Source organism: Schistocerca nitens, chromosome 4 (assembly GCF_023898315.1).
Source record: "Schistocerca nitens isolate TAMUIC-IGC-003100 chromosome 4, iqSchNite1.1, whole genome shotgun sequence".
Taxonomy (NCBI): domain Eukaryota; kingdom Metazoa; phylum Arthropoda; class Insecta; order Orthoptera; family Acrididae; genus Schistocerca; species Schistocerca nitens.
This window is the reverse complement of record NC_064617.1, coordinates 303,454,485-303,598,663: the sequence shown is the minus strand read 5'-3', so window position 1 is coordinate 303,598,663 and position 144,179 is coordinate 303,454,485.

The window sequence follows — 144,179 nt, the reverse complement described above, 5'->3', positions numbered from 1 at the left end:
AATCATACAGTTTTGCAGCTTATCTGCACCTGTCAGATGATTGATGGGTAAAACTTACAACGGTGCGAAATTTTAATGAACTATCTGTACTTATCAGTACTTTAAACAATAAAAGTTTCAGTTACGTCTCTATGTAAAGATGTTAATAGTTAATGTGTTCTTAATAGCAATTATTGTGGATGCACTTAATTCAGGAATAAAAACCTGTGCGGTGAATTACTATACGAGCGGGTACGACTGCTGATGCGCAGGATGGCGTAATGCGGACGCAAAATATTACTCAAGACTACTTATTTTAACAACGTAGGGTGGAAATTAATGTTCGAACATGAGATCACACATTGCTGACGAAGATACTGCAAACAGTACAGCTAGCAAATCAACTGTTCAAACAAACGGTATAAATATTGTAATAAACTCGTTTTAGCTAGTCAGAAGCGCTTGTACTGTAATAGAATCCTTTGTGGGAAAGCAGTCCCGCATACCGAGAATCTAGTTCAACTTGTTAACGTGATGAACGCTTACATCAAGCAAAAAAAAAGTTGTCCTTTCGTTAGTCGGCAGCAATTCGAAACCTTCCTAGTGCATCTGCTGTTACCACACAGTACATTGAGCAAGGAGCAAACGAACGCTGATGATGTCCAATATTCACTACTTTTCACGTTTAATGAACATGTAGATCACCATCAAAACTTTTCAACTCAAAACGAGGACTCTTGTGTTGGTTAAACTGGTAAACAGCCGCCATGTTTCGATAACTGTGTTGTTATAATAGAAAAATAACTGGCAATCCCTCCTTTAAATATAATTTTCGAAACATTGTGCCGTCCTGTGTTTCCTGTTTTTGTGAAAATGATAAGTATGACACCCCAGTACGTTGGTGTTGTCATCATTTTCTCAAGAATTCGACTGTCGAGCGAAGAATGCGCTAGCTGACAAGTTACAACAACTTTCAGTAGGTGAGTCATCGCTGTATCAGCAGTTTGAAATTTGTTATTGTTTATTTCATTTGTTTCAGATGACAGAAACCAAATGATTTGAGTTTAAAATCTCAGTGCGAAGCCCATGACTAACTCGAATCATCTGCAAGCAGAGTAAAACAACTTGTTTTTGTTGTCTGTTTTGTAAGGCAATAACCTGTGACAGATAACAGTCTTGCACAAATAAATAAAAATATGTATCCCAATTGTAAGCTATTTGAGTTTCATATTGAGAATGTAACAGACCACTGTCATTGTTTCAAAATTTTGTGCAGCGCTCCTAAAGCCGACATACAGTTGTGTTATGTTTTAGTGGTGGGTTTCGTCAATTTAGTAGCTGCTGTCGAGTGGCAGATTTATCGGCAGTTATCAGCCTGTCGCGTATAGTAAGTGATGCTATCGCGAAACCGATCGCAAAATAGAGACGTGTATTTATATATAAGATACATCAACCAGTTATCAACCTGCTTTTTTTTCTCTCCCGCCACCACCTTGCAACGCCACGGAAACCAGAGCGCTGAAGCTCTTGTAAATGTAGTTTACATTCATAATTATAAGACGAACGATATAACTGTAATTCTATAAATGTGTGAAAATAAATTATCACATTAGTTGTAGAAGAGTAGTATTTGTCGTTGTTATAAAAAACAAACGCAAAAAATTAAATGTATTGCAGACTTGGAACAACCGAAAATCTGGAGTAAAAATATACCTGCGGCATTTTTTCACTGATTGCACTTGGGTTATGCTCCATAACTATGCAGCTTGGTTACGGAATTTGAATAAAGCACGGCAATTAAAGTTATAACTTATTTATTTATTCATTCTAAAGTTTCTATTTTGCCATGCACTTGATGAATTGGCTTTCTCTCCTACCAATTTTCCCTGAAACACACACGCGGAATGGCTACGTCTGTTTTATTCTAAAGTTTTCGCAATATCAGTATTCAATTTTCAGTCTGCAGTTAAGAAACTAAGCCGACCCACCCTCTCCTAACACACCTGAGAGAGACACTGAAATGTGGAACAAATTTGAAATTGTGCTGCAGACGTTTTTATTTCGTGGATGTTACGCCCTTATATATATATAAGTGGTAAATAGTGTGCTGTCCATTTCTGTACCATTATTTCCATACATCAATCAACAAAACACATGTATACCCATGCCAGTGTTTAAGGCTTCATTTCCTCGATGGCAGACATCACTGTGAGAATAGTGTAACTTCAAAAGCCTTCAGTTGGATGAGATGCTACCACATGATGATCCACGTTCATCATTCAGATTGTTTTCATATCCTGCTCACAGAACTGATTTGTTGACAGTAATGTAGTAGCGAACCCTGGTTCAAGAGTTAATATATTTTGCATATTTGTTCTTTGTGTTAATTTATTGTGTGTAAAGGATCCAATTGTAAGCTACAGGAGAACACTTGGCAGAGCACTTGCGCGCGAAAGGTAAAGGTTCCGAGTTCGAGTCTCGGTCCGGCACACAGTTTTAATCTGCCAGTAAGTTTCATATCAGCACACACTCCGCTGCAGAGTGAAAATCTCATTTTGACACAGGAGAACAGTTGAAATTCTGCATTAAGAAGTAGGACTATGGTTTACTGTAACATAACAATATTGTCATCAGAAATATAACATAAGTTTACATTTGACAAAAATGACTCAATATCAGCTCTGACCTTTTCAAAAAAAACTATCCTGACATTTACTTTCAGTACTAGGAATATGAAGAAAACTTATGACTGGAAAGAAATTTGAAGAACACTCCTCCAGCATACAAGTCCAGTGCTTTAACTACTTAACCAAATCACTTGTACTCACTTAAAATCTCACTGAATCACATTCATGACAGCTTAACATGCAAACCAACATTATTTGATTTACAAAAGTGTTAGTGAAAACCATGCCCAGCATTTGTATAACATTTTTATTCATATATGCTCAAAACTGAATGAAATGTGCTATGGGATTTTATACGGACACACAGATTCTGAAGAATGATCTCCTCAAGACTCTTCATACTTATGGAGGCAGTGTAGTATTTTGAAGCTAGGAAACTGCTTTTTATCTGCATGTAGGTGTTACTCAGTTGGGTGTTGCTTTTATGATGTATACAGTCACTGGCATCATGGAAGGAGGGAGAGAGAGAGAAAGAGAGTGTGTGTGTTTTATGTGTATAGTGACTGTCATTGTGTGTCAGGATTATGCTAAAATCAATTTCTGTGGTGTTAATAATTACTTTAGTGATTTTTTGCATCGTTTTTAAAGATTTGTCAGTTTAATTCATTATAGTCTGACTGTGTACACATTACAATGCAATAGCAGTGTGCACATGCCAAATGGGTTGGGGGTGTGGAGGGATGCAGGGTTATTGATGTGTTATTACCATGGACTTCTATTCTGGAAGATAATTAAAAAACTGATGTCAGTTCAGCAAGTATTGTAGAGATGTATGTTGGGAGTGCCTAGAAAAGAAAGGTACAAATAAATGGGTCAGGGACAAAGTGCAGTGAAAGATGTAATTAAAATGGAAGGTGGTTAGATGACATTAGAAAACATTCAGGCTCGGCATGAAGGCTTATCAGTAAAGACTGCAACACATGAAAATTGTGAGAAGTTTTTGCTGTTTACATCTCATAGGCAGCTGTCCCTAACTGAGCTGTCGAAGCACATCACAGAGCTTGAAGTCCCTTAATATTTTGTCACTATTCAAAGTTTTGTTCTGACTCCATACAGACACTTCTGGTCACCCTTCATTACAAATTGGAGTTGCAGAGATGCTTCAGTTTAGAACAGAAGACAACAATGAAGATATGACACGAATAGCAATATTTAAAAATTAAATAACACTTTATCATATAAAAGTCTAAGAACAAATTACTCATTCTCATGTGCACTTCACATGAGGACTACATTCATAGAATTTTTTGAGATTGATCTGCTTTTTCAAACATTGCAGAAATATGTGAGTGGCACTTTCCTCCATTCTCTTGATTTAAGGATCTCTGAATTCTGTCAGCAGCGCATGATTTTGTTGTTAGCAATGCTGACTCTCAATCGTGGGGCCCCAGGTTTGATTCCTGGCCAGGTCGGGGAATATCTGTACTTGAGACTGAGTGTGTGTGTTGTCATCATCATTTCATCCTCACCAGGTTGTATGGCACCAGAGTGGTGTCAAGTAAAAAGTCTTGCACCAGGCAGCCATACTTGCCAGAAGGGGATTCCCAGCCAAAACTGCCATACAGACATTTATTTCTGTTAATCCTGTCTTCTGTAAATTCCTGTCTGAATTAGTTATCTAATTTGTTACATGTTCCATAGATAATTTGCACTATAATAATAATAATAATAATAATAATAATTTTATTGTCGTTCAGCTGATTACAGCAATAGACAAAGTCAAGAGCATATATTTCTACATAAACTACTAGCCTATATCGAAGTGAATTGGTTTACATACAATAGGTACACGTTAGAATATAGTATTTTCATCTTCAAAGAATTCATCAATGGAGTAAAACGGATTGTTCACTAGTAGCTTGTATAATTTAGCTTTAAAGATATTTACAGGCAGTTCTTTACAGTCAGCACTTAGTCTATTAAACATCCTTAGTCCAAGAACTAGGTAAGAGTTATGCGATTTTGATAATCTATGATATGGTACGTCTACAGATGTTCTGTTTCTAGTATTATGGCTATGAATATCACTTCTCAACACAAAATTAGACACATTGTTTCTAATGTACATTAAAACATTGTAGATGAATATGTTTACTACTGTAAGACACTGCAATTTAATAAACAGAGGTTTACAATGTTCTGTTTTATCAGAATCCGTTATTATTCTTATTACTTTCTTCTGTAAAAGTAAAATGTCATTTACATGACAGCTACTACCCCACAGTAAAATTCCATAAGAGATGATGCTTTGGAAGAAGGCAAAATATGCTGATCTCACATACTCATTGGGAACATGTCTTTTTAAATTTCTAATTAGATAAATCACTCTTGAAAGCCTAGCCAATATATTCTTAATGTGTGGTTCCCACGTCAATTTATTGTCAATAGTAACACCTAAAAATTTAACAGTTTGTAATTCCTGGTAGTTAGGAATCTCTCTGAGGCTAAAGTAAAGTGTCTGGGTTTTGGTTTCATTTAGCAAGAAGCCATTAGCTTTTAACCATAATGAGGACTGAGCAAGGGTATTTTCGGTCAGTGTTTTCAGTGTACCTAGATCAGAGCTTTTATGTAGAAAAGTTGTGTCATCAGCATATAATATTGTATGAGATTTTATGAATAAGGGCAGGTCATTAATCATTAGTATAAACAGTAAAGGTCCAAGCACCGACCCTTGAGGCACTCCGTACCTAACATTAACCAAATTTGATTTCTCCCTACCAATGCACACAACTTGTTGACGATTCTCTAGAAAAGACCTGAACATATTTATACTGTTGTCATCAAAACCATAGTAAACTAGCTTATTCAGCACAGTGTCATGCTCTACACAGTCAAAGGCTCTGCTCAGGTCACAAAATGTAGCCTGGGCATAGTCCCTAGCCTCGAACACATCTAGGACTAATTTTACGAGGGAGTCCATTGCATCTGTTGTGGATTTACCTTTCCTAAATCCAAACTGTTTATCACTAATTATATTTAGTTTACCCAAGTAGGCACTAACTTGCTCATACATAATCGTTTCTAAAATTTTTGAAAAAACTGGGGTCATGGATATAGGTCTGTAGCTAGCGGGACAGTTCTTTTCCCCTTTTTTGTATATGGGCACAACTCTAGAAATTTTTAGTATGTCGGGGAACTTACTTTCAACTAGGCATTTGTTAACACAAAAGGTTAAAGGATAAATCACACAATCAATAACATCTTTCAACAAATTACATGACATATCATAGTAATCAACACTAATTGAAGGTTTGAAATTTTTCACTATTTTTAGGATATTATTTGGGCTCACTTCTGTGAAAGTGAAGGTGCTTGGGGGAAGCTTTTCAAAGCAGCTGTCCATAATACTAAGTGCATTTTCAGGTGGTTTGATTATTGAACTACTAATTTCTTCAATAGACTGAATGCAATATTTATTAAATTCTTCTGGGGTAATGGTAATTTCCTCTTTGTGTTTAGTGTGTGCAATGGAGTTTATTACACTCCAGGCCTTCTTGCATTTATTGTTAGATTTTTCAATGTTTACTATGTTATGCAGTTTCTTTGCTCTTATAACCAGTAGAACTTAGTGGTATTTTTCTCACATATGATAAAAGATGGTCTCTGGAATACAAGGTGTTTCCCAGAAGAAATTACTTTAGGCTAGATTTAATATTTACTCTACTACTTGGCAGGAATTTGATATTACTGGACAAATGATCAAAGACTTTTGTGCCAGCGCATTGAACCACTTTCTGAGCCACTGACAGCTTTATAAAGGACAATAGGAGTCATTTCTTGTTCTCGTGTTGTAACTGTGCACATCATTATTAATCTCACATTTTGGTGTGTTATTGACCACTAATTTCAGTATAGAATATACATAATTTGAAGGAGTAGTTAAAATGCCTGATTCCTTGAGGAGGCCTCTAAGAGCAAGTAGTCAACAAACTTCTTTTTTCCCCGTGTTACTGTGTGCTATATGAGTGAAGCTGTGGTTTATTTCACATTCATAAAATGACATGGAACAGTGATTAGTTTGTATTTATAATCGCAAACCATATTCCACTCTTACCATATGGAGAATTATGTTTTACATGGTTCCTCTAAAGTACTCGCGTGATAATAGAATAGTTCTTTAAACAAGGCCATAACTAACTTCTTTTAGAATAGTTCTTTAAACAAGGCCATAACTAACTTCTTTCTGTGCCCTGTACCCTTGTCAATCTGGCGTAGTAGTTTATCTCTCTTTACAGTGACAGGATGTAAAATTCCTGCTCACCATATGTTTGAAGCATCTGGGACCAAGTATCTTCACACTTGTAAGTAATTATAGGGTTTTTTATAAGTACCTCAAGCATTCCAGAAGATGACTGCACAAAAATTATAAGACATACAAAAATAATGACTCATATCGGTGAATAAATCATCATTCCAAGTTTCAGTTTGTAGTACGCAATGTGGCATAGTTGCAGAATACTTAGGGGGAGATGTGTCAGAATGTGACATAATGGGCTGATGCATGCATTTTGTATCCTTGCAATTGTTAAATGTTAGTCAGTTATGACGATTCAGTGTTCTTGCACCAAACATCAGTTAAAAGCTCCAATAGACAAATAAATCCATGGGTGGTGCAACACATTCCATAAAAACTGCCTGCTTATGTGTTGCAAAGAAAATAGACAGGCCATGATAATCAACAGAGAAGATGGAGCTTTTGTGGAAATCATTTAACAGGAGCCTAAAACAATCACATTATGAATCAGAACTTGGGAGATGCTCTATCCACTGATAAGGTCTATTTTCTGTACATCTTGTAGTTTTCATCTTCTGAAACTGTGTAGGTATCTGTAAATAAGCCTGTGTATACTACCCTGCAGTCAAAAGCTTTTTCCCAGTTTTATCAATGATTCACTTTGGTTTTGTCATTCAGTCAATAATCCCATTTCATTGGCAGAAATCGTGAAAGAACTTGGCTCTAACTGTGGACGATTTCCAGTTATCGATGTGTTAGGGATACACACTGTAAGCTGGATTGTTACTAGTTCTCTCACTGTCACTTCCATAATGACGATAGTATGTTGACCAACTGAAAAAGAATTGAAAAACCATCAACTGGCCCAAGTCACGTGATGTGCTGAAACAGTCTCGCAGACCACAATTGTCCTTTGGAGTGGTTCATGTTGTCAAAGAGAGAGAAGACACTGCTTGGCATATCTCACAACATATGCACTCCTGTACTATCAGCTCTATGTTTGTGTGAAGTCAGTAGACTTGAAGAGGAGCTGTATTTCTCATTTTGGTCAGTTCACTACAAAAAGGTTGACTGGCTGTGGGTAGTGGGAAATGACATCCTGGGATTTCTCCAGTTTGATAGTCAGAAGAATCATAACACAGTTTAACCATAAAAAATGAAAGTATCACGCCATATAAAAACCCAGTGCCATAAAATATAGCACCTTATATCATATGATACTTTGTCATCTGACACACACTTCCTTATCAATAACAACTGAGAAATTGTCTGTTGCACAGAGAACCAGTGCACCAAAGGAAAACAAAAGAAAAGAAGGAAGATTAAGGTTTAATGTCCCAAAACTGAGCCAGTGAGACTCACTTCACCTGTTGGGCAACCTGCTATATCATGTGTCAGGAGAGGAGAAATGCAGAAGGGTAGGGGTATATGAATCATCGGCAGTTCAAACGTGTGATGAATAATGGTACCCTTTACAGAATTGCCAGGAAGGAATGGGGAGGAACACCGTGTGCAATCAGTGTGTATGCCTGAGGGTCTCATTCAACTTGTTGAGGAGGCTATTCCAACAGTCACAGAGGGAACAGAGTGCAATCAGCTGCAGATTGTGGCACACAGTGTAAGAAATGATGCCTGTCATCGGAGCTATGACCTCGTACTTGGATCATTCCAGCAGCAAGCAGAGAAGGTTGAGAAAACCAGCCTTGCGCACAGGGTTTCAATGAAGTGCACAATTTACAGCATTGCTCCAGGATTGATCAGCGCCCATTGTTTCTGGGTTGAGTGGAAGGATTGAACTAGAGACTGCAAAGGTTCTTTGGCAATCTAGGCTGTGACTCGCTAGACCTGTGCCTTAGGACTGAGAACTGTAGGGTTCTAAATTGGTCAGGTGTGCACTACACATCAAAGGATGCTACCGAGGCAGCTGACTATGCATGGTGTGCACAAAAGAGTTTTTAGGTTATGCGACTATTCGTCTAGTCCAGATGACGATAGCTGCAGGGGACCGGGAAGTGTCAGCGTAAGGTGTAAAGAAATATCCCCTACAGGTGAGAGTATTAAAATCCTATTGATGAAATGCCAAAGCATACACAACAAAGCCAGAATTTGAAGTGCTCCTAGAGAGCTCACAAGCTAAGTTCAAAAAGTTGGTTAAAACTTGGAATTTATAGCCATGAGATATCGGAAGAAAATTTAAACAAATATTGAAAGGATCAGTAAATGATAAACAAAAGTGGCATATTTGTCATGATAGACAAGAAACTCAAATCCATTGAGATAGAAACTGGAACTGCATCTGAGATTCTCTATAAAAGACTCAGTATTAAGGGTGGGTATAAAGTTATAACCAGGTTCTCTTGTTGCCTGGAAGTCACCTCCAGATGGAACCAAGCCTAATTTCACTGGTACTTAAGTTCCGCAATCTTACTGTCATCATTGGAGGATGCTTTAATCATCCAACAATCAACTGGGGAAACTACAGTTTTGTAATTGATGGATGTGCCAAGACTTCCTGCAGAATATTGATAAACACTTTCTCTGACAACTACCTAGAACAGATTGTTTGGAAGCTGACTTATGATGGAAATATATTGGATCTAACGGCAAAAAATAAACATTGGCTCTTTGAGTAAGTTTATATAGAAACTGGTATCAGTGATATGAGGTAGTGGTAGCAAAGATTTATATTTCCAGCAAACTAGATAAAGGGGAATTCTAGTCATTTAGCTCTGGAGAGGAGTTTGTACAAGAGCTGTGTTCCAGGTTCAGAAGAATACTTGAACTTGCACATGCTAGGTACATATCTGGTAGAACAGCTCATGATGTGAGGGGCCCTCCATGTTACTGAGTCATTATAATGAAACTTCTAGAGAAATAGAGATAACTGCATAATAGGTGTAAAACAAAGCATAGGGCTAGAGATGTTATTGTCCAGATACCCAAGACTAGACAGGAACTTAAATTGAGGGTAGCAGAGCAGAAGTGCTGAATTCAATTTTCAAATCTTCCTTTACAAATAAAAATCCATGGGTACTGTCCCAGTTTAATTCTTACACCACTGCAAAGATGAGTGATATAGATATTAGTGTCAGTGATGTTGAGAAACAGCTGAAATCATTAAAATTGAACAAAGTTTCAGGGCCTGATGGAATCCCTATATTTTAACATGTTAAAATTTGAATAAATGTGATAGTTCCTTGTAGTTTAACAAAAATTAATTTCTAATGCAGTTTCTAACCGCTACTTCATTTTGTTAATGAACATATACATTGATTCAGCCCACATACCTGAAGGTTCTCCTTCTTAATTGAGTATATGGAACAGACTTATTGAATAAGGGTAATGGACACAGATAAGATACCTACTGACAAAAGTCTGGAAATCTTTGGTTATTATTGTTGCAACTGAAAAGAATGTAGATGAAGATTATTGGATCAAGATTCAAATCACTGTCATCTGGTGAAATCTTTCCTTAGGGAATTCAGTAAAAGGCTATGCTATATAAGTTTTACTTTGCAGTCTTACGAAGAAGTTGGCATATTGCAATTTCAGGTTCATTCAAGATCCATGATTAGCGAAGTTTCTGATGAACTTGAGAGAAAGGTACGGTATTGTCTTGCTTAAAGAGTGAACACAGAATGTATCACTTAGTGCCATCTTTCCAGTCCTGCGTGTCTCCATAAGGAATTTGGTATCGCTAATAATGTGATAACCCTTCGCAGTATCAGAGTTCCTGAGTATTTTGTCATTTTAGTTGAGGTAGTTAAAAGCAAAGGGGTATAAGTGACAAAATAATTTTTCTGAGAATATTAGCTTTAAAGGTTGCCTCAAATTTAAAATTCTACATTCATTTGTTACATTGTGTTTAATCATAATACATAGTGGTTATTAATGAAGCTGTAGATACAATATCAGTGAATCAAATTCAAAATTTCATGCTTAGTAATGCTTTTACCAAGAATATAATTAGCACTTACACCTATCTGCTTCTGAGGATATCATTTACATCTGTTTGGTTCTTTGTAACTACCTAGTTTTGAATGAACTACAACAATGTAATAAAATATTTTGTGCCATTTCATGTATTATATTAATCCATACATGTAGCTAACTTTCATTGTACATATATTGGAATGGATAAGGCAAGCAGTTAAATAGTGTTACATACAGAAACAAATTTCTGTGCAAACTCTTTACCACATACACATACAAATACTCCCATTTGTGTTTATTACAGGAAATGTCTGTGTGTCTCACGTAACGTCATCAGACAGCACCACATAATTAGTAATTGTGTCCTTTGCTCTCCATTTGCTGGTGTTATCCTATATGGCTTAGAAACAGGTGTTTTGGATTTCTCTTAAGATTTGTGTAGAATGTATGGTAAATCAGAAGTACAAATGGGAGTAGCTGCTGCTGATTCTGATGTGTAGTTCTCTGCTGTTATGGCAGGTGGTGAAAGTACATTTAATTGTATTATCGCTGAGCTTCAACATCATGGGTTTCATTTCCTTAAGTCAATGGAATCAAAATTCATGTCATCTTATAAAACATTCCATAAAGGAATGGCCTGAAATCAGGAACTTGTGGTCAGTGGTCTCCACTCAGGTGTGGTTTATGATATACATCCAGAACTTAATGATGTTTTTGTTTTTGTCCTGACCCCTGCTGTTGTTGTTGTTGTTGTCTTCAGTCCTCAGACTGGTTTGATGCAGCTCTCCATGCTACTCTATCCTGTGCAAGCTTCTTCATCTCACAGTACTTACTGCAACCTACATCCTTCTGAATCTGCTTAATGTATTCATCTCTTGGGCTCCCTTTACGATTTTTACCCTCCACGCTGCCCTCCAATGCTAAATTTGTGATCCCTTGATGTCTCAGAACATGTCCTACCAACCGGTCCCTTCTTCTTGTCAAGTTGTGCCACAAACTCCTCTTCTCTCCAATTCTATTCAATACCTCCTCATTAGTTATGTGATCTACCCATCTAATCTTCAGCATTCTTCTGTAGCACCACATTTCGAAAGCTTCTATTCTCTTCTTGTCCAAACTATTTATCGTCCATGTTTCACTTCCATACATGGCTATACTCCATACAAATACTTTCAGAAACGACTTAAATCTATACTCGATGTTAACAAATTTCTCTTCTTCAGAAATGCTTTCCTTGCCATTGCCTGTCTACATTTTATATCCTCTCTACTTCGACCATCATCAGTTATTTTTCTCCCCAAATAGCAAAACTCCTTTACTACTTTAAGTGTCTCATTTCCTAATCTAATTCCCTCAGCATCTCCCGACTTAATTCGACTACATTCCATTATCCTCGTCTTGCTTTTGTTGATGTTTATCTTATATCCTCCTTTCAAGACACTGTCCATTCCATTCAACTGCTCTTCCAAGTTCTTTGCTGTCTCTGACAGAATTACAATGTCATCGGCGAACCTCAACGTTTTTATTTCTTCTCCATGGACTTTAATACCTACTCCGAATTTTTCTTTTGTTTCCTTTACTGCTTGCTCAATATACAGATTGAATAACATCGGGAAGAGGCTACAACCCTGTCTCACTCCCTTCCCAACCGCTGCTTCCCTTTCATGCCGCTTGACTCTTATAACTGCCATCTGGTTTCTGTACAAATTGTAAATAGCCTTTCACTCCCTGTATTTTACCCCTGCCACCTTTAGAATTTGAAAGAGAGTATTCCAGTCAACATTGTCAAAAGCTTTCTCTAAGTCTACAAATGCTAGAAACGTAGGTTTGCCTTTCCGTAATCTATTTTCTAAGATAATTCGTAGGGTCCGTATTGCCTCATGTGTTCCAATATTTCTGCGGAATCCAAACTGATCTTCACCGAGGTCGGCTTCCACCAGTTTTTCCATTCGTCTTCTGTAAAGAATTCACGTTATTATTTTGTAGCTGTGACTTATTAAACTGATAGTTCGGTAATTTTCATATCTGTCAACACCTGCTTTCTTTGGGATTGGAATTATTATATTCTTCTTGAAGTCTGAGGGTATTTCGCCTGTCTCATACATCTTGCTCACCAGATGGTAGAGTTTTGTCAGGACTGGCTCTCCCAAGGCTGTCAGTAGTTCCAATGGAATGTTGTCTACTCCCGGGGCCTTTTTTCGACTCAGGTTTTTCAGTGCTCTGTCAAACTTTTCACGCAGTATCGTATCTCCCATTTCATCTTCATCTACATCCTCTTCCATTTCCATAATATTGTCCTCAAGTACATCGCCCTTGTATAGACCCTCTATATACTCCTTCCACCTTTCTGCTTTCCCTTCTTTGACTACTTTCCCTGACCTCTGCATTATCACTAAAAGCAATGATGGCCATTACAAACTGAGGAAGTTGTTGTACATACTTAAGCAAACAATCACTATTATCATTTTCACTGACTTCTGTTCATCATATCCATTCTTCTTAATATGTTCACTTTTTTCCATTCTCCTATTTTGATGCTTTGAATGCAAAAACAGGTTCTAATCTGCCAAATTCTGATGCATCGAATTACCTAATCACAACAGTTCACAAAACATTTTTAACCAACAAAATGTCTGTGCACTTGGAACCCCTTTGCATCCAAAGAGAACACTCTTGTTGTTCAGTAGTTCTTCAGAAAACTGGTAAGAAGCAGTTCAAATCACCCCACACACCTATATCCTTTTGTCGCCAAATGGTGTGGTTCTTCCACTACAGTATAGTGCACATACCTCCCAAGTATTCAGTTTTATTTCTTACACCACTTGCTCGTAACCAGCTCAGTTAAAATCATTAGTAGAAGTGTATTGTTTAGTGCACTTAGATTTCCTTAGCGGTGTCTATAGTGTGCTAAAGTAACTAATAATAGTAAACTACAATATTAGTATTATATAAGTACTTGAATTAAGGAATCATATTACAATAGCCGAACTGTAAATGAGCTATTACTTTAATAGGTCTTGTGCATATATATATATATATATATATATATATATATATATATATATATATATATATATATATATATATATATATATATCCTGTAGCAAAAAGATCAGTATTTCTTCTTATAACATCCGGGTCACACTGCTTCGACAAATGGCAACTGTGATAGCCAGAAACTAAATAAATCCAATTTAGCGTCTTTCCTGTGTGTTGTGTTGGAACATTATCAAAACTGAATAAAAATGTTGATCACCTGGCTACCAAATTGTTTAATGGTATGCAATACTACAATCAGCAGAACTAAAATGTTTATATTAGTGACTTTGAGTAACCACATGTTGTGCAGTAACCTACTCATGGAACTTAAAAGTCTCTCATTCACTTGTTTGTAAATATATGTCATGGACACAGCATAATATATCAAGCCCGTTGTGATGATACAATATGGAAACATTAATAAAAACATCCATCATGAAGACTGTTGTTCTCCATTGTAAAAATTAAAAGAAATGAATGTGAGTGTCAGTTATTAAAGATAAATTTAATACATCTTCTTTGTGGTGTGTGTATGAGGTATGAGGGGGAGGAGACGGGGGTTATTTTTTGCATTTGTACATAATTGAAACATTTATTGCAGAGAAGTATTATCATAGAAGGTTGAACTGAGGAATAACTTCAAGATGGTCCTATCGGGGGAAAATTATGTGACACTAGGACTGCATCTACAGTCTTGAGTACCGGGACAGTTGTTACATAAGCCATGCAATCTGATTCAAGTGTGGCTAGGAGGAAGGGGAAAGGGATATGCCATCTTTTTTATTCTTGTACTTCTGGAGGTGTCAGCTTTTATTATGCTCGCTACAGTGCCTGTTACTGGGACCAGATTGACTTTAGTGTCACAGACGTGTTATGAAAATCACTGTTGTAAGTTACATACAAAATAGGCTACTAGCAGCTTAATATGTGGGAGGAAATTTTTGTAGGAATCTAGATATTATAAAGTTCTTGTAATTGTTTATAGTTCCATAACATAAAATTTTTTCGCAGTACTAAGCACATATCGGTATGAAGTACTTGTAATGTAATATTTTCCCTCTGTCTTCATTGTGTAATGTTGCTGCTAATCTGAAAGCAGTGAACTGCGGCTGTTTGTTGTGTGTGTCATTCTACAGAGCAGCTTTAATTAATCTGGCTCTGCCGGGCAGGCAATGGAAAGACTTACGCAACAGTGTTGTGTTAGGAAGTTGACTTAAAGGTCAGCATCTGCTTTACTGGAATTGGCAGGTCATTGCTGCAGCCAGTACAGCCTTGTCTGCTGTTAGATTGAACTGGTAGCCATATTTAGAAATATAGCATGAGTTATGTGCAGAAAGTGAAATAATGAATACTATCATATCAGCACACACTCTGCTGCACAGTAAAAAATTCATTCTGGAATGAATACTACCTTTGTAAGTTACAACTTGTTAAATTTGCTTTCAAACTTACTTTGCTGTCAAGTTAAAAACCTGTACAACATTTTTGTTTTAATTCTGTATACAGGTCTAAAGGTGTCAGTAGCTGTTGTTACTCAACGTTTATTTTTGGCAATGTATCTCTGTCATGTTACAAGTTTAGATTATTGTGTACTTCCTGCCAATATATTTTGTTACATGGTCCATTTTTGTTCTGGTGGAGTGATTTAGAAATAAAATTGTTCCTCTATTTAACTCAGCTTTGTAGCTCATAGGCATTTTTATGAGCAACTGTATATAAGCATTTATATTTCATCAGTGTGTTTCTTGCCTCCAACACACTTGTCAATAAATTGTAAGTTTTGTCTGCAACTGACTGTAGTTACAAAGAAAAGGATACAAAAACTTTAGTTGATTAGTAGGAGGCATATTCTAATATTGACTTGCTTTTGGAAAATGTATAATGTCAATTTCTCTACTACATAAATTTAAATAAGCAATTTACCTAGTTTACACAAGGTTTGTAAACATAATCATAGACATCAGCATACCTTACATCTAACACTTAAGATATGTCTTTACTTTCTCTGTCTTTCAGCGAGTGATGGCAGAAGGCGGAGGAGGCCGCAGGGCGAGCGGCCGTTCCAATGCTCCGCCTCCCGTCGCAAACCAGGTAAGTTGCATATGAGTCCCATAGGGTAAGATTACTTATTAAACACAATAAAACCTGATCTTTCACTGTTGTTATAGGATCCAGTAAAAAGATAGAGATTCATGTCTAAAATTCACGAATAAATTTGTATGTTTCAGTCACTGTTTTCACTATTGTTTTGGTAATACTGATAGAATTGTTCATTACTGAGGAATTTCTTTCTTCATTGAAGTCAAATGTCCACACATCACATATATGAGAAGTAAATGAGAAATAGCTCACTACTGGCAACAGGAATAGCACTGTTTTTTTGTCTGCAATTTGTTGTTCTGATAAAAAAGAATTAAGTACAGCCCATTTTGAACAGTTAGTATATGAAAATTTACAAGGCATTTTACTATAGTAGAGCTCAAAGTATAAACAGCTATTTTTTTAATGTAGGTTTGTAATAAACAAGTCACTAACATATTCTGGTACAAAATTTAACAACATTAAATTTTCTACAGAAAGGTGTTTTTTTTTTTTTTTTACAAATTTAAGTTTCCTTTGGGTCCCCTGAATCATTCCATGCAAATTTCAGGACTGTTCATTTGGAAAGACTGCAGTTGATTTCCTGCTCCAGCCCTCCCCACTCTGAATTACGGTCCTGTTTCTAATAATCGTATTGGCAACAGAACAATAAATTGTGATGTTCTTTCTTTACTGCCATGCAGTACTGTACTTTGTGTAAAAAATCCATCCCTGTTTTTATTTCCCACTATTCCTGAAGATTCCATATTTGCTGCATGTAAGCAAACATATGTTGGACATATAAAATATCTTTTGCCAAATTTAAGGGATGCTTTTCTTCACTTTATTTTTCTCAGGAAACATATTGTTGCACTTCTACAGTACAGGGTCAACCATCTACAGGCTCCCATTTATGTTTGTTCCAAAGTCATCAGTCATGTAACTAATAACGCCTCTCTCTCTCTCTCTCTCTCTCTCTCTCTCTCTCTCTCTCTCTCTCCCCTCCCCCCCCCCCTCTCTCTCTCCCTCTCTCCCCCTCTCCCTCCCCCCTCACTCACCCTCCTCTGCTTTTCTCTGTTTCCCTATCTCTCCCCCGTCCAGTTCATGATACAATTGTTCTGGCTTTGTAGATGAGATCAATATGAAGAAAATAAAGAAAAAAGACAATTGCAAACTGTTGCCAGAGTGTGGGAAGCATTTTGTTGACTATGATGTTTTGATAAACACCTGCATGTTTTTGCCATCAAGCAAAATGGATGGTCTGCATCCAAAATAGAAAAAATAAACATAGATCATTGAACAGTAATACTAAATTTTACAGGCACCCCACCTACTCACATAAATAGTGGTTTCCAGACAGCGACCTGATCCACACATTTTGTACTAAAACCAGTCATTTCACAAGACTACTGTACCTTACACACGTTGCTTGTACAATTCTAAACAACACTAGCTCTTCATTTTTGTGAACAGGGGCTTCTGGGCAGCTGCACTACAATGAAACCCAAGTCCTGTTGCCTATTAGTGGGTCATTCAGAGATTGATCTCTTACCTGAGCTTGAATAAGGTTCTCTGCAGTAATGAACAAGGATGTTGAACAGTTGTTTTGTATTGTACACATCAGAATCCTACATAGTGTTACCACAGAAAGGCAGGAAGATAATATGACACACAGATGCCCTTAAGCTTTTTTTGGCAGGTGACAAGAGATGAGAGAAGAAACCTGACGTATCACTCCCGAGTAGACAATTGTGCAAAACTTGTAGACATTGCCAAGTAACATAGCTCAGAGAAACTTCAGCCGTGCATAAAAAGAAATGCTACAGTATAGAACACAAGGTAACTGAAGGAGATATGCAATGAGATAACAGAAATGACACTTTTATTCAAAGACAATAATTATGCTGAAGTCACTGCAGCTTGTTGTGGTCCTCTGGACTTTACAAAAAGTGGGACATGGTTCTTAATAGGGTATGTTGTCAACATGAATGGCAGTCATCGCTGTACAATGTGTTTCCACGCTGTTTCCAGAAGGCTGGTAAGAATTTCTCATGGCAGAATATTCGTCCACCAGCATGGTTGACAACTGCTGGATGGTTATTGGTGCATGAGGACCTGCTGCAGTATATCTCCCCAACACAACCCACATATGCTCAATGGGATTTAAGTGGGAGGAGCAGGCAGGCCAGTCCATTTGCCAAGTATCCTCTCAGTCCAAGGGCTCCACATGTGTGTTGTCGATCTAGTCGTGCATTGTCATCCATAAAAATTATGCCAGAACCCAATGCATCCCTGAAAAGACACACATGGGAAAGGTGTACAATCTCAGAATAAAGTTGACTGGTGAGTGTACCATGTTCAAAGAATTGTGATGGTGTTAGGATCATCAGGACTGGATCATTGAGGTGATCTCGGGTGAGAACAGGTTTATTCCACTTAGTGATTCTGTGTGTAACCACATATGCAAGAAGTGGGAACATGTAATATGCCCAGGAACATTGTCAAACATGATCTTTTGATGGTCCAGGTGTTACTGTGTGTGGAAGTGTAGTGGTACATGTGCACTGACTTCCAAATCTTTGAACAAGATACAGTCACCTGTCAGTGATGTTGGGAACACTGTACTCCTTCCCCGTGTTCATCTCTTCATGTGTGTACTTGGCCCTAACTTCATTTTTGTGGATGACAGTGCATGGCCACATCAAACAGTGCAGGTGGAGTAGTGCTTGGAACAAATGGACTAGTCTGCATGTTCTCCCAACTAAATCCCACCGAGCGTGTGTGGGATGCATTGGGGAGACATATTACAGCACAGTCAAATGCACCAATGACCATCCAGCAGTTGTCAACTGTGTTGGTGGAAGGATGGAATGCCCTGATACAAGAACTCCTTACCAACCTTGTGGCCAGTGTGGGAGCATGTTGCAGAACATGCATTGCCTTTCACGTTGATCATGCGCCCTGTTAAGAACCATGTACCTCCTTTTGTAATGTCCAGGGGACCATCATAAATCATGGTGGCTTCAGTGTAATTATTATCTTTGAATAAAATTGTCATTTCTGTTCATTTCATTGCATATTTCTTTCAGTTATGTTCTGTACTATACTATAGCAGTTCTTTCTAAGTATAGCCCAAGTTTCATCAAACTGTGTTATTCAGCAGTGATACATGCTAAAGTTACTTTCATCCATAAGTTTTGCACGATATTGTATTAAAAATGGTGCTACATATTGCCTCTATTTTTTTCCACCTGCTTTTCAAATGGCTTAATGCTGTCCAGTGTATTTTCATCCCTGGTGCTAATATTTGTGTCTTTACATAAATATTACAGCCATGCCATTCTCTGTAAACAGTTTTGCACATTCTAGTCTGTGGTCTGCGTACTATTTTTCCCCTGTACCGCTCCTTCCAATGCCAGGTTGACTATTCCCAAATGTCACAACAGATGTCTGACTAATGTGTCCCTTCTGCTGGAAAGTGTCTTTGATAAACATCTATCCTGACCTGTTCTTTTAATACCTCTTCATTTCATGCTTTATCTGGTCACTTAATTTTTAACATTATTTGATAGGACCACATTTCAAACACTTTCAGTTTCTTTCCTCTGGTCTCTCATGTCCATATTTCACTTCCATGCAATGCGTACAATGGCTACAGACATTCACTTTCAGGAACTTCTTCCCTCAGTTTCATATCAGTATGTGATATCAGTAGAGCTCTTTTATGGAAGAAAACTGTCTTTGCCTCAGCCAGTCTACTTGTGAAACATTCCTACCACTGTTTACTATCTTTATCTTAGCTGTGCTAAGTATGGCTCAAATGGTTCAAGTGGCTCTGAGCACTATGGGACTCAACATCTGTGGTCATCAGTCCCCTAGAACTAAGAACTACTTAAACCTAACTAATCTAAGGACATCACACACATCCATGCCCGAGGCAGGATTCGAACCTGCGACCGTAGCGGTCACGCGGTTCCAGACTGATGCGCCTAGAACCGCACGGCCACACCGGCCGGCGTGCTAAGTATGTTGTCCATTCTAAATGTTACTGGCATCTGGTTAGAAAGGCTATGCCATCTGCAAACCATGGCACTGATATCTGTTCCTCTAGTTATTGCTGTTCCAAAATTTACTTTCAGTTTCATAACACTTCCTCAATGTACAAATTGAACAACAGTGATGATAAGCAGCATGTGTGCCTTACGCCCTTCATAAAGCGAACTTGTCATTCTTAACCTTCCTCTTCAATTGCACCCACTTGGGTTTTGTCAAAAATTTAGATTATTCATCTGTCTCCGTGTGTTAACTCAATATTTCAAGGATTGTGGACTTATTGTTCCTTCTTACAGTGTTTCTGTACATCCTCAAACCCTAGAAATGATATTTCTTCAGTCTGCCTTTCATTACCAAGCACATTGTCTGAATTATGTCTCTGGTTCTCTTCCCTTCCTGGAACCAAAGTGGTCTTCCTCCAATACCTCTTTAGTTTCTCTTTCTATTCCTCTGTATTATATTCTAGTCTGCAATTTACAGGTATGACTTGTCAGAATAATCATCTGACAGTTTCACATTTATACTGTGATGGTAATACGTGTTTGGAAATTTGATGGTAAATCACCTATTTAATTGAATTTTGACATAATTTCAAATAATGTTTCAGTTCCTGAATGTCCTACAGATATCAGTAGCTCTGACAGTATGTCATTGACTCCTACTGGTTTATTTGACCTCAGGTTGTTCATTGCTCTATCAAAATTTGATCGCTTCCTCCTCCTCTTCTATTGCACACCAGGGCATGTCCTCTGTGCTGTATGGGCCTTCCATGTGCTATTGCCACGTGCTACCCTTTCTTTTGCAGTTAACAGGTTAGCACCTTTAAATTTCACTTCTCCAAAATTATTTTTTGTGTCCACTGATCACAGCCTCAGAGAATTTCTACTTCATCTCATTCTGTCCTAAATTTACAATATTCCATTTCATTTACACTCATTTTATTTTATCCTCGTCAATTTCAATTGTCTAGTCATCACTACTAGCTTATCACACTAAGGTCTGCTTTGTGGTTCATGATTTGATTTCTAAACCTTTGTCCAACTGTGATGTAGTCCAGTTGATATCTCTCCATATCTCCTGAGCTTTGCGGAGTATTTTCTGCATTTCTTCAACATTAGCTTTTGATGTGGTTGCATAAACATATACGGTAGTCAGTTAGTGTTCACTTAGTTTTAATCCTCAGGAGAATCACTTGGTCACTACATTGTCATAGTAACTCATCCTGTTTCGTACCTTTCTGTACGTAATGATACTAACACCTGTTTCGTCATTCACTGATGTTGTTGTTAATACACTATAATCTTCTAGTGGAAATTTGTATCCTTTTCCATTCCACTTCGCCAGTTCCTACCTAGTTTAGCTTACTCAATTTTTTTTTCTGCGACTTTTAGAATTCTAACATTTCACAATATTATTTTTGTAATACTGGATGTCCTGTGGATATGCTGCATGTGTCTTTTATCATAGTGGTTTTCATTGCCTTTTGTAACCTTTTGCTGTTGATCATTTACCACTTCTTCTGACTTAAGGACAGCCCCCCCCACACACACCTCTGCCAAGAATAAGAGGATACCCTAAACCTCTATTGGCTCCTCTTCCTCTTTGGTAAGACTGTTGGCAGTATGAGGGTGATTTTTTTTTTTTTTATACTGCAAATTTTTGGCCACCATAACTCATGATTTTTATTCAAGCTCTAAGCAGGGGATGTAATAGAACCTGGGTCTCAAGACCTTTTGCTCCGTCACTGACGCAGAAGTTGACTTTGACATTGCCATACCTCAATTCAGTATAGTAGACCTGACTGGAATAGCGCAACCACCATATAAAACACAGTGCATGTCTGTGTTTGCTGCTGTAATTAAATTAATACACTTTATACTGGCATAGGTTATTTTTGCTTGTTCTTCACTAACAGTAGCACACTAACCTTATCAATTAAGAGCAGCTGTGGAATTACGAGTGGCTATAAATCTTGGGGGATCCTTAACCCATCATTTGTAAACTGTTGTTAAAAGTATTTATTTATAATTCTTTTTTAATTTATGAATTTCTTCCATTTGGAAAAACTGAAATGTCACTGGCATTAATACTGCACTTCTTAGCCTACACTATTTATATAACACTGTGAGGAATTATACTGATTTGCTTGTCTTAGCACAAGTAACAAAACAAACTGTTTTTACAGTCTCGGTTAAGGCAAAAAAGAACTTCTTAAAAGTATTGTGGTTTCTGACACTGAGAAAACATAAGTGAAGAGTGACGTGTTTTTGTGTTGACGAGTGTTAAGATTGTGTATCTCCATAAGCTGAAAGTTTTGAAAGCCAATACTTCTTTGTTTTCCGTAAATTGCTTTCTAGTGGGAAACTGTACTGTGACTTTCTTCCAGATGTGTAAAAGAGGAGAACAACATATGTAAATTCCCTAATATATTAATAAAGACACCCCATCAAGCCTTGCAGGGACAAAAATCTGGCACCGCCAGTAACTAAATTTAAAATAAATCTTTTTAAATAAATGACTGACTCCATTTATGTATGATTAATTATGCAGTTTCAAGGATTTGAATTCAGGGGACTACAACTGTTTTTAATATGTACCTCTTCTAATGGAGATGTTAAAAATGAACCAGTTGAGTTTACTATGACATTTCAGGACAGTACCAGTAAACCCTGATTCTTTAAAGAATTGAATACTGTGGGTGATTTGCACTCCATTTTAAACAGAAGTAAGTTTTTAATGCATCTCAATGTTTATGACATATCTCCTGAACTGTGTGTCATACAATGATATAATTTTATAGATAATTTCGGTGGTAGAAGTGGATACTGTTTGCAGATTGTGATGTGAGTAGAATGTGGTAAAGAAGTAATAGATTAAAATACCATTGCTGATACTGAATTTTTACTGCATGAACAGCAAAATTGCTCTAAGCAATTAACTTTCTTCCTTTCATCACTTCGTGGGGCATGTCAATGAGAAAAAACTTTGTAAAGGTTTGAAATTTGTTGGAAGTCACCAACTGCACTCATTCTCAAATATTGGTTGAATATAGACCAGGGCATTCGTGTGCCATCATGAGACAAACACAGTTGCTAGCCACAATACTTCCATAATTGTGTTAAACTTTAGCATGAGATTATACCTCTTAATGAGTAGATTATGACAGCATTTTATAATTTAAATGTGATCAGTAAGTACCCAAAATATTGAAAGCCAAATAATTGTTGCTTCTGGAAGCCCTTAGATAGTCAACAAACAACTGGTACAAGGTTCATGTTCCTGTATGGTGAGATGAGTTCCTCATTCACACCTTGAAGGTCCAGGGGATGCCGAATGACCGCCGTGTCATCCTATACCTTGTGGTGCCATGCAGATGTGGTACGGAGGGGCATGTAGTTGACATACCACTCTTCTGGCCATTTTGCCGACTTTCCAGACCATGGAGCCACTATTTCTCATTCAAGAGCTCCTCAATTGGCATCACAAGAATGAGTGCACCCTGTACCAGTCCTCCCGCTGAGAAAAAATCCTTGGCAGTACTACTGGTGATTGACCTGGATCCTCCGTATGGAAGTCATGTTCACTGAGTACTCGGCTATGGAGGTGGGCTGGGTTCTGGGATAGTCAGTAATATAGATTTCTCCTATGTTTCAAGAACTGAGCATTCTTTTTCATACTTAAAACAATAAAAAATATTTACATTCTTCAGTGGGTCATGAATGGTTTGTTTTAAAAATACTAAGTGCTTGAAATCCTAATTTTTGTCAAACTATAGGTAATTTTGCAGATATGCAAGCGATGGAGGGTAAAATTACTTAAGAGAAAGTTTTGAATTACAAAATTGCTGTCAGTATGGTTTTGCTGAAATCCCCAGCATACCGGTATACTGTGAAGGTGTGTTCAGAAAAGTTCATGCTTCTTTCAGTTACACATTGTGGTTGAATTTTTTTTTTTTTTTTTTTTTTTTTTCCCAGGATGAATTTACCTGGGGTAAAAATGCAGTATGTTTAATGATGTAGGGATAAATGGTTCTCTCTGTCTGTTTGGTTCTGGTATATAAGAGAAAATACTGTTAAGATTTTTTGCTATAGTATTGAAAATACAATATATTGTTTTTTAAAAACATTTATCATAACCCTCTATATTTACTTGGAAGGAGAGTGATCAGGAAGATGGTGACCTGTAGGGATTTGCTGTGAGAAGTAGGTGAAATTTTGATGAGTTAGGGAATGGAGAGAGGGTGGGACCTTAAAGGCGCTTGCCTCGAGATGCCAATGCCTGTAGTTAATAATGCTTGCTGTCATTGCTAGAATTATTACCTCACTTGTATATTCTAACTCTTTTTAGATGCTTATGTATGATATTGACAAGTTTTGATTATGTATTATCAAAATTCTGTCACCATTATAAATATTGCTTTTACATTTCACTTCATTATCATTCTTATTAAATAAAGCCCGTTACCTGATTCCTTACAACACACACACAGATTTCTTGTTTCTTGCCTCTTCGCAAGTTATGACCACTGCATTGTATCTACTACTTTGTATCATCAATCATCCATCACTAATGTGAATCAACTACAAAACAAAATGTTGTAAATAACCTTGGATTGTAGGAAACTGACATGCGTTGTGTCAAATCATGCACGCAATCAGATCCAGTTTGTCACTGGCTGTTCCATGCTGCCAGTTGTAGGTATATAGCCCAACAGGCATTATAATTTTTACTCAGTGTCAATGCATAGCAGCTCATTCTGACCTTTCAGCCATATTTATGCTGCTAGACTATTTAAGTATGGTGCACTTCTCCTTATCTCTAATACACTCCGTCTTCAGGCCACAAATGGCCCATCGGGACCATCCGACCGCCGTGTCATCCTCAGATAAGGATGCGGATAGGAGGGGCGTGTGGTCAGCACACCGCTCTCCCGGCCGTTATGATAGTTTTCGTTGACCGGAGCCGCTACTATTCGGTGGAGTAGCTCCTCAATTGGCATCACGAGGCTGAGTGCACCCCGAAAAATGGCAACAGTACATGGCGGCTGGATGGTCACCCATCCAAGTGCCGGCCATGCCCGACAGCGCTCAACTTCGGTGATCTCACGGGAACCGGTGTATCCACTGCAGCAAGGCCGTTGCCTATCTCTAATACACTTATATTTTAATTGTTAGCTGCAACAGACAGAAGACATGCTTTGTTGTTACTGCACATTTTCTTTTTTTTATCTGAGATAAACTCACCCTTCAGTGTCCTTCTTTGGCATGCCAGTGTAAATGTTGGCACAGAAACAGCTAAGTAAAAAATTTGTACAATTTGCAAGTTTGTTTATATGCCGACTTCGAAATTTTCCTTCATGTGAGACTGTGTGTGCAAGATTCATGTGCACATTTCAAATTCTGGGTTTACATATTTTACTGTTCACGATGCTTCTGCGTAATCTTTCATTGATTGTATCATTACCTATTCATATTGTGAAATTTTGAACGTTCGCGAGTCTTGTGATAAATTCTTACTGTTATCAGTTGTAGGCTTATAGTAGCTTATAAACTTATGTCTGGTGTTTTAAAATTTTTGAGAACAGTAGGCCTGTCCTCTTCCAAAATCATTGTTCTCTAATTTGATTCTATAATTATGTGAGAAATAGGTCATTTTTGAGAATTTTTGAATGTTTACAAAACTATATTTCCTGTGTTTTGGATACTTATTTCATAGAAAATCAGCATTTGTGGTCACAGTTACTGCCAAAGAATAGATCACCCCAAATTTTCTTGTATATAAACGCAAATAAATGTGAATTTTTGAGAGTTTTCGGAAATGATCACTGACCTGGGTGTAATCTAAATTGTAGTAAATTGGCATATGTGATTTAGTTACTCTGCCAGATATTGTAACTAACCTATTGTGTTACATCTAGTTTTCCCGTAACAAGGAGTATACAGTATCTAAATCTATCACAAATTAACTGTGTTTTTGAGTTTACTAACAATTAACTCTGTTTTTGAGTTTACTAACAACTAAAATTAACCTCAAAAAGTTTTAGGAAACTAGTAATTTTTACCACTGGTTTTTCTGTTGCTGTAATAGAAATCTTATTTTTGTGTATTTGCTTCAGTTCTTGTAGGGAGTTAGTAATTTACTAGCACAACAGATTAAAAGATAATCAGCCAGAGTAGTTTAAACTCATTTGTTCACTGTCTTGTAATAATTTGCACCAGCCAAAATTTAGCTCCACTGTGAATGTTATCCTCAAACACGAGATGAATTGGTTGACATTCATAAGCAGCTGTAAATCGCCTTGACTACTGTCAAATGATTGGCAGCTGCTGCAAATTGACGTGTTGGAAGAGATCCCGAGAGTCACATGCTTGTGGTACCAGTATCAAAGATACCTCAAGTACTATTCCCCCTCATTAATCCTGTCTCCTCTGCAGAAAATACGGGATCTGTCATTACTTGTCCACTTGACTGTGAAAAGCATTTCAGTGATAGATCTAGGTGTCCTGTACAGGGTAGACAGTGACTAGGGAGGACTCAAAGTTTTATATCGATCCCACTAACAAACGAGTTCAAAGTGCTTTCTTTCAGTGAAACTGAGCCAGTGGGACTCACTTCACCTGTTCTGGGGAAATCTGTTTTGTCCAGTGACGAGAGGAGGTGAACGCAAAAGGATAGGGTCTATTAATCATCATCAGTTCAAATGTATGGTGAATGATGGTGCTCCTTAGGGAAGAGACAGGAAAAGAGACTAGATGCACTCAGTGTGCACGTGTGGAGGCCTCATTCAACATGTTGAAGGGACTATTTCAGCAGGCATTGAGGGAACAAGGTGCAACCAGCTGCAGATTGTGGGGCAAGTTGGAAGAAATGATGCCTGTCGTCTGGGCTCCGAGGTCATACTTTGATCATCCCAATGACTGGCAGAGAAGGTTGAGAAGACAAGTCTTGCACACTGAGTTTCAATGAAGCTGGCAATTTGCAGCATTGTCCCCAGAACAGATCATATCCCCTTGATTCTGAGTCGTGTAGAAGAACTGGAGACATCAAATTCTGTGACAAACTAGGTTGCAACTTCCTGGACTTGTACCAAAGGGTTGAGAACTGTAGGGTCCTCCAAAATGGGTCAGGTGTGCACTAGACATCAGAGGTTCCCTGTGTGTTGGGTGCACACAAGCGTTTTTTAGATTAGGCGACTCTCCATCCAATCCAGATAATGACAGCTATAGGATACCCAGAAGTATCAGTGTAAGAGCGAAAGAAATGCCTCCTACTGGTGAAAGTATTAAAATACTATTGGTTAACTGCCAAAGCATGCACAATAAAGTGCCAGAGTTTGAAGTGCTCCTGAAAAGCAGTGAAGCTACATAATACTACATACAGAAAGCTAGTTTAGCCTGAAACTGATAGCAGTGAGATTTTTGGGGAAAATTTACGTGTATATCAAAAGGATGGGCTAATGGAGTTGGTGTATTTGTCGCAGTAAACAAGAAATTCAGTTCCACCAAGATATGAATTGAAGCTGCATGTGAGATTGATTGGGCTCAGCTCAGTATCAGGGCTGGTCATAAAGTGGTAACTGGATCCTTTTATTGACCACCAGACTCATCTCTTGATGTAACCAGTAACTTGAGGGAAAACCTTAGTTCACTTGTAAGTAAGTTCCCCAATACTGTAATCGTTGGTGGAGACTTCAATCATCCAACAACCAACTGGGAAAACTACAGTTTTGTTAATGGAGGGCTTGATAAGGCTTTCTGTGAAACATTATGGGGATGTAATGGCAACAAATAGACCTAACCTCCTTGAGGATGTCCACATCGAAACTGGTATCAGTGACCATGTTCTTGCTGTGTCCAAAATTATTGCAAAGTACAAAAGACATCTAAAACAAGCAGAAAGATATATACATTCAGTATACTAGATAAAAAATCAGTAGTTTTATGTCTCAATGAGGAACTTGAAACTTCCAGCACGCAGCAGGAGTGTGTAGAGGAACTATGGCTCAAGCTTAAAGGAATAATTGACCATGCACTGGATAGATATGTACTCAGTAGAACAGTTTATACAGGAAAGGACCCCCGTAGTATACAGTCACTGAAAAGAAACTTCTAAAGTAACAGAGACTACCGCATAATAGGTGTAAAACAAAACATAGGACTATAGATACAGAGATGCTGGATGAAACACATTTGGCTGTCAAGAGAGCAATGTGTAAATCCTTCACTGACTACCGAAGCGAATATTGTCAAATGATCTTTCACAAAACCCAAAGAAATTCTGGTGATATGTAAAGGCCATTAGTGGCACCAAAGTTAGTCCAGTCCCTTATGAATGAGATATGAACTGAAATTGAGGGTAGCAAAGCAAAAGCTGAAATGGTTAACTCTGTTTTCAAATGTTCCTTTACAGAGGAAAACCCTGGGGAACTGCCCCAATTTAATCCTCTTACCGCTGTAAAGATGAGAGAAATCGGTATTAGTGTCAGTAGTGTTGAGAAAAGCTGAATTTGTTAAAATGGGGCAAAGCTCCAGGACCCGAAGGAATCTCTATCAGATTTTGTACCAAATTCACGAGTAAGTTATGCCCTCTTCTATCTATAATGTATCGTAGATGTCTTGAACAAAAAGCAAGTACAAGAAGGATTGTAGACATTGGTTTGTTGTAAAATCTTACAGCATATTCTGAGCTAAAATACAATGTGGTATTTTGAACAGAATGACCACCCCCATGCCAATCAGAAAGGATTCTGGAAACATCAGTAATGTGAAACCCAACTCACACTTTTCTCACATCACATCCTGAAAGCTTTGGATCAAGGCAGTCAGGTAGATGCAGTATTTCTTGATTTCCAAAAAGCATTTGACTCAGTGCCACACCTACTCATATTGTCAAAAGTTTGGACATATGGGATATCAAATAAAATTTATGACTGAATTGAGGAGGAAGAACACAGCATGTAATCTTGGATGGAGAGTCATTATCAGATGTAGGACTATCTGTGGATGTGCCCTGGGGAAGTGTGTTGGGACTCTTGTTGTTCATGTTGTATGTTAATGACCTTGGGGACAATACACTATGTGATGATCAAAAGTATCTGGACACACTCAAAAACACATTAGATGTATTATGCTGCCACCTACTGCCAGGTACTCCATATCAGCAACCACAGTAGTCATTAGACATCATGAGAGAGCGGAATGGGGTGCTCCGCGGAACTCACGGACTTCGAATGTGGTCAGGTTATTGGGTGTCACTTGTGTCATATGTCTGTATGCAAGAATTCCACATTCCCAAATATCCCTAGGTCCACTGTTTCCAATGTGATAGTGAAGTAGAAATGTGAAGGGACACATACAGCACAAAAGCATACAGGCCGACTTCGTTTGTTGACTGACAGAGACCACCATCAGTTGGAGAGGATCGTAAGGTGTAATAGGCAGACATCTATCCAGGCCATCAGACAGGAATTCCAAACTGCATCAGGATCCACTGCAAGTACTATGACAGTTAGGTGGGAGGTGAGAAAACTTGGATTTCATGGTCAAGTGGCTGCTTATAAGCTACACATCATGCCGGTAAATGCCAAATGACACCTCGCTTGGTGTAAGGAGGATAAACATTAGATGACTGAACAGTGGAAAAACGTTGTGTGGAGTGACAAATCATGGTACACAATGTGGTGATCTGATGGCAGAGTATGGGTATGGCGAATGCCCAGTGAACGTCATCTTCCATCGTGTGTCATGCCAACAGTAAAATTCGGGGGCGGTAGTTTTATGGTGTGGTCGTGTTTTTCATGGAGGGGGTTTGCACCCCTTGTTTTTTAGCGTGGCACTATCAAAGCACAGGCCTACATTGATGTTTTAAGCAGCTTGCTTTCCACTGTTGAAGAGCAATTTGGGGATGGCGAATGCATCTTTCAACACGATCGAGCAAGTGGTTACATGACAATAACATCCCTGTAGTGGACTGGCCTGCACAGAGGCCTGACCTGAATCCTATAGAACAGCTTTGGGATGTTGTGGAACGCTGACTTTGTGCTAGGCCTCACCGACCGGTATCAATACCTCTCCTCAGTGCAGCACTCCTTGAAGAATGGGCTGCCATTCCCCAAGAAATCTTCCAGCATTTGATTGAATGTATGCCTGCAAGAGTGGAAGCTGTCATAAAAGCAAAGGGTGCGCCAACAACATATTGACTTCCAGCACTCATGGAGTGTGCCACGAACTTGTAAGTCATTTTCTGCCGGGTGTCTGGATACCTTTGATCACATAGTGTCTTAATAGTAATCTCAGGATTTTTGCAGGTGATGCAACTATCTATAATGAAGTACTGCTGAAAGAAGCTGCATAAACATTCAGTTAGATGTTGATAACATTTTGAAGTGGTGCAAAGATTGGCAGCTTGCATCAAATGTTCAGAAATGTAAAATTGTGCACTTCACAAATTGGAAAAAAACGTAGCATCCTATGAGTATAATATCAATGAACCAAGGGTGGAATTGACCAACTCATCCAAATACCTGGATGTAACACTTTGTAGGGGTTTGAAATGGAATGATCACATAGGCTCAGTAGTGGGTGAAGTAGGTGGTAGACTTTGATTTATTGGTAGAATACTGGGAAAGTGTAAACAGTACAGTGCAGTCAGATTGCTTTCAAATCACTCATTCAACCCAGCCTAGAATACTGCTCGAGTGTGTGGGATCCATACCAAATAGGATTGACAGGGGATATTTGATGTATACAGAAAAGAGCGGCACAAATGGTCACACATATGTTTGACCCATGGGAGAGTGTTACTGAGATGCTGAAGAAACTGAACTGGTAGACTCTTGAAGATATGCGTAAACTAACCAGAGAAAGTGTACTAACCAAGCTTTTAGAACCAGCTTTAAATGACGGCTCGGGGAACAGACTACAACCTCCTACATATCAGTCACATAGGGATTGTGAGGACAAGATTAGAATAATTACAGCATGCACAGAGGCAATGAAACAATAATTCTCCCCATGCTGCATACGCGAATGGACCAGGAAGAAACCCTAATAACTGGTATAATGGGACATACCCTCTGTCATGCACTTCACTGTGGTTTGCAGAGTATAGATGTAAATATAGATGTACTGGACCATAAGTGTCTTTGCACTGCAGTCACCTAGGCATATGTGGAGCCCTCTAGTACAGTCTGGTCTAGTATTTCTTTAAGAGGAGAATATTAATTCAAAATGCTTTGTAAGCATTTTCCCTGCCCTGCATAAATATGGTGGGTAATGCCTGTAATTATTAACACATGTGCCAGCTGAAAAAACAATAAGTTTAATCTTTCACATACTATGAAAATTTTCAAAAGTTCCATAGTATCCCATTATTTTGCCGTATATCTAAGAGAGTATTTCTGATTTCTTGTCTGCTAAGCGTTGGTTGACTCATTAGCTGTCTAATTTTGTGAGTTTCCATTTCTTTAACCATTAATGTACAGATTGTCTGAGTGACAGCATTTTACAAGCAGATTGTCATTGGATGACACATAACTTTCCTTTGGTATGTTGACAATGGCCATGTTCTTGAACACATCGGTTTGCACATCTAAAAGTGTAATCGTAAGAGATTGGCAACACTATCAGACTTCTGAGTGAAAGGCATTATGGCTAGTATATCTAACTACTCAGCTTTTAAATCCACATCTCAAAAGTACTTTTGCACAAGTTGAAATTCTTTGTAACAAAGTGTTTGACAGTGTGATCTGCATAGTGCCAGTGACATAGCTCAGACCAATGTTTGGGCAAGAGGCACTGTTAAGCACTTCTTGCCATCATAATGGTAACAGTTACACCCATGCACATGCACCCAGTTGTCGAATGGCAGTGATTTCTGAGAGACCGCGATGTCTACAGTTTCATAAAAAGGGATACTATCTCTAATTACTTGGGATTTCCCAGCTAAACTGGACATTTAAAATTAAACAGTTGATAGCAATTTGGAGGGAAAGGAATAATCAATTAAATGGCATATTTTAATTTAAGTGAACTGATATTGATTAAATTCATTTCCAGACATTAATCTCCGGAATTATTTTAAAAATGTAAGTCAGAGAACAAGTATGTTTCCCATAGGTACTTTATCCAGTTTGAAAAGTTACGAGCTGTCAGACTCTTGCCTCTGATATTCTGCGACAAGAAGGTGCAGTGTCAAAAATTAAAGAATGAGTAAGTGAAAACAAATGGTGTTAATGTGGACAACTGTCTTCATAGTCAAGGTCACCAATGCTTGCTTGTAAAATGGTGCTGGACTTGGATGAAGCTGACTCGAAGGCTGATGGCAGAACAACTTTGCATCGGCAGTATTTGGCTGGAAAATGGAGGAATGGTGAAGGTGTACAGTTCGTGATCACCAGACCTTGCACCAATTTACTGAGTTCTATTAAAAGCATCACTGCAGTGTCTCATGGAGTGAGTATCTGTCTGTTGGAGAAGGGAAATTAAGCTCAGCAACCTGCTTAGTGCTATTCAAGAGGAGTCAGCCTTTGTCAGTAGTAGACTTCCCTCTCTCACTTTTAGCAACACCAACAACTAAACAACAAAAACTGTACACATACTCATCACTGCGATATATACAAGGCAGTTACAGTTAAGTAAATGGTAGATTGAGGGGGGAGAAAGGAAGTAAATGGAAGGTGGAGTGGGGAGAAAGGGAAGGAAGTATTGATATCAGATGCATCAGGGCTTTATGCAGAATCAACGGTGATGACTGAAAATTTTTACCAGACCAGCACTGGAACCCGGGATCTCCTGCTTACTAGGAAGTTGCATTAACCAGTGTGCCATCCAGACACAGTGTTTATCTTGGCACACTTCCTGGCCAACTCACATTCCCATCTTGTGCCACATATTCACAGTCCCCATCCATGTCCTCCATGCTCACTAATTTTAGATTCCCACTAGAGGTCAAACGAAATATTCATCCACACTTAAGATTGTGGATTCATTGCCCATTAAAGTGAATCAATTATATGAATGAGTGAATGCATAAATCATCCTACATAAAGTCCTGATGCAGCTGATATTAATAGTTTCTTCCCTTCCCTTTCCTTTCTCCTCCCGTCTAATTTCCATTTACATAATATGTATCACAACTGTGAATTTTGTGTGGTGTCTTTTCTTTCAGACATATCCAAAAGAACAGTCACCAAGTTTTCGTATAATTTACAGTTAAGATGCCTGACATGGCAACCACCTAAGAGGCATCAAAACAAAAAAGATTTGCACCAGATCATGATGGGTGAAATTAAGTATAAAGCTGGACCAAAGAAAGTTAGCAGTTATATTTAGAAGCTGTGGTAGCACCTCTTGTGGAAAACATATGAGCTGTCAGAGATAGCTGATTGCAACATGCTGTTTTCTTCAGTTATTAGGGAGACTTACTGTTTGATGAGGATTTCATACCACAGTTAAACTCAGCATTTTTCACATCAACAAACTCTGCCATAGATGAAAGGAATGATAAATGGCAGGACTCATGAGAGACCGAACCTTAGACCTTTGGATCTATAGTCTGTCATTTCACCATTGAAACATACATATTTTGGAATGTAAGCTGTGTAGATGGACTGGTTGAAGCATAGTCTGAGGCATAGGTCAAATTAAAAGATGACAGTTTAGTTGTGAGTTGACGAATCTAATGACTACGGTGTCATGAAAACCAGTTACAGTGTGTATTTTACAAATATTTCGATTATGACTCTGCATTAGTGTTGTATTATCATACTGAAAACATCAAGATGAGATGTACTGGATGCTGTTTGTTATTGCATCTGCCATTATATATTTTCAGAGGGCTCAAACCATTCACAAGAAATGTGACGATACAGATGAATGATGGTTATTAGATGGCAGGTCGAATAATAATGAGGTACTGAATTGGATTGGAGAGAAAAGAAATTTATAGTACAATCTGACTAAAAGAAGGCATCAGTTTCTGACTAACTTCCTTGGACTAATGTATGATTCTGTTCATTAAAACTTGGCTCATAGATGTCTCAGGACAAAGATGTATACCATCTTCTTACACCCTGACATGGTAGCAACTTGTCTGGTGATCCTGCGGTCAAGTGGTTGAGGGTAGAAAAGTAATGCGAGTACAAGATTACTGAATATATAAGATAAGGGAAGCCAGAGTAATATTGTACGCTATGCTCCAGATATATATTTTATATGACTGGTTTATTCTGCAAGATTTAGCTTCCTACTGAATGGTGGTCCATAATAAAATATAAAGTTAGCTAATAAGAATGTCCCATTTTCAACTTAACTAGCAGCACACAAGTGATGGTAGTCTCCACTTAACATGCTCAAATTACTAAATACACTTACACCCCAATTCCAGTTTTTTTAACCTGATGCTCGGATGCATAAACTAAAGTGCACATGTAACGAAATACAATTCCGTGCTCCGACAATGTGGTCAGAAGACTTCTTTCACTTGGTTGCATTCCCGATCATGAAATACCCAAATCTGTAATGGTCATAACCAAGCATTCATTCTCACATCAGAAAAACCAAACCAGCTCTCTCTGTCCGATGGCCATAACATAACTTTCTCTTGCATTTTCCTGCATCTCCCAAGAACACATCCCCCTGCACCACATCCATATCCACGACGTCACCAAACTTTAGCTGATTGGATCTCAAGTAGCGCCCTATCCTGTAAAGCACTACTTACAACACTTTGGCACGTCATGTGGAATTGAAATGAACTGGAAATATAAATGGAATTGGGCCACCATTCCTACATTAGTAATTCTACAGTTCATTTATGTTGCCTGAAACATTATTTGATACCTTATCTATTGACACTAATTACTATTCCTTTAGATGGCCAGACAGATCAAAACAGAATGGGATGAAGTTCACACAGATGTTCCACCATCATTGAAGACTATATACTTTTGGATAAATGAATTTAAATGTATTTAGACAAGCACGGAAGATGAAGCGCGCTCCGGCTATTCAATTGAGATCACCACAAAGGAAACCATTGGAAAAATCCATGATATGGTTAATACAAAACCGCCGAACAAAAGGTCGCGGAATTACTGACAATATAGGCATCTCAGCTGAGCGAGTGCATAGTTTGAGGTGGGTGTTGTTGCGATTGCTCACAACTGACTAAAAGCGCACCTGGCACAACATTTCACCACAATGTCTTGCGATGTTTGATTGCAATCCGCAAGACTTTTTCCAACGATTTGTGATTGCTGAAGAAACCCGGATCTATCATTACACACCAGTTTCAAAACGGCAATCAAACCAATGGATAAAGGTTGGTGAAAGTGCACTGAAGAAGGCAACGACGATTTTGTCAACTGGTGAGGTGATGTATATTTTTTTGAGGGATGTGGGGATTCCCAAGGAATAATCCTCATAGATTACTTGGAAAAAGGCAGAATCCTAACTGGACCCTATTATGCTTCATTGTTGGATCGTTTGAAACTTGGGTTGGCTGAAAAAAGACCAAAGTTGGCATGCAAAAAAGTGCTCTTCACAAGGCTAATGCACCAACCCACGTGTCAGCAATAACAGTGGCGAAAGTGCATGAATTGGGCTGTGAATTGGTACCTCATCCATGGTATTCATTAGATTTAACCCCAAGTGACTTCTTCCTGTTCCGTAACGCAACTTTTTTTTTACTGGTTTTCAAGACGTGCCCATGCAGCCATCTCAGTAGCTGAATATCAGGTGTGATGATACGAACGTGAGGACAACACAACTCCCAGTCCCTGACCGAAGAATATCTCCGAGCTGGCCGAGAATCGAACCCAGGCCCCTTTGGTTAGCAATCCACTTCGCTGACGGCGCAGGTACCAAGGCGGACAGTAATTTGAAACTTTGGCTTGCTGGAAAGAAGTTTTCATCAAATGAGGCAGTGATAGTTACATCAACGAGAATTTTGTTGGAGCGTTTGACAGAACGTATTTTTTCAGTTGGATGAAAAACCAGAAGGATCGCTGACCAAGTGTATGTCCATCAAACGAGACTGCGTCAAGAACTAAGGCGAGCTGTGTACGAAACAAACATACATTGTTGCTTTTTTACCATACTTGTTAAACCACCCTCGTAGATGTTTTCAGTGAGTAAGAGATCTAGGAACATGTTGGCCAAGGCAACAGTCGAACACCAATCAGCAAACCATGGCCAACCTACGGTCTTTGCGTTATCTTGTTGAACGATAATGTCACACAGACCTCGAAGATAAAGCACAGTCAACAGACATGACACGTTAGAAGTACACTGAAACGCCAAAGAAACTGGTATAGGCATGCGTATTCAAATACAGAGATATGTAAACAAGCAGAATACGGCGCTGCGGTCGGCAACGCCTCTATAAGACAACAACTGTCTGGCGGAGTTGTTAGATCGATCACTGCTGCTACAATGGCAGGTTGTCAAGATTTAAGTAAGTTTGAACATGGTGTTACAGTCGGCGCACGAGCGATGGGACGCAGCATCTCCGAGGTAGCTTTGAAGTGGGGTTTTTCCCGTGCGACCACTTCATGAGTTTACCGTGAATATCAGGAACCCCATAAAACATCAAAACTCCGACATCGCTGCGGCTGGAAAAGGATCCTGCAAGAACTGGACCAACGACGACTGAAGAGAATCGCTTAACGTGACAGAAGTGCAACTCTTCCGCTTATTGGTGCAGATATCAATGCTGGGCCATCAACAAGTGTCAGCGTGCGAACAGTTCAACAAAACATCATCGATATAGGCTTTCGGAGCCAAAGGCCCAGTCGTGTACCCTTATGACTGCACAACACAAAGCTTTACGCTTCGCCTGGGCCCGTCAACACCGACGTTGGACTGTTGACGACTGGAAACACGTTGCCTGGTCGGACGAGTCTCATTAAAAAAAAGTGTCGAGCAGGTGGACGTGTACAGGTATGGAGACAACCTCATGAATTCGTGGACCCTGCATGTCAGCAGGGAACAGTTGAAGCGGGTGGAGGCTCTATATAGTATGGGGCATGTGCAGTTGGAGTGATATGGGACCCCTGATTCCTCTGGATACGACTCTGACAGGTGACACGTACGTAATCATCCTGTCTGATCACTTAGATCCATTCATGTCCATTGTGCATTCTGATGGACTTGGGCAATTCCAGCAGGACAATGCAACACCTCACACATCCAGAATTGCTACAGAGTGTCTCCAGGAACACTGTTCTGAGTTTAAACACTTCCGCTGGCCACCAAACTCCCCATACATGAACATTATTGAGCATCTGGGATGCCTTGCAACGTGGTGTTCAGAAGAGATCTTGACCTCCTTGTACTCTTACGGATTTATGGACAGTCCTGCGGGATTAATTGTGTCAATTCCATCCAGCACTACTTCAGACATAAATGGAGCCCATGCCACGCCGTGTTGCGGCACTTCCGCGTACTCGCCGGGGCCCTACATGATGTTAGGCAGGTGTACCAGTTTCTTTGGCTCTTCAGCATATAAAACCTGCTGTCCAAGTTATGCGAAACAGAGGTGTCGTGTAGCCAGTATAGCTTATGCTATCGTGTGAGGTGATGAATGCAATAAGGCACCTTTGGTTCTCCTTGGAGCCTCCACACAAGTATAGATCTGTCTTGATACTACACGCAAAATCGGGACCCGTCTGAGAAGACGGCGTGGTATGTCCAGTCTTGTCGTTGGGAATACTCTTTGTGCGCCATTCCCTCGCTGCCGCGTCCAAGGTTCAAATGGCTCTGAGCGCTATGGGACTTAACATCTGAGGTTCAAATGGTTCAAATGGCTCTGAGCACTATGGGACTTAACATCAGAGGTCATCAGTCCCCTAGAACTTAGATCTACTTAAACCTTACTAACCTAAGGACATCACACACATCCATGCCCGAGGCAGGAATCGAACCTGCGACCGTAGCGGTTTGCAATTTGTACAGAAACCAGATGGCAGTTGTAAGAGTCGAGGGGCACGAAAGGGAAGCAGTGGTTGGGAAGGGAGTGAGACAGGGTTGTAGCCTCTCCCCGATGTTATTCAATCTGTATATTGAGCAAGCAATAAAGGAAACAAAAGAAAAATTCGGAGTAGGTATTAAAATTCATGGAGAAGAAATAAAAACTTGGAGGTTCGCCGATGACATTGTAATTCTATCAGAGACAGCAAAGGACTTGGAAGAGCAGTTGAACGGAATGGACAGTGTCTTGAAAGGAGGATATAAGATGAACATCAACAAAAGCAAAACGAGGGTAATGGAATGTAGTCGAATTAAGTCGGGTGATGCTGAAGGAATTAGATTAGGAAATGAGACACTTAAAGTAGTAAAGGAGTTTTGCTATTTGAGGAGCAATATAAAAGATGGTGGTTGAAGTAGAGAGGATATAAAATGTAGACTGGCAATGGCAAGGAAAGCGTTTCTGAAGAAGAGAAATGTGTTAACATCGAGTATAGATTTAAGTGTCAGGAAGTCGTTTCTGAAAGTATTTGTATGGAGTGTAGCCATGTATGGAAGTGAAACATGGACGATAAATAGTTTGGACAAGAAGAGAATAGAAGCTTTCGAAATGTGGTGCTACAGAAGAATGCTGAAGATTAGATGGGTAGATCACATAACTAATGATGAAGTATTGAATAGAATTTGGGTGGAGTATGTGGCGCAACTTGACAAAAAGAAGGGACCGGTTAGTAGGACATGTTCTGAGGCATCAAGGGATCACAAATTTAGCATTGGAGGGCAGCGTGGAGGGTAAAAATCGTAGAGGAAGACCAAGAGATGAATACACAAGCAGATTCAGAAGGATGTGGGTTGCAGTAAGTACTGTGAGATGAAGAAGGTTGCACAGGGTAGAAAGCATGGAGAGCTGCATCAAACCAGTCTCAGGACTGAAGACCACAACAACAACAACGTGAGCAATGGGAGCTTGCTCTAAATGTAGAAACATTTAAGTCAATACAGATTAGGAGAAACAATCCTCTAATGTTCAAATACCGTGTTAGTGATGTGCTGCTTGACACAGTGGCGTCGATTAAATATCTAGATATATGAATGGTAGGAGCATGTAAGTGCGGTAGAGGGGAAGCCGAATGGTCGACTATTGGGAGAATCTTTGGAGAGTGTGGTCCACATATAAAGGAGACAGCGTATAGAAAACTAGTGTGCCCCATTCTTGAGTACTGCTCGACTGTTTGGGATCACCACCAGGCTGGATTAAAGGTCGTCATCGAAGCAAAGCAGAGTTGGGCAACAAAATTTACTGCTGGTAGGTTCGATCACCACGCGAGTATTACGGAGATGGTTCGTGAACTCAAGTGGGAATCCCCGGTGGTAAAACGACGTCCCTTTCGCGGGAGACCGTTGAGAAGATATAGAGAACCAGCATTTGAAGCTGACAGCAGAACGATTCTCCCGCCGCGAATGTACAGTGCGCCTAACGACCTCAAAGACGATAGAAATTAGGACTCGCTTATAGACACTTGTTTTCCCTTCGCTCTATTTGCGAGTGGAACAGGGAAGGAAATGGTTAGTAGTGATGCAAGGTACTCTCCGCCAAGCACCATACGGTGGCTTGCGGATTATATAGCTAGATGGAGATTACACTGATATAATAATCATTTTCATGTCCAAGCATACAGGGTGGTCCATTGATCGTGACCGGGCCAAATATCTCACGAAATAAGCGTCAAACGAAAAAACTACAAAGAACGAAACTTGTCGAGCTTGAAGGGGGAAACCAGATGGCGCTATGGTTGGCCCGCTAGATGGCGCTGCCATAGGTCAAACGGATATCAACTGCATTTTTTAAAAATATGAACCCCCATTTTGTTACATATTCGTGTAGTACGTAAAGAAATACGAATGTTTTAGTTGGACCACTTTTTTCGCTTTGTGATAGATGGCGCTGTAACAGTCACAAACATGTGGCTCACAATTTTAGACGAACAGTTGGTAACAGGTAGGTTTCTTAAATTAAAATATAGAACGTAGGTACGTTTGAACATTTTATTTCGGTTCTGATACATGTGATACATGTACCTTTCTGAACTTATCATTTCTGAGAACGCATGCCGTTACAGTGTGATTACCTGTAAATACCACATTAATGCAATAAATGCTCAAAATGATGTCCGTCAGCCTCAATGCATTTGGCAATACGTGTAACGACATACCTCTCAACAGCGAGTAGTTCGCCTTCCGTAATGTTCGCACATGCATTGACAGTGCGCTGACGCATGTTGTCAGGCGTTGTCGGTGGATCACGATAGCAAATATCCTTCAACCTTCCCCACAGAAAGAAATCCGGCGACGTCAGATCCGGTGAACGTGTGGGCCACGGTATGATGCTTCGACGACCAACCCAACTGTCATGAAATATGCTATTCAATACCGCTTCAACGGCACGCGAGCTATGTGCCGGACATCCATCATGTTGGAAGTACATCGCCATTCTGTCATGCAGTGCTACATCTTGTAGTAACATCGGTAGAACATTACGTAGGAAATCAGCATACATTGCACCATTTACATTGCCATCGATAAAATGGGGGCCAATTATCTTTCCTCCCATAATGCCGCACCGTACATTAACCCGCCAAGGTCTCTGATGTTCCACTTGTCGCGGCCATCGTGGATTTTCCGTTGCCCAATAGTGCATATTATGCCGGTTTACGTTACCGTTTTTGGTGAATGACGCTTCGCTGCCAAATAGAACGCGTGCAAGGAATCTGTCATCTCCCGTAATTTCTCTTGTGCCCAGTGGCAGAACTGTACACGACGTTCAAAGTCGTCGCCATGCAATTCCTGGTGCATAGAAATATGGTACGGGTGCAATCGATGCTGATGTAGCATTCTCAACACCGAGGTTTTTTATATTCCCGATTCTCGCGCAATTCGTCTGCTACTGATGTGCGGATTAGCTGCGACAGCAACTAAAACACCTAATTGGGCATCATCATTTGTTGCTGGTCGTGGTTGACGTTTCACATGTGGCTGAACACTTCCTGTTTCCTTAAATAACGTAACTATCCGGCGAACGGTCCGGACACTTGGATGATGTCGTCTAGGATACCGAGCAGCATACATAGCACACGCCCGTTGGGCATTTTGATCACAATAGCCATACATCAACACGATATCGACCTTTTCCGCAATTGGTAAACGGTCCACTTTAACACGGGTAATGTATCACGAAGCAAATACCGGCCGCACTGGCGGAATGTTACGTGATACCACGGTCTTATACCTTTGTGACTATTACAGCGCCATGTGTTACAAAGCGAAAAAAGTGGTCCAACTAAAACATTCATATTTCTTTACGTACTTCACGGATATGTAATAAAAATGGGGGTTCCTATTTTAAAGAACGCAGTTGATATCCGTTTGACCTATGGCAGCGCCATCTAGCGGGCCAACCATAGCACCATCTGGTTTCCCCCTTCAAGGTAGACGAGTTTCGTTCTTTGTTGTTTTTTCGTTTGATGCTTATTTCGTGAGATATTTGGCCCGGTCACTATCAATGGACCACCCTATATAGCACACGTCATGCCAATTTGACGTTGGTTGAATGTCGCCTTCATGGTGTTCTCTTTCAGTTACCAGCACTTTACCAGAACAACGGTCTTATTTTCGTTCTCATTGCAGAAGCAAAAGATTGTTCGACGGGAGAGGTTTCAGGTAATTATCCAGCGCATTACGTGGAAGGCGGACGAGGTAAAACTGCTGCGTGCGCATGCACACTTCCGCCCCTGGGACAACTGCCAGCCACCACCACCAACACTCGGCATATCGCAGGCTTTGCCAAGTGCGGCCGCATATAGCAGAACAGACACTCCGAAGTGTCCCTCCCACGCCACCGTCTGCAGAGAAACTATGCGTGCTTGGCAGCGTGCCGTGGACAGCAATGAGATGTACGAAACACGACTTACATCCCGAATGGGTGCAGGTGAAAGACATATTCGGGTCGACAAAATGTTTGGCTGCTTGTTCTACATAGCATCACTATTCTACAAATCACGGTGTTTTGTAGGAAGGTGACAATCTACGAGGCTCCATTTCATCGCATTTTATTCCGTTCACGGAAGGTAAACAGGGAAAAAGGCTATCGGTACCCCTGCGCAATGGTCCTAATCTTTAGTAGCGTCATGATCATTATTCAGTGTGTACACTACTGATCAAAGGTATCTGGATATCTGTTAGTGAACATTAATGTGGGATGTGTCCACTGTTCTCCTTCGTTACGGCTTGAACTCTGCTGGGGTCACTTCCAGTGAAGTTCTTGAACGTCTGTGGAAGAGTGGCAACACATTCTTCCTCGACAGCCGAAACCAGAGAAGATACAGATGTTGAACGCTGGGGTCTGGAGCAAAGTCGACGTTCTAACACATTCCATAGAAGTTCCGTTGGGTTCAGGTCGGAACTCTGGAAGGCCAGGAATGTTGTTCTCCAGAAACCATCGCCTTACGTATGCTGCTTTATGGTGTTGATACAGTCAGTCATCGCCTCCGGACTGTTCCTCTCTTGTACGCAGTAGGCATTGATGTAGAATACGTTTGTTTGCTTGCACATTTAGCGAAAAATACTCCCATACGCTACCACCACATCCTCTGTACTTCACTGCTGACGTTACACATCTCGGTACTCCACTTTTGGAACTACACATGATGGCCAGTAACGTTCTCTAGGCATTCGCCAAACCCAAATCCTTCTGTTGGACTGCCACATGCTCTAGCGTGATTCATCATTCTAAACCACTCTTTTCCAGTCGTCCAATGGCATCGCTCTTTCAGAATGGTTGCGACATACAACACATATAATGAACGCCGAATTTATGCATATGCTTGGTTTTTCAACAATTCTACTGTAAAACAAGCTTGGTTTACATTACAAGCGGTTCTCTGTCGTCAAAAAATAACGGAGCGTACCATGCGAATCGAAACATATCACAAAATACTCAGGCAGATAGCACAAAAAATGGTTCAAATGGCTCTGAGCACTATGGGACTTAACTTCTGAGGTCGTCAGTCCCCTAGAACTTAGAACTACTTAAACCTAACTAACCTAAGGACATCACACACATCCAAGCCCGAGGCAGGATTCGAACCTGCGACCGTAGAGGTCGCGCGGTTCCAGACTGAAACGCCTAGAACCGCTCGGCCACACTGGCCGGCGCATCGCTCTTTACACCGCCTCATTGTAGCTTAGTATCGACTGCAGATATATGTGGCGTACGAGGAGCTGCTCGACCATTGTTCTAGCTGTACAAGATCTGCCTGGTTTTGGTTTAGCTGTCGTTGTTCTTCCGTCTTTCCACTTCACAATCACTCTACCAACAGCCGACATGGGAAACTTTTGAAGGGCCCGAATGCCCCTGATGGATTTGTTATTCAGATGACACCCAGTGATTAGACCGCGTTTGAAGTTGCTGTGTCCTCCTGACCAACATATTCTGCTGTTACTGCTTGCCGGCCGGTGTGGCCGAGCGGTTCTAGGCGTTTCAGTCTGGAACCGCGCGACCGCTACGGTCGCAGGTTCGAATCCTGCCTCGGGCCCAGACGTTTGTGATGTCCTTAGGTTAGTTAGGTTTAAGTAGTTCTAAGTTCTAGGGGACTGATGACCTCAGACGTTAAGTCCCATAGTGCTCAGAGCCATTTGAACCATTTGTTACTGCTTCTCTACTGACAACACAATACTCCCCGTCTCCTTTTATTCTGGCGATCCGCCTCTCGTGACACCTAGTGGTCGGTTCCGCACAGGGCTTGTCCAGATAGTTTTGATCAGATAGTGTTTGCTGGAGAACAGTATATTTCATGACTCATTTTGGAACTTGTAATGTATGAGTGAGGCTCACTGTAGTGTATCCAACAGCAGTTTTTTTGTGAAATTCCATGACGCTGTCACGTTGACTAAGAAAACCCGTGACAGATCGTTTGTAACTTTTTTGCGTGAGCTACGCTTGTCCAGGATTCTTCCGCGAAATCTGAGTCTGGTCTCTGGCTTCCACACTGCTGTAAGTTCCACCTTTGATCGCCTCGGACAGATACTGCTGCGTACTTGAAAATGACTGACTCAAGCGACACAGCGCCAAACGCGTAGTCAAAATCTGCTAATTATGCGCCTTACATTACATGTATTTGTGTTTAGAGCCAGCTGCCAGCCTTTGCAGCAGGCTTTGATCGTCTGCAAGATTCTTTTTTTGGCGCTGCAGGGAGTGCTGAACGCCAGCCACACTCGTACAGCAATTTTTCAGCGACACGTGTTTGTAAATATGGCCGTTTTCCTAAGACGCGAATTCACGCAAGGCCACTAGCAATTTCGTCGTACCCGCCCTTCGGGGAACCGCCGTTATTCTGAGCCTGAGATGTGCGGCCAGGAAGGCAGTGTCATGGAATGTAAACAGTCGCGTCCTTTACAACAGCAGGTGATTAGCGGCTGAAGAGCCAGCCAGGTACCACGCGCCGCTAAGGCCGGTCCTGCTAACAGGGGGACCGTACGAACTTGGCCTTACAGGATATGGGCTCCACCTTTATTTTTCCCAAACATGTTTCAGCGCCTCTGTACCATCATCAGTGGGTTTTTTGTTTATTGAAAAACTGTAAAAAGTGAAAATATTTTAGGTTATAATGAATTCAACAAAGTGAGGCGTAAAGAAAGCTTTTGTTCGTTTCGCTTCTTGCTGTGATTTTAAATGTTCAAATGTGTGTGAATTCCTAAGGGACCAAACTGCTGAGGTCAACGGCCCCTAGACATACACACTACTTTAAACTAACTGAAACTAACTTACGCTGCGGCTGGTCCCGGCGGAGGTTCGAGTCCTCCCTCGGGCACGGGTGTGTGTGTTTGTCCTTAGGGTAATTTAGGTTAAGTAGTGTGTAAGCTTAGGGACTGATGACTTTAGCAGTTAAGTCCCATAAGATTTCACACACATTTGAACATTTAACTTGCGCTAAGGACATTACACGCACCCATGCCCGAGGGAGGGCTCGAACCTCCGGCGGGAGGGGCCGCGCAATTTGTGACATAGCGCCTCTAACAGCGCGGCGATTTTACATTTTGTGGTTTTTCAGGATCAACTCTGTAGTGTCCTGCACTGATAGCTTGCCATCGTAAACCAAATGATGTAAATGTAAATTTCATCGGTGATTTAACACATCCCTTGATTTTTAAAAACTTGATTTTTAGCGTGTCACAATGTTTTGCGTATGTATTTGTTACTACTAAAGGTAAACATACGTAAAGAGGAAGACACAGCTTTCAACCGTTTTCGAGAAAATCGTGTTTGAAAATTGATGACGTCCTCACATGGTTTTTATGGTCGCTAGTATACTAGCCGTGCGAGTAAGCCTTTAGTCTGACAAGGGCGAGGTCTCGGAATCGAATCTCGCTGTCGGTGCTACTTTTTTGTGTGGTATCTGCATCAGTATTTTGTGATATGCTCCGATTCGCATGGTACGCTCCGTTATTTTTTGACGACAGAGAACCGTTTGTTATGTAAACCAAGTTTGTTTTGCAGTAGAATTATTGAAAAACCACGCACATGCAAAAATTCGGCGTTCATTATATGTGTTGTATGTCGCAACAATTATTGTTTTCCATGTTTCTACTATCATGTTTCTAGGTTACACATTACGTTTGTCACAAAAGTACATACAACAAAATAAATGACATGACTATACTAATTTGATTGAAAATTCTCGTGAATCCTTATCTTATTTTCAGTCTCCTTAAGAAAAAAAGCTTTTTCCCTATTCTCAAAAAAAAAAAAAATGGCTCTGAGCACTATGGGACTTAACTTCTGAGGTCATCAGTCCCCTAGAACTTAGAACTACTTAAACCTAACTAACCTAAGGACATCACACACATCCATGACCGAAGCAGGATTCTAACCTGCGACCGTAGCGGTCGCGCGGTTCCAGACTGTAGCGCCTAGAACCGCTCGGCCACTCCGGCAGGCCCCTATTCTCAGGATGAAGTCTAGGAAAATAATAAATGGTTAAATATTGATAATTTGCACTGTCATAAATCGTGTTAGAATTATGGGAATGAAACAAAACTACCCGCAGTGGGATTCGATCCAGAGACCTCGCGCTTATGAAACTTAGCACGTACTCGCTCGACTGCCGACTCCTTGAATACTAGCCACCATACGAAGAATATAAGCAGGCCTACAATTTTCAAACTTGATTTTCTCGAACACAGTTGAGAGTTGTCTCTTCCTGTTTACATATGTTGAAGTCGTAGCCGTGCCCTCCACACCCCGTCAATATGAATTAAATCTGTAAGAGAAAGTTTGTACGGTTCTCATCTAAGCGAGAAGAGGATAGTGCTGACTTACTGTTAGCCACCACAGCGACTGACGAGTAAAAGAACTGTATTCGGTATTCATGTTATCGATATCACGTACGAGTAGTAATGGAATGACTTCCGTATGCGGCGTTCAGTATATCACACATTGTTAATCCTTATGAGTAGAGGTCTGCGCCGATAACAGAAATAACGCCCTCAAATACCTTATCCCTTTGTGTACTCGCATCCCCACTGGCAGATTAAAATATTTTAAACCACATTAACCCGTTCGGTAAGTCAGAACTCTGAAGGTACGATTGCGCTTGTCCTACATTTCGGATAAAGAAGTCGGACCTCATAATTTACATTCAAATTGTCTAAGAATGTAAAGACCAACGATGATCAAATTTCAATACGACATTGTCCTGAAAACCTCGACATTTACAGTTTTAGGTCGTAATTACTGAAAGCAATTCTGTGAATATTTCTGCGATATTTTTCCGGATCATTAGGCACTCAAACGAAGTCGTGACCACTTGTCGTCAGATATTGTATGTAGGCAATTATCAATCACATAATTCGTTTATCATTCGTTAATTCATTATAATGTTATCCGGCTACGGTGGCCGAGCGGTTCTAGGCGCATCAGTCCGGAACCGCGCGACTGCTACGGTCGCAGGTTCGAATCCTGCCTCGGGCATGGATGTGTGTGATGTCTTTAGGTTAGTTAGGTTTAAGTAGTTCTAAGTTGTAGGGAACTGATGACCTCAGATGTTAAGTCCCATAGTGCTCAGAGCCATTTTTTTTATAATGTTAAGTCATATAAATTTGCTACACATCTGAATGTAGTAAGCGTTGCAACGCATTCGCGTAAATATGTTTAAGAGAAAAGTTGATAGATTCACTTATCTCGTACCAGTCATTATTTATGTCATATTTTACAACACAGACAAGAGCCAGACCGTGAACCGAAGATTGCAATTGGTGGATTGTCCTAGAACAAGCTTCATGTCACTTCGTGGAAGCTTTCGGTAATTACATAACGCAAACGAAACTGGATGGACGCAGATATACGACTGGTATGGTGAAAACAGGAAGTACGCGTAATTCTGCGTAAAACTAAAAAGAATGACCTGTCGCCATCTTTAGCACTAGCAGAAGACAGCGCCTAATGTACGCTCTCCAGGACGCCTCATTCGAGTCAGTATACCGATACTCCGTCGTTACTGGGTGATAATAGCGTACAACAATAATTATACGAGATGCATTCAGTAAGTAATGCAACACATATTTTTTACTCGACCAAATTTCGGTTAATGAGGAATTTATTCTGGGACCTCGTGGAGTATTCCCGCCTCAGCTCCCGTAATTTCATTAAAGTGGCGGCGCTATACGTAGCCTTCAAAATGGCAGCTGTAACGGAGGTGCGTTCCAAGCAGAGAGCTGTCGTTGAGTTTATTTTGGCGGAAAACCAGAGCATCGCAGGTATTCAAAGACGCTTGCAAAATGTATGTGGAGACCTGGCAGCGAACAAAAGCACGGTGAGTCGTTAGGCCTGTAGTCTATCATTATTGCAACAAGGTCGCGCAGACCTGTCCGATATCCTGCGTGCCAGCTGGCCGCACACAGCTGTGACGCCTGCAATGTTGGAACGTGCGGACACTCTCATTCGAGGCGATCGACGGATAAGAATCAAACTCGTCTTTGCGGATAGCGCTCACAAAACGTCATTGGAGTGTTCTTCCTCATCCACCCTACGGCTCGTATCTCGCACCTTTCAACATGGTAATGCTGACACACCTATCCACTAGTTGGGGTCCTCAAAGGTGTGTGCCCGCTGGTTTCCTCGCCGCTTAACAGAAGCCCATAAAGAGCAACGAATGACCATCTATGGCGAATTGCTTACACGCTACCAGGCTGATCGTGACCATTTTTTGTCGAACATCGTCACAGGCGATGATAAACGGGTTCGTCTCTTCGAACTGGAAACAAACGGTAGGCCATGGAGTGGCGCCACACCACCTCTCCTTCAAAGGAAAGCTCAAAGTCGGATCATCAGTTGATAAATTAATGGCGACGGTCTTTCGGCCTCTGAAGGGGTTATTCTGTTCGATGTCCTCCGTCAGGGTGCAACGACCAACTCAGAAGCGTATTGTGCTGTCATCAGAAAATTGAAGGAACGACTTCATAGTTTCGTCACCACAAAAATGCAAACAGACTTCTTCTCCATGACAACGCAGGGCCTTACACAAGTTTGCGCACCTTAGAGTAGCTCACAAAACAGCATCGGACTGCTTCTCATCATCGATCCTACAGCCCGGATCTCACACCTTCCCACTTCCATCTCTTTGGCCCAACGAAGAATCCACTGCGTGAGAAGGAGTATGCGGATGACGGGGAAGCTGTTGATGCAGCAAGATGTTGGCTCCGACGTCGCTCAGTAGGGTGGTACCATTCGGGCACTGCGAACGTGTTGCCGGTGTAGGACGTTGTCTACGAACTGACGTCTCGATCGTGTACGTTTTCTGCAACACATTTTACCAAAAATAGGCCGGCCGGTGTTGCCGAGCGGTTGTAGGCGCTTCAGTCTGGAACCGCGCAACCGCTACGGTCGCAGATTCGAATCCTACCTCGGGCATGAATGTGTGTGGTGTCCTTAGCTTAGTTAGGTTTAAGTAGTTCTAAGTTCTAGGGGACTGATGACCTCAGATATTAAGTCCCATAGTACTCAGAGCCATTCGGGCATATCGATCCTTCCAGTAAGGGTGGCGTAAGGCCGTCGCATTGATCGGAGATTATGTTGAAAAATGGGGTTTTGTAGACAAAAGAGTGGGGAATTATGTGGTGGATTGGAATCTTGAATAACACCAACCTGCTTTTAGAGAAATAATGTTGCATTACTTATTGAATGCCCATCGTATTATGCGCTCGATTTTCGGAAGTAATTTTGTGGTTGTTTTGAAAGGTAAGTAGTACTTGTGATTTCAGGTGTGCCGCAGGGGAGTGTCGTAGGACCGGTGCTATTCACAATATATATAAATGACCTTGTGGATAACATCGGAAGTTTACTGAGGCTATTTGCGGATGATTCTGTAGTATATCGAGAGGTTGTAACAATGGAAAATTGTACTGAAATGCAGGAGTAACTGCAACGAATTGACGCATGGTGCAGAGAATGGCTATTGAATCTCAATGTAGACAAGTGTAATGTGCTGCGAATACATAGAAAGAAAGATCCTTTATCATTTACTTACAATATAGCTGGTCGGTAACTGGGAGCAGTTAACTCCATAAATTATTTGGGAGTAGGCATTAGGAGTGATTTAAAATGGAATGACCATATAAAATTAATCGTCGGTAAAGCAGATGCCAGACTGAGATTCATTGAAAGAATCCTAAGGAAATGCAGTCCGAAAACAAAGGAAGTAGATTACAGTACACTTGTTCGCCCACTGCTTGAATACTGCCCACCGGTGTGGGAATCGTACCAGATAGGGTTGATAGAAGAGATAGAGAAGATCCAACGGATAGCAGGGCGCTTCTTTACAGGATCATTTAGAAATCGCGAAATCGTTACGGAGATGATAGATATACTCCAGTGGAAGACTGCAAGAGAGACGCTCAGTAGCTCGGTACGGGCTTTTGTTGAAGTTTCGAGAACATACCTTCACCGAGGAATCAAGCAGTATATTGCTCCCTCCTGCATATATCTCGCGAAGAGACCATGAGGATAAAATCAGAGAGATCAGAGCCCACACACAGGCATACCGACAATCTTTCTTTCCACGAACAACACGAGACTGAAATAGAAGGTAGAACCGATAGAAGTACTCAAGGTACGCTCCGCCATACACCGTCAGGTGGCTTGCGGATTATGGATGTAGATGTAGAACTTGTACGATAAGGAGGCGCCGAATTTCTTTTCGAAGTTTGCGCAGCATGTAAGTGCACACACAAAAGCAATAAAACTGCGAATATATCGTATGTCACGCTATTACTTTTTAAAAATATTATTGTGTACATTTGTGTGATACACCATTACAGAAAGAACTTTCGACCGTTTAACTTTGCGTGAATATGTGAATTTATTATTCTGCCCTAGGTTTCGTAATTTTCTTACACTCTGTTATGTACCTGCCCTTTGTTTTGGCGTCCGAAAACATGGCAGAGGGTTGTTCAGTTTGCTTCACTCTGGTCGCCGAGTTGCCTCTCTGTGGCCTGTCTGTTCCCAATCGTTCATAAAAACACTATGCCTCTTACCTCTGCTGAGTTGTTTATTCTGTACAGATCCTTAATATAAAACGTAACTGCCACACTGGAGAAAAGTACAAAAGCCATAACAACACATACTCGCTTTGATAGATTTTTCTGATGATAGGTCAGAAGCAGAATATCTCGCAGCCGAATTTCAAATCAAAGGACTCGTATTCAGGACGTGCGGGATTCAGTTACGAGTGTTTTGATTGAGGTTTACCTAAGTATTGCTATATAGCTTTCGGCTAATCCTGGAACTGTTCCTTCAGTGAGGCCGTTCCACTTTCCTTCCTGTGAGGTAGATTATTAGCTATATAGAACCACGTCAGTTTGCAGACACGAAGACATTTATTCGAAACCAGTGGGTCTTAGGAATTCGTAGAATATAAATTTAAATACATGCGTCATTTATTCCAGGTGAAAATTATCAGATGACCTGTAACCAGATGTATACAGTTTCTTCAGCAATCCTATCGATAGTGACAGCACTTTTTTCATATTTTATAAAATCCTCTTGCCGAACTGTTCGTTCTATGCTCTCCGGTTATCTTAGTATCTCCAACGTATTCATTTCTCTCTCGTAGAGCGTATAAATACTCACGCTCATGACGTTTTCCGTGAATTTTGCAATCATATACAGATTCCGCGAAGTCTTCGGACACAAAATTAAAATGTAAGATAAAGAAACGTACGAATGTAAAAACGCCATCTTTTAACTTGAATCACGTTAATTCGTAATAAGTTGTAGATATCAGATTTTCCAGAAACAGTCTTTCCAGTGAAAGCAGCCGCACGTAATACCTGCTGTAGAGAATTCTTTCCGAGCGCTGTGAGTGGTTGCCCTTTGCTCTGAGAGAAGACTGAAAGCCACGATTTTTTTCTGCAAGGCACCGCTCAAATAATTTCGCATTCCGCCTGAAATTAATTTACAAACTGAAATATCGTGACTTATTTTTCCGTATATGACTGCTTGTCTTTATAGTTTCAGGTTTAATCCTATTCGTATCCCCAAGGATTAATATTTGTGGGCAAGACATTCTTCTTCATTACCAGTTACAGGCGGAAGTTAAATCAAACTTGTTATGTGTAGCTGAGGTCCGAAATTATTCTAGGAAACTGTCTCTGACCTTACATACAGCGTGTTTCAGAATGAATAGTAAATATTTCAGAAGGCGGTTGAAAAGATTGATTCGAATAAATCTTCATATGTCATGCGACCAGTTTTTATTCGTTACAGAGATCAGCTGTTACAATGTAACCCAAAAAGATAATCGCAGAAGGTGTTAAGCAAAGGTAAATGATTAAGTGCAATTTCGAATTCTCTTGACATCACACGTAGCTCTTCAGAGGTCGTCTTAGCGTTCTTTTATGAGGGCAGTACTACTTGTAACCCAAACGAGAAATTCGTCTCTTGTGTTTACATTTTCTTTGTAGCTTGCACCTTTCAACTATCCCCACAGGCATAAATTTACAGGCGTAAGATTCAGGGACCTTGATGACAAAGAAAGGAGGCCATTTCTGGTGATACATCTTCTGGAGAATGTTGGGTTTGGATGGTGTAACAGCTGATGACTAGACTGTGCAGGGGACGGCCATTTCTGGTGATACATCTTCTGGAGAATGTTGGGTTTGGATGGTGTAACAGCTGATGACTAGACTGTGCAGGGGACCCTTCATACTGGAAAAACATACCCTTCCTTGTAGCCAAAGGAAACTTTTCCAGTAATGATGGAAGCTCATCCTCAAGAAAGTCGAGATAATGAGGCCCTCCCTGTAAGGCGATACGGTAAGACAACAACCGCAGTCAACCGATTTTCTAACATATCACACCACACATTTTCCGAGAAGCGTTCTTGAATGTGTCTCCACAAAGGCATGTGGGTTTTCGTCGGACCAACTATGTGAGGTAGTGGGGACGACTTCGTGGCAGACCAAAATTGTGTCTCGAACGGGGACTCGACCTCTTCTAGGAGTGCCAGTCCCGCAAGATACGCAGGAGGATTTCTATGCGGTTTGGAAGAAGGGAGATGAGGTTCTGGCGGGGTTGTGAAACAGTGAGCGCGGGTCGTGAGTCGTGCTTCGACAGTTCAGTCGATCGGGCACTTGTCCGCGAAATGCGAAGGTCTCAGCTTCGAGTCCCGATCCGACACACAGTTTTAATCTGCCAGGAAGTTTCAATGTTCTTTTGCTATGTATCCATCCCAGCTGTCCATTGCACGCAGTTCCATTTGCAATGTTCGTTCGGAAACTGGTTGAGATGAATATGCATCCACTGACAGCAGTAATTTCTGTGCGTTTTGAAACCGAATGCCATGGTCTCCAATCTCTGTCGACTAGAATCTTTTTACGGCCATTGTTTTACGCCTTGTTACGGTGGCTGCAAATGGCACACAAATCCGCGCTGATACCTCAACCCAAATCGGGCACCTTCATTTGCAGCGTGGTTTAGGGCTAGTTCAAATAGTTCAAATGGCTCTGAGCACTGTGGGAATTAACATCTGAAGTCATCAGTCCCCTAGAACTTTGTACTGCTTGAACCTGACTAACCTAAGGACATCACACACATCCATGCCCGAGGCAGGATTCGAACCTGCGACCGCAACGGTGGCGCGGTTCCAGACTGAAGCGCCTAGAACCGCTCGGCCTCAGCTGCTATATAGTATAGCTCCTTTCTGACATTCTGTCACATTGACCCATCTTACTGGGCTGATTCCACGCAGCCGACAGGCACAAAGACACAACTTCATTGCCGTGGCAACGTCAGCGGTGGAGGGTCAATTATCACCCAGTACCGGATCTACCCCATCTAGAGCGCATCTAGTCTGCTCTTTTAAGGGGCTGATTAATATTGTGTATGGTGAGCTTATTATCCTTGAGAAACATTTCGAAGCCGTTTGGGTTTTCCGTCTTTGACAGTGGTCGGGTCGGGCTGTAGAGCTAAATTATTCTCAGCCAACTCCAAGCGAGCTCGTGTTCCCCTATTCCCTCCAGGAACTCTGCTACATCACGTGATAGAGGCGGTACATACACCAGATCTTTACTGTGTCCCCCTCAGAAAAAAGTCACACGGAGTGAGATCTGGTGATCGGGGAGACCATTTCATGAAACAGCTGTCCCTTCTGTAGCGCGGCCGATCCATCGATGCGGCAGCTCCGTGTTCAGGTACCCACGAACTTCACTATGAAAATGGGGTGGAGCCCCATCCTGCTGAAAGATGAACGGAGAGCCCGATTGCATTTGAGGCATCAGCCATTGCTGCAACCTGTCCATGTAGGAATTTCCAGCGATAGTACTCCTGGCGAAGAAGAATGGCCCGTACAGTTTTCGACGTGACAAGGCACAAAAAACATTTACCTTTGGGGAATCACGCTCAAATTCAATGCATTCGTGTGGATACTTTGTACCCCATATTCGACAATTATGTCGGTTCACTTTCCCATTAGTGTGAAAAGTGACTTCGTCGCTAAAAATTAAGCGATCAACAATGCCATCCTCATGCTCATTCCGTTGTTGCAACTGCGAACAAAACTCAAAACGCTTGTCTTTGTCGCCATCATTGAGCTTCTGCACCAGCTTCAATTTGAGTGATTTCATAGACAGCTTCTGTCGCAGGATTTTCCACACTGTTCCTGGAGCCATTTCGAGTTCACTGGATGCAAGACGCACCGATTTCTTTGGACTCCTTATGAATGTATCTCGTACGCGCTCCACATTCACTTCACTCACACTGGGACGTCGGCTTCTCTTTTCCGGGCACAAGCAACCCGTCGTAACGAATTTGTTGTGCCATTGCTAAATGGCCTTCCTCGTTAGTGGCTTCATACCGTACTTAGTTCTAAACATCTGTTGAACAGCTGTAGCACGCTTGATTTTTGTCGAACTCCAACGCACAAAAAGCTCGCTCCACACCTGAACTCGCCATGTTTGCGACTAGCGCTGGCTATCGGCAAATTACGAAACTACGCTATGGCGGTTATATGAAAAAAAAACTTTCAGGGTTTCTCTTCAAAATGACATACGTGTGATATCTGTACAATGTTTGGTTCATGTGCACTAAATAATTGAAAGTGTTCCCGGACTTTACGTACACCCTGTATATTTCTGTGTAACAAATAATAAGAATAACAAAGACTAAGAGTATATCATGTTAAGCAATTTCTATATAATTGTGGGATAAAGACTTGGATCAATAAAATTATCACTCTGGTCTCAGCTCTCTAACGTATTAGACGCTTTTGTTCGAGACTGCGTCCGAATGCACGATTTTGTTAATTGCACATAAGTTTTTTCACGATATATGTACAAAAAGTATTTGCCTTCTTAATCTCATTTCATAACTCTCCCTCCATGTGAACTTAATTAAGTGGGAATAATTAATCATCGTTAGAATGGAAGTTTTATTATAGGCCATCTGCCGCTCTTTTGTCGTAATGGCGCGTTGGCAGCCTTTACGTGAAATATAATTAATCAAATGATATTCGGGCTTGACCCACAACATACCAAGAAAAAAATACTTTAAATAAAGAAGAAAAATAATGTCCTCAGAAGCAGACTTGCGATGATTTTTACGGAGCTCAGAAGTTAGTGTTGATACACAACTAGCACCGAATTTGCGGAACCGTAATTGTTTAGTCGTAACCTCATAAAAACACTTCTAGCAATCTACGCCGGCCGTTGTGGCCGAACGCTTCTAGGCGCTTCAGTCCGGAACCGCGCTGCTGCTACGGTCGCAGGTTCGAATCCTGCCTAGGGCATGGATGTGTGTGCTGTCCTTAGGTTAGTTAGGTTTAAGTAGTTCTAAGTTCTAGGGGACTGATGACCTCAGATGTTAAGTCCCATTGTGCTCAGAGCCATTTGAACCATTTGAAATCTACGGATAGTAGTCCGACACATTTTTAAGATATCGAGAAGCGCCGTCATTCGCGACTTTTTTTCCGAAAATTTTCTGCAGGAGTTCGTTACTTACTACAGAGTGATGACTACTCCGGTCATCACGATTGTGGTGTCGTCCGTAAAACGAGATCCCACGTCAAAGTTGGCACCTCACGACGGAACCATAAGTATGGACGGTCGCTGCCTGATGCAGCAAATAATGAAAGACGTCGGCGTAGACACGCCCTCAACAGGTTCTGTACGCCGCCGCTGCTGGAAGAGTATTTACGTTAGAGCGCAGGGCTGCTCAGTCCATTCTGCAATCATCGCTTACGACGACAGCGTCGTCTTAATTTAGAGCCAGCAGCGCGAGATCTGTTAGAAGTCAGATCTATGTCGAAGTTAGTAGTCAGCTGAACTCTGAGAAAAGACTAGGTTATGTATTGTATCGAGTGATAAATTACAGTGTTCAGCGACGGTAACAAATACATAGACATGCCTGTGGGCAGGAATTGTTTCCAAGTGAAGTATTTCAAGTTGTTCAAGTTTTGAAAAATGATATAATATTTTGTGTGTGTTACAACAGCTGCTCGACCTCCTGCGGAAATAAAGCTAGGCATGCTAGAACGCACTACTGTGCCGCGGCGTATGTCTCAAGTATTTTTTGCTCTGGCACCATAAAGATGAACATTCGTCCTTCCACTCTTTTTTTCCCTTAAAAAAAAACAAAATTGACGCACAGCCCTTTCACTCATCACATATTCGTCCTGTGTGCAGCATAAATTCGAAGAATGTCAACAGCACTGAGATTATGTTATCACTGAAAACCGTATTACAGAACGTCTTTCGCGCGTGGCGAGATCTTAAATTCCAACGCCACAACTGTTGTAGGGCCGGCCGGAGTGGCCGAGCGGTTCTAGGCGCTTCAGTCTGGAACCGCGCGACCGCTGCGGTCGCAGGTTCGAGTCCTGCCTCGGGCATGGATATGTGTGATGTCCTTAGGTTAGTTAGGTTTAAGTAGTTCTAAGTTCTAGGGGACTGATGACCTCAGATGTTAAGTCCCATAGTGCTCAGAGCCATTTGAACCATTTGAACTGTTGTAGGGACGAAAAGCAGTGTGGCTTCCTCTCTGTCTCAGTTCTATTCTCACTGACCTGCTTCAAATGTTCCGTTCTCCCCACCACTGCCCATGCTACATGAAAACTCAGGTTACTTCGGGACGTACCTATTGTAACTTAACGAGTCTAGGGAGAAACTTCAGGTGGAATGGAACGTAACTAGAAGTTAATGTTTGTTGAGCAGCCGAGAACGCGCTTACAATAGAAGACTGTAACTTAACGAGCCTTGAGAGAATCCCAAGGCTTCAGTGAAATATAACAGGGAGTTAAGTGGGTTTTGGATCCGAGTAAATATAAACAGAAAGCTGGGAGGCAGGAAACGGGTTCCACTGAACAGGTACTGAGAGGGGCCTACGGACAATGAGAGGCTTAGCGGGAGCGAACGACCGGGTTTAGCCGGCATGGTGTTTACAGGCGGCCGCAGGTCAGCGCTGGAACGCAGCATAGACAAAGATATGTTATTCTGCGACTGCAGGTAGTTGGGTCCTGAATAGCATGTACGGTTGGCTAACAACAGACATATTTTAATAACTTGAAATGGGACCAGGAAGACTGGACAGTAAATCCAAGAGCACCAAATCAATGAACTGAGTGCAGTATATCTTATAAAAAATTGCTAGCTGCAATCATAAACATATTTACAATTAAGCCATGCATTCCACCACAAATGTTTACACTTGCTGAGTGATAAATAATTTTTGATACACAATGAACCTTATGAAGGGGAATGGTATTGCACATTAGCCACCAACGAGACAAACAACAAATATTACACTGTTGTTAAATATACTGTAATATTAAGTTTATCGTCTACAAGTGGCGAACCAGTTCGTTCTCCACAGTTAAACTGATAAATGAAGCACTATGTATGTACTGTATGTTAACCGGGGACCTAGAAACGACGGAGAGGCTCTGTCCCCGCCGCAGCCGCAGTGGTCCACAACCCCACGACGACTACCGCAGTCCACTTCACCCCTCTGGCGCCCCACACCGAACCCAGGGTTATTGTGCGGTTCGGCCCCCGGTGGACTCCCCAGGGAACATCTCACACCAGACGAGTGTAACCCCTATGTTTGCGTGGTAGAGTAATGGTGGTGTACGCGTACGTGGAGAACTTGTTTGCACAGCAATCGCCGACACAGTGTAACTGAGGCGGAATAAGGGGAACCAGCCCGCATTCACCGAGGCAGATGGAAAACCGCCTAAAAACCATCCACAGACTGGTCAGTTCACCGGACCTCGACACAGATCCGCCGGGCGGATTCGTGCCGGGGACGAGGCGCTCCTTCCCGTCCGGAAAGTCGTGCGCACGGCCAACCGGGCGGGCTAAGCACTATATAGTCATTAGGTAATCGATTTATTAATATATGAATCCTTGTGCGCTAGAAGCACAAATAGGTCGATTCTTTCTTTCTTCTTTCTTTTGCTACTGCCTTTATCCCGAATTGTGCGCAGGGTCGGCAGGGTTAAGTACGGATTTGGCATGGTGAATGTTTAAGGGGTGGCCGGATACCCTTCATCCCGCCACCCCATACCCCCCCCCCCCTCGGGACGGAATTAGTGTACCCCAGCTGTCTGCGTCTAGTGTAAATCGTGAAATAGTGTGAATGTGTTTCAAATGTCTGCGAGTCATGTAACTGAGGCAGGACGTGGGGACCAGCCCGGTATTCACCTACGAGGATGTGGAAAACCGCCTAAAAACCACATCCAGGCTGGCCGGCACACCGGCCGTCGTCGGTAATCCGCCGGGCGGATTCGATCCGGGTCCGGCGCGCCTACCCGAGTCCAGGAAGCAGCGCGTTAGCGCGCTTTTTTTTTTTTCTTTTAAATCTCATTTTGTTCGTTTTCGTTCGTTGTATGTGGTCTGGGCGGCCGTCGAAAGACACCCGTTTCAGTTCGTTGTTGATCCATTAACTCAGTTTTTTTGTTATAGAGGGCAGCTAGCCCTCTGACCACGCGCTCGGCTATCCTGGCGGGTAAGCACAAATAGGTCGATATTAATATGTAACTGGAAATGCAAAGAATTGGTGTCAACAGACATATCATGACATAACCTATTAATTAGAATATGTATTTCAGTTATACACAGAGGGAAAAAAAATCGAATTAGCAAGAAGGAATTATGCGACATAGACGAAAGTTGGCAGGCGTGTTTCTATATGTGAAACATGCGCCAGTCGCATAAGAGTGGCGCAAGTAGCACAGCCACGAGTATGCAACTCAGATTTGCTTTAAATACGCGCTGCAGCCGTGAACGTTGATACATTGACCGGGCGTGGTGAATTGAGAGATTGAACGGTCGCAAGAAGACCACATGGTATTACCGAAATTGAAGACCATCGTGTTTGGTGTATGCCTCTGGTTAGATTAGATTAGATTAATACTAGTTCCATAGATCATGAATACGATATTTCGTAATGATGTGGAACGAGTCAAATTTTCCAATACATGACAATTAAGTTAATTTAACAACATAATTAAGTTAATATAACAACGTTTTTATTTTTTTTTTTTTTATTTTTTTATAATTTTTTCTGTTTGTTTTTTGTCTTTTTTTCTTAATTTATATCTAAAAATTCCTCTATGGAGTAGAAGAAGTTGTCATTCAGAAATTCTTTTAATTTCTTATTAAATACTTGGTTATCTGTCAGAATTTTGATACTATTTGGTAAGTGACCAAAGACTAGTGGCAGTATAATTCACCCCTTTCTGTGCCAAAGTTAGATTTAATCTTGAATAGTGAAGATCGTCCTTTCTGCTAGTATTGTAGTTATGCAGACTGCCATTACTTTTGAATTGGGTTTGGTTATTAATAACAAATTTCATAAGAGAGTATATATACTGAGAAGCTACTGTGAATATCCCTAGATCCTTAATTTGTAGGATGATCTCGGATGGACTCCAGCTATTATTCTGATTACACGCTTTTGTGCAATAAATACTTTATTCCTCAGTGATGAATTACCCCAAAATATGATGCCATATGCAAGCAATGAGTGAAAATAGGCGTAGTAAGCTAATTTACTAAGATGTTTATCACCAAAATTTGTAATGACCCTTATTGCATAAGTAGCTGAACTCAAACGTTTCAGCAGATCATCAATGTGTTTCTTCCAATTTAATCTCTCATCAATGGACAAACCTAAAAATTTTGAATATTCGACCTTAGCTATATGCTTCTGATTAAGGTCTATATTTATTAATGACGTCATACCATTTACTGTACGGAACTGTATGTACTGTGTCTTATCAAAATTCAGTGAGAGTCCGTTTACAAGGAACCACTTAGTAATTTTCTGAAAGACATTATTGACAATTTCATCAGTTAATTCTTCAGGTGTGATTACTATACTTGTATCATCAGCAAAGAGAACAACTTTGCCTCTTCATGAATATAGAATGGCAAGTCATTAATATATATTAAGAACAACAAGGGACCCAAGACCGACCCTTGTGGAACCCCATTCTTGATAGTTCCCCAGTTTGAGGAATGTGCTGACCTTTGCATATTATGAGAACTGCTTATTTCAACTTTCTGCACTCTTCCAGTTAGGTACGAATTAAACCATTTGTGCACTGTCCCACTCATGCCACAATACTTGAGCTTGTCTAGCAGAATTTCATGATTTACACAATCAAAAGCCTTTGACAGATCACAAAAAATCCCAATGGGTGGTGTTCGGTTATTCAGATCATTCAGAATTTGATTGGTGAAAGCATATATGGCATTTTCTGTTGAAAAACCTTTCTGGAAACCAAACTTTTGTTAGTACTTCATTTTTACAGATATGTGAAGCTACTCTTGAATACATTACTTTCTCAAAAATTTTGGATAAAGCTGTTAGAAGGGAGATTGGACGGTAATTGTTAGTATCAGATCCTTCCCGTTTTTATGCAAAGGTATAACAATAGGATATTTCAGTCTATCAGGGAAAATGCCCTGTTCCAGAGAGCTATTACACAGGTGGCTGAGAATCTTACTTATCTGTTGAGAACAAGCTTTTAGTATTTTGCTGGAAATGCCATCAATTCCATGTGAGTTTTTGCTTTTAAGCAAGTTTATTATGTTCCTAATTTCAGAGGGAGAAGTGGGTGAGATTTCAATTGTATCAAATTGCATAGGTATGGCCTCTTCCATTAACTGCCTAGCATCTTCTAATGAACACCTGGATCCTACTATATCCACAACATTTAGAAAATGATTATTGAAAATATTTTCAACTTCTGACTTTTTGTTCGTAAAGTTTTCATTGAATTTGATGGTAATATTGTCTTCCTGTGCTCTTGGTTGACCTGTTTCTCTTTTAATAACATTCCAAATTGTTTTAATTTTATTATCAGAGTTGCTGATTTCAGACATGATACACATACTTCTGGATTTTTTAATAACTTTTCTTAATATAGCACAGTAGTTTTTATAATGTTTGATAGTTTCTGGGTCACTACTCTTTCTTGCTGTCAGATACATTTCCCTTTTCCGGTTACGAGATATTTTTATACCCTTAGTAAGCCATGGTTTGTTACATGGTTTCTTACGAGTATATTTAACTATTTTCTTGGGGAAGCAGTTTTCAAATGCATTTACAAAAGTGTCATGAAATAAATTATATTTTAAATTGGCATCAGGTTCACGGTACACCTCATCCCAGTCTAACTGCTGTAGGCTTTCCCTGAAATTTGCAATTGTTAAATCGTTGACTGAACGTACTACTTTGGAGGACTGTTTAGTACTGCTGAATGGAGCTATGTCATATATTGTAACTAGCTGGCGCATCGTACTGCACCTGCAGCAGATCTGAGCAGCAGTTGGCACCGCAATGACTCAACGAACTATTACAAATCGGTTACTTCAAGCACAGCTCCGAGTTATACCCCGTGTAATGTACATTCCACTGACCCTAAACCACCACCATTTGCGACTTCAGCGGTGTCAAGCGAGACCTCGTTAGAGGGCAGGGTGGAGGTCTGTTGTGTTTTCTAATGAAAGTTGTTTCTGTCTCGGTGGCAGTGATGATTAGGAGCAGGCCAGTTGAGGGCCTGTAACCCACATGTCTGCGTGCTAAACACGCTGGACCCACACCTGGTGGTGTGTTCTGGGCTGCGATTTCGTCTGACAGCAGGAGCACCCTCGTGGTTATCCCAGGCACCCTGACTTTAAAGTTGTTCGTCAGTCTGGTGATTCGATCTATTGTGCTGCCATTCATGAACAGCATGGTAGGGTGCATTTTCCAACAGGATGACGCTCGCCCACACACTGCTGTATTTTTTTTTTTTTTAATATCAAAGTGTGAAATCTTATGGGACTTAACTGCTAAGGTCATCAGTCCCTAAGCTTACACACTACTTAACGTAAATTATCCTAAGGACAAACACACACAGCCATGCCCGAGGGAGGACTCGAAACCCCGCCGGGACCAGCCGCACAGTCCATGGCTGCAGCGCCTGAGACCGCTCGGCTAATCCCGCGCGGCACACACTGCTGCTGTAACCCAACGTGCTCTATAGAGTGTCAACATGTTGCCTTAGCCTATTCGATCACCAGGCCTGTTTCAAATGGAACCAATATGGGACAGCATCAGACGACAACTCCAGCGGCAACCACAAACAGTATTAACCGTCTCTGTATTGACCAACTAACTGGAACAGGCATGTAACTCCATCCCACCTACTGACATCCAGCACCTGTACAATATAATGCATCTTGGATTCAACATTCTTGCGGTTACACCGGTTATTAATGTATCAGCCTTTCATATTGCATCGACTTCTCTGACCCTTACATTAACCTGTGACCTGTTAATCACTTAAATATCTTACCTAGACAAACGTATTTCCTAAATTTCAGTGCACTACATTAATTATTTTTTGATATTTCGATTTTTTCGTCAGTGTAGAGTCATTAGTGCAGGAATTGTGGTCCATTTGCACATAAGTCAAATTTGTATGAAGTGTGTAACTTGGTGGGGAACTGCTCGAGCTCTAAGTATGATGACGTTGGTGGATGTTGGTAGTGGAAGAGGTACACTTGGGAGGACAGACGAAGAGAAGAGAATGGTTCGGGACCTCGAGTGACAAAGAGATACTCTAGTTTTCTGCCATTGGAAAGAACGGCAGAGCGGTGTAATTGAATTTATGAAGAAACTCTTCGGATCGCTTATAGGACTTAAGTTACAGGCGCCTAAGAAAGCAGATGAAGATATGATATTTAAATCGAGACCCTAGCTGCAAACAGGCGTTGACATACATCATTGGGGACATGTTAAAAATGTCCCCAATGATGTATATCAACGCCTGTTTGCAGCTAGGGTGTCGATTTACACTCCTGGAAATTGAAATAAGAACACCGTGAATTCATTGTCCCAGGAAGGGGAAACTTTATTGACACATTCCTGGGATCAGATACAACACATGATCACACTGCCAGAACCACAGGCACATAGACACAGGCAACAGAGCATGCACAATGTCGGCACTAGTACAGTGTATATCCACCTTTCGCAGCAATGCAGGCTGCTATTCTCCCATGGAGACGATCGTAGAGATGCTGGATGTAGTCCTGTGGAACGGCTTGCCATGCCATTTCCACCTGGCGCCTCAGTTGGACCAGCGTTCGTGCTGGACGTGCAGACCGCGTGAGACGACGCTTCATCCAGTCCCAAACATGCTCAATGGGGGACAGATCCGGAGATCTTGCTGGCCAGGGTAGTTGACTTACACCTTCTAGAGCACGTTGGGTGGCACGGGATACATGCGGACGTGCATTGTCCTGTTGGAACAGCAAGTTCCCTTGCCGGTCTAGGAATGGTAGAACGAAGGGTTCGATGACGGTTTGGATGTACCGTGCACTATTCAGTGTCCCCTCGACGATCACCAGTGGTGTACGGCCAGTGTAGGAGATCGCTCCCCACACCATGATGTCGGGTGTTGGCCCTGTGTGCCTCGGTCGTATGCAGTCCTGATTGTGGCGCTCACCTGCACGGCGCCAAACACGCATACGACCATCATTGGCACCAAGGCAGAAGCGACTCTCATCGATGAAGACGACACGTCTCCATTCGTCCCTCCATTCACGCCTGTCGCGACACCACTGGAGGCGGGCTGCACGATGTTGGGGCGTGAGCGGAAGACGGCCTAACGGTGTGCGGGACCGTAGCCCAGCTTCATGGAGACGGTTGCGAATGGTCCTCGCCGATACTCCAGGAGCAACAGTGTCCCTAATTTGCTGGGAAGTGGCGGTGCGGTCGCCTACGGCACTGCGTAGGATCCTACGGTCTTGGCGTGCATCCGTGCGTCGCTGCGGTCCGGTCCCAGGTCGACGGGCACGTGCACCTTCCGCCGACCACTGGCGACAACATCGATGTACTGTGGAGACCTCACGCCCCACGTGTTGAGCAATTCGGCGGTACGTCCACCCGGCCTCCCGCATGCCCACTATACGCCCTCGCTCAAAGTCCGTCAACTGCACATACGGTTCACGTCCACGCTGTCGCGGCATGCTACCAGTGTTAAAGACTGCGATGGAGCTCCGTAAGCCACGGCAAACTGGCTGACACTGACGGCGGCGGTGCACAAATGCTGCGCAGCTAGCGCCATTCGACGGCCAACACCGCGGTTCCTGGTGTGTCCGCTGTGCCGTGCGTGTGATCATTGCTTGTACAGCCCTCTCGCAGTGTCCGGAGCAAGTATGGTGGGTCTGACACACCGGTGTCAATGTGTTCTTTTTTCCATTTCCAGGAGTGTATATACCATTTCATTCTAGAGAAGCTGCACGGCCGGGGTGGCCGAGCGGTCCTAGGCGCTACAGTCTGGAATCGCACGACCGTTACGTTCGCAGGTTCGAATCCTGCCTCGGGCATGGACGTGTGTGATGTCCTTAGGTTAGTTAGGTTTAAGTAGTTCTAAGTTCTAGGGAACTGATGACCTCAGAAGTTAAGTCCCATACTGCTCAGAGCCATTTGAACCATTTGAAGCTGCACGGTCATCAATGGCATCTGTTCTTTCGGGAACAGATACTACCTTCATATTTAGTTAAAATATGGCTACCCTGCCATTGACCTTCTTGTGCGAACGCACACACTATGCCCTAACTCGTACGGGACTTGGTAGATTAATCTGCCACGAGTAATGAGTGTGATGGGCAATTAGGCGCAATGCGAATGTACTGGTGTGGGCATGTTGGGAATGTGTGTCTCACGGGGAGCATGCAAGGGATAAGTCCCTGCAGGCGCACTCTCCTCTGTGCCCTCGGTGGCTCAGATGGATAGAGCGTCTGCCAGGTAAGCAGGATATCCCGGGTTCGAGTCCTGGTAAGGGCACACATTTTTCACCATGTCCCCAACAATGTATATCAACGCCTGTTTGCAGCTAGGGTGTCGATTTAAATATCATTTCATTCTAGAGAACCTGCACGGTCATCAATGCCATCTGTTCTTTCGGGAACAGATACTACCTTCATATACAGATGAAGATACTTATGTACTGAATACACATCGTGGCTTGATCTGAGTGGGTATTCCGTCATCTTTCGTGTCACACTAGATAATTCAAGGCTGTGATATATTTTAATAATTAACTTTATTTACATGCAAAACTGCTTGGACCACCATTCAGTAGGAGTTTGGACCTTACCGAAGAAACCATCTGTTCTTTAAAGTTAAATCTGCAGTGTTTCCTTCGTTTATTACAAATGTTTCCTAGCTTTTTTATGTTTATTAATTTATAATTCGCATAACTTGTCTACCCTCAGTTATTTGACTCAGGATCATCTTTTAATAAAATATTTTGCGAACACAGCAACAGCTCGTAAATCAGACGGCGTACGGCTCGTCCCTGGGACATTTACGTGCCAAGCTTTATTCAGTGCCGTGCATTTGCCCTTTGTCTCATTGAACGCAGAGCAGTAACGTAAAACAGTACCTGTCTGAACACAAATTTTCGCAAGTGATGACAATAGACGCGTGTTATATATGTAATTCAACGCAAGAGAGAAGTTAAACAGGAGCCCCCCTCTCCATAATGATAGGTAGATAACACGTATGCCACGCAGCTAATGCTTGCTGGCATCTCAGCATAGGCCGTGACATTTGCGGCGCATCAGGTATGCGGCCACCGTTTCTTGTGTTTTGACAGCCGGCGATGGACACACGTGCTCCATACAGATAGCTCCGGGATCGTTTTGTAAACGTTGCTCCGCACTGTTTAAGATTGCTCTGCGTCAGCAACTTGTCTCTTTCTGACGTTACAAACGTAGCGAGACTATGTTGCATTCGCAGACGTTTCTAGGCCGATAGGATGTATTTCTGCCTCAGTAATAACATACCCCGTCGTTCCCGCAGTATCCATAATCATTAAGAACCATTATTCCGTTCTTTACCGACATCTGTATATCGGAAAAATAGATTTCGAGGTAAAAAAGCTTAGCGTTTGTTCTCATTTGACTTACTTTCCACCGTTGAGGCGTAGTAGGCTAACGGTTACGACGACCGAATACGGTTCCAAAAACTCAGCCATGTTCTAATTAAATATTTGACATACAGAGACTAGGCGCCCATGTTTTTGACCAGAGTAATGGTTTACATAACACCTGCCAGCTAGAAAGTTTATCTTTAAATAAAAAAAAGTCTTATATTTGAAGTCCCGTTGACGAAGAAGTAATTAAAGACGGCGCTGAAGCTCTAAATCTACATTTATATTCAGAAAGTCACTGTATAGTATAGGGTAGATCGTACCAGTATTATCGATTTTTTGTATGTCTTTGGTCGCGCCTTAATCTCTCTCATCCTGATTGTCATGCACCGGAGACATACTGGGAACAACAGCAACAAGGATTAACATTTTACGTAAAAATGCAAGCGCTCACCTGCCGTCTTTTTCTCTGGTGGGTACGTACATGGATGGGTCGCCGTTCTTTTTTTTATTTTCTTTAAAAAAACTGAGCGAGTGCGACGTTTGATTTTCTCATAATGAGGAACATAACGAAAGAAACTAAACACGTAGCGTTTGTTCCGCCCTTGCACTGGGGCTCAGCTGCAGTAGGGAATTAACGGTCGCAACTTCCGGCCACCGGAAGTGACAGCTGTTTTGACGAACAGGCCGCTGCGGCAAGGGGAAATATTTTGCAGTATCATGTGTAAGTGCCATGTCTTAAGCCTCCAGCCTGGTGCCTTTATGCCCCATTCTGATCCAAGTATTTTTTAGTGAGCACAATCTCAATAGTATCAGTATTTGCTAATTTTGTAATCCACGATGTACCACCGACTCTTTTGCGAGCTGCTCTTCAGTATTGTTCGGATTCAGCTGATCTGATGAAAGAAAGAGATATAATGTCTGTAATCGGCTCTGTAAGTCGAGACGAAAGTGTTCGAAGATGCTCAGAAAATTACGACAGGCCTCAATAAATAAAGAAGTACATTTTTTCCTGGCCGGTTTCTGTTGAAAAAATGCGGAATTTGTTGTGGGACATCGTGGAACATTCCCGCTTCCGCCCCTGTTACTTTCATGTGGTACACGTAACCTTCAAAATGACGGTTGTAACGGAGAAACGTTCCAAGCAGAGAGCTGTCATTGAGTTTCTTTTGACAGAAAACCAGAGCATCGGAGATATTCGTAGGCGTTTGAAGAATGTCAACGGAGACCTGGCAGTGAACAAAAGCACAGTGAGTCATTGAGCAAAGGGTCTGCTGTGACCTCACTGTTTGTTCAAACAGTACCGTGTGTCATTAGTTGGAAGAATTACTGGAACTGAGATACGACAAGCTGTAGCCAGTGAAGTCTGCTGTCTTATCCTAGCAACTGAGACGAAGCGAAATCCTGACTTCAACGCTGATTGGACACTGCCTCGTGAGGCATGGATGCCTTCTCGAGCGAGAGTATCCATCAATGTTTCGCACTTGTGGAGTACTACTATCTCTGTGACACATTTAGGGAGAGTGTGCCCAACCTTCGATCTACAGAGCAGTCTAAAATTTAGCTGGTAGCTTATTTCCCCACTCTATGTCACTAGCATTCTAGTTTTTAATTCATCTTTCCAGTTTTTATATGTTGTATGAAAGTAGAACTTAGTTTGATCGCCAAGTTACTTTGGTCCTACCAACGCTTCCCGTTTTGAGGTATTTGCATTTTACGACAAATTATTGTGCATTTTTCTGTTTAGTATTATTGCTAATTACATCGTTTTACTTTTTGTTTTTCTTTTTCCTGCGTTTTAATATACTATGACAGTATATTAATTCAGCCCGGTCGCTGATACCCACTACGTTGTGAGTCCACAGTGCAATCAACAACAACGTGTTTGAAGATAAAAAAGTTCCAAGTATTAACCGTATAACGGAATGTTCACCCCTTTGCACTCTATTAAACTTATCGGAACCCTAGTTTGGATCTCCGAATATACACTGACAGAAAACACAATCGCAATACCAAAAAATTATTAATGTTGAGTAATGAAATTTCTGGAATACATTTGCCTAGGTAACATATTTGACAGATAAGCCATTGCAAATGTGAAATTCTGGTACATTAATAATCGGTGTAACCTTTAGAGTGTTGAATGCAACATGCACTGTGTTGTACAGGTGGCGGATATCAGTTTGTGGGATGGAATTCCATGCCTGTTGCACTTGGTCGGTCAGTACAGATGACGCCGGAGTTGTCGTCCCATGGTTTCCCATATGTGCTCGATGGGAGACATATCTGGTGATCGAGGAGGCCAAGGCAACATGTCGACACTCTGTAGAGAATGTTGGGTTACAACAGCGGTATGTGTACCGAGCGAGATGGCGCAGTGGTTAGCACACTGGACTCACATTCGGAAGGATGACGGTTCAAACCCGCGTCCAGTCATCTTGATTGAGGTTTTCCACTATTTTCCTAAATCGCTTAAGGCAAATGCCGGGGTGGTTCCTTCGAAAGGGCACTGCCGTTCCCCTTCCCCATCCTTGTTCTCTGCCTCTGATGGCCTCGTTGTCGACGGGACGCTAATCCCCTCCTGCTCCAGCGGTATGTGGGCGAGCGTTATCCTGTTAGGAAACACATTCTGGAATGCTGTTGCCGGCCAAAGTGGCCGTGCTGTTCTAGGCGCTGCAGTCTGGAACCGCGAGACCGCTACGGTTGCAGGTTCGAATCCTGCCTCGGGCTTGGATGTGTGTGATGTCCTTAGGTTAGTTAGGTTTAACTAGTTCTAAGTTCTAGGGGACTAATGACCTCAGAAGTCGTGTCCCATAGTGCTCAGAGCGATTTGAACCATTTGGAATGCTGTTCATGAATGGCAGCACAAAAGGTCGAATCATGAGGTTAATGTACAAATTGCAGTCGGGGTGCGTGCGATAACCACAAGAGTGCTCCTGCCCTCATACTAAATCGCAGCCCAGACCACAACTCCAGATGCAGGTCCAGTGTGTCTAACACGCAGAAAGGTTGGTTGCAGGCCCTCAACTGGCGTCCTCTAAAACAACGCACGGCTATCACTGGCACTGAGGCAGAACCAGCTTTCATCAGAAAGCACAACTGGCCTCCACCCTGCCCTCCAGTGACCTCTCGTTTGACACCACTGAAATCGCAAATGGCGGTGGTTTGGGGTCAGTGGAATGTATGCTATCGGGCGTCTGGCTCGGAGCTGTCCTTGAAGCAAACGACTTGTAACAGTTCGTTGTGTCACTGTGGTGCCACCTGCTGTTCAGATTGCTGCTGCAGATGCAGTACGATGCGCCAGAGCCATACTCCCTCTCGGCAGTGTCACGTGGCCGTCCGAACGTGGTCTTCTTGCGACCTTACGTTCCCGCGATCATCGCTCCCCCCAAGGGGGCTCACGGTTCTTGCGTGAGTTCGTGCGCGGCACACATGGGGCCCCGAGCTATTGCAGCCCATTCTTCCGCCCCTGGCTGCATTTCCTCCACCCTGCCCCTCCCTCCCTATCGTCGCTCCTTCCCAACTGAACCCTCCTTCCCCCCCTCTCAGTGTTATAATTTATGTCAACCTGGCTATCCACCCGATTCCCTGCATTGCTTGCAATTTTGTTCCTCCTGCCTGTTCTTTTATCCTTTTTGGCGTTTAGGTCCTCGCTTGAGGTTTGACCTTCACTCCTAACTTTTCTGTTTTTAGTGTGAGCCATTAGGGCAAGAACTCCCTCCGTAGCGTCTACAGTGTGCATTCCTCTCCCCCCTTCCCACCCCGCCGTAGCTCCCCGCCGCCTTGCTAGGTCATCGGCATGTGTAGCCAGCCCGTGTGGTGGGGCTGTTACGTATCTATTTGGCGGTGTCCCATGACAACACAGAGATCACACCACTGATACCTGTCGGTGACGAACACTGACTGAGTGACATGACCTCCTCTCAGCTTCTTCATATCTAGCCTGGACCACACGATAATCCAGTGGAATTGCAATGGACACTATCGTCACGTACCGGAAATACAACGTCTTGTTTTCCCCTGTTCTTCATTCTGTCTTGCTCTTCAAGAAACGGTCTTCCGTGGTGAACACTCTCCAATGTTTCGTGGCTATTGGGTGTACTGTCGGAACCGTGCTGGCCCCGGGGCAGCGTCTGGAGGGGTCTGCACTTTGGTTCACTGTGGTGTCACTAGTGACTGGATCCCCCTTTGTACCAACCTGGAAGCAATAGTGGTTAGTGTGCCGCCAGCGACAGTCAGTCGTCCAGGGTCTTAACTTCAAGGTGTTCTTTGCACTGATCCATTGGTCCTCGCAGAATACCTCACGACACACTTTCTGCTACCTTTCTCTGGCAGAAACGCTGGGCTGAGCAGACCCCTGTTTCACCTCGCACCGTGCTGTTCCCTATAATGAAACATTCACTTAAAGAGAATTCTCGCAGGCTCTTACCTCTTCACTTGACCTGGTCTCAGGCCTGGATTCCATCCACAACCAGATGATCCAACACTTGGATGTTACCCAGAAGCAACATGTACTCATGTCTGCAACCACATTTGGCTCATTGGTGCTGTCCCGTCACAATGGCGAGACAGTCCCGTTCTTAATCCCGGGAAGAACCCAACGTCTATCGACAGCTACCGCCCATGAGCTTGACGAATCTACTATGAAAACTACTTGAGACGATGGTTAGCTCCCGATTGTGTTGGGCACTCGGATCTCGGGGCGTTTTTGTCCGCGTATCAATGTGGCTTCTGGGAAGGGCGATCTCCAGCTGACCATCTACTCAGATTGGAAACAGCAATCTGACAGGCTTTTACCAACTGCCGGCACCTTGTTGCAGTCTTCTTTGACGCACATAAGGCACACGACACTGCTTGGCGCCATCACATGACTGGGGCTTTCGTGACCCACTTCCGATTTTTACCCGTGAGTTTTTATCCCACCGGTTCTTCTGGGCTCGTGTTTGCACTTCACTGAGCGCCCCTCGGTTTCAGAAGAACGTTATCTTACAGGGTTCTGTGATAAGTGTCACATTCTTCCTTATAGCCATCAGTGAACTCTAACCTCTGTTGGGCCTGTGGTTACCTCGGTGTTGTATCTCGACGATGTTTTCATCTGGTGCGGCTCCCTCTTGCTAGCATCTGCTGAGCACCAGCTCCAAAGTGCCATCCGACGGGCCTGTGCGTGGGCCGTCTCCCATGGTTTCCAGTTTTCTCCCTCCAAAACGTGAGTTATGCATTTTTGTCGTCGACTCACATTACAACCTGATCCCGAATTTTTTTACTTAAGCGAGCAGTTCCTTGGTGTTGTAACCCAGTCCCGTTTCGTGGGCCTTATTTTTGATAAAAAAAACTGAAATGGCTGCCCCATATTCGCCACCTAAAGACCACATGCATGCGGAAGCTTAATGCTCTCCTCCTCCTGGTCGGCACATCTTGGGGTGCAGACCGTGCTACTCTCTTCCATCTTTACAGTGCTCTGGTCTTGTCCAGACTAGATTATGGTAGTCAGGTTATGGTTCAGTGGCTCCTTCCACTCTGAAAATACTTGAGCCTGTTCACCATTGTGGGGTGCGTCTGGTTGCAGGTGCCTTTCGCACTAGTCCCATTGACAGTCTTCTCGCAGAAGCGGGGATTCCCCCTCTACATATATGACGGCGCCAATTTCTGGTTTCTTACGCAATCGCCACTCGCCGATTCCCTGACCATCCTATATACCCTGTCCTCTTTGCAAACAAGGGATGTCACACTCCTGATAACCGCCCATGGGTGAGATTGCCAGTTGGAACGCATCTCACATCCCTCTGTCGGGATTTCCATCTCCACTCACTAGAATGCACCCCCTGCATTTCCTCCTGCATCCCCCCCCCCCCCCCCCGGTTCCTGGATGGTGCCTAGACCACGGATTAGGACCGACCGATTAGGACCCTAAGGCCCCGTTACCCTTATGGTTTTCCGGCGTCTTGTACGCTCCATCATCCTTGCAGAGTTCTAGGGTGCCACCATCTTCTACACTGATGGTTCTAAGGTGATAGATAAGGGGTTGTACGCTTTCACGTCTCCTACAGGCTTAGAACGCCATTTGTCGCCGGGATCATGTAGTGTGTTCACAGCAGAGCTCCTAGCCATTCACAGAGCCCTCCATTTTGTTTCTCAGGCCTCCCTCCACAGTGTTTTAATACGTACCGACTCAATAAGCAGCCTGCAGGCTATCGACTGATGCTACTCTCGTCACCCTTTGGTCCGTGTTATCCATGACCTCCTCTCTGCCCTTGGTATGCCCAAGTCATGTGGGAATCTCGGGGAATGAACTGGCTGACAGTTTGGCTAGAGAAGCAGATACTTACCCCCTATTCCCTTTCGTGATTCCAGCTACGGGTGTGTGGATCTACGTCAAACCTCTCTTTGCCGAAAAGTGGAATGACATCTGATGCGATACTGCTTCCAGTAATAAACTCCGCACGATCAAGGAGTCTACTGCGGTTGGAGTCTACTACGGTTTGGCGCTCTTCCTTCCACTTCTCCCGGGAGGAGTCCACTGTCTTACGCCGTCTATGCATTGGTCATACCAGGCTCACTCATTGTTTCCTCTTGCATAACGAACCACGCCAATGTGTTGTGGAGCCAGACTGACGGTATCCTGTATATTCGTGGAATGTCCTCTTCTTTTGGCCCTTCGTACTAAGTATAGTGTTCCAGATTCCTTAAATTTATTAGCAGGCGATTCACGAATGGTTGAACAGGTCCTCAGTTTCCTCTGTGAACGTGGTTTTATTTTTTTCAGATATAAGGTTTTGCTTTACTCCTGGGGCAGGGGCAGGGTAGTTGTGGTTGGGGCCCCTCTTAATGTTTTCTCAGTCTGGGACCCATGACCATTCCCCCTTGCAAAGACCGCTCTTTTATCCTTCTGTTTTCCCAGATTTTAGATTTGGGCTACTCTTTTATACCTTCTACTGTATGTGTGTTTTAATTTCCTCGTTTTATAAAAAAAAATGGTTCAAATGCCTCTGAGCACTATGGGACTTAACATCTATGGTCATCAGTCCCCTAGAACTTAGAACTACTTAAACCTTTAACTAACCTAAGGACATCACACAACACCCAGCCATCACGAGACAGAGAAAATCCCTGACCCCGCCGGGAATCGAACCCGGGAACCCGGGCGTGGGAAGCGAGAACGCTACCGCACGACCACGAGCTGCGGGTTTAAGTAGTTCTAAGTTCTAGGGGACTGATGACCACAGCAGTTGAGTCCCATAGTGCTCAGAGCCATTTTGAATTGTATTTTGTATTCGGTTTCACATCTAAATTAAATCTTTATTACTGTTTAGGCCAGTTTGATAACCAAACGGTTGACGGATTATGCTTGTTTGAAAATTGTATAATCCACAGCAAAATTGGATCTACTCGGATCTTTCTCCCGTAAGGCCATCATTATAGTCTTAAATCTAAAGATGTCGTGATTGATTTGTTTACAAACAAGACTCAAGTGGCTGAAGTGCACGTTGTAAATTATATTTCTCTTGTAATAATTAGGCATCTTTTGCATACATTAGAATATTTAAAATACCAATTTTGATATTTAGAAACTTAGATCCTTTGTTCTGGTTCAGTGTGAATTCAGACCACCAGGCCAAGTCGGTCAAAATATTGTGGCATTCGGGCGAAACTTTTTGTGGCAAGAACTTCGGTTATTTTTTCTTAATCATTTCTCTTATTTACCTCTCGTTGTTGAATATTTATCTTGTTTGGGGTCAGGCTAGACGCCCAAAATAGGTGTACCATAGCCGCCGCCAGAGGCTAGGATATCACATGGATAAGACACGTTGCACTTCACAATTACGAACACAACTGACTTGATCTCACATTTTCAAACTACTGCATCTCACATCATCTTTAATCTGTTTACTGTAGTCAAGCCTTAATCTTCCTCTGTAAGTTTAAACCCATACACTTCCCTCCATTATGAAATCAGCTATTCGTTGATGCTCCGCTCTGGTTTATGTACAAGTTATAAACAATCTTTCGTCAAACGAAACTTCCTGGCAGATTAAAACTGTGTGGCGGACCGAGACTCGAATTGGGGACCTTTGCCTTTCGCGGGCAAGTGCTCTATCACCTGAGCTACCCAAGCACGACTCACGACCCGTCCCCACAGCTTGAATTCTGCCAGTACCTCGTCTCCTTGTTAGAGCACTTGCCCGCGAAAGGCAAAGGTCCCGAGTTCGAGTCTCGGTCCGGCACACAGTTTTAATCTGCCAAGAAGTTTCATATCAACGCACACTCCGCTGCGGAGTGAAAATCTCATTTTGGAATCTTTCGTCCTTTGTATTTTATCCCTGAAAATTTCAGTATTTGCAAAGAACGTATTCCATTCAACACCGTCAAAACCTTTTTCTTGACGTAAACGTAAGGGAGAGGGCAGTGGAGAATTGTTTATGACCAGATGCCAGAAAAATCTATGCTTACTCGAAAAATTAAATCAGTTTGTACACTCACGAGGTAATATAATGGAGTGTAGAGTCAATTGCAAAAAATGGGAGGAGGAAGTATTGGAAGAATAACAGTGTACTTTTGTGGGAAATAAAAGCTGTGCTCCGAAATGTATCACAAAAAATTACTGTATTTTCTATGTCACTACTGCATACTAATAAATCTCGTTTTTTTTTGTTTTTTTTGTTTTGTTCTTCTCGTTACAAGCTCGTGCTAAGGTTGGATATGTGCTATCGTATTTCGGTCGATGATAGTAACAGTTTTTCAGAACTTACTGAGTGATACGGACTGCAGGAAGCTCGTAAGTAGTCAAGAAAAATACGCTGGCTAACGCAGAAGATGTGCAAGAGGGGTAGTCATAATGTTTTAATTATTTTTTGCAGCGCGGTCTTGGGCGCCTTGTCACGGTCCACGCGGCTTCCCCCGTCGGAGGTTCGAGTCCTCCCTCGGGCATGGGTGTGTTATTTTAAGTTAGATTAAGTAGTGCGTAAGCTTAGGGTCCGATGACCTCGGCAGTTTGGTCCCATAAGACCTTACCACAAATTTTCAAAAAATATTTCCTCGGAAAAAATAAAGTTACATATTTAATTTTTTGTTTGCTTGCAGGTACATTTTTCAGTCCTATTATACACCGAAATCCCCGCACCACAGTACCGTAGAACATCGCTACAGGAGCCAAAACAAAAAAAATGGTTCAAATGGCTCTGAGCACTATGGGACTCAACTGCTGAGGTCATTAGTCCCCTAGAACTTAGAACTAGTTAAGCCTAACTAACCTAAGGACATCACAAACATCCATGCCCAAGGCAGGATTCGAACCTGCGACCGTAGCGGTTTTGCGGCTCCAGACTGCAGCGCCTTTAACCGCACGGCCACTTCGGCCGGCCGGAGCCAAAACAAATTGGAACAGGCCACTGATGAAAGGGGTGTCGTGCGTTAACTCGTTTTCTGCTTTCTAAATGGAACAGTGTTGCAACAAATCCACGCTGAGTTGGAAGTACGCGCCAACAATCCACCATCATATGACATAGTGGTTAGGTGGCGCAGATGCTTTCAGTGTGGTCATTGTAATCTGAAAGACGAAGAACGCGGTTATTATAGGCCGATTAAAATTACCTGATAGTTGACATCTGCCACTTGTCGCTACAGTGTTGCCACACACGCTGCGGGCTACCGCTAGGTTGTGGGCGACACATAAACACGACGTGTCACTTCATAAATGCTGTTGACATATAACGCGGAGCGATGTTGGAAGCGGCCGCCCCGAGGTATGACGGAAATGGGAGATGCTCTGTCGACAGCTGAATTTATGTGGCCAATGATTGAACTGCGGAAGAGTGCGCGTTTTGTAGCCCTGAATTTAAACTCACGTCCTAAGCTGACGACAGCTTTGTGGTGAGTATCTGAGAAAACGGCGATCAACAATCGGCGGCAGAACTAAAATCACCATCAGTTTGTTCATGGCGTTTAGCGCTAACCTCTACGAGCAAAGTGAACAGGGATAAATTTCATAAAATGTTTGTTTGAATTGCCATTTCCGAAGTAAAGCTTCAGTTGCACTAGTAAGAACAAACTAATTTCTCGCTGTCAGTGGTTACCTGAAACTGTCGGCACACTGACTACACGAGATGCCCCGTTGCCAACCAATGAGCAGTCCTGGTTCGCACTTGGTTGCACGTTATAGGCGACACAAGCAGAGTACAGGCGAAAAAAGAATGATAGGAAGAAAAAAAAGAGCAAATAAAAAGTTAGTACGATGATGAAAATGGCGTGGCAAAGTATTAGAATAAAAAAAGTTACGTTTAAACCAATTAAGTGAATAAAAATGATAGTCTTTTAATTATATTTACAAAAATAAAAAAATTCATTGCATTGCATGAGTTTCGAACCTATGACCTTCCACAAGTCAGCATATGCAAACTACTACGCTATGCTATTACACTACGAGTTGTATTTAAGTCTGATGACCCGTTCGCAAAGATTAAAAGTTGCCCTAAAAAATTCGGCTTCACGCAATGTCGTGCGGAACTTATCTTATGTAAGCCGATTACTGTGATTATATTCATTGTGTGTCTGACGCTGAATCGCGTCTTGTGCGAAAGGATCCAGTAGTGCTTGGCTAGTGCTCTATTCGTAGCATCGTTTTTTCGTTGGCATCGTTGTGTGTGTGTGTGTTATATTTGTTGTGGTTAACGTGTGTGATGAAACATGAAATATAAGAGCCTGACCCATACTTCGGAATCAAGCAACTCAAGGAAGCCGGACAAAGAATAGGAAGTGAACTAATTGTTGTGGCAGTTTGGCAGCAGCGTATGGTTCGGGCGTGACGTCGAGCGCTATGGTAGGAGGAAAACAGCTACAACACGTGAAGTGTCAACTATCAAATAATTTTAATCGGACTATAGACGTGTGTGCACAGGAGCAAGCTGTGACGCTGACGTCATAGTCGACTCTGGTACAGCTCAATATACATCACGCACCGTTGTGTTGTCATTGCATTTTTTAGTATACAACGATGTTTACGTAACTGTGAACTTTTTTCGATGACTCATGATTAAGTGCAGAGCTACGCCACGCCTGTCGGTGTATACAGAAGTTCTGAGAGTATGTTTCGAATTGTATGCAGCGAAAAGTACGCAGAAAGCATCTGCGCCACCTAACCACTATTTCATATGATGGTGGATTGTTGGCGCGTACTTCCATCAACTCAGCGTGGATTTGTTGCAACACTGTTCCATTTAGAAAGCAGAAAACGAGTTAACGCACGACACCCCTTTCATCAGTGGCCTGTTCCAATTTGTTTTGGCTCCTGTAGCGATATTCTACGGTACTGTGGTGCGGGAATTTCGGTGTATAATAGGACTGAAAAATGTACCTGCAAGCAAACAAAAAATTAAATATGTAACTTTATTTTTTCCGAGGAAATATTTTTTGAAAATTTGTGGTAAGGTCTTATGGGACCAAACTGCTGAGGTCATCGGACCCTACGCTTACCCACTACTTAATCTAGGAGGACTCGAACCTCCGACGGGGAAAGCCGCGTGGACCGTGACAAGGCGCCCAAGACCGCGCTGCAAAAAATTATTGAAACATTATGACTACCCCTCTTGCACATCTTCTGCGTTAGCCAGCGTATTTTTCTTGACTACTTACGAGCTTCCTGCAGTCCGTATCACTCAGTAAGTTCTAAAAAACTGTTACTATCATCGACCGAAATACGATAGTACATATCCAACCTTAGGACGAGCTTGTAACGGAAAAAAAACGAGATTTATTAGTATGCAGTAGTGACATAGAAAATACAGTAATTTTTTGTGATAAATTTCGGAGCACAGCTTTTATTTCCCACAAAAGTACACTGTTATTCTTGCAATACTTCCTCCTCCCATTTTTTGCAATTGACTCTACACTCCATTATATTACCTCGTGAGGGTTGTACTATCCTCTACAGACAGCGAAAAGATTAGGAAGAAGTTTAATGTATCTCCTAAGAACAATGAGACAGAATGTATACGGAAAAAAGCTTGTAAACGTGCCGATTCTTTTTCAGTTGCTAATACAGTAGAACCACGATTAACCGTCGCTTTTAGCACCAGGATGCGGTCGGAACGCTAAAAGGCTCGAATACTCATAGGAGAGTGAAACAATTCACTTACAGAGCTCAAAACGGTGTAATAAATCAAATGTGTAAAATAGTTACACTTCAGATAAAGAGAAAGAAAAACAGAGCATTTTAGACAGCGAAAATCTATTTTCGGAAGTGTAAAATGGTTTTTGTTTCGTTTTCTTACAGCTTGACTTTTCGGCTGTATCACACCACTTCTTTACCCACAATATGTCCACATCAGCAGGCTGGATATCATTCTGAAAAGTCTGCAGATCAGTGACTAAATCTGCAGTATCTTAATCATTAGTTTCTGCAAGTTCTTCCCCTAAGTTTATCCTGGAACAAACCTTCTTCCATGATTTTTGTAGGGCGGTTTTCTGACGTTCTTCCCAATTTTGAACAACTGTGTAAATTACGTCTTTTACGTTGAGGCTTTTTATTACTTCAAAATGATCACAATTCTCATGTGTTTTCTCTAACAAGGCTCTGACATTTCTTCCTGTAACGTCGTTTTAACCACGCAATAACACCCTGCTCCATTGATTGGAGTATTGAAGACGGTGAAAGGGGTGGGAGGGGCCGGGGGGGGGGGGGATATAGCTTTTCAGTCACATTGACGTTCAGACTCGGAGGGGAGGCTTGGGGCGTTCTGTAGCAACGAAATTGCACAGAGCAAAGTTGACGCAATTCACAGACGTGGGACACGTTGTGTTATGACGACTGCGGCGGCAGAAAGACAGCTGGCCTCAAACTTTAAAAAATAAATTTGCCGAATTTTGAGTACAGCGTATCCCGTACTATACGAGTTTAACGCTCAGTAAGAGAAGAAGAGTGAGCCTAGTAATAAGAAAAGAGTTTGAGCACAAAAATAAAGCTACCGTAAAGAAATAGAAAAAATTTTACAGATAAATATATTACCGACTAATGAAGGAACTACCAGTAGAGAAAAGATTAACTATGAAAACAAGCAATGGCGTAAATACGAGAATGCACGTTTTTCCCATCATTAGAAATTAAGAAGAAAAAAGAAGTAAAGAAACGTAGGCAAAAGAATGTAGATTTATTGGACCGTCTCTTTTGGTGTAATATTAGTTACTTCAAATGAAACATTTTGAGAAAGAGGTTGATGGTTCTTGTTTTGACTGTCAGCAAGTGTTTACGGAAGTACAGTGTACTAATTGTTCGTCTTAAGATACTGCATCTGCTGCGTAAGGGAAATGTTCGTAAGGGAAATACATTCTCTTACTAGTGCAGGCACTATTAAAAGAATGGTCACGCAGTTTAGCGTTCCACAATGTTTTGTACTCGCTTTTCACCGAACGTAGAAAAAAATAGCCTAGACTAATTTTGGAAAGCAAACAATGTTTTAGATGATGAAATCGTGAAGGGTTATCGTACGAGGCGTGACGTCGTGTTGTCGAAACGTTGCGACATCGGCAAGCCACGACTCATATGATAACCCGAGAAGATTTCATCAATGAAATTCCCCGAGAAGGCCTGCATTCCCATATAATCTTTTAGATACTTCTTAAAGTTTTAAGCGGAGAAAGACTTGTAAATATAGGCGGAGATCCAACCATTGTTGGCCACGGTGAAACCGATTGTTTCCTGGTACTGCCATGGGCAACAGATTATGATCTAAGAGGTCAGTCAGGTTCCTCTCAGAATATGCTGATAAAATAGCTCCATATTTAGAAATTATATACAACCACTCGCTCACAGAAAGATCCGTACCTAAAGACTGGAAAATTGCTCAAGTCACACCAATACCCAAAAAGGGAAGTAGGAGTAATCTGCTGAATTACAGGCCTATATCACTAACGTCGATTTTCTGTAGGGTTTTAGAACATAAACTGTATTCGAACATTATGAAATACCTCGAAGAAAACGATTTATTAACATATAGTCAGCACGGATTCAGAAAATATCGTTCTTGTGAAACACAAGCAGCTCTTTATACTCATGAAGCAATAAGTGCTATCTACAGGGGATGTCAAATTGATTCCATATTTTTAGATTTCCAGAAGGCTTTCGACACCGTTCCTCACAAGCGTCTTCTAACCAAACTGCGCGCCTACGAAGAATAGCCTCAATTGTGCGACTGAATTCGTGATATCCTGTCAGAAAGGTCACAGTTCGTAGTAATAGACGGAAAGTCATCGAGTAAAGCAGAAGTAATATCCGGAGTTCCCCAAGGAAGTGTTACAGGCCCTCTATTGTTCCTGATCTATATTAACGACATAGGAGACAATCTGAGCAGCCGTCTTAGATTGTTGGCAGATGCTGTCATTTACCGTCTTGTAAAGTCATCAGATCATCAAAACGACTTCCAAAATGATTTAGATAAGATATCTGTTTGGTGCGAAAAGTGGCAATTGACCCTGAATAAGGAAAAATGTGAAGTTATTCACATGAGAACTAAAAGAAATCAGTTAAATTTCGAATACGCGATAAGTCACACAAATCTGAGAGCTGTAAATTCAACTAAAATAACCTAAATTGGAACGATCACATAGATAATATTGTGGATAGAGCAAACCAAAGATTGGCAGAACACTTAGAAGGTGCAACAGGTCTACTAAAGGGACTGCTTACACCACGCTTGTCCGCCCTACGCTACAGTCTGGACCCGCGCGACCGCTACGGTCTCAGGTTCGAATCCTGCCTCGGGCATGGATGTGTGTGTTGTCCTTAGGTTCGTTAGGTTTAAGTAGTTCTAAGTTCTAGGGGACTGATGACCTCCGAAGTTAAGTCCCATAGTGCTCAGAGCCATTTTGTCCGCCCTATTCTGGAGGATTGCTGTGCGGTGTAGGATCCGCATCAGGTGGGACTGACGGATGACATCGAAAAAGTACAAAGAAGTGCAGCTCGTTTTGTTTATCGCGAAATAGGGGAGAAGTGTCACAGACATGATACGTGAATTGGAGTGGCAATCATTAAAACAAAGGCGTTTTTCGTTGCGACGGGAAATTTGACTCGCCAGTTTTCTCCTCCGATTGCGAAAACAGTCTGTTGGCACCCACCTACATAGGGAGAAAAGATCATCACGATAAAATAAAAGAAATCAGGGCTCGCACAGAAAAATTTAAGTGCTCTTTTTCCCTCATGCCGTTCGGGAGTGGAACGGTAGAGAGATAACTTGAAGGTGGTTCATTGAACCCACTGCCAGGCACTTTATTGTGAATAGCAGAGTAATCACGTAGATGTAGAGGCGAACCGTCAAAGTAGCGCTATACAGACATCTCCTAATGACTTTATGGGAGACCGTCAGGACGAAGCATACTCGGGGAAAAAAAAAAAAAAACTGTTCGTGGAGATCATGTGTTGTTGTGGTCTTCAGTCCTGAGACTGGTTTGATGCAGCTCTCCATGCTACTCTATCCTGTGCAGTCATATGATTGATTAATTGTATGCTTTTACTTTTTATATTTTGTATCACAAAAGTACAGAAGATAAATTACCAAATGATACTCCACTTTATCAGTTGTTTGTGCTATTTTGTTTTGACTCTTCTAGCTACGTTCTACGGTGCTGTGATCAATTTCATTCGCTACTAGGCATACAGTCATGTAAACAAACAAAAAGTAACTACTTATTTTATTTTTTGAGGTGACAAGTAAAATTTCATGACTACCTCTCATAAGTATTTTGTTACGTGAGGAAGTTCCCAACTTGTCTCGGCGAAGTGGCCCACATACCTGACAGATTGATGACGACAGTACGCAGTCAGCTGTGAGTGAAATGCTTCGTACACCAGATTAGCCCCAGGCTGCAGCGTGCCGCACACCACGCTGCCCCGCGCGGCAACCTGTGCCGAAATGTCAGCAGCTGGCGCGCCGTCCTAATTGGCCGACCCGACCCTGCGCGGCCCACATGTTCGCCGGCTCGTAAATCATTAATTACAAGCCTCGCAGAGCCCTCGTAAGCTTGATGTGTACAGGCCCGTGGCTGTTCCCCGTAACGTGACGTGACGTACCCGATCCCTACATCCTTCAAGACGATGCCGCTTAAAACCACGTCCACTCCTCTAGAGGCGTCGGGTGTTCGACGAAATTATCAGTGCCACGAATATACAGAGCGACACAAAAATACCTTTTAGCCTCCAGTTACAGCCAACTACAACATATATCCGCTTATCTGAAGGATGTTGTGTGTGTGTGTGTGTGTGTGAATTTCTAAGGGACCAAACTGCTGAGGTCATCGGTCCCTAGACTTACACACTACTTAAACTACCTTAATCTAACTTACGCTAAGAACAACACACACATCCATACCCGAGGGAGGACTCGAGCCGGCCGGAGTGGCCGTGCGGTTCTAGGCGCTACAGTCTGGAACCGCGCGATCGCTACGGTCGCAGGTTCGAATCCTGCCTCGGGCATGGATGTGTGTGATGTCCTTAGGTTAGTTAGGTTTAATTAGTTCTAAGTTCTAGGCGACTGATGACCTCAGATGTTAAGTCCCATAGTGCTCAGAGCCATTTGAACCGTTGTTGAGGACTCGAACCCTGGCGGGAGGGGCCGTCTGAAGGATGTAACAGCTCCGATGTTCCGACTTGATTATCAAATATTCTGTTACAAACCACCTATACTAATACCTCTTCACCTTTCATTTTAAACTTCACATAAATTCTCCACCATACCTTGCGTGACTACCGCTATTAGGAGAAGGAATTTTCACTCTGCAGCGGAGTGTGCGCTGATATTAAACTTCCTAGAAGACTAAAACTGTCTGCTGCACCGGGCCCCGAACCTGGGACCACACAGTGAGGTGAAAAAAGTCATAGGATACCTCCTAATATTGTGTCTGATCTCCTTTTGACCGGCGCAGTGCAGAAACTCGGCATGGCATGGACTCCAGAAGTAGTTAGAAATCTTCCTGCAGAAATACTGAGCCATGCTCCCTGTATAGCCGTCCTTAATTGCGAAAGTGATGTCTTGATTATGTCCCATAAATGTTCGATAAGTCCAAGGAATCGCCGACTATATCCGCTATATCCTTTCTTTCAGGAGTGCTAGTTCTGCAAGGTTCGCAGGAGAGCTTCTGTAAAGTCTGGAAGGTAGGAGACGAGGTACTGGCAGAAGTAAAGCTGTGAAGACGGGCGTGAGTCGTGCTTGGGTAGCTCAGTTGGTAGAGCACTTGCCCGCGAAAGGCAAAGGTCCCGAGTTCGAGTCTCGGTCCGGCACACCGTTTTTAATCTGCCAGGAAGTTTCATATCAGCGCACACTCGGCTGCAGATTGAAAATCTCATTCTGGAAACACCCCCCAGGCTGTGGCTAAGCCATGTCTCCACAATATCCTTTCTTTCAGGAGTGCTTGTTCTGCAAGGTTCGCAGGAGAGCTTCTGTAAAGTATGGAAGGTAGGAGACGAGGTACTGGCAGAAGTAAAGCTGTGAGGACAGGGCGTGAGTCGAGCTTGGGTAGCTCAGTTGGTAGAGCACTTGCCCGCGAAAGGCAAAGGTCCCGAGTTCGAGTCTCGGTCCGGCACACAGTTTTAATCCGCCAGGAAGTTTCAACAGTATTAGTTTGTTGACACATGTGCACACCGGACAAATGGTGCGAGAAGAAGAAGTAGAAACCATCTGCTGCCATTTGTCCTGTAAGTTAGAGTGCATGAAGAAACTCATAAAACTTACTACAGGTGAAGTACGGTTTTTCATTTATTGACATCCTCACCGCATGACTGTTATATGTATCACAAGATAAAGATAATATAAATTAACAATAAGAAAGTTTATGTGTGTGTGTTATTTGGAGCGACAATATGTAATTAAGAAAGACAGTAGAGGTATCGAAACTTCACTGTGAACATATCAAATAAATATGCAATTTGTAAACTTATTAAATAACAATGTAGTTGACTACATAGCTGGCCAGCTGCGCCGTCAGTCCTTCACCTTATTGTTTCTGTAGGAACGGAAGAAAAGTTCAGTGGCACTATTGGACCCCACGGGGTAGGTTTACAAAGTTATCTTACTACGGGCTGATTGGCATCTTTCCGTGCGGAACGTGATTGCGGTGTGGTGGGTGTAGCAATGATTGGCACCTGTAGACCGTAGCATTTAGTTTGCGGCGTTGATGACCATGATGATGATGGTTCAACAACAAAGTTAGGAAACTACTGCGAAAGCAAAGAGAGCTTCATTCCAAGTTTAAACGCAGCCAAAACCTCTCAGACAAACAGAAGCTAAACGATGTCAAAGTTAGCGTAAGGAGGGCTATGCGTGAAGTGTTCAGTGAATTCGAAAGTAAAATTGTATGTACCGACTTGACAGAAAATCCCAGGAAGTTCTGGTTTTACGTTAAATCAGTAAGTGGCTCGAAACAGCATATCCAGACACTCCGGGATGATGATGGCATTGAAACAGAGGATGACACGCGTAAAGCTGAAATACTGAACACCTTTTTCCAAAGCTGTTTCACAGAGGAAGACCGCACTGCAGTTCCTTCTCTAAATCCTCGCACAAATGAAAAAATGGCTGACATCGAAATAAGTGTCCAAGGAATAGAAAAGCAACTGGAATCACTCAACAGAGGAAAGTCCACTGGACCTGACGGGATACCAATTCGATTCTACACAGAGTACGCGAAAGAACTTGCCCCCCTTCTAACAGCAGTGTACCGCAAGTCTCTAGAGGAACGGAAGGTTCCAGATGATTGGAAAAGAGCACAGGTAGTCCCAGTCTTCAAGAAGGGTCGTCGAGCAGATGCGCAAAACTATAGACCTATATCTCTGGCGTCGATCTGTTGTAGAATTTTAGAACATGTTTTTTGCTAGCGTATCATGTCGTTTTTGGAAACCCAGATTCTACTCTGTAGGAATCAACATGGATTCCGGAAACAGCGATCGTGTGAGACCCAACTCGCTTTATTTGTTCATGAGACCCAGAAAATATTAGATACAGCCTCCCAGGTAGATTCTATTTTCCTTGACTTCCGGAAGGCGTTCGTTACAGTTCCGCACTGTCGCCTGATAAACAAAGTAAGAGCCTACGGAATATCAGACCAGCTGTGTGGCTGGATTGAAGAGTTTTTAGCAAACAGAACACAGCATGTTGTTATCAATGGAGAGACGTCTACAGACGTTAAAGTAACCTCTGGCGTGCCACAGGGGAGTGTTATGGAACCATTGCTTTTCACAATATATATAAATGGCCTAGTATATAGTGTCGGAAGTTCCATGCGGCTTTTCGCGGATGATGCTGTAGTATACAGAGAAGTTGCAGCATTAGAAAATTGTAGCGAAATGCAGGAAGATCTGCAGCGGATAGGCACTTGGTGCAGGGAGTGGCAACTGACCCTTAACATAGACGAATGTAATGTATTGCGTATACATAGAAAGAAGGATCCTTTATTGTATGATTATATGATAGCGGAACAAACACGGGTAGCAGTTACTTCTGTAAAATATCTGGTAGTATGCGTACGGAACGATTTGAAGTGGAATGATCATATAAAATTAACTGTTGGTAAGGCGGGTACCAGGTTGAGATTCATTGGGAGAGTCCTTAAAAATGTAGTCCATCAACAAAGGAGGTGGCTTACAAAACACTCGTTCGACTTATACTTGAGTATTGCTCATCAGTGTGGGATCCGTACCAGGTCGGGTCGACGGAGGAGATAGAGAAGATCCAAAGAAGGGCGGCGCGTTTCGTCGCAGGGTTATTTGGTAAGCGTGAGAGCGTTACGGAGATGTTTAGCAAACTCAAGTGGCAGACTCTGCAAGAGAGGCGCTCTGCATCGCGGTGTAGCTTGCTGTCCAGGTTTCGATAGGGTGCGTTTCTGGATGAGGTATCGAATATATTGCTTCCCGCTACTTATACCTCCCGAGGACATCACGAATGTAAAAGTAGAGAGATTCGAGCGCGCACGGAGGCTTTCAGACAGTCGTTCTTCCCGCGAACCATACGCGACTGGAACAGAAAAGGGAGGTAATGACAGTGGCACGAAAAAATGGTTCAAATGGCTCTGAGCACTATGGGACTTAACATCTATGGTCATCAGTCCCCTAGAACTTAGAACTACTTAAACCTAACTAACCTAAGGACATCACACAACACCCAGCCATCACGAGGCAGAGAAAATCCCTGACCCCGCCGGGAATCGAACCCGGGAACCCGGGCGTGGGAAGCGAGAACGCTACCGCACGACCACGAGATGCGGGCACAGTGGCACGTAAAGTGCCCTCTGCTACACCCCGTTGGGTGGCTTGCGGAGTATAAATGTAGATGTAGAGAGAAGCTAGACATCGTACACAGAGCCGATCAATATGGGTAAGCTAACAGCCGATGTGACAGTGGCAAATATGTAGTTTTAATCAGAGTGCAGGCATTGTCGTTTTGCTTCACGTGCCCCCTTGCCTTCCTCTAACATTCAGACTACCTTATCCAGCCAGGTTAAGAAAAGGAAAGCAGATTGCGTGGGACATATACTGCGAGGAAAAGCAATTCTGACAACAACTGCCGAAGGTACAGTTGAAGGACAGAAAAAAAATAGGAAGATACAAAACTTCATAAGACAGTTTTGTATGTGAAATCACAGTGGAAAAGACAAGGTGATTTTCTTAAATCTCCAACTATTGTCACAAAAAAATCATGTTACAGATCGCAATTTATCCGACCAGTCGATGAAGATCCTGTAAAACCAACCAACTAGTAATTATTGCAATACGTAAAAAATGTTGTAGTCCTATTTTCTGTTACTAGTTTTATCGAAAAACAGGTTATTTCAGATTTCATAAAAACGAGGCCCCACTGAAGGTGGCACAAATGTATGGAAACGTGCTTGATCCAGAAAGAAATACGGCTCTTTTACGCATTTCCGAATCCAATGAAAGTTTAATCATTAAATATCCGGTACGTCATTAACATTTCCGCAAAGTTTGATAAATATAGGACTGCTGCTTCATTGTGTGACACTTCCCACTTTCGTCAGTATAGTATGGGAATTCTGAGAACGTCTTTAAAATAAATTAGTACGAAATGATGTAACCCAGTTTCTTTACATTCGAAAACAAACTTTCTCGTCAACGGGATACCAGTTGACACGTTTTTTTTTTTTTCGTCCTGCCTCTTCACCTCCCCCTTTCCCTTCCTCTCTTCTGATTTGTGCCTACACTCAATCAACGACGTGTCTTCCAGTCGCACACAAACATCTAATTCGTGCCAAAATACCTTTTATTCAGCTCCTTGGCAGTTAGTCACTATTCAGAAATATAAATTCGAGAAACATCAACAACAACAAACAGCGTTTCATTTGAATTTATCAGCCTCAATATACAGTATCCAGTAAGAAGCAAAATACACGTAAACGTAATTTACTACAACTCAAGCTGTGTCGCCAGCAGATTTATTAAAACTTCCCTTGGATAGCCACTTTTTGCGCAAAAAATGGTTCAAATGGCTCTGAGCACTATGCGACGTAACTTCTGAGGTCATCAGTCGCCTAGAACTTAGAACTAATTAAACCTAACTAACCTAAGGACATCACACACATCCATGCCCGAGACAGGATTCGAACCTGCAACCGTAGCGGTCGCTCGGCTCCAGACTGCAGCGCTTAGAACCGCACGGCCACTGCGGCCGGCCTTTTTGCGCAGTTTGCATCAGTATGAAGTGTGACGCCCACAGGGGCGAATACACTCTTGTACCAGAATTGAAAATGTTTGTACCACAGCACAAAAAAGTCGAATATGTGCTGGGGAGAGCGAGGGATGTAAAAGAAGGGAACTAGCTTTTCGACTTGTCTGACTGCGTCAGAGACATTTAAATCAAAACATCCTGACATGTTCGCTCTTTTTTATGAATTAACGCTACTTCCCCAGCGCAGTGAACTCTCTTAGCTGCAAGGTGTTGGTACACCTGCATCTTGCAATTTATAGTCTAACGTCCCTCGTCCTGTGCATTTTATGTGCAACTTTAGACGGCTATATCGTGGCAAAGGATAAAGCTCCCACTAAAAAGCAGGACGACCGTTAATTACGTGGATTTGTGTTAAAAAAAAACATGAAGGCTCAACGGTGCTGACCGGCCGCCGTGTCATCCTCAGCCCATAGGCGTCACTGGATGTGGACATGGAGGGACATGTGGTCAGCACACCGCTCTCCCGCCCAGATGTCAGTTTCAGAGACCGGTCGTGTATTTGTCTACATTCTTATAAAATTTGAACAGATTCGCACAAGTTTGAAATATAGAAGTGACGCACTTAACAAACCTCCCAGAAAAAACGTGTTTTTCGTACGTAAAATCCAAACAAAGCAAGATTTTTTCGAACGGTTAAGCCATATCTTAGACCAAGGTCCGATACACGGGTGGATCACATTTGAACCATCTGTCTCGGTCCAGTCCGGAGTTATTTAAGGGTTACTGTTATTCCACATAAAATCAGAACGAGGGTGGCTGTTTTTGCACGCAGAATCTGAACGGAACATATACAAATGGTGCTGTTAGCTAAGCATTAATTTCAGCCCATTTAAAATCTTTTGCAATAGGAGTTAATCGATTTGCACAGTTTGCCTGGGCGCCAGCTCCGTGTCGTCTTTCAGACCTTGCTTAATTTACTGTAACATAGCTAAATTACGGCAAATTTTCGAAAGTCTATGCAAATGGCGGCTGGTCCTGGCTAAACCAAAAACATTTTACCCCATGTACCTAGCTGAAATAGGAAAGGAGCACGAAACAGCGATTCTGCGCGCGGTCTTTCATACGTGGATGCTACAACACCTACGCGCTCTAACGACTCGTTGTGGCATGGAAGCAAAAAGCGTCCGAATGTCATCTTCATGAAATTCTTACCAGGACTGAAACACATGCCGTGTCAGCTCAAGTAGACTGCTAGCTGGAGATTTATATGAAAGTATACATCTTCCCATCGCTTCCCATACATGCTCTAAGGGCGACAACTCGGGTGACCAGGCAAGCAGCATTTATGGGAGGCTGCATTATCGTGCTGGAGAACACCATTTGGTACCCTGGTCATGAAGAGAATAACAACAAAGTTTAGCCTTCTAGTCTCATACGGACGAGCATTCGGCCACCCTTCAACAATTACCAAATCATTCCTGTTGTCATCTCCCCACAGAATGATTCCAAGAGTTATAGAGGTATAAGTCTCGAAAATTATTGCTTCCTGTGACCTGTCACGAAGTTGTCTACAGTCACGTTCACATATATCTCATATCCGTAGACAGAAGCGAGACATAGAACTCTACTCAATGTTCTATTGATCTCTTGCCCTGCACGATACAGGTGTTGGTTGTCAGTGGTGTGGTGTTTGCACATCACTTAACTATTCACTGCCTGTTGCAGGGAAAAGTGTTCCTATTCCGAATAATTTATGGCCCATTTTTAATGTACCCTTTCGCTACTCGGGACGGCCCCCTTGAAAAACGAGTGATCATAGGACAATGAAACTTTGTGGAGACATTTGTAAGGACATGAGACGAGAAATAACGAATAAACCACTGAAAGAAAACCATTTTAATTTCCACGTGGAGAGTAACATTTGTTAATTGCGTACCATGTTTACGTTCCAGGTTACAAACGTTGCTCAATGTGACGAGTATGTGCATCCACAACAGCGTGGAACTACACTAGAGATACTGTTTCACAGTGGTCATAGCACTTTTCGAACGGTGGACCATGGAATGTTCAGCGGTCGTGACACGGCTCATGCGCTGCTTGAAGATCGCACATTGCGTCCCGCATTCTCAGTCACGGCAACAGTAACTTCTTCGACGATAATGGTCAGTTAATTCGAACTTCCGAATCGGGTCCTTCAAATGCGATGAGGAAAAAGAACCTCTCCGCAGTCCTTTTTTCCTTTTTTGCGTCTACACTCACGAAGTTACAGCAACAGCACTATCGCTGTTGGTTTGATAAAACAGCTCTACGAACTCTTTATCCAGACCCATGTGCAACTGAAATGCACACTGACGCTTGTTTTTCAACCCTACGTCGCCATAGCAGTAGCGGTGCCTAACGGCAAGTCATGACACTAACACTACTAACAACGCAAATCCTGCAACGTACTGTCTGTAAATCTTTCCTGTAAAGTTGGGTACCCATATGGCAAATGGTTTTCCGTCTACACTGACTCAAGTGGAGAAAGTTTAATTATAACCGCCCTGTACATACCGGTCAGCCCCGATAGCTGAGTGGCGCCGGCACGGTAGCTCAGCGTGTTCCGTCAGAGGGCTAGCTGCCCTCTGTAATAAAAAAAAACTGAGTTAATGGATCAACAACGAACTAAAACGGGTGTCTTTCGACGTCCGCCCAGAGCAGATACAACGAACAAAATGAGATCTTGGGGCACGAGTTCGATTCCCGACTGGATCGGAGATTTTCTCTGCTCAGGGACTTGGTGTTGTGTTGTCCTCATTATCATTTCATCATCACCAGTGGAAGGCAACGGGAAACCACCACTGGAATCACTTCCCCAGACGCTCGTCCGGTGGACCTCTCTAACGAGGCTTCCCCCATGACAAGACCTGCCGTCAAGCAGAACACAAAGTTTTTTTTGTGCATACCTAATGTAATCTGGATTAACGTTAAACAAGTGCGCCAAAAATTGTAGCCACCCTTTTATAGGTGACCGGAAATTGGACTGACATATAAGTTTTTTACATCACGATGTTCTTCTAACAGGCGTCATTTAAGCAATTAATTAGTCAATAAACATAATGCAGCCGTCATTCCTTCCAGAAGGATTGTTAGACTAGCTGCAACAAATAAGAAAGATGAGGTGGCTGTCGGAACTACGCCGACGTGACCGTATCCCACCTGATGAAAATTTATAAAAAGCAGCGATTCTCGAGACTGGTATCAGACATGGAATCTTCGTGTAGGGAGCTATTGGGCATTACAGTAGGAATGGTTTGATAATTTTGAATGGAGTCGCTCTGGACCTCAGAGACGATTGGAAACGGCGGAGTTTCTCAAGCTCGTTGTTTGCAGAATCCGTGTTGTTTTTATAAGGGAGACATTCGCTCTCCAAATCAGTCATTTTACAACAGAATGACTCCAGTGATATAGGCCTGTGATGTGCGAAGGTCTGATGACGTTGAAAACAGGTGTAAACGGCGCTTTATCCCAGTTTCTTGCTACCCTTGCTACAGCGACCTACGAGGAAAACGTGAGATGATGTTTGTGTCACGAAGAAAGTTAATGTATCATCACCGGACACATCAGGTGCCATTTCTCCTGGCGTGTCCAGGGAGAACACGCCACCGGAAGCTCGAACTCGCACCATCAGTGAGACTCGCAAAAGTAGTCTTCTGCTAGTAGTTTTGCTCTTCTACATTTACATGACTACTCTGCAATTCACATTTAAGTGCTTGGCAGAGGGTTCATCGAACCGCAGTCATACTATCTCTCTACCATTCCACTCCCGAACAGCGCGCGGGAAAAACGAACACCTAAACATTTCTGTTCGAGCTCTGATTTCTCTTATTTTATTTTGATGACCATGCGGGCGGAGGATAGGGAAGAAACTGTCAGCAACGTTTGGTTTTCAGACGAAGCGCATTTTCATTTAGACGGTGTGGTTAACAAATAAAATGTACGCTTTTGGGCCACTGAAAACCCGCATGTGCTTCGTGAACGACAACATTATGTTCCGAGGATTACAGCGTGGGCAGCAATTTCCAGTCACGGACTTATTGGAGCCTTTCTCTTTGAAGAAACTGTAAACAGCGAGCGTTATTTGAGCAAGCTTCGCAATAGCTTCATTCCACAGCTTCTTGCTACTGCCTTGTCCTTCAACACGCAGTGCTTCATGCAACATGGAGCAAGGCCACATACTGCAAACACTGTGTTGCAGTTTTTACACGAGCATTTCGACATGCGGATCATTTCACTCAGGTTTCCAGGTCGCTTCAATGACGGACAAAATTGCCGCTCCCCCCCCCCCCCCCCCAATAGTCCAGACCTCAATCAAATGTAACTTTTTTCTTTGGGGGTACCTAAACGAAAAAATTTTCCCGAAATGTCATCATGATTTAATGGAGCTCAGAAGACTTATTCTTCAAGCTTGCAGTGAAATTACGGAAGACATGTGCCGTAGGGTAATCACTACATCTACATGATGTAGTGATCTACAGGACTACTCTGCAATTCACATTTAAGTGCGTGGCAGAGGGTTCATTGAACCACAATCATACTATCTCTCTACCATTCCACTCCCGAACAGCGCGCGGGAAAAACGAACACCTAAACCTTTCTGTTCGAGCTCTGATTTCTCTTATTTTATTTAGGTCGGGCTCAACAAAATATTTTCGCATTCGGAAGAGAAAGTTGGTGACTGAAATTTCGTAAATAGATCTCGCCGCGACGAAAAACGTCTTTGCTTTAATGACTTCCATCGCAACTCGCGTATCATATCTGCCACACTCTCTCCCCTATTACGTGATAATACAAAACGAGCTGCCCTTTTTTGCACCCTTTCGATGTCCTCCGTCAATCCCACCTGGTAAGGATCCCACACCGCGCAGCAATATTCTAACAGAGGACGAACGAGTGTAGTGGAAGCTGTCTCTTTAGTGGACTTGTTGCATCTTCTAAGTGTCCTGCCAATGAAACGCAACCTTTGGCTCGCCTCGTCCACAGCCTTGAGAAATGTACTATTTATCAAGTAATCGAATTCCAACGGATTTCTTTTGGAACTCATGTGAATCACCTCACACTTTTCGTTATTTAGCGTCAACTGCCTCCTGTCACACCATACAGCAATCTTTTCTAAATCGCTTTGCAACTGATACTGGTCTTCAGATGACCTTACTAGACGGTAAATTACAGCATCATCATCTGCGAACAACCTAAGAGAACTGCTCAGATTGTCACCCAGGTCATTTATATAGATCAGGAACAGCAGAGGTCCCAGGACGCTTCCCTGGGGAACACCTGATATCACTTCAGTTTTACTCGATGATTTGCTGTCTATTACTACGAACTGCGTAGAACTTCCGTAGAATCTTGACTAAAAGTTAAGAGGACGTAGAGGTTTTCGTTGACCGTGTAAAATTTGTGTAACTACACTAATCCGATGCGGCTTTAACCACGACCCGAAGGATAGCAGGAGACAGGAGGCGCAGGCACAGCAGAGCTAATACCTGCTCGCAGCCGAGCCGTTAATTTGCCGGCCGTGGCGCTACGCGCGAATACGCTGAGGGTCCTCGGAGAGAGCCGTGATGCTGGAGGGCGAGGGGTAGGTAGGTGGGAGGTGTCCAGCGAGCTGCCGGCTGCCGTAATGAGCAGTGCTATTTGTGGCACGCCCAGGGCGGCTCTGGGTGTAACAGCCGCTGTCCAGCAGCCGTGTTGCGTGCAGCATACTCTATAGGCGCACCTCGCTGGTTCTGCTTCTCCTCTCCTCTGGTGTTCGTAATACAGGATCGGCAAAAAGACTTCCCTTATTTCAAATTGTAGCTACAAGCAAACAAATAGAATTACTTTTAGTTGTGAACAAAAAATATTATGGCACTCTACATTAATCGGTTTTAAAAATTACAGAGTGGCGCACGAAATGTGTTACCATTTTGTTTTTGAATATAAACTTTATTGTTAATACAATCTGAAAGGAACATATACTACAATGAAGAACCGTCCATGGAGATTTGTTCTAACTCAGCACATGCTCAATATGTCCACCATTTCGTTTCCTAACTTCCTTCAAACGAACACTGAAGTCGTAAAGTACACAAGCGGCAAGACACGGTCAATACCTTCGCTGCGCAGTGCCGATGGTACTGTTACCGACGACTGTGCCGCTAAAGCGGAGTTATTGAACGCAGTTTTCCGAAATTCCTTCACCAGGGAAGACGAATGGAATATTCCAGAATTTGACACACGAACAGCTGCTAGCATGAGTTTCTTAGAAGTAGATACCTTAGGCGTTGCGAAGCAACTCAAATCGCTTGATACGGGCAAGTCTTCAGGTCCAGATTGTATACCGATTAGGTTCCTTTCAGATTACGCTGATAAAATAGCTCCCTACTTAGCAGTCATATACAACCGCTCGCTCACCGATAGATCTGTACCTACAGATTGGAAAATTGCGCAGGTCGCACCAGTGTTTAAGAAGGGTAGTAGGAGTAATCCATCGAACTACAGACCTATATCATTGACGTCGGTTTGCAGTAGGGTTTTGGAGCATATACTGTATTCACACAGCCGGCCGCGGTGGTCTAGCGGTTCTAGACGCGCAGTCCGGAACCGCGCGACTGCTACGGTCGCAGGTTCGAATCCTGCCTCGGGCATGGATGTGTGTGATGTCCTTAGGTTAGTTAGGTTTAAGTAGTTCTAAGTTCTAGGGGACTGATAACCACAGATGTTAAGTCCCATAGAGCTCAGAACTATTTGAACCATTTTGTATTCAAACATTATGAATCACCTCGAAGGGAACGATCTATTGATACGTAATCAGCATGGTTTCAGAAAACATCGTTCTTGTGCAACGCAGCTAGCTCTTTATTCGCACGAAGTAATGGCCGCTATCGACAGGGGATCTCAAGTTGATTCCGTATTTCTAGATTTCCGGAAACCTTTTGACACCGTTCCTCACAAGCGACTTCTAATCAAGCTGCGGGCCTATGGGGTATCGTCTCAGTTGTGCGACTGGATTCGTGATTTCCTGTCAGGAAGGTCGCAGTTCGTAGTAATAGACGGCAAATCATCGAGTAAAACTGAAGTGATATCAGGTGTTCCCCAGGGAAGCGTCCTGGGACCTCTGCTGTTCCTGATCTATATAAATGACCTATGTGACAATCTGAGCAGTTCTCTTAGGTTGTTCGCAGATGATGCTGTAATTTACCGTCTAGTAAGGTCATCTGAAGACCAGTATCAGTTGCAAAGCGATTTAGAAAATATTGCTGTTTGGTGTGGCATGTGGCAGTTGACGCTAAATAACGAAAAGAGTGAGGTGATCCACATGAGTTACAAAAGAAATCCGTTGGAATTCGATTACTCGATAAATAGTACAATTCTCAAGGCTGTCAATTCAACTAAGTACCTGGGTGTAAAAATTACGAACAACTTCAGTTGGAAAGACCACATAGATAATATTGTGAGGAAGGCGAGCCAAAGGTTGCGTTTCATTGGCAGGACACTTAGAAGATGCAACAAGTCCACTAAAGAGACAGCTTACACTACACTCGTTCGTCCTCCGTTAGAATATTGCTGCGCGGTGTGGGATCCTTACCAGGTGGGATTGACGGAGGACATCGAAAGGGTGCAAAAAGGGCAGCTCGTTTTGTATTATCACGTAATAGGGGAGAGAGTGTGACAGATATGATACGCGAGTTGTGATGGAAGTCATTAAAGCAAAGACGTTTTTCGTCGCGGCGAGATCTATTTACGAAATTTCAATCACCAACTTTCTCTTCCGAATGCGAAAATATTTTGTTGAGCCCCACCTACATAGGTAGGAATGATCATCAAAATAAAATAAGAGAAATCAGAGCTCGAACAGAAAGGTTTAGGTATTTGTTTTTCCCGCGCGCTGTTCGGGAGTGGAATGGTAGAGAGATAGTATGATTGTGGTTCGATGAACCCTCGGCCAAGCACTTAAATGTGAATTGCAGAGTAGTCATGTAGATCACTACATCATGTAGATTTAGTGATTACACTATGGCACATGTCTTCCGTAATTTCACTGCAAGCTTGAAGAATAAGTCTTCTGAGCTCCATTAAATCACGATGACATTTCGGGAAATTTTTTTCCTTTAGGTATCCCCAAAGAAAAAGTCACATGGATTGAGGTCTAGACTATTGGGGGAGGGGGGAGGGCAATTTGGTCCGTCATTGAAGCGTGTAAAAACTCCAACAAAGTGTTTGCAGTATGTGGCCTTGCTCCATCTTGCATGAACCACTGCGTGTTGAAGGGCAAGGCAGTAGCAAGAAGCTGTGGAATGAAAATATTGTCAAGCATGCTCAAACAACGCTCGCTGCTCGCAGTTTCTTCAAAGAAAAAGGCTCCAATAAGTCCGTGGCTGGAAATTTGTGCCCACGCTGTAATCCTCGGAACATAATGTTGTCGTTCATGAAGCACTCGTGGGTTTTCAGTGGCCCAAAAGCGTACATTTTGTTTGTTAACCACACCGTCTAAATGAAAATGCGCCTCGTCTGAAAACCAAACGTTGCTGACAGTTTCTTTCCTATCCTCCGCCCACTGAGCAAACAATAGTCTCTGCTCCTTGTGTTCTTCAGTGAACTTCTGTGCACAGGTCATCTTGTATGGGTACATATGGAGGTCACTTTTAAGAATGCGTTGAACGGAGCATCTGGATATTCCCAGTTGCACTGCTGCCTTTCTACACGATTTCCCGGGACTTCTCTGTACAGCAACTCGTACCGCTTCAATATTCTCCGGCGAACAAACAGGCTTAGGCCGAGTTCGCTTCGCTTTCAATACTGTTCCTTCCTGTACAAATTTATCGTACAACCTGTGGATGGTCTTCTTGCAAGGGACCCATCGTGTGTTAAACTGTTGTCGAAAACGCCTCTGAGTCGCAACAACGCTTTTCGTTTCATGAAAAAGTTACACAATTTCTGATCGTTGCTGTGTCGTCAGTCTTCCACTGTCAGCCATTGCTGCTTATTAGTCTCCTAGCGGCAGTATCGTGAATTACACGTCATTTCGTAACTCATTTGTTTTTCCAAGCTCTGTTGGTACTGCTGTAGAGATCCCAGCGGGATGTCTAATGTGAGTTGAAAATGGTTCAAATGGCTCTGAGCACTATGGGACTTAACTGCTGAGGTCATCAGTCCCCTAGAACCTAGAACCACTTAAACCTAACTAACCTAAGGACGTCACACACATCCATGCCCGAGGCTGGATCGAATGTGAGTCGTAAATTGTGAAAGAAACAATTGGTAACACATATCGTGCACCACCCTGTATGTCTGGTAAATGGCGTCCTCCAGTGGCGACATATTGACGAGGGCTTTCCCAGAATTTGTCCATAGTTCTTCGTATCATCTCCGGTCGAATGGCTGCTACTTCCTGGGCGATTGCCTCCCGAAGTGCTGGTAGGTTTGTGAGATGATGGTGATAAATCAGCTGAATTTCCTTGCGAAGAGATAACACGTTCTGGAAACAACTCTCTCAAAAGTGAGAAGTGTGAACTGTGGCTTCATCTGGTTGGAACCAGGCTTTTCCCTTTCATGGTCACTAACAAACTGGTTTAACTCAGATCGGAGGAGAGTTTCTACCACGTGACAGTAGCGATTTGAGTTTACCGTTTCTGCTACGCCCTCTTATTGGAAAAAGGATGGACCCACCCACACACCATATCCAGCAGTGGCGCACCAAACTGTAACACGATGGCTTTGGAGTGGTCTTTGGTGGAGTTCCTGAGGGCTTCCTGCTGCCTAGTAGCGAAAATTATGTTTATTTACAGTTCCTGATAACGGGAGACGGGCCTCATCAGGACGAATCATAATAGCGCCAGGGGGAATGTTCTGAAGAATTTCCTCACACACAGCTCTGCGAGATTCAGAATCCCACTCACTAAGTTACTGGGTAAGCATAATTTTCGTATGGGTGCATGTGAAGATTTCATGGAGAATTCTTCCTACACTCCTATCAGCCGATCCCAGTATAGCTGCATGTTTAAGTGCCGAAACTTTGGAGGCTGCTGGACGGACGCTCTCACACTTGTCACATTTTCCGGCGATGTTACAGTCCGAGGTCGACCAGTAGATTTTACTTTCAGCACAGAACCTTATGCTCCAAAGTTTGACACCCAAGCTCGAATAGTTTTTTTTTTTTATTTTTTTTATCAGAAACAGAATCATGTGGGCCAAGTTCGAACCGTATGCTGAGTAGTAATAATAGAACCACCGCTACGAACCTACTCCTCCACAACACTGTCACGATGCTCAACGGGTCAAGTCATTGGGCCTGCTGAAAATAGCACGTACGCCGCTATCGATAGATACCTCATCCGCATCAGTATCCCCATCACAGCACACACAGAGGCCTCTCCAAATACGGGTGTCTTTTTGCAGGATTCTGTTGTTCGTATTGTAAGCAACCAGTCAATATCAGAGACAATTCGGTATCTGCTGCTCTTGCGGCTTAACCTGCATCTAATGTTACGGTTGAGGGAACTGATGACCTCAGAAGTTAAGTCGCATAGTGCTCAGAGCCATTTGAACCATTTGTTGCGGATGCTTGCTCTAGATCTAGTGGTTCAAATGGCTCTGAGCACTATGCGACTTAACTTCTGAGGTCATCAGTCGCCTAGAACTTAGAACTAATTAAACCTAAGTAACCTAAGGACATCACACACATCCATGCACGAGGCAGGATTCTAACCTGCGATCGTAGCGGTCGCTCGGTTCCAGACTGTAGCGCCTAGAACTAGTGCATCTCACAGTTATGTGACTGGAAAAAACCACAGGTCATTCCCGTTTTCAAGAAGGATCATCAAACAGACGCACCCGACTATAGGCCTGTACCGCTAACGTGAATCTGTTGAGGTATTATGTTACATGTTTTATATTCGCGTAGTATGAGATGATTTCCCTTCAGAACCTGCAGTTTAATTGCAATGAAAGGTTTTAGGTTTCAATACGTAATGCAGTTGTTACATCAAACCAGTTAAGGGAAATCATTTCATTTGCTTTTCAATCAGTGTGTTTCTATTGTATCTTGTAATCGTTAATTAATCGAAATGCACGATAAAACTTCAATTTTGTTATATGAATACCATTTTAGTTAGTGCTCTTGTTATCCAGAAGTGACAACTACGTAAATGTCACCTTCCATTCGCTGCAGCCGCTGAAGTCTGTTCAAATAAAAGCATGTCCGTTATTTCCCTAATCCTGTATGCCCGTTTCTGGGCGCACACCAGCCACAATTGAAACTACGTCCTCATTTACGTCCACGTACGCATTAACGTTGTCTCGTATTGTGAGGAAGGCGTAGAAGAAATACTGTGGAGTATAAATATTGTGAGATATTCTTCACTGTTTCGCACGTTAGTAGAAACTTTATGACCGCCCTTCTTAGTAGGCATCCGTGTCTTTATTCCGAGAATTCAGATGGGTACCAGGGAATGATTTGTTACGATACTGTGACGTGCGTCCCAGGACTAATTGTACGTCTACCAGGCTGTCCTTGTTTGCTTTACAATTAAAAAGCATTTAGGAGTCACAGGCTTGCTCGCTTTTAACGCATCCATTAACGTCAGGGTGGTATGTGAGCCGTATACAAGTGCTGAACTGCCCTGGCGTCATTGCAGACCATGACCAGTCAAGGTTGTAGCGCCGCTTTGACGATATGAGAACGGGAAATAGTGGCCGTATCGCTTCCTCGAGCAATTTGCAAGTGAAATTTCCCGCAGAATTACCATACTAAATTATGGGTAATTTATAACCATTCAGCAGCTGAGTCTGAGCTCAGCGCGGCCGACTCAAATGGTCGTGTGAGGACGACTGCCGTAAACGCCTGGGATACTTCACACTGCGCATGCGCACCCCTGAAATATGGGCGCACCTACAAGTGGCTGACGGAAGGGGCCGTGCCTTGTCAATTATTCATCCGCGTGCGGCGTGACTTTTGTGATTAACCGGACTTCGATGTCAAGAGCGAATAAAGTTTGTACCTTTTAAGGTTATATGGCGTGGACAACACCGCAGATAGATTTAGCAATGCTTAAGAGCCAGACAGTGATCATAGACTATCTGAAGAAATACATAAATCGACAGAGTTGTCAATCCTTCATTTCCGCAATTGAGAATGACTGAAAAATTGTAGAAGAAAAACTATCTGGGGATAATATAATTTATTTAAGAACCTTGACAGAAAAGCTGCGCACAAGAAATATGAAAAAACAACATATTTATGGGCTTAAAAGAAGGCTTCTTACACCGTATCAAGGACAAGAAAAATCGAGATAATAGACCAGTGCGGAAACAGGAAAAAGAGCGTAAAAGACTTCAATATTAATTAATACCGATTCCTCGGTAAAAGTGGGAAATACGATCTCTATAGTGTCTGAAACAACAAAACGTCTACTTCGTTGACATTGTCATTCTCGAACTCTGAGATATTTTGAAGTTAGGTCCTAGCAACTGGGCAATAAAATGGCTTGCGGTGGATTCGTACCTGCCAAACTTTCGTGTAAAGGTTACCAGGTAGTAATAAACGGCGATACTGACCATGGTTGACGGTGTGACGACCAAAGTGTCATTTGACAAGCCATACCATGAGTGAACTGTGCGGCTGTCGAGAAGAGAGACCGTGCGCTGTTAGTGAAATTGTTTTTTGTGAACGGCAGCAATTACTGTGCTTCACTGAGAGAATATCGCCGGCTGAAAGGTCTGAACAGAGGCCCGATGTCAGTAAATGGTTTAAAGAAGATGATAATGAAATTCAGAACACAGGTGAGCTTGGTATGAAACCTGGAAGAGGCGTCCTATCCCCGTGGAAGTTACTGACGAGGTTGCTGTTGCTGTAACTGAACTGCAGTACGTGGCCCAGGTAGTGCCAATGCTCGTGCAATGTCACGAGAGTGGTCCGTCCCGTGGTGAACAGTTCAGAAGGTTTTGTGGTGCATTTTACACTGGTTCTTGTACAAGATTCAGACGGTGCAGCAAGTGAAACGTTACGATCCGCAGCAGCTTTCTGAATTTGCTCTTCGGCCTCTGCCACGTGTCGAAGTTTATGATGTGTGAGCGGGCAATATTCTGTGGACTGACGAGGTACATTTTGCTCTATAGGGTGCTGTGAATACACAAAACTTCCGAATTTGGGGTATCATTAAACCGTGCACGAAGAGTCAAAGCACTCACTGCGTGTGGTTCAAATGGCTCTGAGCACTATGGGACTTAACTTCTAAGGTCATCAGTCCCCTAGAACTTAGAGCTACTTAAACCGAACTAACCTAAGGACATCACACACATCCATGCCCGAGACAGGATTCGAACCTGCGACCGTAGCGGTCTGTCAGAAGTCCTGTCAGATGCACCGTGACTTGTGCAAGTTCTCGAGACCTCCTTCTACATCATGTCATTCCTTCTTCCGAAGAGTGCAACTGTGAGGGAACCGTTTTCATGCAAGATGGGGCAACACTTCATGTCGCTCGCCCAGTGATAGATCTTAATGCAACCTTCCGTGGATCTGTTATCTCCAGATATTTACCGGATGCACTGCCTGCAAGATCACGTGCTCTCATTCACATTTTTTTTTACTCTGAGGATAGTGACCTGTTACGATACTACCAGCGCGTCACCGAATTGTTTCATTATTTGATGCAATACCTACTTGATAAGGATTCCAAACTCTGGAGCTGGTCGCACTAGACGTATGCTGCACGTTTCCCACAACTCTTCCAAAAAATACATGTCTTCCGTTCAAAAGTGGTTCAAATGGCTGTGAGCACTATGGGACTTAACATCTGAGGTCATCAATCCCCTAGAACTTAGAACTACTTAAACCTAACTAACATAAGGACATCACACACATCCATGCTCGAGGCAGGATTCTAACCTGCGACCGTAGCGGTCGCGCGGTTCCAGACTGTAGCGCCTAGAACCGCTCGGCCACCACGGCCGGCTGTCTTCCATTCCCCCTCCCTACTACTACATTGATTTCATACAGCTTCTTTGTACTTCCTCCAAATATGTAAACGATGTGTGCTTCAAATATTCATTGCTCATCTTGTAATCGGACACTGTCGGCTTGTTTTTCTTTACAGTGGGCGTTACCTTGCAAACAAGAACGAAAAGCTAAGGCACGTTAATGCGTCAAAGCAGTTGAAAAAGTTTACCAAACTATGGCAATTTGGGACTGTAATATTTAAGAAATAATCTCTGAAACTATGTAACATGAAGAGCACTAAGCAAGACAGACGTAAAGGCAACATGATTACTAGTTAACCAAAAACAATTTCAGTTACAGGAAACAGAGTTTCAGTATGGTTTTTGCGGAATTACAGAAAGATCGTGAAGGGAAGAAGGACATTAATAATCCTGTGGCGCTGCAGTCAACTTGGGACAAAGGACACGAACGAAACATAATCATATGTACAATGAACAAGTAGTACTGCTGGGAGAGCAGTCGGACCCTTTCAGATGTGCATTTCAAAACTACATTTATGGTCAGCTTGTTTGGATACGAGTGCTCAGTCTGCTATAGGCTGTGGTTTGATGACATAATGTGAAGATTGCTATTCAAGGCACACTAGTGAGGCGATAGTAAGTAAACGTGAAGATATTGTCTCACCATCGCAATCAATGCAGCAACAGACAGAAGAAAGTTTATGTCGGGTACTCAGATACGACACAGTCTAGAATTATTTTAGTTTCTTTGGTCACAGACAGGCTTTGTCACGTCTAATACGCCGAGGCCGTGTGACTATGCACAGCCGACTTTATTAGACTGGTGGACACAGGTTAAAAGTTACAAAAAACTATATTATGTGTAAGAACTGAAAGTTGTGGAGAAAGTGTGCAGTCAGTGAAGGAAGTATCAATGTGAAGCTACGAGCTGGAAGTGTGCCACTATTATAATTAGTAGTGTTACTATAAAATGCTTCAGCGTAGCGTTACATTTAGCACAGCGTTGCATCGTCATTGAAAGTAAGCAAAAGGGGTAAGGCACTTAGACGAGTCACGTGCGTACTCCATTTTTTAACAGACTGAACCGTCTTAAGCAGACGAGTCCACTGTATAAGTTTTGTTGACAGATAAAAGTATCTGACCGTATGTTTACAGGCCATTGATATTAGTAAAAGAATACAATGGACTGAATTAACAAATCTGACGAAAACTGAAGTTCACACTTCACTACTGTAAGTAAACGGCATCTTTTAATTGGGAAACTGGGGTAATAGAAGACCACAGTTATATATTTTCTTTCTTTCTAGGAGCTCCCTTCTCTTTAGAAGACTTATTCGTATCACCTTGTTTGTAAGGCGTATGCTTCGCCGGCGATGAGCGAGGCATGACAGAATCTCTGACCAGAGAGTAGTTTGTCGTTAGTTGTTGCTTGTCGCTAGTCTGCACTTGTCTGCGCGAGTCGACTGGTGTAGTCGGCGGGAGTCGGCATGCGTCGGCTGTGTGCTCTGCTCGCGACTCTGGTCTGGACTCTGGACGATGAGTATTGTTGTAGAAGGTAAAGAAGAAGCCTTGCGCATAATTAATAATATACGTTAATTGTAATTTGTTAAAAAATGCCCAATAATAATATTTATAATATAAAGTAACTCTTTTAAAGAAAAGCATTCATTTCAATTTAAAGAATTTTTCCAATGCATTATCATTGCTTCCAAGAATCAAAAAAAAATATACGCCAGCATTGCACGAAGCTGTGTCGAAAAATGACTAATTAAGAGCAGATATAATTGCAGTTTTATTGAGGTAAGAATTTTTGCTTGTTTTATTCAGAATACAGGGCCGAAGGTCAGCGCTGCTGTCCTTATAAATTTAACAGGTTACAAAACTTTTTTTTTATTTTGGTGTTTAGGAATTTTTCTATTTCGAACTTGACATTAAATGAGGAAAGAATTTTGTGGTAACATTAAATGTGAATGCATTTCTGCACACAGACAATGAATGGGAGCCAATTTTGTTCAGATGTTACAATATTAGAAAAATTCATTTAATTATTAATTTTGTGGGGAGTTTACGCTTGGTTCATGGTTCATTATTTAATTAATATTATTGTGTGGTTCATGGTCAATTTTCATTCTTAATTTCTGCGGGGAGGTTACATGTTGAATGAGGGACTACAGTACATAATCTTACCTAAAAAGTGGAGTGATGTACTTATATCCGTACCAGTTGCAGAAATATCGTATCAGCGATAATGATTACTGATTTTTAGAGGTAGTGGAACCCAGCAGAGGGAAACTAACAAATACCTTTTTCATATACGTCACCTTTCCTTCGGCATGGCGAAAAGAGGCTGTAGAAAAATGAAACCCAAAAGAAAATGCATAGGAAAGTCACCGGTTAGAAAACGAACTGATGTACAGGTCTATGCAATTTTTCGCTAACGAGCAAAGTAATAAAGCAGTCCAAAGATGCAAAAGGTTCCGAAAGTATAATAAACTGGGGGGAGATGTCACCAGTACACCAGGCGTGAAATGATGCGGTGTTCAATAAGTTCTCGTCCGTCATCTCATCCACGAGTACCAGGATCCCCTAGCTGGCTTACGTACTCCTGACGCGCGGCGGCGGAAAACGAAATTGCAGCGAAGGGCGTGGTCGGCGCCGGGAATCGAATTCGAGTATAAATAGCGGCGCTTGAGGCCAGACACGTCTCTCAGTCGGCTGTATCGAACAGTCTGTTGGCCGCTCGCGTACCGAACACGGCGAAGTAATGTGCATAAAAATAGCGTGTTCCAGCTGGATGGATACGTCAAAGTATTGTGCAAGATGTTTCAAAAGGAACTACTGGATTTCACAAGACTATAGCTTTTACACGAATGAAGATAGAAACTTTGGATAAATGTTAACTTAAGCTTAGGACTAAAAAGTTTTCATTTTCAGAATAACCATTTGATTTTGCAATGATAACCTTTTGCATGCCTTCAAATACGAGCTTGAGGTACTTCTTACGATAATGTTTAGGATCGAAGTTTCAGCTTACCTTTCAGAAATATTAAACGTGTCGTCCACCGGACGCACGGCAAACAAGTCTGGAATTGCTACATTCATTGCTCTTGCTATACAACATCGCAGTTCGCCCAAAGTTGTTGGAAGGGGAGGAACATGGGTGGAGTCGTATTGTCTCTCGGCTGATCAATTATCGAGGCAGCTCATTGTTAAGAACATGGACGTGCCAGTGCGATGGTGCTCCGTCCTGTTGAAAAATATTAGCATGTTCTCGCAATCGTGTAACGAGCGAGGAAGTGAGCTGGCTGCACGAGGGAGACCCCTATCGGCAATCAGGATCAACTTGAGTCTTCGATACCGCCCGTCGGCCTTGAGTCCTGACGTAGTACTGTTGTGGTGGGTGACGTCATTCTTTACTCAGAGATTGAACAATATCTTGGCTGTCCTAGTAAGATCTAAAACAGTGATTACAATTTACGGAATAATTTATGAATAGTTTTTCGTTTTGATTATAAAATTCGTGCCTGGCGTGCTATTTGTTTTTGAGGGATCGAAAAATGGTTCAAATGGTCCTGAGCACTATGGGACTCAACTTCTGAGGTCATTAGTCCCCTAGAACTTAGAACTAGTTAAACCTAACTAACCTGAGGACATCACACACATCCATGCCCGAGGAAGGATTCGAACCTGCGACCGTGTCGGTCTCGCGGTTCCAGACTGCAGCGCCTAGAACCGCACGGCCACTTCGGCCGGCTTGAGGGATCGAGGCCATGTTTGTGTGTTGTAGTAATGTTAACCTATTAATCTTTTATTTCAATACCACGTATTGTCGATTGTCGCAATTTCTGGTTACATGTATTGGTAACACTTTTTGGCTTTCCGCACTCCAGTTAGTTTTTGGTTTTTGTATTGGTATCGGCGTTTCAAGTTGAGCCATATAACTCAAGTTTTCGACACGGCCTTTCGTGAGATCTCGTGCTTTTTCGCTACGTACTTTGGCCTTTTTTTGCTGTTATCAGGTTTTGGCTTTTTGTATTAGTATCGACTTTTTGAGTGGACCTACACTGCCGAAAAAATGTAACACCCTCAAGGACAAGGTAACGAACATCTTAAATTGTAAAGAATACACAGAAATGTTGTGGGGGAAGGCCAACCAAAGACTGCGTTTTATTGCCAGGACACTTAGAAAATGTAACAGATCTACTAAAGAGACTGCCTACACTAGGCTTGTCCTTCCTCTTTTAGAATGCTGCTGCTAGATCTCGGATCTTTGCCACCGTGCGTACATAGAGAAAGTTCAAAGAAGAACAGCACGTTTTGTATTATCACGAAGTGGGGGAGAGAGTGTTACTGACGTGATACAGGATTTTGGGTGGACATAATTAAAACAAAGACGTTTTTCGTTGCGGCGAAATTATCTCGCGATATTTCAGTCATCAACTTTCTCCTCCGAATGCGTAAATATTTTGTTGACACCGACCTACATAGGGAGAAACGATCGTAGTAATAAAATAAGGGAAATCAGAGCTTGCACGGAGAGATATAGGTGTTCGTTTTATCCGCGCGCTGTTCGAGATTGGACTAATAGAGAATTTTTGTGAAGGTGGTTCGATGAACCCTTTGCCAGGCACTTTAATGAGATTTGCAGAGAGATGTCTGTGTAGATGTAGATGAATAAAAAAAACAAAAATCTGGTTTTCTTGTGTGTTATTGCGTGGTCCTTACCTGGCGGCTCCAGCGAATCCTAGCCGCCGCGGGCGCGGCCACGCGTGGCCCCTTGCCCGTTCCGGCTCGGCACACACAGAGGCGGCTCGCCATCAGACTCAAGTGAGGCTGGGTGCTTGGCGAGCAGAGCACAAAGCGGGCGCCTAACGAGCCGGCCGGGCACTCTTTTGTCTCGCTAACGGCCCCGCCTGCTTTCCATCTCCCCCGCTTTCCATCTCCACGTGGCCGCGCCGGAGCCACGCCGTCTGCCGCCACGCTGCCTACTCGGTATGCATCCGACCTCCACTTCCCGTCCGTCTCTACGTTCATTCCCGCAAGCTGTTTGTATGAGCAGCACACTAGCCACATAACAGTTAAACGCCGTAGTGCGAAGTACGTTTTGAAAATTCTGCCATCGGCCAGTAGCAAACACCGACTCTGCGTCTCCATTCGTGAACCCACTGCTGCCGACATCATCCCATTTTTCGTTTAATATTCATCACTAGAAAGACGGTTCATTCATTTTTGTGATCAGCACGACTTTACAAGGAAGCACGAGGGACATTCAACAATTTAAGAGACATATTGATGTAGAAAAAAAAAAAAATTATAGACTTTCACTATCTCTCAACATAATCCCCAGTTCTAAGCAAAGAAGGAGAAGCAGAAAGGTGGAAGGAGTATATAGAGGGTCTATACAACGTCGTTGTACTTGAGGACAATATCATGGAAATAGGAGAGGATGTAGATGAAGATGAAATGGGAGATATGATACTGCGTGAAGAGTTTGACAGAGCGCTGAAAGATCTGAGTCGAAACAAGGCCCCGGGAGCAGACAACATTCCATTAGAACTACTGACTGCCTTGGGAGAGCCAGTCCTGACAAAACACTACCATCTGGTGAGCAAGATGTATGAGACAGGCGAAATACCCTCAGACTTCGAGAAGAATATAATAATTCCAATCCCAAAGAAAGCAGCTGTTGACAGATGTGAAAATTACCGAACAATCAGTTTAATAAGTCACGGCTGCAAAATACTAACGCGAATTCTTTACAGACGAATGGAAAATCTGGTAGAAGCCGACCTCGGGGAAGATCAGTTTGGATTCCGTAGAAATGTTGGAACACGTGAGGCAGTGCTGACCCTACGACTTATCTTAGAAGAAAGATTAAGGAAAGGCAAACCTACGTTTCTAGCATTTGTAGACTTAGAGAAAGCTTTTGACAATGCTGACTGGAATACTCTCTTTCAAATTCTGAAGGTGGCAGGGGTAAAATACAGGGAGCGAAAGGCTATTTACCATTTGTACAGAAACCAGATGGCAGTTATAAGAGTCGAGGGACATGAATGGGAAGCAGTGGTTGGGAAGGGAGTGAGACAGGGTTGTAGCCTATCCCCGATGTTATTCAATCTGTATATTGAGCAAGCAGTGAAGAAAACGAAAGACAAATTCGGAGTAGGTATTAAAATCAATGGAGAAGTAATAAAAACTTTGAGGTTCGCCGATGACATTGCAATTCTCTCAGAGACAGCAAAGGACTTGGAAGAGCAGTTGAACGGAATGGACAGTGTCTTGAAAGAAGGATATAAGATGAACATCAACAAAATCAAAACGAGGATAATGGAACGTAGTCGAATTATGTCGGATCATGCTGAGGGAATTACATTAGGAAATGAGACACTTAAAGTAATAAAGGAGTTTTGTATTTGGGGAGCAAAATAACTGATGACGGTCGAAGTAGAGAGGATATAAAATGTAGACTGGCAATGGCAAGGAAATCGTTTCAGAAGAAGAGAAATTTGTTAACATCTAATATAGATTTAAGTGTCAGGAAGTCATTTGTGAAAGTATTTGTATGGAGTGTAGCCATGTATGGAAGTGAAACATTGACGATAAATAGTTTGGACAAGACGAGGATAGATGTGGTGCTACAGAAGAATGCTGAAGATTAGATGGGTAGATCACATAACTAATGAGGAGGTACTGAATAGGATTGGGGAGAAGAGAAGTTTGTGGCACAACTTGACAAGAAGAAGGGATCAGTTGGTAGGACATGTTCTGAGGCATCAACGGATCACCAATTTAGTATTGGAGGGCAGCGTGGAGGGTAAAAATCGTAGAGGGAGACCAAGAGATGAATACACTAAGCAGATTCAAAAGGATGTAGGTTGCAGTAGGTACTGGGAGATGAAGAAGCTTGCACAGGATAGAGTGGCATGGAAAGTGCATCAAACCAGTCTCAGGACTGAAGACCACAACAATCCCCACCAATATTATCACACTTGTCCCAACAGCGAACTACACTCATACTCATAAATTAAGGATAATTGCGTAATGTGGTGCCACGCAACGTGGCACTACACAAAACTGGCGCTAATAGCATAGGCACATATGCAACACACACGACACAGATCTGTAAGTCCACGGTATTGGTGATTAGTTGAGAAAACCGTCCCGAATAACATGTGCTAGAAAACGTCACTGTTTCCTGCGCATGTACCCCGACATCAGTATGCGATATGATCACCATGCGCAAGTACACAGGCCGCACAACTGCTTGCCATACTCTGTATCAGGTGGTCGATCAGTTGCTGGGGTATAGCCTCCCATTCTCGCACCAGTGCCTGTCGGAGCTCCTGAAGTGTCCTAGGGGTTTGAAGACGTGCAGCGATACGTCGACCGAGAGCATCCCAGACGTGCTCGATGGGCTTTAGGTCTGGAGAACAGGCAGGCCACTCCATTCGCCTGATATCTTCTGTTTCAAAGTACTCCTCCACGATGGCAGCTCGGTGGGGCCGAGCGTTGTCATCCATCAGGAGGAAGGTGGGACCCCACTGCACCCCTGAAAAGGCGGACATACTGGTGCAAAATGACGTACCGATATACCTGACCTGTTACAGTTCCTCTGTCAAAGACACGCAGGGATGTACTTGCACCAATCATAATCCCACTCCACACCATCAAACTGCGACCTCCATACAGCTCCCTTTCAAGGACATTAAGGTGTTGGTATCTGGTTCCTGGTTCACTCAAGATGAAAACCCGGCGAGAATCACTGTTCAGACTATACCTGGACTCGTACGTGAACATAACCTGGGACCACTGTTCCAATGACCATGTACTGTGTTCTTGACACCAGGCTTTATGGGCTCTCCTGTGACCAGGTGTCAGTGCAATGTACCTTGCAGGTTTCCGGGCGAATAAACCATGTCTGTTCAGTCGTATGTAGACTGTATGTCTGGAGACAACTGTCTGCGGGCACTGATGGTGATATATCGGTCTTCTTGCGGTGTTGTACACTGTGGACGTCCCGTACTGTAGCGCCTGGACACGTTTCCTGTCTGCTGGAATCGTTGCCATAATCTTGAGATCACACTTTGTGGCTTACGGAGGGCCCGTGCTACGACCTGCTGTGCTTGACCAACCTCCAGTCACCCTAGTATTCTACTCCTCATAACGTCATCAATATGTGTTCATTGAGCCATTTTCAACACACAGTCTGAAAACGTCTGCACACTTACTCGCTGCGCCTTATTCTGACATGCACCAACACACCTGTGCGGATGTGGACTGCTGCCAGCGCCACCGTGCGACGACCGCAGGTCAAATGTACCGTATGGTCATACCCCGAGGTGATTTAAACCCACAAACCGCCCACCAGAGCGTTGTTCCACCATGTATCAGCATTATCCTTAATTTATGAGCATGAGTGTAATTTTTTAACACCTGTTGAAGATAAATCGTTGTCTTGTTGTTTGAGCCACTTTTCCATAAATTCACTGACCTCCTCTTTGTTGCAAAACGTTTTTCCTCTTTGAGTGCACCAAACAAATGAAAATGTGAGGAAGCCAAACCAGGGCTGTACAATGGATGGAGTAATACCTCGCAAACCATTTTTTTTTTCCAACTGTTTCTTGGGTCTTCTGGGCAGCGTGAGTGTGAGCATTGTCGTGTAGCAGTAGCTCACCTATATGCTATGTTGTCGAAAACTGACATTTTGAGACAGTGGCTGCTTACAAAATACAGTTTGATTCTTAAAATAAGAAGACAGCAGCCAGCCACTACTAATAATGCTCTTTATTTGCACAAATAGCTCGTTTCGAACCGACAGGTTCATCTTCAGACAGCTGTTCACATTAAGATGCATATTTGTTGAAGTTTGCATAATGTTTTTGACTCTTTAAGCAATGTGGTCTTACACAAAATAAGTGCTGCATATATTCTACAGTATTTCGTGAATAGCAGCCAGCAACATTCCAACAAAATGACTCGCGGTTATCGACGGCACCACTAATCCAAGAATCTTTCACCACAAGAGGGAATAAAGATCCAAAAACCTATGTAAGCTTCTGAAGATGAACCTGTTGGTTCGATACCCTTTACGGCGCTATTTGTGCAAATAAACAGCATCATCAATGGCTGGTTGGTGAAATAGTCAATGTAATACCACACCTTTTTTTTTTTTAGATCCGCGGCGTTTTTCTCTCATTGCTGGCGTTACCTTGTTCAGTAACGTGTCTGAGCAGCAGACACCGTTCATTGCACGCTGACATTCCAAATAATCACAAAGGACGACACTTTGTGCATCCCAAAAGATGATGAACACGACTTTTCCCGCTGATACTTGCGTTGAGAATTTCTTTCGGAAAAGTGCGCTGTTGTGCTTGCATTCCATGCTTACTCTTTTGGACTCTGGTTCAAAATGATGAACCCAAGTTTCATCACACATTAAAATATTGCTTAGAAAAGCGCCACCTTCCATTTCGTAGCGTTGTTTCCAGTCTGGACATGCGTTGAGCATGGTTTCCGTGTTTTGTTGTGTTAACTCTTTCGGGACCCACCTTCCACTTGTTTTGCTGTATTTGACGATTGTTACTCATAACGTTATGGATTGTGCCAACACTCGTCGTAGTCGCTGTTGCTATTTGTGCATATGTTCAACTGTAACACGTTGGTTGGTTTTCGCCAATAACGGCTGTCAAGCAGAGGAGTGGCCACTTCATCTGGCCGGCCAGGACACTGCTCACCTGTCTCTGAGACTTGACCGTTTTTGAACTGTTCTACGCACTTATAAAAACTTCCGCGGTTCATACAACTTTCACCGTACTGTAAATCATTCAAGAAAGTATAACGAAATAATAATTATTTCGTTATATTCGACTACAGTTGCTGAGGATGGATTTTCGTTTGAAAATAAAACATTCTAGAAAACATTTTAAGGGTTTTTCACCTTTAAAAAATAATTAAAGAAACGGACCACAGAACGCTGTTCAACTACTGTGGAAACTTCAGGCCAACACCCCATCCTTAAAAGCAATATTGAGGTTATAAACAAAACAATTTTTATCCGTCGACTGTTCTCAGTTCATCAGAGCACTGCCAATCAAAAATCATGAAATGGACGAAACTATTCCTACAAACTATTTCATCTCTACGTCAGTTTGTTGCTTTAATTACTGAATGTATCTCATAAAAGGCACACATTTCAATAATTCTTTTGTTATGATACAATTCATAAAGTGTAAAAACGCAATCCAGAGTAGCATTGCTTCCAACAGTAACGCGAGTTCTTTTTCATTGTTTCATTACCGATCAGTGCAAACACGCAACAAAAGTAAACTTACTTTTTCGTTATGTTGGCTCACTTCGAGAGGGACAATGGTTGCATCTACTAGCTGAAAACAAGACGGAAGTCTCTCCGTACCACGGCTAAGTATCTCTTATACAATTGTTGCTCATAATAGTCATATCCGAATCTCATGATGATTTCCTTTCATACATCTCCTCCAATTTTAATATCCTCTGCTCCTGTCCCTTCTCCTTCTACTACTTTTACTTTTTATTCCCTCCCTCTATCTGTTTTTCTTTGCCCTCACTGATTATTTTGTCACTTGACAAAAAAGGCAACCCTCGGATACGGCGCCCGGGGTATGCGCCTCAGTTGTCATGCCCTCGTTACGCCAAAGCGTTAAACAAACAATATCTTTTTTCTTCATCGTACATGTTTCTGTGACTCATACCATCATTAGTGGGTTTTTCCTTTATTTTACCCTCGAACAATAAATGAGTGTTAAATGAGAGTCATATATCAGTTGGGATTGCGGTCATATTTATAACAATTTGATAAAGACATTTACCTTAACAGCATATTTTATTTGTATGCGTGCCCTGCAGTACAGCTGATATTTCAGTTCTCTTCATCAAGGATAGAAAATTCTCGTTGGTCAACCTGCCCCCAGAAATATTCACCAACATCGCGTCAGCTCCTCACGGACTGGCGAGATCGATGTGTATCTTTTATATGGTAGTGCGGTATGGCTCGCTATTAACGCCACATATCGTTCCTGGAAGTCATGCAGCATTGTAACCGTCAGTAGCCGATTATCTTTGAAAGCTGTATTTGCACCTTATACACCGAGAACATTGCTACCGTCATTTGACATCTACTGATGTATAAAGGTCTCCTCTAGACTTTTCTGTGCATTAGCCCTTCAGTTACATGTTACATTAGAAAAACGAGTAATGATAAACGTATGTAAACCATTTTTCTTATTTGTTTCAGGTAAGATGCCGCCACTTTCTCAGTTGTCGAAATTCAGATTATGTAAAGGTAAGCCACTTTCATATGAATACCCCGAGTCAAAATTGACATTGCTGTTCAGTTCCGACAACCCTTGCCTCAGAAACGTACATACGAGTAGTTTTCGTACTCTTGCAACAGTTTCAACTACACTTGGTAATGACATGCATGTGAGTTTGTATTATAAGACACAATATTGGTAATACATTCCTAGCATCCCTATTTGTGGGGGTGGGTGGGGGGAGTTTATTGTTACATGTAAGTCAATAATCTCTTTCAGGTATAAGTCGAACAACAAAGGGGAGAACCAACAACCTTGTCTGACGCCGCCTCCGATGCTGCTTTGTATCGATATTTCATTTCCAAAGCTTGTTCTTACTCTCTGTTGTAAACACAGGTTCTGTGCTAGTCGTCTCTCCTTCCGATCTGCTACTTTCGTCTTCCAAATATCAGTCAGCATGTTCCATTGAACCCTGTCGAAAGCCTTTTTCAAATCAATAAAAATAGCATAAATTTCTCTACTTTTCTCAATATATTTTCCCCCTGTGATTCTTAACAGTCCAGTAGCATCTCTTGTTCCTTATCCTCTTCTAAATCAGAACTGTTCCTCCCCAATACAGTCTCAGCAATACTTTAGCTGCATGAAAAATTAGGTCGATAGTCCTGCGCTCTTCGCATTTTTGGTATATCTCTTTTTCTGAGCTGGTATCATTACCGCAGTAAGAAAGTTATCAGGCCATTCCCCTTTGTCATCCTCTTATATCTCCTTACAAAGCTAGGCTATTTCCTTCGTTCTCCTGTTTGCCAAACTCTTCAACACTTCACTGGCAAATTATCGATTCCACATGTTTGGGGCAGTATAGTAATAAGACAAGACTGACTGAAAAACTGTAAGACGAAGAAGCATAACTGGCAGAAGTACTGACAGCATTTGCTTCAAAATTTGACAGAGATAAAGGAACACGCACTCAAGAGCCAAAACATTATGACCATTGCCCACAGCGAAATTGAATGCCTGGTGGCGTTGCAAACACGTTTCGCGGCAAGGAAAGTATATAAGCGGAACATAGAAGGACGAACCATTCTAGCGACGATATGGGCCACAAATGGGGATACCTACTGACATAAGATAGCTACTCAAACTGGTGGCACTAAAATGCATTTCGCGCAACTGTTTTAGCCTCGTGATGGGCCTCATCTTAATGTGACTGTCAGGCGAGTTAACATGGGGCTGGAGAGGGCGCTGATGGCAGAGGGCATGCGTCACAGTTCTGTGTTGCCAGTTGGGTCTATCAGTACACTGGGTTTCACTAGGCATGGCCTGCACTTCAATAGGTATGGGAATGAGAGGCTGGCAAAGCTTATAGGTGACAGTGTAGTGGGTGTTGGAGGTGAGATCACTCATGGAAAAATTCCTGTAGTAGTTGGTGTTAGAGATGCACCTTTTTTAGACTGATGTCAGCTGGTAGGTATATCTGCTTAAGGGGAGCCGTAGGTGGTCAAATCCAAAAAAAATTACGATTTTTTTTGCTACCTAAAATTAATTGGAACATTCCTCTTTAATGTAAACTTTGAATTATTGTTCTACTCGCCCTAGAAGTGGAGTTATTACCATTTTCCCCCACGCCTGCAGAGGAAATGGGCGGCCGCTGAATGCATCTAACACCCTCTCGTGACTACCTGGCGAACTGCTTGGGATTTTCTCGGCCTGTTACGCATACAGCGCCGTATGTTACCCATACAGCGAGGGTGCAAGGGTTGGCTACATTGTTTTCTGTGACAAATATTACCCGTATTTCCTTACAGCTTACTCCTATTTTCCTCAGAATTTCGGACATCTTGCTCCATTTAATATTGTCGTACACTTTTGTTCTGGTTACGATGCCACGTTTTAGTAACCGTGTATATAAGAAGAGGAAGAACGTAGGGAAAAGAAAATTAACACTAATACCAAGTTGCGATACTACAATGAATAAGAGCGCGGAACATCGTCTCTTTGCTGTTTACCGTTTCGAATTAGTTCAGTGTTGCGCCTGTTGTAGGTAGTATTATACTTCTTGTGTAAAGCGGGTAATATGCAGTATGTACAAGAATCAGGAGGGAACAATAAAACCAATTTTTCATGACTTAGCACAGCCAGAATTGTTACACAAATGTCTACACGGAAAGACGCAGAAACCTAATGAGAGCGTACACAATTTGATTTAGAAAGTGATTCCTAAAAGGGTGTTTGTAAGCATAAAAACACTTCACTTTGGCATTTATGATGCAATAGCAACCTACAACCAAGGGAACAGTGTGAAGTTCTGAAGGCATTAGGATTTACAGCTTGGGTGAACACTGTACGAGCACCAAGAAATATTGACAGTGAAAGGATAAGAGGAGCAGAAAGAAGAGAAAGGCATATGAAGTATGATGGAACAGCAGGCCAGAAAAGAAGACAGAAGAGGAAGCTTTTGGAGGATGAAGTAGAAGACCCTGATAATCCATCCTATAGTGCAGGAATGTATTGAGAAACTTTGATAGCCATTTCCCGTAAGTTAGAATTTTTCGAATATAAGGAACATTTTCTCAAAATCCACTCAAGCTAGAGAGATGAAATTTTTATACAGCACTCCTAGTGGTCAAACTTACATTGTAACACAGCCATTTGGCAATATGTTCAGTAGTTTCATTTCAGTTTAATTATAAAGCAATTATTTGTAAAAAAATTTGGGTCATTAATAAAAAAAATAATTGGAAGGAAACTAGAAAAGATACTTCAAAATCCCTCTGTCATAACTGCAATACTAAACCACTCTATATGTAAAAAAAAATTCAAATTTTTCTATTTGGTAGTTTATTCATAAACGTTCCTCAAACTTTGTGATTTTAACATGGGCAGCATATGCACCTCCGGCTCCCCTTAAAGGAAGTCCCCCTAACTAAGGAATCACCTTCAGAAGATGTCATGTTTCCAAGTAGAGAAGGAATTATCATATGTCATCAAAATATAAGAGGTATTATAGATAAAGTCAGTGAACTGCGTATAGATGTTGACTCTGAAATTATTGGTATATCGAAGCACCACTTAAATAACTTGACAGTTCAGTGGCTTTTTTTACCAGGATACAGGATTAGCTGGCTGTTTTTCAAGGATTTCCTGTGCTGGGGGAGTGGCTGTGTACATAAAAAACCGTATTCCATTTGAATACATAGACGTATCACAGCACTCCACTGAACAGATATTTGAATGTTGTGCAGGGGCAGTTGAATTTAGCGAAACTAAACTTCTAATTGTTGTTGTTTATAGGTCCCCTAAACAGGCGAAATACCCTCAGACTTCAAGAAGAATATAATAATTTCAATCCCAAAGAAAGCAGGTGTTGACAGATGTGAGAATTACCGAACAATCAGTTTAATAAGCCACAGCTGCAAAATACTAACACGAATTCTTTACAGACGAATGGAAAAACTAGTAGAAGCCGACCTCGGGGAAGATCAGTTTGGGTTCCGTAGAAATACTGGAACACGTGAGGAAATACTGACCTTACGGCTTATCTTAGAAGAAAGATTAAGGAAAGGCAAACCTACGTTTCTAGCATTTGTAGACTTAGAGAAAGCTTTTGACAATGTTGACTGGAATACTCTCTTTCAAATTCTAAAGGTGGCAGGGGTAAAATACAGGGAGCGAAAGGCTATTTACAATTTGTACAGAAACCAGATGGCAGTTATAAGAGTCGAGGGACATGAAAGGGAAGCAGTGGTCGGGAAGGGAGTAAGACAGAGTTGTAGCCTCTCCCCGATGTTATTCAATCTGTATATTGAGCAAGCAGTAAAGGAAACAAAAGAAAAGTTCGGAGTAGGTATTAAAATCCATGGAGAAGAAATAAAAACTTTGAGGTTCGCCGATGACATTGTAATTCTGTCAGAGACAGCAAAGGACTTGGAAGAGCAGTTGAATGGAATGGATGGTGTCTTGAAGGGAGGATATAAGATGAACATCAACAAAAGCAAAACGAGGATAATGGAATGTAGTCGAATTAAGTCGGGTGATGCTGAGGGTATTAGACTAGGAAATGACACTTAAAGTAGTAAAGGAGTTTTGCTATTTGGGGAGCAAAATAACTGATGATGGTCGAAGTAGAGAGGATATAAAATGTAGACTGGCAATGGCAAGGAAAGCGTTTCTGAAGAAGAGAAATTTGTTAACGTCGAGTATAGATTTAAGTGTCAGGAAGTCATTACTGAAAGTATTTGTATAGAGTGTAGCCATGTATGGAAGTGAAACATGGACGGTAAATAGTTTGGACAAGAAGAGAATAGAAGCTTTCGAAATGTGGTGCTACAGAAGAATGCTGAAGATTAGATGGGTAGATCACATAACTAATGAGGAGGTACTGAATAGGATTGGGGAGAAGAGGAGTTTCTGGCACAACTTGACCAGAAGGAGGGATCGATTGGTAGGACATGTTCTGAGGAAGCAAGGGATCACCAATTTAGTATTGGAGGGCAGCGTGGAGGGTAAAAATCGTAGAGGGAGACCAAGAGATGAATACACTAAGCAGATGCAGAAGGATGTAGGTTGCAGTAGGTACTGGGAGATGAAGAAGCTTGCACAGGATAGAGTGGCATGGAGAGCTGCATCAAACCAGTCTCAGGACTGAAGACCACAACAACAACAGGTCCCCCAACTCTGACTTCAGAACATTTCTGCTCAGGCTAGAGAGGGTTCTTGATTCACTTTGTAGGAAGTACCAGAAATTAGTTAAATGTGGTGACTTAAATAAAAAATTTTGTGTATGATGGAGTAAGAAAAAGGATGTTGGTAGATCTCCCAAAAGCATATGATCTGATGCGGACGGTATTTTTTCCGACTAGGGTGCTGGGAAACAGTAGCACAGCCATAGACAATATTTTTATTCATTCTTCATTACTAGACGGGAATTCTATTAGTAAAAACGATGAATGGCTTTTCAGACTATGATGCACAAATTTTGACACTAAAAGGCTTTTGTAATCAAACAAATGTCACATATAGTTACAAACTATGTTGGAAAGTTAATCCAGCAGCAATAGAGTGTTTTTTAAACCTTGTCAAGGAACAGAAGTGGCCGGATGTTTATAGTGCCGATAACATAGATGATAAATATAATGCTTCCCTTAACACTTCTCTCATGCTGTTTGAGAGTTGCTCCCCATTGTAACGTTATAAACGTGGTACTAGCAGTAATAGGGAGCCAGGGTGGCTGACTAGTGGGATAATAATATCATGTAGAACAAAGCGGGAATTATATCAAAATGTTAGAGGTAGTCACAATCAAGCTACTGTAGTCCATTACAAACAGTATTGTAAGGTGCTTAAAAATGTTATTAGGGAGGCAAAGAGTATGTGGTATGCAAATAGAATAACTAATTCACAGGATAAAATTAAAACCATATGGTCAGTTGTGAAGGAAATGTCTGGTCAGCAGCACAAGGTCGACGATATAAAGGCAGTTGTAGTAAAAACATTTCTGCTAATTATAAATCAGATATATGTACAGTATTTAACAATCATTTTCTGAGTATTGCTGAATTAAATAAAAGTTTAGTTTATACAGGGAATCATATGACTTCCTATGCAAATGCCTTTCCGAGATTGATGTCTGAAATACTCCTCTGTGATACAGACAAGGGGGAGATTGAGTCAATAATTAAATCACTGAAGACTAAGGACTCTCATGGATATTATGGAGTGCCTAACAGAGTATTGAAGTACTGTGCTGCACATGTTAACCTGTATTTAGTCATATTTGTAATTTTTCCTTTAGGAATGATCAGTTTCTTGAACGATTAACGTAGTAGTAAAGCCGCTTTATAAAAAGGGAGAAAGGGATGATGTAGACAATTTTAGACCTATCTCTATGCCATCAGTGTTTGCTAAATTTATTGAAAAGGCTGTGTATTTAAGGATAATTCATCATTTTAAATCACACAATTTGCTATCAAATGTACAGTTCGGCTTAAAAAATCGTTTAACAACTGAAAATGCTATATTCTCTTTTCTCTGTGAGATACTGGGTGTGTTAAACAAGAGGTTTCGAACGCTATGCATATCTTTTGATTTAACTAAGGCGTTTGATTGTGTTGATCACAAAATATTGCTCCAGAAGTTGGACTATTACGGAATACGGGGAGTAGCTCACAATTGGTTCACCTCTTACTTCAGCAGCAGACAGCAAAAGGTCATTATTTACAGTGTTGAGAATGGCTGTGATGTGGGGTCTGAGTGGGGTACGGTCAAGTGGGGGGTGCCCCAGGAATCAGTGTTGGGGCGACTCCTGTTCCTTATTTATATAATTGATATGTCCTCTAGTATTACGGATAACTCTAAAATACGAGGCTTGTAACTTAAATAGTGGCAACTATTTACTCACAACCGATACAAAAGAGTTACATGTTTGCACCTGTTACTGTCCTTGAAAGTAGTCACCAGCGTTGTGTAGATCCCGTTGCGGGCGATGTGGTATGCGTAGTATACCGTTAGCTGAGCCTGTTCTGTTGATGGTGCGAAAGGAGCGGTGTAAAGTTTTGGTGACTAGTGTAAACTGTGATGGTGTTATCCTAACTCATTACGTTCCTCCACGGCAGACCGTCACTGCACAGTATTACTGTTTGTTTTTGGAGCATCACCTGCGACCAGCTTTGAGAAAGAAGCGGCGACACTTTCTGCGCAACCCACCCAAAATTTTGCACGTCAGTGCGCGGGCGCATACAGCGCAAGCTGTGGCTGGTCTGTACCATCCACCATACTCCCCGGACTTAAGTCCTTGTGACTTTCATTTGATTCCGAAGATGAAGGAACCACTTTGTGGCATTCGCTTTAGAACTGCTCCAGAGCTTCGACAGGCAGTAGACCGCTCCGTTCGCACCATCAACAGAACAGCCTCTGCTAACGGTATACTACGCCTTCCACGTCGGTGGCAATGGGCTCTACACAACGCTGGTGACTACTTTGAAGGACGGTAACAGGTGCAAGCATGTAACCCTTTTGTATCGTTTGTGAATAGATACTTGCCACTATTTAAGTTCCATCCCTCGTATTTCTGTTTGCTGATCTCCGGGCGGGGACTAATCAAGAGGACATCGTTATCAGGACAAAGAAAACTGGCATTCTACGGATCGGAGCGTGGAATGTCAGATCCCTTAATCGGGCAGGTAGGTTAGAAAATTTAAAAAGGGAAATGGATAGGTTAAAGATAGATATAGTGAAGTTCGGTGGCAGGAGGAACGAGACTTTTAGTCAGGTGAATACAGGTTTATAAATACAAAATCAAATAGGGGTAATGCAGGAGTAGGTTTAATAATGAATAAAAAAATAGGAGTGCGGGTAAGCTACTACAAACAGCATAGTGAGCGCATTATTGTGGCCAAGATAGACACGAAGCCCACGCCTACTACAGTAGTACAAGTTTATATGCCAACTAGCTCTGCAGATGACGAAGAAGTTGATGAAATGTAGATGAGATAAAAGAAATTATTCAGATAGTGAAGGGAGACAAAAATTTAATAGTCATGGGTGACTGGAATTCGAGTGTAGGAAAAGGGAGAGAAGGAAACATAGTAGGTGAATATGGATTGGCGGTAAGAAATGAAAGAGGAAGCCGTCTGGTAGAATTTTGCACAGAGCATAACTTAATCATAGCTAACACTTGGTTCAAGAATCATGAAAGAAGGTTGTAGACATGGTAGAACCCTGGAGATACTAAAAGGTTTCACATAGATTATATAATGGTAAGACAGAGATTTAGGAACCAGATTTTAAATTGTGAGACATTTCCAGGGGCAGATGTGGACTCTGACCACAATCTATTGGTTATGAACTGTAGGTTAAAACTGAAGAAACTGCAAAAAGGTGGGAATTTAAGAAGATGAGACCTGGATAAACTGAAAGAACCAGAGGTTGTACAGAATTTCTGGGAGAGCGCAAGGGAACAGTTGACAGGATTGGGGTAAAGAAATATAGTAGAAGAAGAATGGGTAGCTTTGAGGAATGAAATAGTGAAAGGAGCAGAGGATCAAGTAGGTAAAAAGACGAGGGCTAGTAGAAATCCTTGGGTAACAGAAGAGATACTGAATTTAATTGATGAAAGCAGAAAATACAAAAATGCAGCAAGTGAAGCAGGCAAAAAGGAATACAAACGTCTCAAAAATGAGATCGACAGGAAGTGCAAAATGACTAAGCAGGGATGGCTAGAGGACAAATGTAAGGATGTAGATGCTTATCTCATGAGGGGTAAGATAGATACTGCCTACAGGAAAATTAAAGAGACCTTTGGAGAAAAGAGAACTACTTGCATGAATATCAAGAGCTCAGATGGAAACCCAGTTCTAAGCAAAGAAAGGAAATCCGAAAGGTGGGAGGAGTATATAGAGGGTCTATACAGGGGCGATGTTCTTGAGGACAATATTATGGAAATGGAAGAGGAGGTAGATGAAGATGAAATGGGAGATATGATACTGGGTGAAGAGTTTGACAGAGCACTGAAAGACCTAAGTCGAAACACGGCCCCAGGAGTAGACAACATTCCATTAGAACTACTGACAGCCTTGGGAGAGCCAGTCCTGACAAAACTCTACCATACCCTCAGACTTCAAGAAGAATATAATAATTCCAATCCCAAAGAAAGCAGGTGTTGACAGATGCGAAAATTACCGAACTATCAGTTTAATAAGTTACAGCTGCAAAATACTAACGCGAATTCTTTACAGACGAATGGAAAAACTGGTAGAAGCCGACCTCGGGGAAGATCAGTTTGGATTCCGTAGAAATGTTGGAACACGTGAGGAAATACTGACCCTACGACTTATCTTAGAAGAAAGATTAAGGAAAGGCAAACCTACGTTTCTAGCATTTGTAGTCTTAGAGAAAGCTTTTGACAATGTTGACTGGAATACTCTCTTTCAAATTCTGAAGGTGGCAGGAGTAAAATACAGGGAGCGAAAGGCTATTTACAATTTGTACAGAAACCAGATGGCAGTTATAAGAGTCGAGGGACATGAATGGGAAGCAGTGGTTGGGAAGGGAGTGAGACAGGGTTGTAGCCTCTCCCCGATGCTATTCATTCCGTATACTGAGCAAGCAGTAAAGGAAACGAAAGAAAAGTTCGGAGTAGGTATTAAAATCCATGGAGAAGAAATAAAAACTTTGAGGTTCGCTGATGACATTGTAATTCTATCAGAGACAGCAAAGGACTTGGAAGAGCAGTTGAATGGAATGGACAGTGTCTTGAAAGAAGGGGATAAGATGAACATCAACAAAAGCAAATCGAGGATAATGGAATGTAGTCGAATTACGTCGGGTGGTGTTGATGGAATTAGATTAGGAAATGAGACACTTAAAGTAGTAAAGGAGTTTTGCTATTTGGGGAGCAAAATAACTGATGATGGTCGAAGTAGAGAGGATATAAAATGTAGACTGGCAATGGCAAGGAAAGCGATTCTGAAGAAGAGGAATTTGTTAACATGGAGTATTGAGTTAAGTGTCAGGAAGTCGTTTCTGAAAGTATTTGTATGGAGTGTAGCCATGTATGGAAGTGAAACATGGACGATAAATAGTTTAGACAAGAAGAGAATAGAAGCTTTCGAAATGTGGTGCTACAGGAGAATGCTGAAGATTAGATGGGTAGATCACATAACTAATGAGGAGGTATTGAACAGGATTGGGTAGAAGAGGAGTTTGTGGCACAACTTGACTAGACGAAGGGATCGGTTGGTAGGACATGTTCTGAGGCATCAAGGGATCACAAATTTAGCATTGGAGGGCAGTGTGGAGGGTAAAAATCGTAGAGGGAGACCAAGAGATGAATACACTAAGCAGTTTCAGAAGGATGTAGGCTGCAGTTGGTACTGGGAGATGAAGAAGCTTGCACAGGACAGAGTAGCATGGAGAGCTGCATCAAACCAGTCTCAAGACTGAAGACCACAACAACAACATGACACTAGCTTGGTAGTAAAGGATGCTGTGTGCAACATTGGCTCGGTTTCAAATAGTGCACTTCATGACCGAAGTTAATGGCTTGTAGAAAATAAACTAACGCTAAATCACAGTAAGACTCAGTTTTTGTAGTTTCTAACACAGATTTCAATAAAACCTGACTTTTTAATTTCACAGAATGGGCGTATTATTTGTGAAACTGAACAGTTCAAATTTCTAGGTGTTCAGATAGATAGTAAACTGTCGTGGAAAGCCCATGTTCAGGATCTTGTTCAAAGACTTAATGCTGCCATTTCAAAGGTATCTGAAGTGAGTGATCGTTCGACGCGAAAATTAGTCTACTTTGCTTATTATCATTCACTTATGTCGTATGGTGTTATGTTTTGGGGTAACTCTTCCATTCTAAAATGAAATTTTTGCCTCATAAACGGGCAGTTCGGGCAATAAGTGGTGTAACTTCACGAACGTCTTGTCGACCCCTGTTCACGAGTCTGGATATTTTGACATTGGCCCTCTATATATATATATATATATATATATATATATATATATATATATATATATATATATATATATATATATATATATTACTGTCATTTCTTGTTAACAATATTAGTTATTTCCAAAAATAAGGTGCTTTCACTCAGTTAATACTCGGCAAAAATCAAACCTGCTTTTGGGTTGGACTACTTTAACTACTGTGCAGAAAGGTGTGCAGTATACTGCTCTGCATCCATTTTCAATAAGCTTCCACTCGAATTCAAAAATGTTACCAGTAATCCACGCGCTTTCAAATCGAAGCTGAAGAGTTTCCTCATGGGTCACTCCTTCTATTCTTTAGAGGAGTTCCTTGAAACATTAAGCTGATTCTTACTGTATTGTTGATTGCGTTCACTTAAACTTATGGACTTGACTTTTTTCGGGTTCATATACATTTATTTTTATCTGTTATTACTTTTATGTTGTAATTTCATGCACTGGCACGTTCCATGACCTTGGAGATTTGCTCCTCAATTTGGTCCTACGGCACTTGACGTGTAAATAAATAAATAAATGAGCGACATTCGGAGATGGTGGAGTGTTTTGGCCGAGTGCCTGGGAACGCGCAAACTGGTCGGTTGTTTGCCTGCTACTGTCGCCGGCATCTAAGGAAAGGCGTTGAAAGACTGAAACCACGAGTAGGTGACAAGGTGTTGGACGTCCACGCCCCATCATAGAATGTGGAGGCTGAAGGATTATCCACTCTGTAAAGCAAAATAGGTGGCGATCTGCGGCACCTCTGACGACAGAGTACAGTGCTGGCATAGGCGCAGGTGTTCAGGAGCACACAGTTCAGCGCACATCGTTTAATTTGGGCACCAGAGCAGACGGACATCTACGTGTTGACATAACGATGTCGCCGATTACATTTGCAGTTGGTAGGGGATCGTAGAGACTGGGCGTGGTTCAGTGGATACCTGTCGCCTGGTCTGATCACTCACGTTTCCTGTTATAACAGGTTGATGGTCGTGGCCGCCATTCAGGCGAACGGTTGCTCGAAACATACACTACTGGCCATTAAAATTACTACACCACGAAGATGACGTGCTACAGAAGCGAAATTTAACCGACAGGAAGAAGATGCTGTGATATGTAAATGATTAGCTTTTCAGAGCATTCACACTAGGTTGGCGCCGGTGGCGACACCTACAACGTGCTCACATGAGGAAAGTTTCTAACCGATTTCTCATACACAAACAGCAGTTGACCGGCGTTGCCTGGTGAAACGTTGTTCTGATCCCTATTCTTTGATAAAGGTCGGATTGTAGCCTATCGCGATTGCGGTTTACCCTATCGCGACATTCCTGCTCGCGTTGGTCGAGATCCAATGACTGTTAGTAGAATATGGAATCGGTGGGTTCAGGAGGGTAATACGGAACGCCGCTGGATCCCAACGGCCTCTTATCACTAGCAATCGAGATGACAGGCATCTTATCCGTATGGCTGTAACGGATCGTGCAGCCACATGTCGATCCCTGAGTCAACAGATGGAGACGTTTGCAAGACAACGAACAACTGCACGAACAGTTCGACGACGTTTGCAGCAGCATGGACTATCAGATCGGAGACCATGGCTGCGGTTTCCCTTGAAGCTGCATCACAGACAGGAGCGCCTGCGAGGGTGTAATCAACGACGAACCTGGTTGCACGAGTGGCAAAACGTCTTTTTTTCGGATGAATCCAGGTTCTGTTTACAGCATCATGATGATCGCATCTGTGTTTGGCGACATCGCGGTGAAAGCACATTGGAAGCGTGTATTCGTTATCGCCATACTGGCGTATCACCCGGCTTGATGGTATGGGGTGCTATTGGTTTCACGTCTCGGTCACCTCTTGTTCGCACTGACGGCACTTTGAACAGTGGACGTTACATTTCAGATGTGTTACGACCCGTGGCTCTATCCTTCATTCGATCCCTGCGAAACCCTACATTCCAGCAGGATAATGCACGACCGCATGTTGCAGGTCCTGTCCGGGCCTTTCTGGATACAGAAAATTTTCGACTGCTGCCCTGGCCAGCACATTCTCCAGATCTCTCACCAATTGAAAACGTCTGGTCAATCGTGTCCGAGCAACTGGCTCGTCACAATACGCCAGTGTCTACTCTTGATGAACTGTGGTATAGTGTTGAAGCTGCATGGGCACCTGACCCTGTACACGCCATGCAAGCTCTGTTTGACTCAATGCCCAGGCGTATCAAGGCCGTTATTACGGGCAGAGGTGGTGGTTCTGGGTACTGATGTCTCAGGATCTATGCACCCAAACTGCGTGAAAATGTAATCACATGTCAGTTCTAGTATAATATATTTGTCCAATGAATACCCGTTTATCACCTCCATTTCTTCTTGAGGTAGCAATTTTAATGGCCAGTAGTGTACATAGCGCCACGGCCGCAGGCCGGTGTGGGAAGTATTATGCTATGGAGGACTTTCTCCCCGGCTTCCATGGAACCTGTGCTACTAATCAGAAGCACAGTTACAGCTGTGGACTACTCGAACGTTATTGCGGACCATCCCGTCATCATTTATTTTGTCCCCTGACAGCGATGCAATCTTCCAGCTGGATAATTGTCCGTGTCACAAAACCAGAATCCCGCTACAGTGGCTTGAGTAGCATGATAGTGATTCACGTTGATGTCCTGGCCACCAAATTCGTCTCTTCTGATCCCGATGGAACCTATTTCGGACTTTCCGATAGACCACATGTGGGCCGCTGGTGGGCGCCAGCTGTGCACCAACATACGGGAATGGCGTCACGTCTGGTGTCACATCCTCCGGAATATACGATGGATTTGTCGATTCCATGCGACGCAGAATAGCTACTGTACTGCGTTCAGAAAGTGGATTAACATTCTATTAAGGAATTGGTCATAATGTTTTTGTTCGTGACACAATGAGCTGTACCAACATTTTCAACTAAAGGGTGCATCCGGTGCAGCATACGTTTTGTCAGCAGCAGCCTGTAACAATGGAGAAGAAGTCTGCAAATGTTTGCATGTTACGAGTGAGAACAGCTGTGATACAAGATGGCCGAGCGGTTCTAGGCGCTTCAGTCTGGAACCGCACTGCTGCTGCCGTCGCAGGTTCGAATCCTGCCTCGCCCATTGATGTGTGTGATTTCCTTAGGTTAGTTAGGTTTAAGTAGTTCTAAGTCTAGGAGACTGATGACTTCAGTAGTTAAGTTCCATAGTGCTTAGAACCATTTCAACCATTTTTACGATACAAGATAAGTTAGATCCTGTGTATACGATGAGCTGTTAAAAGCTTGATCAGCGATGCAACGTACTGAGGGGCAAATGCTGTGAGAAGCTGATGAAGTGAAGATGGTAGTCACCTAACTTATCTGTCCACATCCATTCTAATTGACTGGCATGGTCGAACAAGCAGATTTAGTAGACGTAACGCACATTGTCATTCATGATTAGTTGTAACAAATCCCAAACTGAGGAACGGTACTTACGTATCAGTAGAACGCGGGTTTTGTAACCTTCTCCTTGGTTTGCGGACTACGCTTCCTGCCGCACGGGGTAGCTGTGCGGTCTAAGGCGCCTTGTCACAGTTCGCGCGGCTTCCCCCGTCGGAAGTTCGAGTCCTCCCTTGGGCACGGGTGTGTGTTTTGTCCTTAAAGCCTAGAGGCCGATGACCTCAGCAGTTAGGTTCCATAGAATATACCACAAATTTCCAAATTTACTACGCTTCATGAGGGTTACTTCAGTGAATTACCGTCTGGCAGTTGCCTTTCCTACGATTAGTTTTGTGTGGTCGTTCCAACTGACCGCTAGACATCACGAAGGAGGGGAGAATATTGTGCTGCCAGTAGAGAATCAGTAACAACAATGGGTCGACCAGGAGAGCTCAGTGACTTCGAACGTGGACTAAGTAACAAATCCACCACGGATATTTTAACCATTCTAAAGGTGCCCACGTCGACTTTTAGTGATGTGATTGTCAAATGTTACGCCTTTACAAATGGTTCAAATGGCTCTAAGCATTATGGGATTTAACATCTGTGGTCATCAGTCCCCTAGACTTAGAACTACTTAAACCTGACTAACCTAAGGACATCACACACAGACAGGGCCGAGGCAGGATTCGAACCTGCGACCGTAGCAGCAGCGCGGTTCCGGACTGAAGCGCCTAGAACCGTACTCTTTTACAACATAAGGTTGTTTTTTGTAGCTATGTGATCCCCTTATTACGCTTAAGTACACTGAAGAGGCGAAGAAACTGGTGCAGGCATGCGTATTCAAATACAGGGATATGCAAACAGGCAGAATACGGCGCTGTGGTCGGCAACGCCTATATAAGACAACAAGTGTCTGGCGCAGTTGTCAGATGGGTTACTGCTGCTGCAACTGTAGGTTATCAAGATTTAAGTGAGTTTGAACGTGGTGTTATAGTCGGTGCATGAGCTATGAGACACAGCATCTCCGAGGTAGCAATGAAGTGGGGATTTTCCCGGACGACCATTTCACGGGTGTACCGTGAGTATCAGGAATCGGGTAAAACGTCAGATCTCCAACATCGCTGCGGCCGGAAAAAGATCCTGCAAGAATGTTTGCTAGGTAGGTATGCAGCGTAGTCATGATGGGGGTGGTTACGTCTATCCTACCTCTATGTCCTGTTTCGAGCATCATTCAAATGTATGTGAGTGTTAGAGGAATATGGTTGATCACACGTTTGCAGAATATACCAACACGATCCTTCTGAATAGCGAAGCTCACGGTAATGGAAGAGCTGCTCTTCCCCTTTATCAAGATTGTTATCCACAATGTCCGATTCCATCGCATACCCTTTTCGCCACTATAACGCAACGGCTTCGAGAAATCGTACCTTCACCGTGAGCAGACGCCGCACACCCGAATTGGAAGAGGCCGTACTGCATCACGTTGAAGAGGACCCGTCAACGAGTACACGAGCAATTTCTTTGGCTGTTAATGAGTGGAACTATAAAACAACTGATGCCTTAGGAATTACGTGTAAAAGTGGTCGCGTTACCAACATGTTTTCAAATTATTTCCGGATGTGGGTTCCAATTCAGATTATCCACTCACTCTCGTCTACAAGTCCTAGAAGTTTGTAACGGAAATTTCCGAACATCTTGTATAAGGGGCGATCGAACAATTTGAGGGCGTTGCTGCAGCGTATATGGAACCCAGCGCGACTCCGATGCAGGTATGTAAGCAACGACATGTAGGCAAGGAGTTAGTGTTAGTGTAGTGTTTGAACGGGAATGAAATGATAATTAAATGGACACCCTAGCTGCAAACAGGCGACGTGTTGAAAGTGTCCCCAGTGATGTATATCATCGCTTGTTTGCAGCTTGGGTGTCTATTTATATACCATTTCATTCTAGAGAAGCTGCACGGTCATCATTGGCATCTGTTCTTTCAGGAACAGATATTACCTTCATATTTAGTTAAAATATGGCTACCCTGCCATTGACCTTCCTGTGCGAACACACACACTATGCCCTAACTCGTACGGGACTTGGTAGATTAATCTGCCACGAGCAATGAGTGTGATGGGCAAACATCTATTAGGCGCAATACGAATGTAGTGGTGTGGGCATGTTGGGAATGTGGGTCTCACGGGGAGCGTACAAGGGATACGTCCCTGCAGGCGCACTATCCTCTGTGCCCTCGGTGGCTCAGATAGCCGGCACGGTAGCTCAGCGTGTTCGGTCAGAGGGTTAGTCGCCCTCTGTAACAAAAAAAAACTGAGTTAATCGATCAACAACGAACTTAAAACGGATGTCTTACGACGTCCGCTCAGAGCAGATAAAGCGAACAAAATGAGATAAAAAAAAGATGGATAGAGCGTCTGCCATGTAAGCTGGAGATCCCGGGTTCGAGTCCCGGTCGGGGCACACATTTTCAACATGTCACCAATGAAGTATATCAACGCCTGTTTGCAGCTAGGGTGTCCATTTAAATATCATTTCATATCTAGCAAAGCTGCATAGTCATGAACGGTGACGTCGGTTTGCAGTAGGGTTTTGGAGCATATACTGTATTCAAACATTATGAATCACCTCGAAGGGAACGATCTATTGACACGTAATCAGCATGGTTTCAGAAAACATCGTTCTTGTGCAACGCAGCTAGCTCTTTATTCGCACGAAGTAATGGCCGCTATCGACAGGGGATCTCAAGTTGATTCCGTATTTCTAGATTTCCGGAAAGCTTTTGACACCGTTCCTCACAAGCGACTTCTAATCAAGCTGCGGGCCTATGGGGTATTGTCTCAGTTGTGCGACTGGATTCGTGATTTCCTGTCAGGAAGGTCGCAGTTCGTAGTAATAGACGGCAAATCATCGAGTAAAACTGAAGTGATATCAGGTGTTCCCCAGGGAAGCGTCCTGGGACCTCTGCTGTTCCTGATCTATATAAATGACCTGGGTGACAATCTGAGCAGTTCTCTTAGGTTGTTCGCAGATGATGCTGTAATTTACCGTCTAGTAAGGTCATCTGAAGACCAGTATCAGTTGCAAAGCGATTTAGAAAAGATTGCTGTTTGGTGTGGCATGTGGCAGTTGACGCTAAATAACGAAAAGAGTGAGGTGATCCACATGAGTTCCAAAAGAAATCCGTTGGAATTCGATTACTCGATAAATAGTACAATTCTCAAGGCTGTCAATTCAACTAAGTACCTGGGTGTAAAAATTACGAACAACTTCAGTTGGAAAGACCACATAGATAATATTGTGGGGAAGGCGAGCCAAAGGTTGTTTTTCATTGGCAGGACACTTAGAAGATGCAACAAGTCCACTAAAGAGACAGCTTACACTACACTCGTTCGTCTTCTGTTAGAATATTGATGCGCGGTGTGGGATCCTTACCAGGTGGGATTGACGGAGGACATCGAATGGGTGCAAAAAAGGGGCAGCTCGTTTTGTATTATCACGTAGTAGAGGAGAGAGTGTGGCAGATATGATAACGCGAATTGGGATGGAAGTCATTAAAGCAAAGACGTTTTTCGTCGCGGCGAGATCTATTTACGAAATTTCAGTCACCAACTTTCTCTTCCGAATGCGAAAATATTTTGTTGAGCCCAACCTACATAGGTAGGAATAATCATCTAAATAAAATAAGAGAAAGCAGAGCTCGAACAGAAAGGTTTAGGTGTTTGTTTTTCCCGCGCGCTGTTCGGGAGTGGAATGGTAGAGAGATAGTATGATTGTGGTTCGATGAACCCTCGGCCAAGCACTTAAATGTGAATTGCAGAGTAGTCATGTAGATGTAGATGTAGATGTTCTTTCGGGAACAGATACTTCCGTCATATATATTTAAACGGAAACGTCCCTTATATTTCTGACGATAACTGCTCCTTTTTCCTTTTCCTGTGGGATCTGCGACACACATCGTAGGGCGGGGAATTAGAGACAAGTTGCGACGGTTTGGGTAACACGAGGTTTGGCGAACATGGTTGTCTGGCCACCGCGACGGACGCGCTAGCAGTTGAGCGACGTGAGCGGCCTGCCCCCTGGGGCCGGCCAGGCAGCTGTAATTACAGTCCAGTACAGCACTGCGGCGCTGCCCGCGTCTGCTCATTTGCATCGCTGCACGGCAAGGTCGCCGGCGTGTCGCGCCGGTAATTGCTTCTGTCTCCGCGGAAGACTCAATTCTGCACCGCACGCGTGCTCGCCTGACCTCCTGGCCATTGCCACGGGGGGACCTGCTGTGCTAACGGATATCTGTACGCCTTTTATTTCCCCTTCCAACAACTTTTCTAGATTATGGACATGAATGTATTTCGGGCACACGTGTTGCCAGTACGTTTGGACATCGTGTTTCACGGTGGGCAGATGCTTCGCGACTCGTAGCCGATGAAAAAAAATGTCTTTTATACTGCTCTCTCACATTTGCACATAGAGTCCTATTGAACACGTCGATGTTAGCGGGAGGAAAGCGAAACATGTAAAGGACCTATCCAAGCTATGATTCCTGCTTCATTGCAGAGGACTTGTACATGTGCGTCCAATCTATATCTACTGCTACATGTTTTCTATATCTACATCCACATTTATACTCCGCAAGTCACCCAACGGTGTGTGGCGGAGGGCACTTTACGTGCCGCTGTCATTACTTCCCTTTCCTCTTCCCAGTCGCGTATGGTTCGCGGGAAGAACGACTGCCGGAAAGCGTCCGTGCGCGCTCGAATCTCTCTACTTTTACATTCGTGATCTCCACGGGAGGTATAAGTAGGGGGAAGCAATATATTCGATACCTCATCCAGAAACGCACCCTCTCGAAACCTGGACAGCAAGCTACACCGCGATGCAGAGCGCCTCTCTTGAAGAGTCTGCCACTTGAGTTTGCTAAACATCTCCGCAACGCTATCACGGTTACCAAATAACCCTGTGACGAAACGCGCCGCTCTTCTTTGGATCTTCTCTATCTCCTCCGTCAACCCGACCTGGCACGGATCCCACACTGATGAGCAATACTCAAGTATATGTCGAACGAGTGTTTCGTAAGCCACCTCCTTTGTTGATGGACTATATTTTCTAAGGAGTCTCCCAATGAATCTCAACCTGGCACCCGCCTTACCAACAATTAATTTTATATGATCATTCCACTTCAAATCGTTCCGTACGCGTACTCCCAGATATTTTACAGAAGTAACTGCTACCAGTGTTTGTTCTGCTATCATATAATCATACAATAAAGGATCCTTCTTTCTATGTATACGCAATACATTACATTTGTCTATGTTAAGGGTCAGTTGCCACTCCCTGCACCAAGTGCCTATCCGCGTCAGATCTTCCTGCATTTCGCTACAATTTTCTAATGCTGCAACTTCTCTGTATACTACAGCATCATCCGCAAAAAGCCGCGTGGAACTTCCGACACTATCTACTAGGTCATTTATATACATTGTGAAAAGCAATGGTCCCATAACACTCCCCTGTGGCACGCCAGAGGTTACTTTAACGTCTATAGACGTCTCTCCATCGAGAACAACATGCTGTGTTCTGTTTGCTAAAAACTCTTCAATCCAGCCACACAGCTGGTCTGATATTCCGTAGGCTCTTACTTTGTTTATCAGGTGACAGTGCCGAACTGTATCGAACGCCTTCCGGAAGTCAAGGAAAATGGCAACTACCTGGGAGCCTGTATCTAATATTTTCTGGGTCTCATGAACAAATAAAGCGAGTTGGGTCTCACATGATCGCTGTTTCCGGAATCCATGTTGATTCCTACAGAGTAGATTCTGGGTTTCCAAAAACGACATGATACGCTAGCAAAAAACATGTTCTAAAATTCTACAACAGATCGACGCCAGAGATATAGGTCTATAGTTTTGCGCATCTGCTCGACGACCCTTCTTGAAGACTGGGACTACCTGTGCTCTTTTCCAATCATTTGGAACCTTCCGTTCCTCTAGAGACTTGCGATACACGGCTGTTAGAAGGGGGGCAAGTTCTTTCGCGTACTCTGTGTAGAATCGAATTGGTATCCCGTCAGGTCCAGTGGACTTTCCTCTGTTGAGTGATTTCAGTTGCTTTTCTATTCCTTGGACACTTGTTTCGATGTCAGCCAAGCCGGCCGCGGTGGTCTAGCGGTTCTGGCGCTGCAGTCCGGAACCGCGGGACTGCTACGGTCGCAGGTTCGAATCCTGCCTCGGGCATGGGTGTGTGTGATGTCCTTAGGTTAGTTAGGTTTAAGTAGTTCTAAGTTCTAGGGGACTTATGACCTAAGATGTTGAGTCCCATAGTGCTCAGAGCCATTTGAACCATTTGATGTCAGCCATTTTTTCGTTTGTGCGAGGATTTAGAGAAGGAACTGCAGTGCGGTGTTCCTCTGTGAAACAGCTTTGGAAAAAGGTGTTTAGTAATTCAGGTTTACGCGTGTCTGAAATACTGTGCGGATGACAATTAAGTGCCTGGCAGAAGTTTTATCGAACCAGGCTTCAAACTATTTCTTTACCTTTCCACTCTCGAACAGCACGGGAAAAAGGAGCACTTAAACCTTTCTGTGCGAACTCTGATTTCTCATGTTTTATCATGATGATCATGTCTCTCTATGTAGGTGGGCGCCAACAGAATATTTATGGAATCGGAGGAGAGAGTTGGTGATTGAAATGTGATAAATAATATCAATCAAGAACAATGCAACTGTACAATATTTTTAAAAATTAAGCATTAGTTTTCTCTCAGAGTTGCACCTAGTTCCATAAATAGGTCTCCGTTACCAGATGTTTCTGCCGTTTCATCCGCATTTGTTGTAGGGAAATTTAAAATTTGACAAGTTTTAGCCGGCAACGGTGGCCGAGCGGTTCTAGGCGCTTCATTCCGGAACCGCGTTACTGCTACGTTCGCAGGTTCGAATTCTGCCTCGGGCATGAATGTGTGTGATGTCCTTAGGTTAGTTAGGTTTAAGTAGTTCTAAGTTCTAGGGGACTGATGACCTCAGATGTTAAGTCCCATAGTGCTTAGAGCCATTTGAACCATTCGAACGAGTTTCTTATATTATGTGTACTTCTCTATCATTAGATTTTTATACTAAAAATTTGTGGCTGTTATTGCCATGGTGCAGTCAGAGTAATGTAATTTGAATAAGAACTCTATCGCACAAATGTTCACATACCTTTATTCCGTTTGGTTATGTAATAAATCGTATTGTATATTTTATAATGAACACAGAGAATTCGTATCATTGTGCGGCATAATTGTATGTGGTGAAATGAGCTTTGCCTGAATCCAGTGAAAAAAAAGAAGTAAAAATAATTTTGGGATTATCCTATCGGAGTGTTATTGAGCTCTTACTATTTCCAATATATAGTGTGTTTCCAGTTGGGAACAACCTTTGTTTGACACATAATTTTCGTTGATGCTTCTTCATCTGTATTGATTATGCCCCTGAGAGACGACAGGGCGTAGGCACTATGGCCGGGTGCATAGGCCTTGTGTGTTGCCTGTAATCCTGCCATCTGCTCCAACCAAAAGTTCTTGTTTCCCTTCCCAAAACAAATTTATTTACTTAGAGACACTCATTCTTAAGGTTTTCGTATCGATAATCACTATCAGTTTACTGGAGTTTGTAGTATGCAGTATTTCTGGTTAGCCGATGCAGCTAGTTCTGTTGTAATCTCGTCGTCCCAGGAACAGCGAATAATAAAGCATGCCTAGTGTTGCGAGGAAGTGTCAGCGAACATTTTGTCTTTATCAAAAGTTTGTACTCCATCTATCACTGCTAGACGTTTGATGCAAAGATTCCGCATATAAATGATCTAGTGATAAAAGATCACGTCGAAAGCACCACGAGGCCTTTTGCAGACTATGCTGTTGTCTATAGGAAAGTTCCAATTTCAGAAGACTGAGACGAACTGCAGCAGAGTTTCGATGACTGTTGCAGAGAGTGGCTATTGACCTAGAGCGCAAATAAATGCAATGTATTGCACGTTATCAGCGAAGTGATCTATTACTGTTCGATTACGCTGTTGGCGATATATAATTGGAAACAGAACAGCCGTAAAATACCCTTGATTAGCTGTTTGAAGCGACCTGATGCAGAACGACTACATAAAAGAAACAATAGGAAAAGCAGGTACCAGACTGACAGTCACTCGTACAATCTTAAGAAAGAACAGGCTTACAAAGCTTTTTCGACCGATGCTGCAGTACTGCCCGCCAATCTGGGACCTTCACGGATATTACGAACACAGATAATGAAGAGCCAACCAAAGCGGCGTTTTTCGTCACGGGATCGCTTAGCAAGCGCTATAGCGTTACACAGGTGCTCTGCAAACGGCTGTGGCAGACTCTAGAAGAGGCGTCGAATAGCATGCGGGGGTGCACAAAGAAACTAATCGATTATGTTATTAGTTTTAATGCAAACACCTTGAACAGTGCCGGCCGGAGTGGCCGAGCGGTTCTAGCCGCTACAGTCCGGAACCGCGCAAATGCTACGGTCGCAGGTTCGAATCCTGCCTCGGGCATGGATGTGTGTGGTGTCCTTAGGTTAGTTAGGTTTAAGTAGTTCTAAGTTCTAGGGGACTAATTGCTGTGTCTAGACAAGACAGTCTAGACACAAGGGAGGTAGCCGAAAGGGCACGCGTCAACTCAAGCCGTCTTGCGTTAAGTCTGGAACAGGATACGTTATGAATGCTATAAAGACAAGAACGGAGCTTCTCGTATACTTAACTTTTATTCACTTCTGCGGTACATCGCTCTTGATAATACAAGTGAGACTCTCTCCAGATATGGTTAATGGCGCCTTGCTAGGTCGTAGCCATGGACTTAGCTGAAGGCTATTCTAACGGTCTCTCGGCAAATGAGAGAAAGGCTTAGTACGTGTAGTCGCTAGCAATGTCGTCCGTACAACTGGGGCGAGTGCTAGTCAGTCTCTCGAGACCTGCCTTGTGGTGGCGCTCGGTCTGCGATCCTGACAGTGGCGACACGCGGGTCCGACATGTACTATTCGACCGCGGCCGATTTAAGCTACCACCTAGCAAGTGTGGTGTCTGGCGGTGACACCACATTAATGACCACAGCAGTTAAGTCCCATAGTGCTCAGAGCCATTTGAACCAACCTTGAACAGTGTACGAACCTAAACCCAAAAGTAAGGTCTCCTATTTTTTTAAGTACAGAACTCTGTTTGTGTGGCAGTTGGTCACACTGTTATGAAGAGTGCTTCACGCGCTGTGTGTAAACATGCGCACACCGCGCTGAGGCGCTCAGTCTTGGCTTGGCAGCCGTTGAGAATGGAGCTCCTGTTGGATGTTACCGCCAAGTGCTAATTGCGCGCAGTGATTCGGCTTTTGAATGAAAAGGGCACTGCGCCGATTGAAATCCGTCGCCAATTGATGGAAGTGTATGGTGATCGTGCATGGATGTCAAAAGTGTTCGTAAATGATGTAGAGTGTTTGCAGCTGGCCGGACCGAAATTCACGACGAACAGGGGAGCGGGAGACCGTCAAATTCTGAGGAAACAGTGTTGAAGGTTGAGTAAAGCATGCGTGAAGATCGGCCGATCGCCCTGGATGATCTCAGCACGTTGGTTCCTGAGGTTTCCCGAAGGACCGGTCACAGAATTTTAACGGAAACATTGAACTACCGGAAGGTGTACCCAAGATGGGTGCCACGCATGCTGACTAAGGACCACATGCGGCAACGAGTTGATGTTTCCCGGGCATTTCTTCACCGCCTTACAGCCGAACAGGACAATTTTCTGGACTCAATTGTCACTGGTGCCGAAACCTGGACATACCAATGCACACCTGAGACCAAGCAACAATCACGCCAGTGGCGGCACCCTTCTTCGCCAAAGGCGCGGAAATAAAAACAAACACAGTCCGCCGGTAAAGTCATGACAACCGTTTTCTGGGATCGGAAAGGGGTATTGTTGGTCGACTTTATGCACATAGGGGCCACAATTAACGCTGACAGGTACTGTGAGACTCTGAAAAACCTCAAACGGGCAATTCAGAACCGAAGAGGAATGTTGAGCAAGGGCGCACACATTCTCCATGACAACGCTCGCTCGGCAAACCGTTGCTCTCCTTCAACAGTTTCAGTGGAACATAATCACCCACCCGCCCTATAGTCCTGACTTGGCGCCCAGTGATTATCACCTGTTCCCTAGGTTAAAAGAACATTTGGCCTGAAAGCGATTCAGCTCCGACGACGAATTGAAACAAGAGGTTCATAACTTTCTGAACAGCATGGCGGCCAGCTGGTATGACATGGGCATACAAAAACTGCCACAGCGTCTACAAAAATGCATCGACAGAAATTGTGATAATGTCGAAAAATAGCTAAATGTTCAAGCTGTAAACCGATGTAAACCATTGTAGAAATAAACAGTTATATGTACTTATAAAAAAATAGGAGACCTTACTTTTGGGATTGCCCTCGTATAAAATGTTGTATTAACTGTTCTCAAGAGCATCAAAGCATGAGAGGGAAGTTGTTGTTTCATCTGACCCTACTCTGTAAGTAGCCAGTCTGATATATTTCTGTGTCTGCGGCAGCCAAAGTAAATGCAGTTGACGTCTTGGATCTCCCCACAGTGGCAATGTGATGGTGGTATGACGTGAATTCTATGGGGTGTTGTCGGTAGCAGCCGTGACTGAATTTCAGACTGGCAGTGATCAGCCTCTTGTTCGCTCTGGCGGCGAAGTTGGGTTTCGTATCCAACTTTTCTGTGTAGCATTGACGGAATAAACGTCAGAAAAGAGGGAGAGTGGAGCTTTTTGTATTGCGTTGGTACGAAAGTGAGTTTGCTTCATAGGATCATTACCTTTCGAAATTGACGTTCATTGAAACGTAGAATTTTGTTTTATGTTTTGGAAATTCTATGTTTTGGACAGATAAATTACAGCCCCAGAGTTACTTGCTATTCTAGTAACTCCACCTACTCAATTGTGCTTACTGTAGACCGTTGTTGTTGCGGTCTTCAGTCCAGAGACTGGTTTGATGCAGCTCTCCATGCTACTCTATCCTGTGCAAGCGTCTTCATCTCCCAGTACCTACTGCAACCTAAATCCTTCTGAATCTGTTTAGTGTATTCCTCTCTTGGTCTCCCTCTACGATTTTTACCGTCCACGCTGTCCTCCAATACTAAATTGGTGATCCCTTGATGCCTCAGAATATGCCCTACCAACCGATCCCTTCTTCTACTCAAGTTGTGCCACAAATTTCTCTTCTCTCCAATTCTGTTCAATACCTCCTCATTAGTTATGTGATCTATCCATCTAATCTTCAGCATTCTTTTGTAGCACCACATTTCGAAGGCTTCTATTCTCATCTTGTCCAAACTATTTATCGTCCATGCTTCACTTCCATACATGGCTACACTCCATACAAATACTTTCAAAAACGACTTCCTAACCCTTAAATCTATACTCGATGTTAACAAATTTCTCTTCTTCAGCAATGCTTTCCTTGCCATTGCCAGTCTACATTTTATATCCTCTCTACTTCGACCGTCATCAGTTATTTTGCTCCCCAAATAGCAAACCTCATTTACTACTCTAAGTGTCTCATTTCCTAATCTAATTCCCTCAGCATCACCCGACTTAATTTGACTACATTCCATTATTCTCATTTTGCTTTTGTTGATGTTCATCTTATATCCTCCTTTCAAGACACTGTCCATTCCGTTCAACTGCTCTTCCAAGTCCTTTGCTGTCTCTGACAGAATTACAATGTCATCGGTGAACCTCAAAGTTTTTATTTCTTCTCCATGGATTTTAATACCTACTCCGAATTTTTCTTTTGTTTCCTTTACTGTTTGCTCAATATACAGATTGAATAACAGCAGGCAGAAGCTACAACCCTGTCTCACTCCCTTCCCAACCACAGCTTTCCTTTCATGCCCCTCGACACTTATAACTGCCATCTGGTTTCTGTACAAATTGTAAATAGCCTTTCGCCCCCTGTATTTTATCCCTGCCACCTTTAGAATTTGAAAGAGAATATTCCAGTCAACATTGTCAAAAGCTTTCTCTAACTCTACAAATGCTAGAAACGTAGGTTTGCCTTTCCTTAATCTTTCTTCTAAGATAAGTCGTAGGGGAAGTATTGTCTCACGTGTTCCAACATTTCTACGGAATCCAAACTGATCTTCGCCGAGGTCGGCTTCTACCAGTTTTTCCATTCGTCTGTAAAGAATTCGCGTTAGTATTTTGCAGCTGTCACTTATTAAACTGATAGTTCGGTAATTTTCACATCTGTCAACACCTGCTTTCTTTGGGATTGGAATTGTTATATTCTTCTTGAAGTCTGGGGGAATTTCGCCTGTCTCATACATCTTGCTCACCAGATGGTAGAGTTTTGTCAGGACTGGCTCTCCCAAGGCTGTCAGTAGTTCTAATGGAATGTTGTCTGCTCCCGGGGCCTTGTTTCGACTCAGGTCTTTCAGTGCTTTGTCAAACTCTTGACGCAGTATCATATCTCCCATTTCATCTTCATCTACCTCTTCTTCCATTTCCATAATATTGTCCTGAAGAATATCGCCCCTGTATAGGCCCTCTATATACTCCTAGTAGAAAAATATCATTTCTTGGTCACCGTTTTACGATAATATTCTTAAATTTTCTGGACTTCCGTTTAAGGGAAGAGCCCGTTACGGCGTCGCCTTGAAGTGGTAAACGGTCAGCTAGTTTGCCGACAGACGTCTTTTTATCGCCGGACGCAAGGGCAGATTTAAACGCCACGATAACGACTGTAACGAGCTGGGACAGCTTAATGCCTGTTGGCTGCGCTGCAAATGCACGAGATTATTTCGTTCCGAATATCTCGATTTCTCAAGGAAAGCGACTGCGGCAGTTACAGGACTGAAGTAATCGTTCAAGTTCGGAAAAATATCATCGCGTGACGGCCGGCGCGAGTGCAGCTTATCCTGGAATCGGAGTGCTTGGCAGAGGCCTCGGAGGCGGGCCAAACACGCGACACGCGAGGGGAGACGAAATGGGCCGCCAGTGGTAACCGACGACCTCCCGTGGGAAGGCAGGCTACGTGACGGGCGGAGCGTATTGTATCACCGAAAGAACTTACTGAAATGCGTAATACTTGCTGATAAGAGGAATCTGTAGCAGCGTCGAGTGCTGATAAACTGCTAGTTCGATGGGTACAAGATGCCATCAGTGCTACGGCCCGAGTTAAGATTTTTGTTTCGAGCTTACACGATTTCGCATCTGGAATTGTTTTCTGCTAGAAAGCATCTGAGGCCAGTACCATGATCGACTACGGTGTATATTCTCCAGTCTAGTGGTTGGATTAGAGTGTAATTGTGAAAGCTGTTGGATTTATACGAGACATTTACACTAAGACATTATGACCATCGACCTACTATCGATGTAAACCCGCCCAGGCGATAGCAGCGTTACCTTACTGTCCGCTTATAAAATGCGAGCAGTCTATGTGAGTTTGACGGAGGACAGATTGTGATGGCCTGGAGGCTCTGCATGAAAATTTCGGAAACTGCACGACTTGTCGGGTGTTCGAGGAGTGCTGTCGTGATGGTTTCAACACGTGGCGAAACCAAGGCGAAACCACGTCCAGACGAAGAGCGTGTGGTTGGGCGGGCTCCCTCATTGCATATGTCGGGCGTCGTAAGCTGCGCAGACTGGTAAAAGAGGAGAGGCGGCAAAAATGTGGCGGAACTAACATCAGACTTTAATGCTGGGCAGACTGCAAGTGTTTCCGAACACCCAGTGCACCGAACACTCCTAATGATGGGCCTCCGCAGCGGACGACCATGCATGTTAACACCACGACATCGGCAGCTACGACTGAAATGTATGTTGACCATCGGCGCTGGACGTTGGCGCAGTAGCAGAGCGTTGCAGGGCCCGATAAATCGCGATTCCTTCTTCATTGTGCCGGTGCAAGGGCGCAAATCCCTCGTCTTCCAGGGGAACAGCTGCTTGACATCTGTATTGGGGGATGGAGACAAGCTGGCGGCGGCTCCAGTGTGCTCTGAGGAACATTCGTGTGGGCATCCATGTGTCCAGCGGAGGTGCAAAACACCATGACGGCTAAGGAGTATTCAGGCAGCGTACACCGCTTCGTGATGATCATGTTTTCCTACGGCAGAGCCGGCCTTTTTGGCGGAGCGGTTCTTGGCGCTTCAGTCTGGAAGCGCGCAACCGCTACGGTCGCAGGTTCGAATCCTGCCCCGGCATGGATGTGTGTGATGTCCTTAGGTTAGTTAGGTTTAAGTAGTTCTAAGTTCTAGGGGAATGATGACCTCAGATGTTAAGTCCCATAGTGCTCAGATCCATTTGAACCTACGGCAGTTTAATTTTTCAGCAAGATAATGCGCCATGTCATAAGGCTAGGAGTGTGACGGACTGGTTTGAGGAACACAGTGCCGAGTTCTAATTCATGTCATGGCCCCTCAACTCACCAGATCTGAATCCGTTCGAACATATCTGGGATTTGATTGAACGTGGCGTCATGGCGACCTACCAAGGCCTCATTGCTTCCATGCGACGACGCATCGCCGCTGTTACCTGTGCCAAAGAAGGACACACCAGCTATTGGTTAGGTGGTCATAATGTTCTGGCTGATCAGCGTATTACTGATGAAGTAAAAAGCTCTGCGTTGTGACCCAGGCGGGCCAGCCGGGGTCGACTGACCGCCGTGAAATCCTCTGGCAATAGCGTCATTGGATGAATTTTCGAGGGTCTTGGGGTCAGCACACCGTCCTCGTAGTCATTATCTGCTTTCTGGACCTCGGAGCCGCTACTTCTGAATCAAGTAGCACCTCAGTTGGCATCACGAGGCTGAGTGCACCCTGTTGCAGTGGTCTGCACAGCAGCCAGACGCGCTTAACTGTGCGGCTGGTCCCGGCGGAGGTCGAGTCCTCCCTCGGGCATGTGCGTGTGTGTTTGTTCTTAGGATAATTTAGATTAAGTAGTGTGTAAGCTTGGGGACTGATGACCTTAGCAGTTAAGTCCCATAAGATTTCACACACATTTGAACATTTTTTGAGAGGCGCTTATCAATGAGCCATGAAGGCGGACAGTAATAGACGAGTCTTGACACATCTAGCCCTGCCTTTCAGAGGACAAAGAGAGACTGGCAACCCTTATTTAGAGTGACATAATAGTGTGACAATGCAGAGGATTAATCCGGGTTCACAAATAAATGTTCCCGAATACGTCTGCGGAGGAATAACTCCCGTAACTCTTCTCCGCTTTTCAAGATTTTACAAATTTTTCATTATTTAATTCTGTGACCGGATGCGCTTCCCGGCATCTATGTGCGCCATGTTTCTGTGAAACGTATTAACTTTGTTCTGAGTGTTATCTGGGTCGGAATCGGGGACCATCCCAGGGTTTGCTTAAACGAGCGTCTGCGCGGTAGACACAGGCGACGCAAGTAGGCAGCGCAGCACTGCGTGTGTTTCTCTGATTCATAGGTTTCTATACAAGTGGCAAGACGCAGTCAATACCTCCACAGCGTGATAACAGTGGTGAAGTTACTGATGACAGTGTCATTAAAGCAGAGTTATTAAACACGGTTTTCCGAAACTCCTTCACCAAAGAAGACGAAGTAAATATTCCTGAATTCCAATCAAGAACAACTGCCAAGATGAGAAACATAGAAGTAGATATCCTCGGAGTAACGAGGCAGCTTAAATCACTTAAGAAAGGCAAGGCCTCCGGTCCAGATTGTATACCAGACAGGTTCCTCTCAGAGTATGCTGATAAAATACCTTCATATTTAACAATTATATACAATATATGAAACAGTGAAGGTAGCAGAGGACAAATAGGCAAAAAGACGAATGCTAATATAAATCCTTGGGTAACAGAAGAGATATTACATTTAATTGATGATAGGAGAAAATATAAAAATGCAGTATATGAAGCAGGCAAAAAGGAATACAAACGTCTCAAAAATGAGATCGACAGGAAGTGCAAAATGGCTAAGCAAGGATGTAGAGGCTTATCTCACTAGAGGTAAGATAGATACTGCCTACAGCAAAATTAAAGAGACCTTTGGAGAAAAGAGAACCACTTGCATGAATATCAAGAACTCAGATGGAAACCCAGTTCTAAGCAAAGAAGGTAAAGCAGAAAGGTAGAAGGAGTGTATAGAGGGTCTATACAAGGGTGATGTACTTGAGGACAATATTATGGAAATGGAAGAGAATGTAGATGAAGGTGAAATGGGAGATATGATACTGCGTGAAGAGTTTGACAGAGCACTGCAAGACGTAACCCGAAACAAGGCCCCGGGAGTAGACAACATTCCATTAGAACTACTCATAGCCTTGGGAGGGCCAGCCCTGACGAAACTCTACCATCTGGTAAGCGAGTTGTATGAGACAGGCCAAATATCCTCAAACTTCAAGAAGAATATAATAATTCCAATCCCAAAGAAACCAGGTGTTAACAGATGTGAAAATTACCAAACTGTCAGTTTAATGAGCCATGGCTGCAAAATACTAACACGAATTCTTTACAGACGAATGGAAAAACTGGTAGAAGCCGATCTCGGGGAAGATTAGTTTGGATTCCGTAGAAATGTTGGAACACCTGAGGCAATACTGACCCTACGACTTACCTTAGAAAATAGGTTAAGGAAAGGGAAACCTACGTTTCTAGCATTTGTAGACTTAGAGAAAGCTTTTGACAATGTTGACTGGAATACTCTCTTTCAAATTCTGAAGGTGGCAGGGGTAAAATATAGGGAGCGAAAGGCTATTTACAATTTGTATAGAAACCAAATGGCAGTTGTAAGAGTTGAGGGGCATGAAAGGGAAGCAGTGGTTGGGAAGGGAGTGAGGCAGGGTTGTAGCCTCTGCACATGTTATTCAATCTGTATATTGAGCAAGCAGTGAAGGAAAGAAAAGAAAAATTCAGAGTAGGTATTAATCCATGGAGAAGAAATAAAATCTTTGAGGTTCGCCGATGACATTGTAATTCTGTCAGAGACAGCAAAGGACTTGGAAGAGCAGTTGAATGGAATGGACAGTGTCTTGAAAGGAGGATATAAGATGAACATCAACAAAAGCAAAACGAGGATAATGGAATGTAGTCGAATTAAATGGGGTGATGTTGCGGGAATTAGAGTAAGAAATGAGACTCTTAAAGTAGTAAATGAGTATTGCTATTTGGTGAGCAAAATAACTGATGATGGTCGAAATAGAGAGGATATAAAATGTAGACTGGCAATGGCAAGTAAAGCATTTCTGGAGAAGAGAAATTTGTTAACATCGAGTATAGATTTAAATGTCTGGAAGTCGTTTCTGAAATTATTTGTATGGAGTGTAGCCATGTATGGAAGTGAAACATGGACAATAAATAGTTTAGACAAGAAGAGAATAGAAGCTTTCTAAATGTGGTGCTACAGAA